General features: G+C 36.3%; 1 protein-coding gene and 1 long non-coding RNA gene across 2 annotated transcripts; one reads left to right on the forward strand and one right to left on the reverse strand.

The window, feature by feature from the left end:
• The first annotated feature begins 12194 nt into the window (after positions 1-12194).
• LOC145689005 (uncharacterized) lies at positions 12195-87416 on the forward strand. Its single transcript, XR_014132058.1, has 3 exons — positions 12195-12505; positions 62115-62221; positions 86934-87416. It is a non-coding gene; the product is annotated as an uncharacterized LOC145689005 (long non-coding RNA).
• A 47453-nt stretch (positions 87417-134869) lies between these two features.
• LOC145689006 (uncharacterized protein F54H12.2-like) lies at positions 134870-136560 on the reverse strand. Its single transcript, XM_081763146.1, has 2 exons — positions 135763-136560; positions 134870-135092 (listed from the first exon to the last, which is right to left on the reverse strand). Exon 1 carries the CDS (start codon positions 136545-136547, stop codon positions 135765-135767), a length of 783 nt encoding a protein of 260 aa, XP_081619272.1. The 5' UTR covers positions 136548-136560; the 3' UTR covers positions 134870-135092; positions 135763-135764.
• Between the last annotated feature and the right edge of the window lie 7619 nt (positions 136561-144179).

Raw genomic sequence — 144179 nt, forward strand, 5'->3', positions numbered from 1 at the left:
TTCTGTGGGAGGAAACGGGAGTACCCAGAGAAATACCGCGGCCACGATGCTGTCCACCACAACCAGACAGTTTAACAATTTACAAATTCTTATCTAAGGGGTCATTCCGTAATACTTTTCGCGAAAGTCTGCGTACAGCAACACAACGCTAGAAATATAAGAAGTCATTATAACTGCTATGTCGACTATCGAAAACTAAATCAAAAATTTTGGGCTACAAGGCAAACCGTTACAGAATGTGCCCACTAGTCTATATGGATGTTACGAAACTTTCGCCGTGTTAAAGGGTAAATTGGATATGCATCATATTTATCTCTAACATAACCATTAATAATCTTATGGCTAAGTTTTGAGATATAGATGAATTAGTGATGTCTTTTCTCTCCGTTACCACGTGAACTTTTTATTTTTATTTTATTTATTTTTTAATACAAACGCGTGTAGTGATACACGTAAGTATAGAATAAACTGGAGAAATAAATGCAAAATCATTAACACTTGTAGAATTTTGAAGACGAAGTACACTACAGGTGGGAAAAGTACAGATTAGGAATACGGGAACCACCATTTAGAAATTAGTAATTCAAAAAGAAACAGTAACGAACATACAGGTCCACCACACCTCTAACCAAAGTAATAAGAGGGGCAATCCAAAATTTCAAGATCAAAGGTTGCTGACAAAATATATATATATATTTTTTTTCCGAAGTTTGTACCACATTCAGGGAGTTGAAAACGGGTATTCATTCATTTTTTAGCCGCGGGGGTTTTGTCGTAGCGGCCATTTTGTATAGGCGCATTTGCGTACTTTGCACCTTTCAAAAGTTTCCGTTTAACGCCGTAACGTTTTAGGTCTCAAACATAATAAGTTCAAACTTAAAACCATATGAAAGATAATGGAGTGAACAACATTCTGTGTTCTGTGCACATAGAGACTACTTTAGAACGTATAAAAGCTCTGAACTTTGAGGATGTAAACTTAGAAATGGCAATTTTCGAATGAACATTTGAAAAAGAAATAAATAAGACTGACCTTCAATTTTTTTCTACATTAAAACTAGGTAGTACAGAACGTCCCGAACAAGTTCCAGATCTGCGAACCACATACTTGATTTTTTGCAAATGTTTACACACTGCGAATTTTCGAAAATTGAGTATTTTCACCATGAAACATCTCAGGAAGGATAGAAGTGAAAAATCCAAATTTGCACAATATAGACAATAGTTCTGCAAAAACAAGTGGGTAAAATGCCATCAGTGAGACTTGAGTCGTTTCTGAGTTATAAAGTTTTTCTTCACAGTGACTTAATATCATGAAGAGCCATGAGGTGTGAATATAAACTTCGTAGCAAAACCTGGATCAGCCGGTACACACAGCATGTGTGTTTGCAGATACCATCAGGCAGTCAAACTGGTGGTAGAAGGAGCAAAACTAAACGTAGATTACAGATTTTATTGATTTGATAGTTTGTGACTCACCGAATCATGACTGCATGCTCGATAAATGTGCGTTATGTCCAGAAAAGGAAAAAAAAAAACTGTTAGATGGTAGTTCCATGTGACGGACGTAACATTTCGATTATGAGTTTTGTAGCAACTTTTGTTTGACAAAAAACAAATATTACGTTATTGTGGAGCAGCAGAAATTATTGAAATTGCGCAGAAAGTGTAGCAAATCTAAAAAGACATTTACATTTCTTTTAAAAAATGCAGCAACAATTACATTTTCAAATATGAACATGGTGTTCATGGCGTAAAATGCTATTGGCTTAAGTTGGCACAGAAAGGTTCTTTCTTCAAAGACACAAAATTGTAGATAGAGAAGACACATAAGCTAGCGTTTCTAGGGACATCCTCGTTGAAGTTCATAAGCACCATCGATAACGCGGCTGTTCCCTACGGACGCACCTCCTCACTAACGGCTCGACCTTTCTACTGCGCCCGTGCCCTTATTCAGTTAGAAGACATTCGTGCTTTTTAATACCCACTTAACACAGGATGGTTTGGTCTTCTTAAACTCTAATTTTATGCTATAATTCCCGACACAGTATTTAAACGTAAAATAGTAAGCTCTTCTTAAAACGAATACGCACCGACTAATTCTTAAACATTTTCTAACATAATGACAACGAATATTCTTATAAATGACAAAAAAAAAAAAAAAAAATCGGCACTACTGGAGCAGACAGTTTTACCAAATTTTGACACATTTCTTACAATTTCAGGTCAGTTCAGAGTTTTGTATTTATTAACAGCATATACTAACTGAGGAGCTTCACTACCACTTCCAGCTCGACTTAAGGACGACTCAGTATAAATACAGTGTGGACATATGGCATAAAACTACAGTACATGAAACAAGAACCAACTTGTGTTAAGAGCAGGGTTTGAAAAAACCCGGGCTCTTTTGAAAAAGCCCAACCCACCTGGGTCCATATGGGTTTTTTCGGGTATTTTCAGATTTTTTTTCGAAATATTTCAATGCCTCTGGGGGTAAAAGTGTTAAAATGTGATTTACATTTCAAGATTATCATTGTCACGACTTGCAGCAATTTCCCATTCACTGCTGTTTACAAAAATGACCCTCATTTTGAAATTTTACGTTGGATAGCTGCCTAAATATACACAGCTAATTTAGTGTCTTGTGCTTCTACTCCGAAAATTGAAACAAAAAAACCGAAAACTGCGGCGTGGATACCAGCTATTTTGAAAAAATGGCCGCCATTTTGAAATTTTACGTTGGTATGCCGCCAAAATCTGTACAGGAAATTTAGTGTGTCTCGTGCTTGTACCCTGAAAATGTAAACTTAAAAGACGGAAAGTGATACCCTGTTGTACATGTGGTACTGACAGACGAACGAACAAATGTAGATCGAATCATTCCAATACCCTCAGTGACTTTCGCCTAATATGAACACCAAATATATTAATTTAAAACATATATATTAATTTAATTTAGAACAACTCAATCTATAACTCATGTTTTATAAAATAAATTTTCAAAATGTCTTAAATAAAATTAAATATTTTCTAGCGTAAAATAAATGGCTTTATTCTTGAAGATCACTTCCGATAATTTGCGCGTTCAATTACGAGAATTTCCCGAGCACTTGTTGCAAGACCGTTCTCCCAGAAAATTAATTTAAAACAATTAACACACATGCTTCAAAACAACACCGACAACGTTTGGGAGGTGATTCCTGACACCAAAATAAGACAAAAAGTATAGATCAACCTAGGTGAACAAATGCTTCCTTTTGGAGTTATAAGCTGCCGAAAACATGAAAATATGAACTTTAAAGGTCCATAGCTCCACAACTATGGAACCTACCAAAGTCGGGTCAAGACGTCACTTTGAAACTATGTGCGCTATCCGAAAATACATGTTTCTGAATCCTGTGGTGCTTCCGCAACAATTTTTATAGAGGTAGTTGGTGAGTACTTCAAATTATATGCCCGTAGCAAAACTCCCTCTCCCTCTATAAAAATTGCCGCGTGAGTACCGCAGGGTGTGTGAAAGGTGTATTTTTGGATAGTGCACATCTTAGTTCCTAAGTGAAGTTTCGACTCGACTACGGTAGGTCCCATAGTTTTCCGCAATAGACCTTTAAAGTTCATATTTTCATATTTTCAGCACCCTATAACTCCGAAAAAAAGCATTTGTGCACCCAGGTTGGTCTATAATTTTTGTCTCATCTTGGTGTCAGGAATCATCTCCCAAACGTTGTCGATGCTGTTTTGAAACACCCTGTATAATTCATATTTCATAAAGTAAATGTTTCAATATGTCTTAAATGAAACTAAGTATCTTACAGCGTAAAATAAATAGTCTTATTAGGGGCGACGTGACTCAGTGGTAGAGCGTTAACCTTATGTGCTTGGGGTCCCTGGTTCGATCCCAGCTCGCGCCGTGTGGACTTTTTGGTGAACAAACACCGTGCTCGTGGGTTTTCTCGGGGTTCTTCCGTTTCCTACCACTTTCTTCATTCCACCATTTAATTCATTTTTCATAATCCTTTAGCCTAACAGGTATAACCGTGGGGCATAAAACTGAAAGATTTCATTTCATTTTTTTCAAATAGTTTTATGGTTGAAGTCACGGTATTGAGTTCCGATGCTTTGTGCGTTAAATGCGGGAATTTCCCGAGCACTTCTTTCGCGACGAAGGTTTTATTATTATTATTATTATTATTTTCCGAAAATGCGAGCTTTCTTTACTATACATCGAAACTTTCACTAGTACGGAAGTTTGAATTCAGCACTTGAAATAGTAAGCGTTACGTACTCTTCGAAACTCCGGGCATCAAGATTCCTAAATTTGACAAGAATTTTTACGCTATTCCCGCTGTTGATTCTACTTGTTGGAAAACCAAACTCTACTGAAGAATACTTGTGTTACCATCAAAGATAAGAAAAATAATACGGTACTAAAAGTTTTATTAATACACTACATATTTACTAGCAGTACCAGAACCTATGGCCCTAAAACCCACATCAGACGTATGAGGGATAATGTCCTTCGGCGTCGCCGAGTGGGCGAGCACACTATTCACGGAAAGTACACTACATATTTACTAGCAGTACACGAACCTATTGCGCTAAACCCATCAGACGTATGAGGGATAATGTCCTTCGGCGTCGCCGAGTGGGCGAGCACACTATTCACGGAAAGTATTTTCTAAAATATACAATTGCATTTTACGTCAAATAGGCTATAAGCACAATCCATACATTAATTTGTTCTATAATTAACTCAATCTAAGGTACCGGTACGACTTTTTTTTTTTCTTAATGGATTCAGAACTTTATACAGGTCTTGTTGAATGCTGTACACCTTAACGTGAAAGCACCTAATTCGCCCAAGTAAAGTCCAAAATCTGATAAAAATAACTTCCAATGTGATCACCTTAATCTGCACCAATAATATGATAACAACAAGCTCAAAAACTCCCCTGGGTTTTTCGTGGCTGGGTCTACTTGGACAAACACTGGCTAAGAGACCACTAAAAAGTACGAATGCAATCTAACCAAGTCAGAGCAGGAGTGCAGCAGGTGGCCAGAAAGCGAGAGGGTATACGCATAAAAGATGGATAGTGGTAGAAAAAAAAATGAAATCTTTGAGTTTTACGTCCCACGTTTATGCCGGTTAGGCTAAAGGAGACGGTGATGATGAATAATGAATGAAATGGTGGAATGAATTAAGTGGGAGGAAACGGGAGAACCCCGAGAAAACCCACGCACACGGTGTTTGTCCACCACAAAGTTCACTTGGCGGGGGCTGGGATCGACCTGGGACCCCTAGCACCAGAGGTGACACGCTCTACCACTAAGCCACCGCGGCCCCTAGGATAGTGGTAGAGCACACTTACACGCACAAGGTTTTCACTATCACTAAAAAATCCATTTCAATATTCTATGCACTGAACACTAATTACTTATACTCACACATTCACTCCTCACGAAAAATTTTCGGATATAGTATACATGAAGCTGCATCAGTTCCCGAAGGAGCAGGACGCTCATACTTTTAGGGATTATTCATTGAGTATGTACGAACTTACAAAGGGGGTAACAAAGCGACTTTTATTTACTTTTCGACTGATATGAAAATAAAACTGAACGTACCTGTACTTTATATCTACATGTGTAGTGCCCTGTACTTTATCTATGACTGTGTGTGGGGGGGAACGGGGGATTTTAACGCATATCGCATGTCTTGTGCACATGGATACTTCTTACTATTGCACTACGTAGAAAATTTATGGTATTTCATGTAGAAGTGGTAATAGAACACAAAAGAAACGCAGATCAGGGGGTTCTCATGTATACTATTACCAATTATTCACTTGTAGTTTACGTACAAGTTTTTTGTTTGCTAGACCCATCTGCTCGACTGAACCCAAAAATTTAACATTATTCACGCTGAAAATACTGGACCTACTTTGCGGTACAATGCCATATACCTATAATTAACCCAAATTTGTCTCAAGTTTTGTAATTTTATACCTGCGGTACTTTTTTCCTTTAATTTAATGTCCCACCATTATTCTTTTAGACTCAAGGTGCCGGGTTATTACTGAAGGTGAATGAAGTTGGAACTTAATTGTGCCCAACCTGATAACTACATGTACCACAGGCAAATACGCTATTCACTATACCAACAGGGAGAGCAACACCGAGCCATGCACCAACTACTTGTACAAAGGCATTTATTAATATTGTACTATTCCATAGTTATTTTACGAAGATTTCATATGCCGAGAGAAAATGTCTGGCATATTCTACAAGCTGTGTGGTTACAGAGCACAAACACGTGTGCATCCACGAACATCTAGCTCCTGTTAAACATACGATTTCATTAACATTAAATACTATCCAATATTATACAATAATTACAAATAAACCTTATATAAATCATTATCAAACCTCAAACCTTATATAAATCATTATCAATTGCAACTATACCCAAACCAGTCAAAACGTAATGCCATGTTCTTCTTCTTCTTCTTCACAAAGTGATGCATGAAGACAGTGTTGTCAGATTCAGAATAACAGACTTCCCGCCCGAAACCTTGAAATTTCCCGCCAAGAAAGAAGTAAGTTTCCAATATGTTAAAATAATAATAATAATAATAATAATAATAATAATAATAATAATAATAATAATAATAATAATAATAATAATAATAATAATAATAATAGTAATAATAATAATAATAATAATAATAATAATAATAATAATAATAATAATAATAATAATAATAATAATAATAATAATAATAATAATAATAATAAAATGTATTCACCCAAATGTGACGAACTTCCACCTTTTTCGTACGAAATTCACTTACAGTCATGCAGTTAATGCATATAAAATATGCAGTTATTATGAATGCACAAATAGACACATCAGCACACTTTACAAAATATATTTTAAAAATGTTATTGGAGTACAAAAACAAACTATGCAAGAAGACGAGTTTCCGTTTGAAATATAACACTATATCCCTATAGGAGAAGCGGTGGTACAATGAGACAGAAAAAATTGTAGGGGAAGGTATTCTACATAGGGACATATTTTTTCTCGGATTTTTTTGGAATAAAAATTTCATGATACATGCAAATAAAAAAAACAGGATAACATACAGAAACCTTTTTATACATTCTAATTTTTTCTCCGAATGTTACAACAATATTTGTAGACACTAACGTGAAATTAAAGAAGGTGGTGCGTTTGTCCTCAGGTACATCTATATGATCTCCCTAGGCAGGCCCGTGCTGGTCCACCGGGACTTGTCCCGGTGCGCCCTCCGAAACATCACATTACAAATAAAGGTACAAATAAAGTTTTTTTTTTAAATAATATATTGTACTCGTCTTTTTTGCCTTTGTTAAAATTCTATAAACCTAAGCACTCATTTGCATTCATCTCAGCTTTACTACGGCAAATCACAATTACAGCCGCACTTATATCTTATCGAAAAACCGAAGCTGGGCACATACAGTTGATAAAACATAAGAACCGTAAAATAGAAATATGTGTAAATGATTAATTTCAGCACAAATATTAACGAGTAAAAAAAGAAATCACGCTACGATACAATCCAAGAAAACCTGATTAAACTGTGCAAAAAATATCATGTGGCTGAATATGAATTACACAAATTAAAAGAACATTAAAAGATTACAAGCAAACGAGTAACTTTTGTTTGATATTTTTGATTGTTTCAACCTTTCATTTAAATTCTATTTACTCTCTTCCAGTGAAAAAAGTTGCTTTATCAACAAATTAAGGTTCCACTTACTTACAGTTAATCTTCGACCGGTCAGCTAATACCACTCGGGCCCTGGCGTTGAATCCACTGGACAAAAGATCCACAAAAGGTTTTTGTACTGGAGCCGGAATAAGCTTGGGGGTGCGTCAATTAAGCCCAAAAGGTCCACTTTAATCTTCTTTGCGATACTCAATAATTATCCACACTCGCGTAATCCTTTTATGATTTTGACAATCTGGTACTCACTTGTTTGACAAAACTAAGAACTTCACTTCAGGATAAAGGATAAAAGGAGAAGTTTTTAAACAAAATAGTCAATTTTGGACATCTCATCTGACTAAATTATTTAATAAATGTCTTGAAATTGGAGTATTCCCCACAATATGGAAACAAGCTAACCTTGTAATTCTGGAAAAAGGAAAATTGGATTCCCCTTGTACTCCGAAGTCATATCGCCCAGTATGTTTATTAAATATCCTGCGGAAATTATTTGAGAAAATAATTGCAAACAGGATAATTTCTAGTAGAGGTGATCTTACAAACTGCAGATTACAATTTGGTTTCAGGAAAAATAAGGGTGCATCCGAGGCAATCAATTCTCTGATGAATCATATAGAGACTTTGAACGACATAGGAGAAAAATACACAATAGTCATATTCGTGGATATAACTGAAGCGTTTGACAACCTCTGGTGGCCGAAGATGTTCTCGGAATTACAAAACTTACATGTTAACGAAGCAATCCTTCAATTAATTAAAAGCTACTGCTTGGATAGAACGGTCGGGTAGGATGGTGGAACGTTTAAAATCACAAAGGAAATTACAAAAGGTTGCTCACAAGGCTCAATATTAGGGCCATTATTGTGGGACATAACACTACAACCAGGACTAATCAAACTAAACAAAGAGAAGGCCATCTCCGGGGTAGTCGCATACGCTGACGATTTAGCTATTATAATAAACGCCAATACTAGAAATGGCCTTGAGGAAAAAGCCAATACAGCTATGCGGGTCCTCTCAGAATGGACAAAAACAGCAGCAAAACTGGACATTTCCACACATAAGACGAAATATATTATGGTTAAAGGAAGGCTAAACAGGAGCCCAATAATTAGAATAGGAAACAACCCGTTAAAAAGAGTAGATAATTTTAAATATTTAGGAATATGGCTCGACGAAAAAACTAAATTTTGATCTTCATGCGACACAAAACAAAAGGAAAAGATTATCGGCCTAGTAAATAAAATATTTTACACTATGACAAAAGAATACAAGCTATCACCAAAACATTCCCAGCTATACTACAAATTGATCTTGGAAGCAATTTTTTCCTATGGAGCAAGTGCCTGGAGCCATAGGATAAATGAAAATGTGAGAATAATAAGAAGAAAAATTGACAGTGCACAAAGATGGATATTAATCAGAATGTCAGGGGCCATGGCCACTACTCCGGTAGAAGCTTTACAAGTCATCCTCGGCATTAAACCGCTTCACCTTACCACCCTAAGAACAGTTGGAAAATATTGGTTGCAGAGGCAGAATCCTAGGAAACTAGAGAAATATTTCAAGGAGGACTTTTAAACAATGACATTAATTTTTATGTAATTGACAAATGGCAGCAAAACTTGGATTCAAGTAATAAAGCAAGAATAGTTCATGACATTTTTCCAAACGTCAGACAACGGCTGCAGTTAGGAAATTTAGACATGAATAAACACGGTATACAATTTTTAAGTGGACATGGACCCTTCCGGACATTTCATAAAATTGGATTGCTCGATACTAATGTTTCTGAGTGTGGACAGATTCAGACACCAGATCATCTGGTGTTTGACTGTGACCTAATTCATCTATCAGAAGAAGACCTACAGCTAAGAAGAGAATTGCAACATATAAATGTATCACATGGTGTTCAAGAATTAATTACTAAAGAAGATCATAGACATAACTTCAACATATTATGTACAAAGATTTTGGAAATCAATCGAGTGCAAATTGGTTTGGATTTAGCCAGAAGAAGACAAAATAGATGAGTGAGAGTTTTAGTGTGAAGAACCCCTATCTTAAATCTTATACAACAATGACTTAACATTTATTTTAACCTAAACAAACTTTTATCACAAGATCGTTAGCAATTTCGTTTTGTTTTTGTGTTAGTGTGTGTTCTGTGTTTGTTAATGATTTTATGATGAACAAGATGTCTGCTGGAGGAGCGCAGACTACCATGTAGTATTAGATTACCAAAACGGAAGACCGGTGATACTGAAAAAAAAAAACAGGAGGAAAACATTTAAAAAATAATAATAAATAAATAAAAATTATATATATATATATATATATATATATATATATATATATATATATATATATATATATATATATATATATATATATATATATACATAAAAAGGGTGGAAAACAAATAAATACAGATGAAAGCTTGAAAACAAGTTATCAATTACAAATTTTGTTAATACACAGGAGAGAAACAACTATAGGGGAGAAACCAAATGCTTTCTAATGTATATGGTTAATCTCATTAATATGTGTTGTGTTTCAGTAAGTATGTTACGTGAATATTGTATTTTGTATATTGTATATTGTTATTTTAAAATTGTACTAATTTCATTATTATTACAGGAACTATCAATATAGTTGTGGAAGAAAAACCCTGATTTTAAAATAAGGTATCAGGCAATAAATTGATAGCCCCACTCCCACCGTTTAGGATTGTTTTAAAGAAATGAGAGTAGAGAAAGGTCATGAGAGAGATTGAACAGAGAAAGGGGCAGATGAGACTGCCATAAAACCGTAAGGAAACGGAAAGGCAGGGGAGTGTGGAGAGGAAAAAAACTTCACTAGTAATAAGATGTTCAACTATAGCTCGCCATTATTTAGTTATGCAATCATTTTTTACGCTCAACCCAAGAAGAGTGAGGGGAGCCGACTTTCGGTAATGCAAGCGCGAAAATCAAATAACACACCCAGTTTTGTATTCAAGGGTGGCAAGCTCAAGGGGTAGTACCTCCTTGTAAACGCTGATACGACTGGGGTTCCCCTTGCCGAAACATGGTTTACATGTTCTTAGCTTTTCTTCCGAAGCGGAGTCATTGACCAATCAGCGCTCATTTGCCACAGTGCGTAGGTGATGATGCAAATGTCCCGAAAGTTAGGGAGTAGAAAAGTCTCCAAGCATGTCACTATCACGTGAAAAAAAGGTTCTGCTTGTCGACCACATATGGCCGTAAAAATCGAAGTGAAGCTACCAACACAAATGCACAAAATACCAAACTGATGAAGAAAGCTTCGAGATTTTCCTTTTATATACGAGGGTTGGTTAATAAAGTTTGAAATTAAGTCTGTTTTATTCAATATCTCTTTTGAATTAAAAAAATAGATTCGGGTCGGTAATAAAATTCTTACAGTTCTTATCGGTAAAGAATCCGTAATATGTACACATCGCTCTTTACGTGAGGTGCCCTTGCGAAACCACATTAAAGATAAACGGTTTTATTTATTGTTCTCTATAGCACAGTTCTGTAGAATAAATACATACTGTTACTGTTGATAAAGATCCCGTGAAGGGTACAGTGCTTCTTGTGCATAGAGCGCCCTGCGAAACATCACATTCTAGATAAGTGGTTTTAGTTGGGGACCAGTTCTGTATAGTAAATTCATAGAGCAGCTGTGGTAAAGAACTTGTGAAGGGTACAGTGCGCCCTTATAAAAGGCGGCCTCCAAAATATCACATTCTAAAAATTTTTAAAATTCTTATATATACAAGATTTGTTTTATAAATTCATAAGTTGCTATTGGCAGAGAACAAGTAAAGAGTACAATTACAAAAAAAAGTGTAAAGCCAGTAAAGCAATTAACACAGGTCCATTAAGTTAGATAATATAGGAGCTTTTCGTTCTGCTATTCATTTACTGACAAAAAGAAAAAATCCTCAGAGGAGATTAACTTTCGCTGTATTTCTTCCACTCCTCCATATTCGCCTTCGAGAGAGATAAGTTTATTCTATTCCCCCTCGTGAAATCAGAGGGAATCGCATTATGTAAACAGTTGAATTTGTAACCAAACGGTTCAGCTTATTATAAAAAAAAAAAGAACTTTTTAAATAAACCTCGCATAAAAGCACTCTCAAAAATTTTTCTCTCAGCCAACAAACGAATGTGCATATATGTATGTACGTCTCGTCTGCAACGGAAATCGTAGAATTCCTCTCTCCTTCCCAAATAAGGAGCTAAAATTCAGCACAATGGACAAACATCGTCTCTAAACATTCCTATCTATAAGTTGTCATAGCTATTTTTAACTTTTGACATCACTAAACTGCGTAGTAAACTGAGCTGTTGCCTAGCACGCAAGAAAACGGAAAGAAAAGGTGCTTTAGTCTAACAAATACACCCGGTGAAGTTACCACGAAAAACTGGTGCAAACAATTAGAATGAACGAGCAACCCAAAAAAATGTTTTATTTTTGTCAAGTGTGAAATGTCGTAAATTTAAATATTGTAATATTGAATCGACGCTATAATAATGAAAATTTTCAATATCTTTAAAATGTTGGATTGAAAGTGTTAATCTAAAAGTTGTCTCAGTGACAGGGAGTAGACAAGTAGCAAAAACCACCTGTTCATCGAAAAAAAGATAAAAGGAAACCAACCCGCAATCTTCAAGACAGCCCCCCCTGGAATCACCGAAAATAGTTTCTCTTCAAGTATCACAGTGAGTAAACAGTGCTAGTAAAATAGTGGAAATCAACAATGTGACGAAATATAACGAATAATTCGTGGCAACCGCGTCCTTAATAATAAATGGGTCTAAATTAAAATATCATTATCATTATTAGTTGTCCAAATTAAAGTTCCTCTATTCCAGTGGCGTATTTAGGGGGGGCTTCCGGGCTTAAGCCCCCCCCGAAATCTTACTTACTATAGTAAAGTATATGAAATATCTTGCAGAATTTTCACATTTTCAGGCAAAGCCCCCCCGAAAGTTAGCAAAGCCCTCCCCGAAACAAAATCGTAAATACGCCACTGAATGTAATATTTGTTCGTGAAGTTCAAGTGTCAAGTAAATCAAAAATGAAAACCTGAGTATCCTTTCAAAATAATAATCATGGTGTTATGGACAAGGAGTAAGTCCCTGAAGCCCATTGACCCTGTTAGTTATAAAGAAAATCGTAGACTATCAGTGAAATAGCTATTGCATCAACACTGTTCATTGGAAAGTCATGTTTTATAGTTCATTCTCTTCAGCATGAAACAAGCTTTTCAGGGGTGCTATGTATTCAGGCCCATAACGTACTTGAACAGAGAAAAGTGGGAGAAGGTCGGGAAAATTCCCTCCAGAAATCCCTCCCATCAACTTTGGACCCCTCTAGAGTGGCCCTGGGTAAAAACACATAATCCAAATGTATCTTAAAAAAATATTATAGGGGATAAGAAATGTGTGTACCAAATTTTGTATTGCTAGACAGAATAGGTATGAGGGGAAATCGTGTATTGGTATACAGGATTTTTCCTCACATCTATGCCGTCTATCAATACAAAACTTGGTACACACATTTCTTATCCCCCATAGTATTTTTTGAGTTACATTTAAATTGTGTGCTTTTCCCCGGGACCACTCCAGAGGGATCTTAACTTGATGGGAGGGATTTCTAGAGGGAATTTTCCCAACCTTCTCCCACTTTTCCCTGTTCAATTACATTATGGGCCCAAAACATAGCACCCCTGTAAAGCTTGTTTCATGCTGAAGAGAATGAACTATAAACCATGACTTTCCAATTAACAGTGTTGATGCAATAGCTATTTCACTGCGAGTCTAAGATTTTCTTTATACTAACAAGGTCAATGGGCCTAGGGACTTACTCCGTTGTTAATGGCACCTAATTTTTTGTGCATGAACATGCTTGTTATGTTTATCGAATGAACTAGGTTTGATTAGTAAGTCCCGTTGACAGGTTCATGTCCTTTCCTTGTTAATAACTTGTAGTACAGTACATCGTAGCAGTGAGTGACTAGTGTATTCAAAGTATTCCTCTCTCTCTGTCTCTGTGTATATGGTGTGTGTAGAGAGAGAATCCACTCTTTGTTCTCCATGGATTTCATATGTTCAAGTAATATGAACGATATCTAAGCTTTATAGAAGAAATATACTGTGTTTTATGTAAAATTGAAATTTGTTACGAAAAGTATTCTGGAATGTCCTTGTTCGTGTGTTTCTCTTAATTTGAAATAAGTTCATCCTATTATTCGTGATAAATTTCAAATCAAAGCAATAGAAATGATTAATAAGCCCACCCCACTTTTTAAACTTCAAACTATGTTTTGCATAATTGTGGTAAGCCTTATATAAAACTTTGTTCGACTGTAGAGAATTCCTCCCTCCCACTTGGAGCGGAAATGGAAGAAAAGATGTTTATTCACAGTTCCATTACCAATGACCCAAGAATGTGGACGTTTACCAATAGGTGTAATAGGAACAGTGGCGGCGTAAGGCAAACTGGGGCCCGGGGCCAGTCAAGTAGATCGGGGCCCCTTTTCGATCAATCGTGATTTATACACTTCTATGTTTGACATTCATTTACATAACCATTCTTTCTGTATACTAATCCCTCTTTCCCGTTGGTGTATGTGTTTAATATATCCCAGATTAAAATGATCTAAAAAAAGGGGGGTGACATTCAGACCCCTGTCTATTTTTCAAATGCTTAGAACCGCCTTTATTTAATCTAAAAATAAAACTGGACCAGGCTATCATTGCATATTTTTTTCTTTTTTATTCATTTTCGAAGGACACAATAGAAAAAGGATTAGGGATACAAGTGTAACGGAAACTACAACCCACAACAAAAATAGCATAATCTTAAGAACAAAACGTAACAATCAATAATCCTACACCTATATTAGCCTAGTATCAACGCGTGCTATGAGATGGAATAGTGGAAGTAATGCTCCTAACAATACATTTGGAGTCAAATTTACTTACGGAACGTAACAATGAGCTGATATTGCAAAAATTGCAAATAATAATATAACCGATGCGATTTCTAAATGTAAGCTTTCTAAATGTTTTCTAGAATATTTTTTGTTCGGTTCTCGCCTTTGGTGTTTCTCCTGCACAATTTCTCATATGGTTGTTTATTCATAGTTTCTCCCTGTCTGAATTTACGCTAGATGGATTTTATTTGATTAGATTTTTCTTCTACAATTAGCCCCATTCACTTTAACATTCGGTTTCTCTCCAGTGATCATACACAATATTCAAAATACTTTTTTTTCTTTACCGAACTATCCGTAAATAATGGATAGAATAGATTTCTCCCCTGTGTGTCTTCTTCATTCATCTTTTACTAGGTTTCTCTCCAGTGATAATGTACGGTCTATTTAGTACCACTGCTTTTGCCGAACGAATAGTTAAGCACTAGAATATTTCTCTCTTACTTGTCCTTTTTACTATTGTTTCCAGATTTTACACTTGTTTTATGATTATTATTATTTTGTATTTAATAGTTCAGACATGTTTATATTCTGTCACTTATGACTATTTCCATTACCACTTCCTAACGTACTTAGTGTTACAATATATTATAACAAAAATTTTTGAATATACTGAATAATTGGGGATATGTAATAGATTAAATGTGTGATCACAGAATTCTTCTAGGGGTTATACGAACCTACTTTTCATTACCACCTATCACCAGTCAATTGATAGATCTTGACGGCTTTTTATTACTCTTTTGGTACTTTTGTATTTTTATTGCCTTTACTTGAAACATGAAACTACTTTCGACAGTACTTCCACTACCATATTAACCTGTGTTCCACCAACATTCAGAATGATACCTTCCTTGCTTTGGTAACTGCAAAAGTCTATATTATCAAAATCCAAAGTGGATGCTAGTTCATTTTTGATAGAAAGAATAGCCAGATTCGTGCATCTTTCTTGACTCATTGTGGAACGCAAGTATGATTTTATCAATTTCATTTTGCTGAAAAACCTTTCACATGATACGACAGATACAGGCAGTGTTATCAAAATCTGAAGAACGGTTGCCAATCTTTAGTAAATTTCAAGCCCCATTGAAGATACATATTTCAGGATGCCTTGTGGGGGAAAGTCAAGTTGTTCTTTAGCTTTCTGAGTACACCTCAGTGAACGGATTATATCCTTACAATCCTGAAATAATTTTAAGCCATCCAGGTCATTCGGGTAGAACAAAGCCAAATCATAGCAACATGGTTTTTAGCAGCCTTTCCTTGCTTTCATCATCTAGCGGTTGCACAAAGTTGGCCATACACTGAGAAAAAAAATTGTAGGTGGCGTACTTAAAAAGATACGTTACATGCGTAATTCCTGTAGTTTTTGGACTTAACGTACAGCAGACGTATAACTGAAAACGCATGTTTTATAATACTTTCTGTTTAACTGTTCCATCTATACGTACTTTCCGTATGAAACAATGTAGGCGGTCAGGATCTCACATACAAATAGACATATATAACATATAGCTGACGAAGGTAACATAAGTATATGCATGTAATATACGGAAAACTGTTAAATGTCAGACATCCTGCAATGGTATGATGTAACATCTAAGGGCAGTGCCTATGTAGCATACGAATAACGTATGCTCCATACTGATTTCTATAGTAAGCAAGAGGATGCCGTATATTTGTACAATATACCGCTGTCCGGAGAACGGATTTTTCTCTGTGTAGAACACAGAAATACAAATCTGTCTTTCAGTTCATGCATCTGAGTAAAATGATCCTACATTTGTTGTTTCATCTCATCTAGAATTTCGTTGATAGAGCGCTTCACTTCGGAATGTGTAGTCAGGGGTTCATTCTTTGCTTCTCCAGACATGCATCTCCTTCTTCTACTGTGTGTACCCACAGTTATGTTGCATGCCGTGCAACTTCCTTCAGCTGCGGATAAGCCCTGCTCAGCTCAAGTCTCCAGGTATCAATGGTGTCAACCAGGCTCTGTAACTGAATAAGAGTTTGATTGAAACTGATATCCTGGTATTGAAGGCATTTTTGGATCCGATCAATATATGAGAGATCTGCAGACCAGAAATATAGTAAAGCGATTAAAAATGAAATGAAATATTTGAGTTTTACGTCCCACGGTTATGCCGGTTAGGCTAAAGGAGACGGTGATGATGAGTAATGAATGAAATGGTGGAATGAAGAAAGTGGGAGGAAACGGGAGAACCCCGAGAAAACCCACGCACACGGTGTTTGTCCACCACAAAGTTCACTTGGCGGGGGCTGGGATCCAACCCGGGACCCCTAGCACCAGAGGTGAATGCTCTACCACTAAGCCACCGCGGCCCCCATAAAGCGATTAAGTTAAAAGACTGGATGCTTGCAAGAAGAAGACAAGCATCTCCTCTAATATCAAGCGTTTCAATCGAAGTGTCACGTAGATCTTCCAACAGATTAATTACTTCATCCAATTGACCAGAAAGTGCCTTTAAAGCTTCTGCTTTTGAACTCCATCTAGTGTCAGTTTCATGTTTCAGACCAATCTGTAACAGCACATTTCATCGGTGAGTAGATCTAGAGAAGAATACTAACAAACGTTCCATTGCTCCAAACAAAGTGACCGCCAGAACGTTAATGTGCGCAGCATGTAAGCCACAAGGTTCAATGAATTATTGTTACGAAGAACGAAAATGGCCAAAGGACTTATATTCCGTATCAAAGTTGGAACTCTTGTTTTCTTATTTTCTTCACTAAAATTATGGGCTAAAATGTAAATTCATACGCCAAAAAACAAAGAGGAGAAATGGGGAAAACAGCTACGCAAAAGGGTTTCTGTCGCTGAATATTCGACTTGTAAAGAACAAAAGAAAAAAAGACAGAAGTGAATCAGCGACTATAGCGTCTGCACCAAAGAACTTTTAGTTAGCAACATAATGCTAGTACCCTAGTACCCTGCTAGCATTATGTACGTTGATCCCTTCTTTCTACTCTTCTATTGAACTGATATACGAATAAATAAATAAATAAATAGTGATATTTTAGGAAGCAGGCTAGCAGACGGGGCCCCATTACTTTCATCGTAAGACCTTACAATGTAAACAACACAATATACTTTGACTTTCTTTTATTATATTTTAATCCACACTCAGCTTTTTCCTTTAAATTTCTCTGAGGTTATTGAACAGAGTGAAACTTTTATTATATTCGTATTTCAATACACACACATTGTTTCCTTTAAGTTTCTTTGAAAACCCCAAGAGAGTGAAACTTTTATTTTATTATTTTTTTTTTCACCTACATTCAATTTTTTCTTTAATTTTTTGGGGGCCTCAAGAAATTGAAACGTTTTTCATTTTTCTACCTGCATTCAGCCTTTACCTTCAAAATTCTTTTGGGGCCCCGAAGAGTATAAAACCTTTATTTTTCACCTACATTCAGAGCTTTCTCCTTTAAATTTCTTTGGGAACCTCCAGGATAATGACACTTATTTTATTTATTTTTAATCTACATTCAGTTTTCTCTTTAAATTCCTTTCGGGTCTCCAAGAGAGTGAGGCCCGAAGCTTTCAGCTTATATGGAAATACAGCATTGATTAGCTTTATTAGAAAGATATTTGTGTTGTTTCATGCGTTATTTGGTGTAATATGGATTGACAATTAATTGCGTTTACATTTAGGGAAGGTATGGATTATAAACCTTGGCGGCCCTTCTACGGCTCATGCTAAAAAGGTTCCTTAGTAATTATTTTTTACCTACCGTCGGGGGCCCCCACAATGTGGGGCCCGGGGCGGGGGCACCGCTCGCCCCGCCCTTACGCCGCCACTGAATAGGAATGTGATTGCATACTGATGTTATTCCTATATTGATTTCATTCCTAAAACTCTTAGTTTCTCTAAATCATCGATGACCCACTTACTTTTGCTGCTCTTTCTGATCAACCTCCTGAGGCTTTAGGGCCAAAATAACAACCCATCTTGATAGAGCTTTAGAAGTACTTCCTATTACACCTATTGGTAAACGCCGCACTCGGCTATTGCCATGTCACACTAATAAGCAAAAGTTGAATACCAGGGGAAAGTCACGGGATGTGCGCTAATTTGCAACACAGCGTTAACTCCACGTGTTCCAAGGTCAATGAGGGTAAACAAGTAGGTTGGGCCAGACTGGGAGTAACAGCGGCAGTGTTCATAATTTGAGAGAAATTTCCTTAATCGAGTGAAATTGCATTGGTAAATTTATCGAAAAAGGAGAAAGAGGTTTTTTCCATAAAAGCCGAAGATCCAGGGAAATTCTCGCATTGACTGATTAACTAATTATTAATATGAATGCTTAAATTTTTCTCTGTTCTTCATAAATGAACCAGTACAATATCAATATTTTTTTATGTGTGTCCAAAACAACATAATTTGAACACATTGTTGGCTAGGTGTATTTGTGTGTAGTTTTTGTTTTTAAAAAATGAAGGAAAAAGTAAAAATAATAGAAGCAAATAAGGAAATGAATAAAACAAATGTTGGTATTCCTTTTAATATAACTAGTCTATATTAGTCTTTTCACGTAACTTCTGTTATAGAAATTGGACACTCAACAAACTAGGGAAAATTTGAAAAGAAAAGGGGAAAAATTTTTATCAGTCGAGGAAAATTTTCCTAAGGAAACCTACGACCTCTGAACAGTGATGGAAGTATAGTTACTTCTCACTCATCGTGTAGTTCAGTGGTTTTCCTGTTGGTAAAATACATGTGAACATATCCCTCTCATTTAGGGGAATAGAAAGCATTTCCAGAGTTCAATGAGACAATGAATATTTATTGGTTCCCCCTTCCAGCCATCCTATTTGATTAATCAACTAATTATGAGCTCTCTACTGTAAATTCCAAATGAGAGAAACATGTCGCTTTCCAGTTCTACAGAACACGAAGAACAAAATGAACCACATTAACTGGAATAGTAGTTATCGACAAACTCGTCATTGAAACAAACTGAAATACCCACCAATAGTAAACACCATACAAATATTATATATTTGTACTCTTACGTATGTATATACGTAAAGAAAATCATACCGCAGATGTTCGTTTCGAAAATCGACCACAAAACGCATTAAGGTTATTTCGTCTTTGGTTACAAGAAGAAAAAAATACCAAAAAGAAGATAGAAAACTGGCTAAATTATGCGTCTGTTGTTGGTAATTTCCTTTTCTCTAAGGCAGCAGCAATTTCGGAGAAACTTGGTTCATTTTGACCACAAAACCAATACACATAAATTGCTTTTCAAACAGACACATGCACCTGTGGCCACCAAACGCCATCAGGTGGCGTCGATGTGAACTAAACAGGTACAAAAGAAAACAAAAGTACTAATCATTGTCTGCAATGGTGGAATACACTCAGGTATGGAATAATAGTAATAAAAAAAAAGAGACTGGGAAAAAATATTCGGAAATTGAGTTTCATTCCGTCTTCCGCTCTCGAATGTAATCTGTTCAAATATTTACAACAAAATTCAGCTGTCGATTGTCATTTTTTATTCTCCACAATTCTGTTAGTATTTTGCTTTCGTTTCCTCTATTTGTTGTGTCACATATGTTTTCTTCCCCCTCCCCCCCGTAACATTCATTTTTCTTCTTTATATGTTTTGGAGATTTAACTTTGTTATATTCGTGGCATATGGATCCATATCCAGTCTACAATAACAAAAATTACGAAAGGAAAAGCGCGAAACCATATACCATATGTCTCAAAAGCAAAAAATATGGTTTGATTAAAGAATGTTTTATTTAAAATTTAGTGGCTCCATCTCTTGGATAAATATTTAAAACAGAAACAGAACAATTGAAGTTTCTTTCTGTTGGATTGGTGCGATTGAAAAGACTGAGTTTAAGAGTGTCACTTTGAAAGCTCCTCCTCCCTCCCTGCCAGGTATCGAGAACTAGCCACCTATTCTATTTTCTCCCCTTCTACTTGTATATTTGAGACGACTGCTTCGTTCCAATCATCTTGGCTTTTGTCTTTCTAACATTTATAATCATCCCATATTTTTCACAACCCTTCTACAATTTTTCTAATGCCTTACTGATTTTCTTTCCAGATTGCACAACAAGCGCAATATCATTGGCAAACCGTATACAGCTAATCATTCTACCTCCTGCCGAAATGCCGTTTTCATTATGTAGGCTTTCCCACTATTTCTTCTAGATCGATGTTAAATAATTAGCAAGAGACAACTTTCTTTTCGAACTGCCGTTCCAACTACACTCTCCTCTGTCATTTCCTCCCTTATTCTAACATCTAGTTTTTGGTTCATATATGTTTCCTATGAGTTTTCGATGTTTGCATTCCAACTCAACCTTCTTTAGAACTCCCAACAACAATTCCCAATTCAAGCAGTCAAAAGCTTTTTCTAGATCAATAAATATAATGGACACATATTTTTCTTATTCTAAAAACCTTTCACTGATCACCCTTAATAATACAATCGCATCTCTCGGAGTGCGGTGGCTCAGTGGTAGAGCGTTCACATCCGGTGCTTAGGGTCCCTCGTTCGATCCTAGCTCGCGCCGTGTGGACTTTGTGGTGGATAAACACCGTGTTCGTGGGTTTTCTCGGGGTTCTCCCGTTTCATTCCACTTTCTTCATGCCACCATTTCATTCATTTCTCATCTTCACCGTCTCCTTTAGCCTAACCGGCATAATCGTGGGCCATAAAACTCAAAGACTTCATTTCTTTTTTTTTCACAATCGCATCTCTTGTGCTTTTACCTCTCCTGAACACGAATTGTTCCTTCTCAACTTTTTTTTTTTTTATTTATTCTTGCATACAACCTTCTATTCAGATTTCGAAGCGATTTGTTTGCTACATGAGACATGAGAATAATGCACACGTCTCTCTGGGTTCGATTTCTTAGCCATCGGTATCATGATCATCGTCAGATAGTCTTTTGACCACTCTCTTGTTTCGTATATTTCATTACAGAGTAGGAACAATTCATTCTTACCCTTGTCTCCCACTTTCTTAATAAATTCGATTGGTATATTATCTATCCGGCTTGCCTTTCCATTCCTAATCTCGTATATAGCTCTTTCAAACTCATTCCGAAGAATACTAAACTCTCTATCACTCTCATGTATTTTATTTTCTATTTCAATATCTAGGCCACACGGTCTATCCCTATTCTCATATGTTCTCAATATATTCTTTGTATCTTCCTAAGATTTCACTTCTCTCGTTGACTATCTTCCTATTCTTATTTTCTACTACCATCTTTATTCTCCCTTGTTTCCTCCAAAGTTCCATATATTTCAACTCCTTGTACATTTCCTAATATTTCTCGACTCTTTCAACTTCTTCTATATCTTCACATTTTCTTTTGTAAAACTCTTCCCTTGCTTTGTCTGTTCCCCTTCGCAACGCGTTGTTTAATTTCCTCTACATCCTCCTGCCTTTTCTGTATCAACCTGTTTTCACATTTTCCTTTCTCTCATTTTCTACTACATTGTTCTGTATCACATGGTTTCTTAACAGTTTTATATTCGCTGTAACCTACTACTTCTTCCACAGCCTCCTATATTTAAAGTTTAATGTGCTTCCATCATCTGTTACTACTATCAACTATCATTTTCTTGTTTGAATATTTTACAAAACAATTTCTTACTTCCTTGTATCTCAACTTTTCAGTATTCAACATCTTGTTGCCTACTATTCTTCTGCCTACATTTTTCAGTTGAATACCTACTTCAACCAGCACAAGGTTATGATTAGAGAAAATGTCGGAAACGGGAAAGGTGTTCGCATTCTTCAAGCTATTCCGTTACCTGTCCTGAATCATAACATAGTCTATTTAATATCTTTGGCCATCTACTGAGGATTTCCATATATATTTGTTTCTGTTGTGCTGATTGAACCAAGTAATTCCAATTACTAGTGAATTCTGTCTACAAAAGGTGACCATTCCCTTTCCTTTTCATTTCTTGCGCCTAAACGTAAACCAAGAAACATTACCTTCTTGTTTTTTCCCACAACTATTGAGATCTCTCATTATAATTAAGTATGCACCCCTCTTCTCCCTGTCTATAATTTCTTCTATTTTCTAATAATTTTCCTCTACTTCATCAGTTGTATGCAAAGTCGACGGTGTGTATGTCTGTATCACCACTGGATCCTTCTTTTTTTCCTTTAAGTCATAACCTCATAGCTTTATCATCAACAAATTAAATGTTCCTCCTCTTTTAAGCGCTTACCTATAATTATTCCTACATCATTATTATGACCGTTCTTTTCATTAGCTAAATAAAACATTCAATACCTTCTCTGTTCAACACACTATTACCTTCTCATCAAGGTTCGTATATACACTACAGGTTGCGCCAGCCCAATCGTTGGATGTGTGAAGTCACCGGGTAAGCAGACGCGAGTATTTTCTTGGCTCAGTGATGTCAGTCTTTTAACAGCAAAATTCCCGTCCAAAGCCACAAAATTTCCCGATGTGATGAAAAATTTCCCGCTAACCTAAATAGATATAGTTTTCATCTAGTAGTAAACAATTTTTTAAAAATACCACTTTAGACGGACTATGATGTACAATGGAATTCATTCTCGTAGTATAAAAAGGTATTATTTATAGTTATGCATGATAAGGTAAAAAACAAATTTTTAAAAAATACTGTGTACACTTTTTTGTAACGTATCCTCATCCGCAAAAAAAAGTTCGCATATACTGTAACTTCCACATTTTCATTAATAACTCGCTTTTCTGACTATATTATCGCTTCTTTGTGCTTTCCTTAACAAAGCAGTGTAATAATGTATAATTATTTATTATTTTAGAGAAAAAATAAAGCAAAATAAGAAAATTATAAGCAAAAAACCTTTAATCTTATGAAACCTTAGTGTGTCAAATAATTACACGAAGAATATCCCGTGGGAAAAAAGAGGGAAAATGACACAGGTATTAGGAAACACTCACTAACATGTGAAGCTATTGAACAGAAACATGAACTGAAGAGTCAACTACGTATTTCTGCGTTTAATATGCAATTCACACTTCATGCACAGTTCCAATATGCAAAATCAGTCAATATCTTCAGTTGAAATTACTGATATAGGGAGAAAATTACTATTTAAAACTTCAGGTGTGAACGTGCGCTTGGAGCGATATATGAGCATTATTACAGCATATTCTTTCATGAATTGTCTCGGTGGTCAAGCGTGTTTAGTAGTGTTCTTGAAAGTCTAACATCGTAGGGCGGCAGTTCGAAACTGCCTCCGGCAGTTTTGATTTTTTTCAACATATGGAAACATTTCTTTAAATATAAAGTTCTGCTTTGAAGTGCTTGAAAAAAAAATCAGATGAACTATCACGTTTCAAAGCCTGTTACATTTGTTCACCCTGTCATCATTTATATACGAAGACGCTAAAATGAGGAACGTTAACATTTTTATAATGGGAACAACTTTCTGATTTGAATACCAACCTTAAATCACACGTCCAAAATGAAAATTATTCATGTTCTGATACCTATTGTAATATACAGGTGTGTATATATAGAGAAAGAAAGAGAGAAAGTATGTGAGAGAGATAGAAAACAATATATGCTGTAATTTTAATTACAACGTAAAAAGTTATTGCAATTCATAATCTGGATTTTTACAAAGCGATTTGAACGCTTGAAGCGACTTAATATTCATAAAGCATCTTTTTCTTGAAGTGTCGCAAATAGTCCGATGCTTTGTAATATGTGCCAAAGAAATAAATGCATGTTTTTAACAGGATAGTATCGTCTACCTTTTGCTTCAATTGATGGTATAAAATAATGTTGAGTTGATTTTAACATCCCTTTCAGCATCGAGGCTATATGAGACGTTTACCTACTGATTAGCGTGAAATCCGAACCACATGAGCTCACACCGGGAATCGAACCGGGTCTCTTACGTCAAAGGTGCGTATGCTAACCGCTTAGCTACGAAGGAACTCGGTATGAAACTAGAATAGCACACATTACCCCATATTATTTCACCGAAAGATTTCTGTTTTATGATCAGTTAAAATAGTATTTCTGGACACCGTAGCGAAAAATGTATTTGCTTTTTCAAGTAGTGTACGAAAAATACAAAGAATAAACAGTAGAAACGAAACCAAGAAATGAATTCAAAGTAAAGTGCTTTGCCTCTCTCGAATAAATCACTCAATGTATTACAAGTGCATATCTCGTGCATTTCCAGTAGAATTATTAAAACGCGCTGGCTTTATAACTTGGCTGTGTGGTCTAGTGGCTAGCATGTGTGTCTGTGGTGTACAGGGTATCGGGTTTGATTCCCGGTGGGAGAACTTTTGGAATTTTAAATTTTCTCGACGTGTCTGTGTTTGTGTCCCTATCATTCAAGGTTACTGTAAAACGTGTATAACCGAGTAGGAAATATACAGAAAGTACTGATAAGGGGAAAGTAGACTTTGGTAAGTGAACTTCGGTGCCGCCTTTCGCGACGTAAATTAAGAAGAAAATAAGTGGGTTTAGCGAGGCGCTTGAAATTACAGTAATGATTGACGGTTCGGTTCCCAGTCCGGTTTTCTTTCAATATAAGGATATTTTATTTTTTCTAAATACAACGTTACATTTTTAACATTTGAATTGGTTATAAAAACAAAATCAGATAAACTGTCAGCTTTCAAACCTCTGTCACTTTTATTCACCATCTGTTTGTATACGAAGATGACGCTATGGAAATGCTAGCACTACCAAAGTTCAAATAGATTTCTAAGTTAATATCAAATTGAAAACACACGCCCAAAATGAGAATATATGTTTCTGCTTTATATGTATAGTTCAATTATACCAAACAAAATCCGCTATCCCCATTCCCTTTGGCGGTAGGGGTAACTTTAAAATTTTAAAGTGGGACCCCCATTTCTTATTGGACATTTCGATTCTCCAGAAAAAAGTGACTGATTTCACCCAGAATTGAAAACAATTCCTTCACGGATGGCACTTTAATCGATACGGGAAAAGGAGGGGTAGCAAAACGTTATGAAAATGTTTTTTGTCAGATCCGTGCTCTGTGGTCATACAGTTAGCATACTGGACGGCACAGTCAGAGATCCTGATTTCAATTCCTAGTAACCCTAGGGGAACACCAAATGAGTACATAACAAGTAGTGACTATTTTCATGAATATATGCATCATATAAAAATCGCTTAAAGTTTGATACTAAGATATTATTATTATTATTGTTGTTATTATTATGTTACATATTACTTGAGCTTATAATTAGGAAGACCTAGGCGCAGATGGGAGGACAATATTAAGATGGATCTCGCAGAAATAGGAATACAAAGTAGAAACTGGATCCAGTTAGCTAAGGATAGAAGTCAGTGGAGAGCTTTTGTGAATGTGGCATTGAACCTCCGGGTTCCATAGGCCATAGAATTAGTTAGTTAGTTAGGAGGGTAAGTGTACCTTAAGTCAGCCGTCTCCAGTAGTCAGCCATTTTTCAGTAAAAAGCATATTAAATAAACATACAGTAGCTTATCAAACAAATAATCAACTACAACTTAAATCAGAGCTCCAGTATTCAACCTCATTTGTTCTGGCCTGGTGTGACTCCTCGTGGCAGAAAAGAAAAATTATCATTTGAGGTCTGCTGATGCAAGTGAGCAAAGTGCGCATTTTGTTAATAAAAAAATAAGGAAGAAGCTTTACTTCAAAGTTAAGTTAAAATTATATTATTGTAAAATAGTACGAGTTATTGCTTTCTTCTATGCATGAATGTATCGTAGCTTATCAAAAATTCTTGGTTTATGATACAAACCAAGATATTGCGTAGAAATAAGGGGGGCTGACTACAAGTTGCATTTTTGATAACGTTTTCCGGTAGTCAGTCATTAGGGGCTGACTACTGGAAATGACTCTTCACTTCAATTTCCAATGGTCAGCCCCCCATTACTTTCAACGGACGACTACTGGATACATATACTCCAGTAGTCATCCACTTATCATTCATTCAATTTAAATGACACATGACATACAACTAAGACACTTAACTAATACGTAGAAGACTTTTCTAACGATTTAATGAAAAAGTAACTGTTATGATGTCACTAATTGCATCATACAAGTATAATACAGTTATAAAGTACGGGACAAAATTAAACGATCGAAAATGCCATTAAAACTTATGACGATGTTGGTCGTTTATTTTTGTCCCGTACTTTAATATCAGTCTGGTATTGTAACCATTTCAATTCTTGTATTTTTCTAGAACTGAGGGAAAAAAGGTTAAGGATTTATGGCTGGTCTGAATTATTTCTCTAAAATTTAAAAAGGACAGGTAATGAGTATTTATTTTACCCTAAGCATACGCCCTACATAAGCTTTGGGGGCCCGGGCCCCCCGGCCCTAGCAGGATCGACGCCCTTGACCCTGATCATAGCTTAGTCTTTTAATCTAAGGTAGCTATGAGGAAGTAAGGGTTATCCATATCTAATTGATTTATTTTTTTAAATTACTCCGCACAATGTCGCGTTTCTGCACGTTTTTAATTCCAAGGCTGCAATTGCTCTTCAACTATTATTATTATTATTATTATTATTATTATTATTATTATTATTATTATTATTATTATTATTATTATTATCTGTTCTTATCTGCTCTGTTCCTAGAGTTGCCTGATTGCCGAAACAATACAGAATAATCATAAATATTTACATTCTAACTCACTATGAGCGTGAGGAAAATATGTCTAACAGTTTAAGAACGCGTGATTTAGCGTTTCTTTCAACCAGTCCAAAGACATCTACTGGAATAGACTCAGTGTCAGATGTTTTTGCAATCAGGTGCGTTGAGGATACTCTATCCAAAGAGTCTTCTTATTCTACACTAATGAACACATATAAGGCTATTGTTCTGTCCGAAGAGGATCGATCTGCTATCAGTAGATACTTGCTAGTGAAATGCTCTATATCTTAGTCCTGGAACATACCAAATTTTAGCAATTGGCCGTCTAGAGCCTACAAATATATCTTCGATATCAGAAATAGACGTTACGTCTGACTCAAACCAGGAAAACAACATATCCGTTATGGCATCTTGTACTGAAGCGACGCAAGGTGAAAGGTCTGCTTCTGTTTCTACAGTCAGTAGAGCCAGAAATAACTCCATATGATCTCAGAAGAAATTCAAAGAAAACCTTCGTAAAATATTTCCATATCATCTGGCTTTGATTAGCATCTTTTCTGGCTAGCTCCAATCAAAAACAAAACTACCAAACATGTGCCCAGAGAAAAAGTTCAAAGTGCAGTATCCTCCCAAGCATGGAGAAATTATCAGATGGTAAAGAATGAAAATAAAAGAAAACTAGAATAGGAATGTCTAAAATGAAAAAGGGAGAGAATACAAAAGAAAGGAAAAATTTTAAGTCAAACAAAAAGAAAAGGACTGTCAAGCCAAGTAGCACTAGTAGTTAAAAATACGAGACGCAAGAAGTTGTTGAAATGCCGTCTAAGGCCTGAAGAAGAATTCATAAGTGATATTGAGAACGATACACTTAAATATATTGGGTGTCACTTTTGTGATCATTGGTACCACTTAAAATGCACGTGCCTCAGTGTATTATCGTACGAGGAACCTGCTAAACAAGTGCTTATGTGTCCTGAATGTGCTTAATGAACTTCATATTAAAGGGTTAATGTCATAGCTAAATATAAATATCAATGTAAATATAAATGTAAATATAAATAGGCCTATATATTAGTTTTAAATAGGCTAGTCTAGGCCGAGGCACATTTTTCTTAGTTTGTGGTAAATATCATACAAGAAGTCCTTTTTCCTGTATCGCAATATATTTTCCACCAGGCCTGCTTCTAGCCACAGAGGTTTGGGGGGCATAGATATGTTAGGGGGGGCAAGTCATTAAAAATCTCTTACACATATCTAAATTGTGTTTTTTGTGTTGAGGTCTGGAGGGGCCACGAAACGTTTAGGAGGGCCAGGCCCCCTAGCTCCCTCTAGTTGCGGGCCTGTTTTCCACGTAGTTTTTCTTTGTAGGAACTCTGAGTGCAATATATTTGTCCCTTAATTTGCTACTGAGGAATTGGTCTCTAAAATTCCATTAAAAAAGTCAATTCTATAGTGTGGCTGAGTACTGGTTAAAGTAATGGCTGACCTTTGGTTTTCATAGGCCGACTACTGTTTTTTTCAGGGTTTCTGGTATTTTCTTTTTCCTGTGTAATTATGTATAAAAGATTTCCTATGCGAGCTACACAAACGTAAAATTTAAACACTGTTCTTTCTAATGACATATGCAGTAAAAGTTATTGGTAAAAAATGATTTTTTTTATACTTTAACAAAGTTGAAAATATCCTTAAATGGTCGACTACTGGCACATTTACCCTATTACTTGAGATGCAAACTATAGTTGCAATTTTTGAAGGAATGTTGCCTAACTGGAAAGTAGAACTTTACATATTGTTTTGTCTGTGAAACATATGCTTGTTTAGCTTTATTTGAAAGTGTTAATTTTGCCAAAAATATTGAACGTTGGAAAACCGCAATAACATTTCCTTATAGGGGCCAAAAAAAAAAGAGAGCTGATATTTCTATAGAAGGCAATCGTAACAAAAACGGATAGGAGATAAACATAAATCGAAAATGTTATGTTGAAAACATTTTCATTGATTTTGTCTTCTGCCTCAGGCACTGACAAGGTCAGACAAATATCGTCTATTACGTTTAAAATTGCCTAAAGGAAAGTTGAACAGAATACCACAGATCTTATCACTCAGTAATCAGTTGTGAAGTGCTCCCTTATAGTCAAACAACATATATCGAAATAACGTGTTTTCTGCCTCTTAGCAAATAAAAACTACGATCTTACTAGCTCTTGGAGTAACCAACTGCGCATGTCGTTTAATAGCTTCAACTAAAAGGGGTGCTCATTCAACGTGCAACTCGTGAAAAGGGTAGAAGTCAGAAATGGCTGAGAATAGAAAAGAGCGTGTTCTTGCTTTAGTGCAAGAAGGCTATTGCGCTGCACAAGCCGCTGAAAGGTGTGGAGTTTTACCAAGAATAGCACAGAAGTGGATAAAGCGTTTTCGAGAGACTGGAGAAACTATGCGGCGCCGAGGTAGTGGTAGGCGTCGTGTGACAACACCTGAGCAGGATGCCCAGCTTGTTGCTACTGCGCGACTTAATCCCAACATGACCGCCAGACAACTTCGGCACGCATCAGCTTTTCCAGGCTCTCGAGATACTGCTGTACGGCGTCTTAGGGAAGCTAATCTTCACGCCCGTCGTGCTGCGGTGAAAGAATTCCTCTCGGAAGAGCATATAAGACGACGCCTTCAGTTTGCGGAAGAAAATGTGAACCGTGATTGGAGACATGTTGTCTTCACAGACGAATGCACATTTTCTTCCTCAAATAATGGCCCAGTAGTCGTGTATCGTCCGAGAGGCTCCAGGCATGATCCCAGATACGTTTTCCACAAACGTCACTGTGGACGCGTATCTGTATCTGCTTGGGGTTTCATGACATCACAGTGTCTTGGAGTACTCCATAGGGTAGAGGGGCGTCTTACAGGTGAGCAATATTTACATATCCTTCGGGATGTTATGTTGCCATCTGTGCGTTTTATCTACCCCGATGGAGTGATCCAGTTTCAGCACGACAGGTCTCCGGTTCATATGTGTCAATTAGTTCAGAATTGGCTCTCGCAGCAGGCTGATTTAGAAGTCCTAGATTGGCCACCGCGTGGAGCCGATATGAATATAATTGAGACAGTATGGGCAGAGGTCAAAAGGGTGATGAAGGAGAACTGGCCTAACCCGCCTCCATCCACAAAAAATCAATTATGGGAAATCGTTGAAAACAGCTGGGAGGAAGTCTCCCGTAGTGAACGCTTTCTCCGCAGACTTACCGAAAGCATGCCCAGAAGGCTCCAGGCAGTCATCGATGTAGAAGGTCATTGGACCTCCTATTAAACACTTATATATAAACAGCCCTTTTCAGGGCTACGTATTCCCTTCCATTCTTTTTTTTTTTTTTTTTTGAATGCCAATGAAAATGTATCTACGTCACTTTCACCGTTAAACAATGAAAATGAAAAAAAAAACATAATAGCAGTGGACAAGACTCGATCGTGCGAACTTGTGTATTGTAATCTCTCACTTATCCCCTGAGCTACGAAGTAACACGTAGATTTTTTGAAAAAGATATTAGTAGTTTATAACAACACACTCCCTTTTTATGTAATTCATGTGCCCCTTGCTGCTATCGATGGCGTAAAAACAAAATGCTACACATTACCCCATATCATTTCACCAGTAGATTGCTGTTTTCTGATCAGTTAAAACTGGATAGCTAAGCGAAAAATGTATGTATTCTTTTTCATGTATTCTACGAAAAACCTAAAGAGTAAACAAAATCGAGACAAGCAACTTTCTCGAACAAACCACTCAATGTATCAGTGTCATTGCAAACAACGTCTCGCTGATGTAATGAGTAACAACATGGAGTAAAGATCATGGGGTCTTCAGATCAAATACAGCTTGTCATATGGTTTTGTTTTCTTCAGCACAATAGAATTTTTTAAAAAAATATCCAGTCATGTGAGAAAAACAAATTTTGCAGAAATATAACATTTCGTTTTGAGAGGCGTATTAGCACGAAGAAATAGTTTTATTTCTTGCAATCCAAACCGTGAAGAATGAGCTAATGAATAGCGTTTATGGGTCTTTCAATAAGCACCATCCAGTGTGTTGTCGTCGGCAACGTTACGTTTTTCCTTTTCTTTTTTTCTCGTTTCCGCGCATCACATTCTATTTTTCAATTACTTCTAATGCTAAATTTTAATCCGCTGTTACTTCGTTCGTCGTTTTCACGTCCACCTACAATATTAGATTTAGGCATAGCTGACTATCTTCTAATTTGTATCGAAGTTTTGACAAGTTTCTAGTGAACGTCAGCTAACCATTTTCTTCCAAGTACTAAATGTATTCAAATATTTATTTCAAACGGCTGATTTGATTTCATGTGATGATCGGACAGACAAACACGACGTCACTTTTACATATTGACCGCCTTATTTGGAACTTGCCCCATTTCCCCCTCAAAAGTGGATTTTTAAGGACAACGGAAGATGGGCTCACATATTTTAAAATAAGGTGTTTATATCCATCTGTTCCTCTTACGACATATGTGTTAATGAATCCGACTGGACCAAATGCTAAATACCGTATATTTAAAAGATAATTTCAAGTGCTTCATCCGTTTTGCTGTGAAGACAAGACACTATCTCGATGCCATCATTCTTAAATATTGAGCAAAAACGATACAAATTGCCCCTCTTCTCCATTTAGTACCGAAATTTCTAAACACGGTCGGACACGTGCACACTTGTTTTAAATAAGGAATTTATGTATCATATTTCATCTCACAAACGTGAGAGATTCTATTTTTGGCATACATTTTAACCCCCTCTCTTCTGTTTGGATACGCATTTCAATAAAAATGGCGTGACAACAACCCAGTCCGAGGTAGGTGTTAACTATGTTAATAAAATTCATTCAAACGGTTCAGCCATTTTTCGTTATGATAAACAACGTGTTTTTAATTTATATACTATGCAAATATAGGTTAATAATATTGTTCTGTCTTGTTCTCTATTTATTTAAGTTATTTATTGATATAAAATTGAGGTGTTACGTTTAATGTTTAACAATACCTAGCATTTACCATGTTATCAACCGTGAAGTAGCGAATTTTGTGTCTAATATTTATATTATATTCAATTTAATGTGTCACGCTAGTAGCAAATTAACCATAAATGCGAAAACATTGTTCACTTTCAGTTCTCAAGAGAATTTCTTTCCTGTCTTTCAATTATTTTGTCAATAGCTTACAAAACACTGGCATCAGACTTTTGCAATTATATTTTTTAACGTTTTCCCCATAAACTCCCCTGAAAATTTAACCTGAATCGCCCCTTACCGGGAATCGAACCCGAGACTACAAGAACCAAAAACACTCGCGCTAGCCACTAGACTTTTTTTTATTTTTATTCCACGTTAATTCGTAAGCCCACGTTTTATATAGCCTCGCTGTTGAAAGTGTTACGTGAATATAGACTAGACCAAAATTAATTATTGGTGTCCATTTCAGGATCACTCAGTATTATGTTTTTAAGTGTTAGAGTGTTACAAAATCCAACACTTTTCAGTGCCTTATTAAACAACTTATTTTTTTAAAAAAAGTCTTGAATGTGTATTCACGGATACAATAAGAATAAAAATCACTATTAGAAACAAACATTTGCAGTAAAAGGAAAAGCAGAAACTATTTGTGTAATAAAAATGTATATCTTTGTCAAAATATTTGTGACTTGGTGTAATCTATATTCACGTAACATTCCTCCACTAAAAACATGCTACCGAGTGATCCTGAAATGAACACCAGTAAAAAATTTTGGTCTAGTGTATATTCACATAACAAAAGGAACAAGAAACTAAAAATCAACTCAACACTACTTTTATACCACCAATAGCAGCAAGGGGCAGACGATACTATCCCGAAAAAATGCATTTATTCCTTTGGCCCGCATTGCAAAGCATCGGACAATTTGCAACATCAATTACAAAAGCTTGAAGAGAAAGAATCTTTATGGACAATAAGTTTCTTACATACAATATTCAATTATAAAATGCCTACTACTTATCTTTCTTATTTATTTTATGGGGCGCGATGGTTCACTGGTAGAGCGCTTACCTTTGGTGCATGCGGTCTCTGGTTTTATTCCGTTCAAGTAAGCTTGTGGTGGACAACATTATGTCCGTGACTTTTCTCAAAGCATTTCCTTTTCCTTCCACTTTCTCATTCCACCAATTCTTATATCATTTTTCTTACTTTAATTATCTTCTCCCTTAGCCTAAAATAGCAGGATTCTAGAACACTGGTCCGTATACCAATTGAGTGGTGATGAAGAAAGCAATCAACCTGGTTAACCTGCCTTCACTCGCTATCGCTTGCTCGACATTACTATATGAATTGCATATTGAGATTTGATAAAGAAAAGAACCAAACAGGTTATTAATCCAAATTCTCCTCTATGTGAGGACCAGCAATCTAGAACCTTCCCGCCTAAAGGGCGTAATAGTGGGATGTTAAATATTTCATTTCATTTTCTAATTTAATTTAGCTCTTCCACATAATATTTTATCTGAAATAATAATAAGATATTATCAAGTGCTCGCAAAGCTGGGAGCGATTTCGGAATCTACCGTAATGTGCGGTAATCTTATTAAATATGTTTCACTACTAGATCAGTTGTTGAATGTTTCATAATGCTATACTAAATTCCATAAAAATAAGTAAAATTGATGAGATTGACAATTTAAACCGCACAGTATTGCAAAGCTGGCGGTGTAAATATTTACTCCATTACGCAAACTCTGTTTCAAATACAACCATTATTATACAGCTCATTTTCATAAACTTGTTCTTATAGCAACTATATCATTTCCTATTTAAATTCAATTTATAGATAATTTTGAGTTACATATCAGCTGATACTCATGCTATAAACTATACAATAAGTTAACATTCGATGTAAATAAATAAGAAATGTATAATGTTACAGATTCTGGAATTGCAATTTAATTCAATTTTAAACTGTATGCATTTTCTATATGATTGTTTCATTTACTTTATAAAAATCCAGATTATGATTTACACTAACTGTTTTAATTAAAAATACAAGCTTATACAGGGTGCGGGGAAAGTCCCGGAACGGTCCAATATCTCGCGAAATATACAGATCAGCAAAACAAAAATAACACGTGTTAAACAGTTTTGAAAAATCTATCCAATGATACCAAACGCAACTCTCCATTCCCACACGGGGGGTAACTTTAAAATTTTAAATGGAAATCCCCATATTTTGTTGCACATTTGGATTCTTCAGAATAAGTAACAGTGATTTGACCCAAAATTGAAAACAGTGCCTTCACGGATAGCACTTGAATCGACACATAAAAAATGGAGGCGGCAAATCTTTATGAAAATGTGGCCTCTCAGTGTCGAGCTCTGGGCCATGCGGTTAGCGTACGGGACTGCGGCATGAAAGGTCATGAGTTCGATTTCCACGCAGAGTAAAATTTTCATATGACTTTTTTACCCACATAACGAATTCATACATTTTAACGTCCATAAAATAATGCATTTGTCCATATTTATTAATTTGCAAGAAAATACAAATGGTGACAAAAATGGCTTATTTTTGTTGTAAATAACCCTACTACTAAGAACTACTTCATAAAGCTACTTTGCAAAACAATTATCGATATTGTATTCCATGTAACTTCATCTTCGCACACACTGTTTTCAATTTTTGATCAAATCACTATCACTTTTTCTGGAGAATCCACATATGAAATAAGAAATAGGGGTTCCCATTTAAAATTTTAAAGTTATCCCCCGTAGTCCCCAAGGAGGTAGGGATAGGTGATTGTGTTTTCTATCATTGGATAGCTTCTTTAAAACTATTTAACATGTGTTATTTTTGTTTTGGTGATATTTATACTGCGCGAGATATTGGACCGTTCCGGGAATTTTTCCGCACCCTGTATACAGTATTTTATCTCTCTCTTTCGCACTCTCACTCTCTATATTACAACTGAGTGTTGCAATAGGTATCAAGAACATGAATAATTTTCATTTTGGACGTATGGTTTAAGATTGGTATTCAGATCACAAATCTGTTCTCATTATAACGGATGTGGTATTAACGTTAATAAGGATCGTTAACGTTCCACATTTTAGTGTCTTCGTATATAGCCTAATTGATGAACATAGTGAATAAATGTGACTGAGCTTTGAAAAGTGATTGTTCATCTGGTCTTGTGTTTTTAAGCACTTCAAATTAGACATTTATATTTTAAAAAATATTTCATTATATTGAAAAAAAAAGCGTTCCGTACTCAGGCTCGAACTGCCACCCTTCGGTTCTAGAATCTCAACAGCATTGCTAAACCCGCTTGGCCACGCAGGCATGTTACGAAATAACGCGTTCTGATATTAGAAATAGACTCGCTCCAAGCGCAGGTTTACACTTGGAGTTTTAAATAGCCATTTTCTGTTTTTTTCAGTAATTTCAATTGAAGATATTGATTGATTTCCCATATTGGAACTTCACGTGAAGTGTGAATTGTATGTTCATCTCAAAAATACATTATTTTCTGTTTCTTCAATTTTACGTATTTGTGAGTGCTCCTAATACCTGTGCACTGTATGGAGTGAATTTCCCTCGGGATATTCTTCGCGTAATTATCTGACAGACTAAAGTTTCATACCAATCACAGTTGTTTGCTTATAATTTTCTTATTTTGCTTTATTTTTTCACAAAAATCATAAATAATTATTCATTACTACACTGCTTTGTTAAGGAAAGCACAAAGAAGCGATAATATATTAAGAAAACTGAGTTATTAATGAAAATGTGGAAGTTACAGTATATGCGAACTTTTTTTTGCGGATGACGATACACTATGTCGTTCTTTATGGTTTGGAAGAGAATGCTACGTTCAGGAAAGCCAGAATTAATTCAGTTGTTTTGGCCTAACGATTTTTGTGTTGCAGCACATTGCCTGTTCCGTCACCAAAAAAGCAGCGAAAAGCAGGATATTTTGGAATTGCTTTTTATTAACTTGATTTTTCGTCTTTTTGTATTTTTGAGGTTCATTTGTATCACAAAAGAGCTCAGTGTTAAGGGTCTTACACCTAAAGCCTATTATACATCGTCAAACTTTTCCATCAAATATTGTATCAAATTTTTCTTTGACGATAATTTGGTCAAATAAGATGGGTAAAACTTTCGCACCCATTATACACAATCAAATATAAAGGTGAATATCATTGCTCAGTTGTTTATATTTCTTGATTCAGTTGTTAGGTCACATGAACTTCTTGCGTATATGTGAGTTTTATGGTGGCACCTGCTGGTGTAACTATAATGAATAAGGTTGTACAAATGAATGGAATGATTATTCACAGTTACTTCTGTCTCATTTCCCTCCTTTATTGCTATTCCCAAATAAATCTTATTTTCATGGTTCCTTTCTTGTTCAGTAAATACGTATGAATCTACATTCTATTTATTAGTCCGATTCTTAAATTTCTTCTAATTCAGTTCATTTTCGAGTAACTTTTGTAAGTTTGGGTACTGATTAAGAATAAATAGTTCGTCATAAAAATGTTTGGCTATTGTTTAGCTTTGGGGGGGGGGCAGGTGTTTAATTGACTTTTTTGCGATTTTCTATTAACATTCGGTTAGATTAGCTTAATAACATTTAATTCACACAGTTTTGCCGAGCGAGCGTTAGCGAGTAAAGACGGGTTAGAGTCTCGCAGGGCACATTGTTTTCAGTCTTCGATAGTGTTGGCCCCCCATTACTAAACAGTTACCAAATATTAGGTTTTACAGTTAAAATGAGAGAGTACATATTAACGAGGGTTCTGTAGGATATTAAATTCCCGAGGAATTTTTCAGTGTAGGAAACTTCTAATTTATATTTAGAAATGCGAAAATATTACGCAGTCTAACCTATTTTGATATTATGCAACATCAAGTGTTTTTCGCTACCCTCATTTTGGCTCTCACCTTCAGCTATTGATGCCTCTGCCTCTTGCGAACAAAACGCTGTGCTAACTTGTGGGTCCCATACTGTGCTCCTGCTCTGAATCGGTTAAATATCATCCTCGCTTTTAATGGCCACCTATCGTAAGATGCTTTTCCTGCAGTCTCTTTTTAAATGATATTCGTTCGATGCGTAATTACACCTTAGAGGTCTTCACTACTGCGTAATTAAACTACCGCTAATTTTAGAGTTTTTCTGTAATACCCTCAAAATAAATAAAAAAGTAGAAACGTAGTAAACTAAACAATACGATTTTGTATATGATACCGTTATCACAACTCATCTATCTGCTTTCGATTTGCAACTGTAGATAGATTTAACAGTTTTTGTGGGTTATGTAAATAGCGGCATACCAAAAACAGATAGGGAATTGTAGTAAAAGTATCACATGCACAATTGTATTGTCTAGTTCACTACGTTTCTGCTTTTCGAATATTTTTATTAGTTTTGAAGATATTATAGAAAAACTAAAATTAGCGGTAGTTTAATTTCGCTGAAGTGAAGACCCTTATAAGAAAGTCCTCGTAAAGTGAATCTGCACTCATGAATGCAACTTCTACAATGAGAATCAATTTTTAAGGCATTACGAATTAATTTCGTGAAGAAATAACTACATATAACAAGATAGCACATGATCGTTCCATACCCATCATATACAAGCATATTGTCAATATGTACGCAATAATCTGAGCATGCGCCAAAGTAATAACATGCCAGAACGTCTTAAGAAATCTTTTAAATCAAGAAAAGTGAAAAAAATGTTTGCTTTTTTTTTTAAAAAAAAAAAGTCATGGAATATTCTCAATCTACGCCAATTTTGGGAAGTCGCCTGGGGTATTTAGCCCTAGTATTCTTTAATTTTATAGTTAAAACAGATTACTGCTAGTATGCATCAAAATAATGTCAATTGCTTTCCGTGTCCACATACTCAATTTTAGTGCCACCGCCAGAGTTGGCGTGGATCAATGAAGACTTGACCCACGACCCACTGACCCACCACCCACCATGACCCACGACCCACTGTGACCCACCACCCACCGTGACCCACTCTGACCAACCATGACCCACCACCCACCGTGACCCACTCTGACCCACCACGCACCGTGACCCACCATGAACCACTTTCATCCACTTTGACCTACTCTGACTCACCAAAATCCATTACTAATACAAGTATACATTTTGCGCAACTCGTAGTTTTCCACCTTAAAACAAATCTGAAATCGGATTTATTTCCCGTTGATAACTTTTTCGTGGTAAATCATCCGCAGTGGAATGATGTCCATCCTTCAGCCAAGAAATAACTAGCTCGTGTACTTTGAGCTTGTCTAGCGGTGGGCCATTAACATTGATAAGCAACAAGTTAGACAATGTTTGAGCACTTAGTCTACTTCTAATATCAGTCATCTGTAAATTCATAAGGGGAAATCCTCGTTCGCACTCTGTCTATGAGAAGTTGCAAAAATCGGGTAGAAGTATTATCAATTTCCATGACAATCTACTTGTTAGACTTAAGTCTGATAACGATTTTTCTCGGTCAGTTTTGAAATACTTAGCAAGAAGTATCATCTCTCTATCACCATACAACATCTTTTCCATATCGACCATATCAGTTGGCAATGTCGACTCATGGAGAACAGAAACTTCATCTACCACGCCTTTGATACGGAATCTTGTGAATAAATTATCAATTAAAGCCTGATAAACTAATAATTTCTTATTTGTTTATAAATTTAATTTTTGTAATTACACATGAAGGTTTGATACCATTACCAAGTTCCTTCCCCCGTCTAGAAAGCGAAAGGGATCGAGATTTCTGGAAAGTATTTAGAGGTGAATGGGAATTTCCCTCCTTCTTCAACTCCAATTACCACACTGCTGTTTGCCATGTGCCAAATTACGATGAATTTTAGTTAATTATCATAGTATAATTATTTCCTTGTTGAATTGTCGATACTTTTCAGTGGAAGAAAGGATGAAATTTCAAAGTTCCAAATCAAAGTAAGTAGACCAACGTAAAAGGAAAAAAGTGTAAAATTTTCCATACAATTATGCGTACAATCCCAACTTCAAATTTCCGTGTAATTAAGCTTACAGTACAAATTTTATGCCTATTTTCTCACAACTTTATGGGTTGATTGCCCTGTGCTGTGAGCGCTCCATATAATAAACATAAGCTTCAGCAATTATTATAGCAGAAAACAATGGATATATGAAGCCAAGCACTGTATTTTTTGTTTCTGATTTTTTTTCTGAAATAACATCGATCGTTTTCGATCATTTTTACAAACAAACTCACTACCAATTTTCCATATATAGAAAGTGTCCCCCCCCCCCACATAAAGGAGAATTTAAAAAAATGCTAGGACACATTCTGTTTATTTTCAATAAAGAGTTAATACACTGAATTTCAGCTCCGTAAGTTTAACGGCTTGCGAGATACTCATTTTTTTTTTTTTTTTTTTTTTTTGCAAAAATTCGGATCCTCACTACCTCCTCAGGATATTATGCATTATAATAAAAGCAATATAACATCCCAATTTGGATTAATGCCTAACTATATACCAAAAGTAATTTCATTTGACTTTGCAATTTGACCGTGATGATCAGGCACACATAGTTACATTCAATTTTTTATAAATAATGTATCTATTACAGTGATTCAAAAATGTATTTTTTCCAGTAGTTAGCTTTAAAAACTCACAGGTCTCGAAAGCCAAGTTGTAGTGTAAGTTCTATTGCTATTATTACTATTAAAAATATCAATATCCAAAAGTGCCTGAAGTTCTTTTTTCACTTGGTTAGATATACTCACCTCAGGTAAGTAGACAGAAACAAGTGGAAAAGAAAGGGAAATAAAGGTCTTGAAAGTAAAACGGAGACAAATTTACCAGTCTTCAGAAGATACTCTCTATAATGCAGTGAGGAGAGAGATCGGTAGATCATACTGAGTCGGTGGGTCACGGTGGGTGGTGGGTGACAGTGGGTCATGGTGGGTGGTGGGTCGCAGTGGGTCACGGTGGGTGGTGGGTCACAGTGGGTCACATGCTGTTGACCCACGACCCACTGACCCACCCAGAAAACTTGACCCACCGACCCACTGACCCACTCCATCTCTGGCCACCGCATAGCGACTTTCGTTTGTTTTCTTTGATATAATGTTGGATAGAAATAGAACAAGTTCTAATTTAGAGCAGTTGTGTCAAATGTTGTAACCAACCCAAAGGTTGCATAGGCCTACAACTTGGTATCATAAATATTCAAATTCCACTTTGATGAAATATTTGATACAATATATGATGGAATATTTGTTCGTCTATAGTGTATTTTAAAAAGTTGAGAATGTCCCCATTTCCCGTTTCCAGCCTATTTTAAAGAAAAATTCCCGCATTCCCGCCAGTGCTCAGAATTTCACATTTTACGGAAAATTTCCCACAATCTGGCATCACTGGCTTGGATGTGCTTACCTCATGACGTCACACGGTGTTCGGCATAGTTCGTAATCTCAGTTTGCGGCGCCCCCTGCTTCTCATATATGTTCACAAATCCCTACAAATCTAAATTCTTTCGTTTGATTTCTTCTTTTAGATTTTCTAACTTCTTTCCCTGTAACATAGAAAATACGTAGCTTCCACTTTCCTATCCAAAACCTTTTGTTCTTGCTTGTATTTCTTTCTGTATATATATTTTCCACATTGTTACTTTCTCGTCCGATAGTCCTTCCCAGGACACCCCCTCCCGGAGATCCGAATGGCGGAATATTTTACCTCCGAAAATATATTTTTACTTGCTCAGACCATTGCACATATGTTCTCTTTTTGCTGTGAGGGAAAAATATAAGTGGTGGTTTCCCGTTGCCTTCCACTCCAGAGTAGCCTAACCGTTAAAGTTCCTCTGATCATGACTAAGACATATCCAAGTTGCCGTACCAATCACTACGATTTCCGCCAACTTATCTACTGGAGAACTGTTGCCTTCTTCCAGAACACTTTCCACTGGCTACTCCATTTAGGCGAATTCGGCCCTTCTGTTAATGAACTACCGCCGACATAGCTCTAAATTTCACTGTAGCACGCAATTCTCCCTACCCGACACATAAGTGTCTTTCTAAAGGTGGTGTTTATCAGGGAGGTGTGTAGGTTTTATTTTATTTGTTTTTTTATGTTATATTTTGAAAATGTACGTCCATTTCTTTCAATTTTGTTGCCCCCTCCGAGAGAGTGAGGTCCTTATGTTATGTTTTGTTTAGTTTATAAGTAAATATGGCGCAATGATAGTTTTAAAAATAACTCTTTTTTTGTAGATACGTATTTTACAGCTATTAATTATATAGCTATATTAATAATTTATACGAAAATGTAAAACAACATAATCCATCAAAAAATAAAGTAAGAAAACTTACCATTCATTTACTTTTTGCTCTTCTAACAACATCCCTGAGATTGGTTTTTTCAAGACAGCAACGGGATATCATGGACGTTTAGAAGTTCAATTGCTGTTCAAAAGGACACATCGGTGATCTGAGCTCTCCAAATGATCTTGATTTATCGTATATCTTATATTTCTTACATAGTGCCGTTATAAAGAGTTCCGAATATGTGATTATGTAATCTTCAACACTGTAATTGAGCTACAGCCTGTTGTGTTGACAATAAATAAATAAATTAGCATTTTCCATTACAGGTTCAGAAGGCCGAAGTTTATAACTCTGAAGCCCAGGGGTCAGCCCTGATTTATCGTATGCGTATCTCGTATTGACCACTTTTCCGAGTGCCCACTTCCAAGGCGTTCCTGATAAACATATTCTTGATCATTCGCCTCCAGATGTATTTTTCAATATTGGGTTTCAATCGCACCAACCAATTTCTTATAGTTATGTCCACCTTTTCTAAAACAAAAGTTGAAGTAAGATTAGACATTGCATGAGAGTCAATCTTTACTGGTTAAGCAGTGCTTGCTTCTGAGTTCCACAAGAGGGAAGTTACAAAGTACAAGAAAAGTTTTTATACCTTCCTGACTTTAAAAAAAAAAAGAAAAAAAACTTACGGATATTAATTGTTTACAGCAGTTTCAGTATTCTTTCCTTTATATGTAAATGACGTTTTCATATTGCAATATCCCATCATATTTATAAACAACATTTGCTTCTCCACAAGGATTATCAAACAGCTGACAGACGTCGTCTACTGAGAAGTACCAGGAGGACACGGAGAGTCACGAAGAGACCCATACAATCCCTCCACTGGCTCCGTTCCCGAATTCCGCTATAAAAGAGTATGTCAAGAGAGAGGAGGCACCAGTTCCAGATGATCACTGCTACCTTTCTCTTCATGATACACTCGGTAGGAGATATTACTCACCTCTACGCTGCTACAGGCAAGAGGTTCCAATCCTTCTCCGCACTGCACTGGGCAGGAGACACCAACCCACCTCCGTACTGCTACGGGTAGGAGGTTCCTTTCCGTCTCTGCGGTGCACTGGGCAGGAAACTCTTAACCGTCAACGTTAAGGCCTGCCCGCTGTTTTGGGCAGGAGGTCCATAGTGTACATAGACTTTATAAATAAAGTGTGAGGGAAAAGAAAAACCCGCGTACCACCTCTAGCATGCATTACAACATTGATAAGCACTATTTTTTCCCCTCAAGTCTTTGCTAGAGACATCTCTTGATCAGACAGAAGGCGACAACCCTTGATCAGAAAGAAGGAGACATTTTTTAGCCTAACTGTGATCTCTTGGGAGCGTGATTGATAGACTGAGACGTCTTGGTTTTATAATAAAGATTTTTAAGTTTTTAATCTTGTTTTTCGACATATTGTTTTCACTGAATCACTGATTAAAACAAAGGAAAACCAAGCAACAAATTTGCAGTTGTCCAATCATAAATCTAAGAGATGTCTTTTATGTGTATAATTGCTGAGTTTAATATTGCGAATACTTTACTCAACATAAATAAATCAAGCTACGTACTCAACGAGTTAAATTGTTGGATGTTGCAGACAATAATTAAAGTTTCTATCGCTGTTCAACCTATTTCCTTACTGCTCAACCTTTCAAAATTTCCCAATCAATTCTGTAAAAATCACTAATTACATACACATTAACATTCATGCCTATTACGAGAGCCATTATTTATATTTTGAGCCTAACAATGAAAAAACAGTAATTTGTCATTGAAAATGGATTTATTGTTTTTCGAAATATTTTCCTTTATGATCAATACACTTTTGCATTCGTTCGAACCATTTGTCAAAGCATTTTTTTTAATCTTCTTGAGACACCTCCATAATATGGTTTTTTAACGCATCAACGGGTTCTTCTGCCGACGAAAATCGTTGTCCCGCAATTTATTCTTGACATTCGTTAATAAGAAGTCATTAGGTGCCAGATCAGGACTGTACGGCGGATGACCCATCAATTCGATTTTTTGAGTTTTCAAATAGAGAAGACCGGGGCACAATTTTCACGTTTTATTTCTTGTGACGCTCATGTAAGGCCGAAAATTATAATGTTTAGTATGCACATACTTGGTTACCTTGTGCATAATATATATTTCTCTGTCCGATGTAACTCGCCCTGAACTGGACTTATGTACTATGTTTTCTGATCACTACAGTTGCGACGATGTACCCCATATGCGGGGTAAGTTGTCACAATATATGGGGCAAATTGTCACATGTTATTCTAGTGGCAGTTTCCAGAAATTGGTAGATGTTATTAATGCAACTATTACTAATGCAAAAAAGACTGTAAATGTTACTAGCATTTAATTCTTAGCGTCTGAAAGAGAATTAAATGAAAGGAGAAATTATACTAGTTAAACAGGAAAGAAAGTAAGATGACCTGTAGTTTATATTTTCTCAGCATAAAATATGCATTGTTACATCCCCCCAAGCTTTGTAGGAAAACCAAAACTGTCATGAAAACAGAATTAACTCATAGCTAAGGAATCATCAAAACTACAAACTGAAAAGTCATAACAAAATGAACGAAATTATCAAATGATAGCCTACATATCCAATAGGCCTACACAAAATTAGCCAATGGCATTTTAGTTTGCTTCTGATTGTAGTTTATGAATTGCAAACGAATTCCTATGGTAGGACTACTGTATAGGTAGCAGAAAAGTAAATATTATTACAAAGTTTAGTTGCATACTATCAGTACGCACCGCAAACTAGTTTGAAAATGTTTATCCTTTTGCCTCTACAAAGTACCATACCTGGAGGTCATCGTCAGAGTCACAGTTAATACACACTTAAAACAAGTTCTACGTCCCTCAGTTTTCGTAGGCCGATTCCTTATATCGAATGAACTGAATTTACTTCTAGCTACATATACTTGCACTGTATGGATCGCCATAAACTAAACACGTGTATCATCGTCCTATGAGGAAGAATCGTAATCTTCTTTGGACCTTCGTCGACATTGTTTTTTTAGGTGCAAAGCTGGTTGCTTGTGATGTTCTTATAGCAAGATCATGTTTTTTTCAGAAATCCCGGAAACCAGTCTGCTCCAACAATGCCCTTTTCATTCCACAATTCCGGGCACTTCAGTCCTAGCGCTTTTGTATAGTTGTAAATCAAATCGCGAACCTCTTTTGTAGTGAGTCCAAAGTATATGTACGAAGCTTGTCTTACCGGTTAGTATGATACTAGTAATTTTTCCTAGCATTACAAAAATATTCTGTTAGATGTTGAGTAACCCAATGTAAATGAACATTGGCTGGACTGTAGTTCGCTATCTGTAACACGAGCGCAAAATCTTGCCAATGTTCTGTAGTGGACATGAAATTCTTTAGCGGCTTTACATACTGATATGGGGTTATTTCTTTTCATGGCTCTTTCTGCAGCCAATAGATCTTCCATTCATGGTGCTTTTCTCTCTTTCTTTCTTTTTACCCTTTACTAAACGGGGAATGCATAACTTCTATCATACATAACACACAGTGAGGCACATTGTCACAGTGACAACATGCACCATCTTATTTGTGACAATTTGCCCTACGCGACGATTTTACTCTTTTTACAAAATATCGGTATCGGTACCAAACAAGATTACGCACATTCAAAGTAGCACATTATGAAGCTCTATTTCTAACCTACATAACACATACAAAATACTCGCTTCTCCCGCTTTCACGAACACACAAAACAGCAATTCCAGGACTCGGACAATTTACTGAAATAGACTCCGGCACTGAAAACAGACAAAGATCAATTGACGAAGTACCATTGTTCCCGCACACCTCCGAACGAGTACCGTTAGTAGTGACATCTAGTAGGTAAACAAAAAGCAACACCAGCGCGCTAATGTTTTCTCTTTCTTCAGAATTGCTACTGTGACAACGTGCCCTTTGTGATAATGTGTCCCGGACTCCCCTATTTGGTTTTTAGACGAGATGTGTGAGGTCGCATAGTCTTGATGAAGAACGATCCGACGGCGATTGTTTGTTTTTGTATTTGACCGAAGACCTCCGGCAAAAAAAAAAAAAAAATGTTGTGTACCATTTACAGTTGACCGTTCTACGTTCCTCTAAAGGCACAGTTGCCACATGACCAGCTTTCCCGAAAAAACAAATATACGTCTTTTGAAGCACCACCATTAGGGTGGGCCGAAAAATTTTTTTTCAGATATTCAGGATTGAGTAGTTATCAAAAGTTGTGCATTGGTACGAAATGAAGCCATGTCAAATATGTTGATTTTAAAACAATATTTAACCGGGCCCCCGTGGCCCTAAAGTTCCCAATTTTTTGTTCAAATAAAATGGTTTTAGGTAATAAGAACATTTTACCAGACAATACTATTAATACATAAAATATGAAATACATGGTTTCAATATACGCAAATAACTATTAAGAGCTTAACTAACTTTCACACAAATACCATATTAACACACGAAAAACCTTTGTGTTGAGCCCACCTCAGAACTCTCAAACTTTAAGAGAATATCACTTTTTCGCATCTGGATGCAAAATACATAACACTGGCTTTCCGAAGGCGGCGCTTACATTGCTGAATTCAAATAAACTAGAAACAATGTGGTTGCGAGCCTCTCTTCCTGTATTGTCTTGACTTCGAATTAAGCATATGATTTTGAATTACAACTCAAAATGCAAAACTATCATTAACCCCATTAAGAAATGAGATATACCCCATTAAGAGCCAAATTAAAGAAATTTAAGAACGGTGCTCAGAAGTTATGTGATATTTTCTCTTGCAAATGCTGCGATAGATTAACCTGTAAGTGTGGTAAATCAAATTATATACCGCTTTTGGAGTGGGAGCTCATATTAGATCAGAGAAATTAGAGACAGATGACGAGTTGCAATGTAGATGAAGCAGAACCCCATAGGCTCAAAAGAAAGCATGACACATAGATCGATTATGATGCTACGGTACCAATTACAAGAGGGTTACAATCGTTAGCCTCAGTCCCGTACTTGGAACATACATTAAGCGCTTCCACCCCAAATTCAGACGATGAAGAGTTCGCATGGAGCAATCGTTTAGAGAATAAAATCTAAAGTAAACCTAAATAAACAATAGTGAGCCCTAAACAAATGAGTACCGCAAAAGATTTAACAGGTATATCGAATAGCGGCTGCTAAAATTGTATCCGCTGTTTTAGAAGATATGAATTTACTGAACAAAACTAAGACAAGGTAGTAAATAAAAACAAAATCCGTACGAAACTAGCAAAAAAAGAAAAAGAAAAAAGAAACCGTTTACAGTGTAAAGCTACTAATTTTAAGGGTCTCTATTTTGATGGCCGAAAATACCAAACTATAGTTCTAATTGACAATTGCAATAGGCAAAGCACTGAAGAATATGTCTAAAGTTAGTAACAGAAACTTCTTCAGGAGTATGCGGTAGTGCTGCACGAGACGGTTATATTCGACGGAAACATAGCATTATACAACTTTTGCACGGTACTCAAACTTAATTTTCTGAAAACAAATATTTCAATAATATTTTCACTACTCACAACCATATTCTTTCAGCATTTACGTTCTTTTGGGCTCCCGGGGCCCGGTTAAATATCTTTTTATCCGGCTCTGTTTTGGTAAGGAAACATGACATTATAAATTTTGCACGGTACTCAAACTTTCTAAAAAAAATATATTTCAATAATATTTTCACTATTCAGAACTATTTTTTTTTTCAAAATTAACGTTCTTTGGGGCCCCCGGGGCCCGGTTAAATATCTTTTAATCCGGATGTTTTGCTGAGGAAACATAATATAACATTATACAACTTTTGCACGGTACTGAAACTTAACTTTCTAAAAATATATTTTAATAATATTTTCATTGCTGGCTTTTTTTTCAAAATTACCGTTCTTTCGGGCCCCCGGGGCCCGGTTAAATATCTTTTAATTCGGCTCTATTTTAGTGAAGAAACATAATATTACACAACTTTTGCATGGTACTCAAACGTAACTTTCTAAAAAATATTTCAATATTTTCACTACTCGCAACTATTTTTTTTTTTCAAAATTAACGTTCTTTGGGGCCCACGGGGCCCGATTAAATATCTTTTAATCCGGCTCTGTTTTGCTGAGGAAACATAATATAACATTATACAACTTTTGCATGGTACTCAAACTTAACTTTCTAAAAAATATATTTTAATAATATTTTACATTGCTGGCTATTTTTTTTTCAAAATTAACGTTCTTTGGGGCCCCCGGGGCCCGGTTAAATATCTTTTAATCCGGCTCTGTTTTGGTAAGGAAACATAATATAACATTATACAACTTTTGCACGGTACTCAATCTTAATTTTCTAAAAAAAAATTTTTTTCGGCCATTTTCGGCCTACCCTAACCACCATTGTATTTATTGAACATTTGTGTGCACCAATCGACGTGAGCTTCTTTTTGAGTTTTTGTCAAATTATGTGGGATCCAACGAGAACAAACCTTTCTCACAGCTACAGATCATGTAATATTGCTGGTGGAAATAACGCCTAGGGTTTTCTCAATCTCACAGTATGTCACATGACGATCTTGCAGAATTAGGTTTTGCACAGCATCAATGTTTTCTTGAATAACAACTGATTTTAGACGAATTTCGTTAGTGAGCAAATGGCGGCCACGAGTAAAATGTTATACCACCGTTTCACAGTAACAAAGGATGGGGCTGCATCGCCAGATGTGGAAGTAAGTAAATCGATGCACTCTTGTCTCGATAATCCACGTCGAAAATTGTAATAAATCATCGCACGAAAATTTTCACGAGTTAATGCCATTTTTCTGTTGTCACACAATCTTCAAGTCAATGTAAAGAACCCAAATAAAGCTATTGACAAAACATTTGAAGTACGTTATGGTCAACAATGTCAAATAGCGCCTAACTACAATCAGTGTTGCCAAGACTCAAAATATAAATAGTGGCTCTCGTAACAAACAGTCTAATTTGATGTCAAAACTAAATAATGATGAAGACCACTTTAGCTCAAATTCTCCTACACCCAAGGGCGCCCATCAGGGGGGGCAAGGTGGGGCGCTAGCCCACCCTAAGAGGAAATAGTACTTGGGAATATCGAAAACTCAATAGAATTTTTACATTAGTCACGGCAAAATTTGAAACTATATTTGAAACGTCGCTTATACTTGCACCCTCTTGGAAACCACATGGGCGCCCTTGCCTACACCAATAATATTTATAAACTTGTAAAATAGAAATATTATACGACGCATTGAACTTGAAGTATGTACTCAGTTTCGATCATTTCTCAGTGGGTTTGTGCGATAGTTTTTATTTTCAGTATCAATAATTAGACTTACAGCTTAATATAGGATCTAAATTACACCTGTGATCCTACAAAAAATCGAATATTGGCGTCCCATGCCGAAAACACATTTTCTTGTCATCTATCTATGAGGGAACTTCAAAGTATGTAAGAAGTTCCACACATTTAGTGGGATCTAAACTTACTTAACCTTTCATAAGTGCTCCTCTGCTTTAAACCTATTCTGTACGACTTGGCAATTGACAAACAATAACAATTCTGATCTTCAAACTAACAAAAACAATTCAGAAAATTATGTATTTCGTTATAAACACGAAATACTATAAAATCGAACGTTTAAGAGGAATACATAGAACGTTCCTAGAATAGTGTTTCTCAATCTTTATATCTAGGACTTACCTCGAAGGGTATTAAATTTCACTTGACCTGCAATCGTGAACAAAATTTATTGTGTTGCTGCAGAAACTAAACAACCGAACTTTCTTACACAAAGGGACTGTTTGTGGCTTTTGTTTTTTTCATAAGCCATTGAAGTTGAATTTAACTGTATTAAGTCGTACTTCTGAAAATGTATCATTCCTCTTTCTGTACTTGTTTTTACTTAAATCCAAAAACATCATCTTGCATCATCCAATCATATAACGAAGGGTGACATTAGTTTTGTAATGCTTTATCTGAAATTTCAGAATATTTATACCTTAATTACAACCTATATATAACAGTTGAGTCTGGCTATAATTTCGCGACCCCTCAGACATTCCGTAAGGACTTTCCAATGAGTCGCAACCTATAGGTTGAGACTCGCTGCTCCATATGATTACTTCACAAAAACCCAGATGAAATTAGACACTCAAGTTGTAGTACTAGAAAATTTGTGTGGCATTTATTTATCTCCTAAAAAATAGCAAATAATTGAAAAAAATGAATAACTATTTTAAATACATCGCAACTATCACTAATTGCTCGATCACTTTTACATAACGACCTCTTCTTCTTTTTCTTCTTCTTCTTCTTCTTCTTCTTGCCAGATTCCAATATGGTAAAAGCGAAGAAACTATTGAAGAACCTTCCAGCTTCTCAATACGTGGCTTGTTGCTTCGCATGAGTTTTTCGCACAAATCATTCACTCAATGCAATTTACTCAATGTGTAAAAAAATGCTTTTAATTATCAATAACGTTGATTACTTTTTCTTCTTCGTGAAACTAATTGGTCCGTTTCCTCTATTTCTTGATCGCTTGAAGTGAAGAATATCTAAAATGATTCTTTCAGCTCAACTTGCGAAAATAACTTCTTTATGGGAGCAAGGATGGAGGCTTAAAGTTTCTTTTTCAGGCACATCCTCGACTTGTTTTCTATTGCTCACAATTTGAAGCCTCTTGGATCTTATTTCTTCAATGCCCATTTATTTAATACCAACTGGGAAAGAAAATTGACCTACACATTAAAACATTGAAGTTTTGTAGTCTTCAAGGCAGTCAACGTCTATAGAGGACACGAATATGAACTGTGAAGCTCATCTATGTATATTCCGAAGACGTAGACAATTGCTATATGCACTAAAGCACGAAGTAATTGGGCACTTCTTCTGAAAAAAAGGTAAACTTATTCCTACATTCGTTTCTACGCCACATTTTCGAAAGAATGTAATACTACTAACTAATCACTAATACCTATCATGATTTCTTATTCTTAAACCTTCTTTTTAACTTTGTCCAAAAGCCTGTCCGTGGTCCTTGTAAACTCTTATTCATGGCCTGAATGATATGTTCAGGTCCAGTGAAAATAGTATATTTGCCTATTTGTATCTTTATTAGGCCTTTCGGCATTCTCATTTCTTCAAAGTACTCCTTTACCATCCTTAACAGGTCGTCAAACAACCCTTTCGCTCTTCGGTCTTCTTCTTCCTCCAGCTTCTTTTCCAATGCTAAAAATTCCCTTTTTATGGTCCACTTCAATATTAGTTTCTCACGTTTGAGTGACCGGAAAGATTTATCAAAGTTTTTTGACGTAGACTCAAGCTCAGAGTAAGGAAAATGGTTACTTATATGTTCGTACAACTTTCTTCGATATTGGTCTATAAGTACATGATAAGACGAAGAACTGTCATTTGCTGGATATATATTTTGTTTGTCATTTTCTTCAATATGCTGTATACTTGAATCAACTACATTTTCTTTATCGTTTTCTTCCATTTGCTGCAAACTAGTTTCAGCTTCCATATGTTCGACTAGAGAACGTTCTTCCTGAAGCGTTTTCAATAATACATTTACTTCTTTGAGTTCTTTCATATCAATTGAATATATTATACTTTTCATACAATTATAAACATAATGAATTTCTTGAAAATTTTCGTACTTTAATTTTTTCTTCATGAAGGAAAATTGTTCTCTGATTGTCTCGATCATATACTTTTCACTTTGCCACAGATTCCGTAGTTTCCTCATAGAATAGTCAGGTCTTAATTTCAGAACGGGTCCATATTTTTCTTTCTCTAAGTGGAATTCTTGCTCTACAAATTGTGTTAGCTTATTTTCATGCATAGAAACTTTACACACGTTGATTTCTGTTGAAGACGCTGGTCCTTGAAGCATAATTGACTCTTGAATTCTGCTTGTCTCGACGACACATGGTTTAGGCACAGAAAGAATTGTAGGAAAACATTCGACTGTTTTTGCCGGAGAACCTGAAGAGTCAATTCTTTCAGTCACTCTTTCCGTACTTATAGGCTGTGAATATTCCAAACTTTCAAATGCTCCTTCGAACGAAGTTATCATATCTTCCGATGCCGAAACTTTTATTCGTGGAGTATTCTTTATAGAGTGACCATAGTTAGATGGTATCACCTCACGAGAGCAAGATGTTGATTCCACTTGCGTCACTGGCAACTCTAGAGAGTGTGCTTGCATTATAGCCTTCTCTTTCAGAAAGCTCCGATCTTTAACTGAATCACAAGTACCGTATTCTGGTTCCCGTGGATCTTCATTTTGCCAATATTTTTTAACTTGTGTTTTTCTGTCATCAGAGCAAAGACCAATCCTTTGTTTCTCCTTTATAAACACCAACTGAATTTGCCTCTTAGCATAAATTCTAAGATACATTTCCATGGTTGGATAATGAATGTTAGCCTCAAATTCTATGTTGTGTATTCCTTTGATTAAAACGAGTTTACAAAGGGCTGATGTAATATGAGGTCTTATAGACATAAGAAACACGTGCCGGTGGAATATACGAAAAGGCGTACTGTTATCGTACAGCAAAATATCATCATGAGTATACAGTAGCAACTTCTGATTCATTGATATTACAGCTTTAATCGCAGTCATGTTTCTTTCTTGATAGAAACTGTAGAATGTAGGTTTTACAGAAGTCAGTCTATCATTGTTCTGAATCTGATCGCTCCATAAATGCTTACATTTGGGACAAAGAATGTCGGTTTGTGTTGCTGTATCCTGATGTAATGGACGCGACACCTTGTTCAGAATTAGATCCCTCTCGCTCTTCGAGCGCTTCAAGCTACTATGATTCTTCATTGTCATTGTATTACACCTATAAGAAAATACATAAAATACTAATAACATTTTTTTTTCTGATTTTGACATTCACAATTTGAGGTCTCTATAATGGTATGCACTACTCAAAAATTACAGGATACTACGGTTATTGCACCAATGTTTGTTTGGTGGTAAAGAAGGAACAAAATAAGAAACATGTGACCTAGTAATTTTCCGTACAGTGAACGAATGTTCTCTAATGTACGAAGAGAGAATTAACAGGAAGAAAATTTAAGTTTTATTCACATATAAAATGAACATTAATGTTGGAAGACATTACAGTATTAGTTGTCAGCTCATGGCAATGTAAGCTTATTGTTAGAAGAAGAAAAAGAATGATATATATGATGTTCTTGAATAGATTGTGTTTTTGGTAGCTTTTGCGGCGTTATAAAATCATTGCTTCTGATATTTAGGGGAGAGAGGGGGGTACATTTGAACATGGGGTACCTTTGAACATTTAAGATAACAGGCTAGAAATAATAGCATATCTGGTGGTTTCAAAATTTTTAGTTTGGCAAAACTGCGTAGCGTGACGGTCAACTGTTATCTGCCATTCTAGTGTAACTGTTGATGAACAGCAGTACTTTGTTACATTTGTGGGGTGGAAAGTTGGAATTTTTCTGAAGTTTTGTAAGATTTTTGACAGAAGCCTGTGTTTTGATATTATCTGCCATTCATTGCAGAAGCAAGTACATTAATTTACTTATCTAATGTTGCCCTTTGTATTTCACAATAGTTTGTACTATCTGGTTATTACCAAATTCTGCTTGGTCATGCCGGTTGGGGCAGTTTTGATCAAATATTAGGGGGCACTTTTGAACATTGTTCTGCCTATACTTTTCTGAAACCAGCAACATGTTTGTGTTCTCAGACAAAGGAATACATATGTTCAGTGCCTACTGCTGATATTGTGTGTAGACTTTCTAATCCCACAACTTCTGGAGAGAGAAAGCGTACTGCAAAAATTCTGACATTTCATGTTGATTTGCAGAATTTTAGGGTAGAATAAATTTTGTGTCCAGTACCCGATTAGTAGTGAAAAAAAAATGTAATTTCTTAGATCTCTTAGATTGCTAGTAGTAATAGGTTTTCCATTAAGCCTATCAGGTATGACGAGCTAAATTAAAAAGTGAATCATAATCATATTTTCAGAGATATCCTACGATGATCATATTTTTTAAAGTTTTTTTCAGGTCACACCTACGCCTATAGATATGTTGTCCACATATTATTTAAGTGTGTGTGTGTGTGTGTGTGTGTGTAACGTATAATGTACAGCATATATGCAGGCCCGTATTTAGGTAAGTGCTATTCTGTGCTCGAGCACAGAACGTCACAATTTAGGGGACGGCAAAATTTTGGATTAAAAAAAAGATTCACAATAAAATTATATTTAACACTACCACACTCAGAGTCCCGCACAAGAGCGAGAAAATGTTTAATTCGCTCTAATTACCGTAGTTACTAATTAGCTAGCTTATCTGATTATTTTTTTAAAAAGTCATCCTCTCCTACTCCCATCCTTAGGGGTGAGGATGAACTTGAACATCATGAAAACTGATTCCGTTAAACTCAGCGACCTCAAAAACAATGAATTCAACACTAACATCTGTCGTTTTCGATTACTTTTAAACTCTCGCCCGCCTCACTCGGGAGTTGAGTATGACCTTGAAGTTGAATTGGATTAAAACTGTCACTATTCATCTCAGCGACCCCAAAAACCATGAATTCAACTCAATTCAGATGTGTCTCCAAAGGGAGAGACAAATTATTTAGAGCACAGAGGCGCACAATATACAATTACGGGCCTGCATATATGTTTCAGCAATTATTATTATTATTTCTTTGCCATACGCGATTGGTTAATTCTTGTGCCTTAAACAGTTAATGCTGCTTTGTTACATTAGCCTTGTTGTTCGTAAACGAATTCATCCTGAAAATAACGATTATTGTGGTAAAATAATGGTTTGTTCAAAACTGTCCCACGTATGTTCAAATCTACCCCATGCTTGTTCCAATCTACCCCCCAAGGGGGTACATTTGAACGATACCCCCTGCGCCCTTGCATAGAATGACAAGATCAAACAAAGTACTCTATTTTATGGCAAATATAATGTATATTATATTTAGCTTTTGCTACCGTTCTATAAGGAAATTTACTGTGCGTTTGGAAGCAAAAATGAATATTCGAAAACAGATGTTCAAATGTACCCCCCTCTCCCCTAAAGTTTATATACGGTATACGTTATAATTTATGTCAGTTTATGTGGAAATACTAAATTGTATTGAAATGTACGTCTGAGATTTACTAATTGCTATTGATTGGTTTGGTACACATTATTTATATAGGATAATGTTTAGGTATCGTTAGGCCTAGAAAAAATAAGCCTAACGTTATAAGTGGATAATACTGCGTACGTAACATATTGAAGAATTAATAGAAAGAAAATTAAGTTTTATACATCCATAAAATGAAAATTGGCTTCTGTATAGCCCGCTCCCCCCAGTTCTTTGTCACCGGAACTGGAAGTCACTACTACTACTGCTACTACTACTACTACTACTACTACTACTACTACTACTACTACTACTACTACTACTGCTACTACTACTACTACTACTGCTGCTACTACTACTACTATTTATATCGAGAACAGAACCCAACCAACCCCTGCGGGGCTACTAACCCGTTCCTACTACTACTACTATTGCTACTAACTACCACTACTACTACTACTACTTATACTAAAAGAGCTTCCTTACCACAAGATTTACATCTTAAATCTTTATAACATGCGATTCCGATTCATTATGAACTAGTATGAATCGTTAGAATCACTATGATTCGTTAAAAATCACTGAGGGGAGCGGGCTATACTCAATCCTGAAAATTAATATGGGCTTATGTTCAGTTAAAGTGGTCCAGCCTTATTCTCGAAAAAAAAAATTCGTTTACTTCTATTAATATTGGGTTAGGTTACATTGGTTTAGCGCAAACTTCTTGCATATTTGTATTCATATTCCCTTACGTGCGCTTCTGGAAAGAACATATATTCTCTACAGCATTTTGCATTTCTCATTTCTACAACATCGTCGCTTCCATGACAGAAGGGCGTAAGTTACATTTGCACTTTTTTACAGGAGAAAAAAAGATTTTGCTTGATTTGAATTTCTCGTTACTCTCTCAGATTATGACTTTTTTTTTTTTTTTTGGGCCTATGTTTAGCAGAAGGGGTCCAGATCTTTTCTCTAAAAAATGATACAATTGTGGCAATTTCTGTTCACATTCGGTTAGTTTAGGGTAGGGTTGGTTAGTTTAAGTAAGGTTAGACTAGTTTAGGTTACGTTAGGTTAGTTTAGTTTATGTTATATTAGCGTAGGAGTCCCGCATAATTTTCCAAAAAATGATAGAATGTCGCTTATTTCTACTAATATTACGTTAGTTTAGGTTACTTCAGGTTAGCTTACGTTAGTTTATCTTAGGTTAGGTTAGATTTGGTTACGTTATGTTACGTCTAAGTACTTGCATCATCCATTTCTCCTGTAAATTTTGTGTTTTTTACGTGCTTTTGGACCCTTTGTACTAAACATACCCCTTTTTTTTGCTTTTTGATATATCGAGGTTAAAGGTTATTTATTATGCATTTTGTCAGGCACATTTTCATACATAACATTTTTTATTTAATTTAAATAATATAAGTGTTTTACACACTTTGCACAGTACATGTGTTTATATTGGGAATTAAGGTAAATCAATTTGCCAGGTGCAAGAATGTAACGTAAGTGATTCAGTGAGCGAATAAAATGGATTTTCAAAAAGATGTAACTTACGCCCCTCTGTCATGGAAGCGACAAAGCACGATTCCATTCTTAGATGACACAGAAATCACTTACAATTCCGTTACTCCAACTCTATCCTCCTTTAATATGTACCATTCAATTCTTTTTAGGTAATTCTGGATCCCTTCAACTAAACATAGCCCTTAATATATATATTATTTCGTGGTTGGAGCATGATTTCTGTATATATAGGGTGTGTCAAAAGTTCGAGGCAATTGCTCAACTCCGCCATGAGAAAAAGTACCAAAAATGTAAAGCAAGGAAGTTGTTAAAATATAAGTGGTTTTGAATTTAAAATTGTGGGTTTTTTAACCAATTAAACCAGCCGTTTGGGCTCCACGCTGGAAGGACGTCTTATGTTAGATGAAAAAGCAAAATTGCTGAAAAACTAACTCAAGGTGTTCTAGGTTTTAGGTTCGGGTACATGTTCTCCTCTTATTTTTGAATGCCATAACGTTTCATTCGAACAGCTTGTTGAATTGGAAATGTTACTTTTCTTATTTCCTATTTCTAACGACTTCCCTGTTTTTTTAATTTATTTCTACCTTCACACGTAATGGAGTTGCCCTAAAGCAACGGACTTTTGATACATCTCATATTAAGGTAAATGCACTAGTTTAAAACGAGAAATAAACACCCTCAAGAATTTTCTATAGAAATACTTTAGCTCCATGGGCTTTTGGCAGAGAGCTGCAAATACGGCAACACAGCTGAGCGGTGAAAACAGTATGAAGTGAGTAATAACCGTAGAATATCCGAGAGCGCGTAACAACACTTTAACGTGCCTAAGAAGTGAGTGTCCGAGTATTTCCAACACCGTAGTACACTTGAAATTCGTTTGAATGTTGGAGATGTGCTTGGATTTGTATACAACCTTAGATCGTGTACTTAACGAAAACATGTATGCGCCTTCAAGTGGCAGGTGATTATTCTGCAGAATCACTCAAGATTGCATTCGATGCATCCACTATGCACCAATGTAAGCGACGTTGGTTTGAGGAAGGCTCACGCGCACGATAGCGCAATCCGAATACACGCCTAAGCATCTACATCAGACGAGCTATTATTGCGATTATAAAGGCGACACAATCACAGATTAAGACCTAGATATTTTAGATCTAGGATGTGAACTAGGACTATCTGCAGACCTTATGCTTGAGGCACATCTACAATCACTGTTACTGTATGCAAATCTTTCCCTCAGAGCTACCAACTGTGCAGCAAGCCTGTAATAGCGTCTCAAAATAAGAAAGTGAAAGAATCAATTATGCGTCATTATGTTGAGGGTTGAGAGCGGTCCTCTTTGAACGCTAGTGATGGTCGTTTGTGCTCATGATTAGTGCTGTAACACGAGACGAGACGGGACTGAATTTCCTTGACGAGACAGGGCCCTACCAATAGAAACATACATACTTTTTAACCAGTGGCGGCTCGTGCTAATTATACTTAGGAGGGCTGCATAAAATAAAACACCTTATTTAAAAATTAATTCCATACGATGGTCCTTCCTTGTAGTAAACTTTTCGATAATTCTATCATTGAAGTTAGGGATCTTTCCAACCATTGATATCATGGCATGTGACATTAACCATTCTTCTTCCATTGTAATTCTTAGAAAAGTTTTCACTCTTTTAAGAGTAGAAAAGCAGGTTCACTTGTAGTTAAAGGCAGCATTATGAATATTTTCAAAAGTCTTAGCACTTCAGAAAATGTGGAAGCAAGACTATTGCTTATAATATACTAGAGAAAATTCACAGCACCACCAAGTTTCCTGACCTCTTCTCTTGCACAAACTACACTAAGTTCAGTATGAAGTTCATCTATATGAAAAACAGGAAGAGCTCTGTACATTTATTGAAGATTTTTTCGGGAAAGAAAGCACTAAATTAATCAAAATTGGATTTCTGCATAAATGAAGATATAGATAAGTGGCCTCTAAAATGGAAGCTCAGGTTTACTTGGTTTAAAATAACGTCACACTTCTTTGGCTGCGGCTGCTCTTAACTGTGTATTTGAAACAATTCTCTTTTAGTTTTGATTTTACGTTTCGGTTTCAATTAGTCCTACTGGTTCCCTAATTTTATTAATTTCAATAGTGGAGGCAGATAAGTATGACTGAACTTTTGCTACATCTGCATGATGACTATGTAGTTGGTTATATAGAATATCTAGATGTTGCGTAACTAACTCAAACAAATTAGCCACAAACAAAATTCTTCATTCAATAAGCATTAGGGTGTACATCTTTCTCACTACAAGGCAGACGCTTCATTTATTGTTGTAGTGCTTGAGGCCTCGGATTCTGACAAAATTTGGAAGCATTCTTTTAGTTCGTTCTGCTTTTCGTACACCACATTAACAGTCCTAGATTTAAAAATTCATCTGGTTGGTCCACCACCATTGGGTATCCGCTTTGCAAAACAGGAATCTAAAACTGCTATTCTGTTATGAAAGAGAGAAAAATACCGGGATAGTAAAAATATTAGAAAATAACATTCTGGCTATAGTGTTTTGTTTGATGGGTCTTTCCATTACAAAATTTAATTGATGACCAAACGGTGCACAAAATAATCATTAGGATACACCTCTCTCACTTTGGCCTCGACTCCATTTATAGCCCCACTCACTACAGGTGCGCTATCATACCTTGAGCCAATAAGAAGGCCACTCATAAGAACGAAATAGACCACTCTAAAAGAACCGCAATAAAATCTAATTGTATAGTTTCATATTTCATAGATGTTTTTCATTTGTATTTTTGGGGCACTGACACAGAAGATAAAAATCACAAATAGCACCAGGTCACTCGCACGACACTACGCAAATACTGAAAGAATTAAGGAATTAAATATAATCGAATATTGCACAGAATAAATTGGTTGCCTACTAGGAACACCCCGCCAGCAGACAAACAAACAAACCCTAAACAACATAAGCAGTGGCCTATTTAGGGGGGCTTCCGGGCTTAAGCCCCCCCCGAAATCTTACTTACTATAGTCAAGTATATGAAATATCTTGCAGAATTTTCACATTTCCAGGCAAAGTCCCCTCTCCCCCGAAAGATAGCAAAGCCTCTCCCGAAACAAAATCGTAAATAAGCCACTGAACATAAGTATGCTCAGCGTTACTAATCAAAGAAAGAGGGATTATGCAACTCGAACCTAAAGTCAGAAACTAAAGTTTTGTATAGGATTGGCCAGAGGATATTTCCCTGGAGTTGGAAAGCCTGAATATACGTACTCATCGCTGATTAAAGCAGACGAACACAAAATGAGAAGAGCGCGCTTGTGCAAACTGTCAAGCATCCGAAAGGACTGCATGTAAAGCAGTCCACACGTTACCAGTAAAGACATGCTAAAAAGAGGAGGAAGTGGAATCACAGCATCGTAAGAAAGGCCAGGCGAGATTGTACTGACAGTCCCAGGGGGTGAAGTGGAACAACAAATTTGCTTCAAGGAGGTGAAAAATTGAGCAAAAAATGCGCGTAAAAAGGGCACAAATATAAAGATTGATTATTAAATCTCGAATTGGAAATATGGAATTACGTTGGGGGGCTGCAGTCCTGCAGCCTTCCCCCACGGGCCGCTGCTGTTTTTAACACGAGAAAATTCTTTTGCTATTCCCTTTCTAGATGATACAGCCCGAAATATAGTCTCGTGTCCAACATTACTTGTAATATTGACCGAATGGCTTGCATTTTTCACAATGTGTACATCAGCGACACATCGGAGATATGCTAGGTCTCATGATGTGTAAACCGTACCCTACAACATTTTCCTCCTGATTCATGTAGGGGAAATTGATCATGTACACTTGGAATCTCATCGAATCCGTTCTGTTGGCACTTCTGCAAAATCACAGAAATACGAGGGGGGAATACAAAATACACTGGATATAATAAAAGTTTTTATTTAAAAGCAATCACCAGAAACCTGAGCACAACTATCTCACTGTTTCACGAGCCGAAAGATCCCTTGTTTTTAGAATACCTGTGACAGTGACTACTGTGTTCTTCAGTTCCTCGTCCGAGTTGAAGCGCTTCTCTTTGAGATGTTTCTTGTAGCGGACCGAACAGATGGAAGTCATAGGGCGATATGTCTGAGCTGTAGGGTGGATGTTCAGGCTGCTCAGTTGAACTTTTTCAGTACACTTTGTGTGATCTGGGAGATGTGTTGACGAGTATTATCGTGGAACAGAAGCGTTTCTCCATGAGCAGCACAGGTTGTTTGCTCTTGATGGACTTACGTAGGCTACAGAGTGTCTCACAGTACACATCACTGTTTCCATGCTCGAGGAATTCGATGAGTGTCGGCTCTAGAACGTCGAAAAAGCCGGTAATCATTATCTTACCTATGGAGAACACAGCTTTGAATTTTTAGGGGTAGGTGACGACGCATGCTTATATTGCATGCTTTGTCCCTTTTGTTCTGGCTCGATGTTATGGTACCAGCTCTCGTCCCTGATTACGATCTGCTCCACGAATGCAAGTTCTTCATAATACCGAAACAGGTGATGCAATGCAAACGCCATACTCAGTTCCATACGCGGTTCTCTAAGCATCTTCGGAACCCCCTCCGCGCACACCCTCCGATAACCAAACCTATTGTGCACAAATTGTCCACACTGTTCCAACGCTGGCCCCCATCATCACTGCCAACATTCATGTTGTGATACGACAATCACTTTTCACCAGGTCCTTCACCATTTCGCCATGATTACCGTGTTTGCCTGGCCTGGTCTCAGGTCATCACTCAAACTCTCCCGACCTTCACGAAAATGGGTACTCCACTTTCTCACTGACTTGTCGGACACACAGTCTTCCCCGTATAGGGCCACCATCTGACGATGAATATCGGCCGGTTTAAGTTCTGCAGTCAGAAATCTGATAACTCTTCGCTGCTCCTCAAACGTAAAATTTTTTAACGAGAACGCGGTAAGTTCCTCACACGCACTGCCACGTTAATTGGACGGAGCACACAATTACATTATTCTCTCTTACGTCATGTGATAAGCATACGCACAACCACGCGGATACTTCCTTTATTTTCTTGATGCCGTACTACGTTATCCCAAAGCGGCATATTCCTATTTCAACTGGGTTGGTTTGTACGACGTTTTGTACCTTTTCATTTGAACACTCTTCATATATTCTTTCAACAAAGAAAGTGCACTCGCAGACAGCTTAAATTATGCAACATACTCTATATAACCAGACTAAAATTTCAAATGATAAGATATGTAAATTAATACATTATTGTATGGATTATGTTGAAACAAACAACTTTTGTAGGAAAGAGTTTTCGTGCCTTCTGGCATTTTTTTTTTTTTTTTTGTCGATGTGCCCTCTGAAATTTTTTTATCTCACTTTTTGTTTCATCCTTTAATTCTCAACCGTTTGTTATAAGTACTGGATCTTGTGTTAAAAGTGCATATATTAAAAATTTATTTGTTACATTGGTATTACAAAAGTGTTTATAAATTCTTCATTTCTATTCTTTTCAGGTATGTTGTTATATAACCTACAAAATGATACTGCCGGGTTCCCAAATTGGTTCCTACGTAAACTGAATCAATGGTTTACAATAATTGTCAAAATAGTGAAAAAGAAGGTAAATAGTATTGTTTATCTCGCATTTATTCATTTATATATTATTTGAGAGTCTTTCTTTCAAGATTTTACATCAAGTATTATATAGACGTTTTAATGAAAATGTTAGAATTAAATAGTTTGATACTGTGTTTAAACAAACTGTTGATTGAAAAAACTATTTCTCATTCTTTTGCACAGTCAGATTATAGCTATCTAACAAAACGATTGAAAGGAAAGTAAATCGTATCTCGTTGTATAAGAGGAGAAGTATATGTCCTATCAAGGCACACGTCAACGCTCATAAAGGTTTATGTCATATATCTGTACTACAAGGACTCCACCATAGAAGATCTTATCACAAAATTGAATTAAGAATGTGGAAATCTAACTAGAGAAAAGTTACCACATTGAAAACCTATCACCAAACATCAGAATGAAGGAGATATCAATTTCCAACATCGATGTCAGAACGAAGGATTGTTTTCGGGTCTTCCACGCCAAAGGCGCCTACGCTGACCGCTTAGCCATGAAGGAGATCATGAGAAACTTCTTCTAGCGGGAGATCTAAATGAAAATGTAGGACGATCAATGTCAAGATATGAAAGAATATAGGAGAATATGGATTGGAAAACAAAAATAAGGGAGGCAAGAATTTACTATCAGTGGCAGAAGCATATGATCTGGCTATCCTGAATAACGTCTACAAGAGAAAAGGAATGCCTATACATATAAGAGTTGCACCGCAAGGTCACAGATTACCTTCATCTTATGGAGGAGACAAAACCTACGTGATGCAAAGGACTGCAAAGTAATACCAGGTGAGAGTCTAACGGAGTAACACCGCCTTGTAGTAGCCTTTATTAAAGAAAAAGTAGGAAGGAGAAAACGAAATCTTTCTGTTCGAACAAAGTGATGGAAATCAGATGGAACAAATACTGAAAAGACTCGAAAGGAAATTTCCACATTCCAAGTACTGCAAAGAAAGGAAGAGTTGTTCGTGGAATAGGAGTGGACCAGAGTATCAGTGCCACTCAGGGGAACAGCAAGAAAAGTTATGGGAGAAACTAAAGGAATAGTCCTCATGAATAAGGAAACATGTTGGTGGAATAAAAAAGTTAAGGTAGCGATGAAGAAGAAGAACGAACGTTACAAAAATGGCAGAACTCTGGTAATCAACTAGATCTGATGGACTACAAGAAAGCGAAGAAGAACGCCAAGAAGGTAGTTAGTGTAGTAAGAGGCAAGGGTTATGATGAGTTGTACAAAACTCTGGAGACAAAACAGGGAGAAAAGATTATATCCAAGCTTTCGAAGGTAAAAGAGAAAGGCAAAAGAAAGATATTCCCTATGTACTCTGCATCAAGGACGAAAATAACGATTTTTCTGGTAAGTGAGGAGAAGGTAACGAAGAAGTGGAAGGAGTATTTTCAGGAACTTCTCAATAAAGAAAACCAGAGGGAAACTTGCGAAATCTATCCACGAATCAGGGACAGGTCCGGCCTGTAACAATGGTAGAGGTAGAAACGACATGAACAAGATGAGAATTGCTAAAGCTCCAGGACCGGATAATCTCCCTATCGAAACATGGAAAATTTAGGTAAAGAAGGAGTGCAGTGCTTTACTCCACTTTTTAATAGAATATTGGAAACGGGAAAAATGCCAAACGAATGAAGAAGCATCTACATTGTACCAGTTTTTACAAACAAAGATGTGCAAGAATGTGGCAACTAAAGAAGAATAAAATTTATGAGACATGCAATGAAGCTATGAGAGAGTATGATAGGAGCAAGATTGATAATAGCGACCAAAATAACAGAGAACTAATTTGGTTGCATGCCAGGGCGAGGATACTAATGAGAGAGTACAGAGAATACCAGAGGGACCTTCATACGTTTTCATCCACCTAGAGAAAGCGTATGATAGACTGCCAGGAAGTCTTATTTTGTAGGCTCTGAAGAAGAAGTGTATTCCGACCATATACATCTTAATAATTCGAGATATGTATAATGGATGTAGGAGAGGAGTGACAAGTGCGTGCGGATTAATAAAAGAGTTTGCAGTTAAAGTGGGACTTCATCAGGGATCTAGTCTTAATCCTACCTTTTTGCAATTGTGATAGACGAACTTACAAAGGATATCCAAGATTAGCACCGTGTAATATGCTATTTTCGGGTGACATCGTGCTGGTAAGTGCGACCAAGGAGAGACTGCGAGAGAAACTAGATATTTGGAGAGGAGCATTGGAGAGCAAAGGGCTTAGAATTAGTAGAATTAAGACAGAATATTTACCTTGTTTTTTCAGGGGAAAAATGTAATCGAGAATACAAGAATACAACTGGAAGAAAAAGAGGTTGTAATGACGAAGAAATTCAAGTACTTGGAATAAAGTTTGCACGAAAATGCAGGAATAGAAGAAGATATAAACAGAAGAATTAGCAGCGGTTGGACGACGTGAAGAGAAGCGGCAGGAGTGTTATGTGACCGTATGGTACCAATACGCTTTAAAGGAAAAGTTCAGAAATCAGTAGTGAGACCTACCTTATTATACGGAGCGGATGAAGAAGAGAGAGGAACAGAAGTTGCATGCTGCTGAGATGAAGATGCTGCGGTTAATGTGGAGTGACGTGGAAGGACAAAATTAAGAACAAAATTATCCGGGGAATAGTAAAGGTAAAACCAGTAGTAGAAAAACTGTAAGAAAGTAGACTGAGATGGTTTGGACATGTAAGAAGAAGACATTTAGAATACGTAGCTCACAGTGTAGATGCTATGGAAGTGAATGGGAAACGAACCCGAGGTTGGCCAAAGAGGAAGTGTTAAGAAAGATATGGTGTAGTATGGTGTCACAGCGGATATGACACAAAATAGAAACAAGTGGAGGACAGCGATAACAAAAGCCGACCCCAGCTAATTAGGGAAAATTCTTAGAAGAAGAAGAAGAAGAAGAAGAAGTAGAAGTGAATGTTAGAATTTTGTTACTTTAACTATGGAAGTTAAAAACCAGTTTGATTAACCAAGAAACTATTTGATTAACAAATATTCACAATTGAGTTAATTTTTAGCTCTATTTTTGGGACCAAGGAAGTAACTAAAATTAGTAACTCTAAAGATTTACGAAATATTTTTTGGTTGGGCAAAGTTTTAAACCAGACGCAAAGGAAAACTATCAAATAGAAAACGTGCCATCTAAACAATATTATCATACGACGATAGGTTGAGTTGAGTTTAACGTCCCTTCCAGCAGTGAGGCTATGAGAGACCCGAACCTTCTGATTAACGTGGATTCCGAACCACATGAGCTCCCATCGGGAATCGTACTAAATACTTGTATTACTTCTTGTATATAAGGGATTCTAACAATGAAATATGGTAGGATTTCGTCACACAAACTAACTACTTGTAATAACTTAAGCAAGAAAAATGTTACGTTGTAAATTAGGGAGTATTTCAAACTGTTTCGGTATTTACTGATACCTTCTTCGACGATTTTTATATGATGCTATATCGGTGTTATATGTAGGGGTTTCTGCCTATTTGTAGAGTCTTTCGGAGAGAAAAGTAGAAATAAAGCTTTAGTTCTCAAAATTGTGTTGGACTTGACTTCTTGAAATAATCTGTTCCAAATTAATATGTTCTTGTATATATATATATGCGAGTTTTCTGATGATATTAATTCACTTTTCTGTCTATTTTTGATGTGCAGTAGAAGATGCTTCAAAATTGACCTTACAACCTGTAAATTCACATAAATGTATTGAAACTTCTTACAGGGCTGTCATGATGTTATTTTGTAGCAAAATACATCAAGTTTTAACTCAAGTACTTCATAGTACCGTATAGCACTGCAATTGTTACTGACAGTTTTAACAAAGATGCCCACCGCTACTGATTCTGAGCATGCTGCTTATTTTAGTTAGAAGAATTGAAGTATATAACATTTTGTTCAATGAAAGTTTCGTATGAAGTATGACATAGATCCTCCTCCCAATAAGCCTACCATTCATAATTGATGTGTTTTGTTGAAACTGGATGTTCAGTCTCTCAGAAAGAACCCGGCATGTTACAGAGGATTTGGAGTGGAGATCGAATGTCTATAAAATCAGCACTGGAAGTTACATTGAATCTAAGTAAATGTAAGGTAAAAGAAACTTGATTTATTTTGCTACAATACTAGATCAAAACCAGCTCTGTAAATAGTCGCAATAAACCCTTCTGGAAGTCCTTTTGAAGGCACCCTGTATATTGAAAGTGAATTTAAATACAAAACCACTGATAACAGATTACAACGATTTGGCAGTATAGAAAAGTAATTGAAAAAGATATCAGTGAATATCGAAACAGTTTGAATCAATCTCTGCTTCACTGAATAAAAGGTTTTCTTTACTTCAGTTTTTCAATATGCATGCTATAACATTTATGAGTAATTAGCTTTTCGAAAATTTAAAGGTCGGTTTTGTAAGTAAAAACGACAATGTATTTTCCCAATGCAATGCACCCGCTAATATTAAGATGTCACACAAATTTCATTCCGTTCCGCCGTCGCCGCGAAAGAAGCTGCATCTTTATCCAATTATTATTATATTATTCAACTTCTTTTACTCTTGAAATGGGAATATTGACGATTTGTCACGTACATTTTGTAAATTGCGTAAGGCACTTCTTAATAGCATGGTGATTTACTTTGAGATTGCATTGTTTTCGTATTAACAACCAGTTCTGTTGTCTCATGTAACAGCAATATTAAATACGAAGGCATCTTTAATTATATTTGTTTTATTTTAAAACTTGTAGCAAACTGTAGGATAAATTATTGCTAGAATATGTTAAGAGTAATTAACTTTATTTGGTTATTTAACGAGTTCCTGCAACACTTGCTTCTATTCTATAATAGTACCTATTTCTTTAAAAAATAAAATGTGGAATTTAATATAGAGTTTTCAAAATCTTTCCTATGATTCTTTTAGAGTATGACAAGCTCTAGGGTAAATATTTGCTAGAATATGTTGATGTGTTATTTGATCTATTTGAATATTTTATGAACGTTGTTTTTTTTTTTTTTTTTAAGTATAACAGCTTATTTTGCACTTTTCTTTGTCGCAAATAAAAGAAAACCGATAACAACATTCAAAGTTACTTTGTGTGTAGTCACGACCCTGAATCATCTAGTGATAACTAATGATGCACATTTCAATAGAAATAATTCAAAATAAAATGTCGTATTCAACTTTTTTTATAAGTTTTGTACCATGCATTTACACGTAAATGTTCCATTTGAATTAATGATTGGTTTTACTTATCTAGTTACTTAGTTCTCTAACAAAAGTCTACATTTTGTGCCAAACAACGGAAATAGAAAAGAGTCATTTAATTTTGATTTTTGCTTCTAATTCCCATTAGCTCACCGCATTGTAATGTAACATTGTGTCTAACAGTGGTGTAGCCAGAAATCTATGGTCGAATCAATGACTATAGGCGCTCCTAAATTAAATGAACTCGAGTTTTGTTCTAAAACATAGTTTTGCACAAAATATAGCCAACATACTGTACTTAAAAGTAAATTTCAACATAATGACTACAAAATAACAAACATTAGACTGATTACGTACAATGAGGATCAGATTGTGACGACAAGTCGTGTTGTCGTTAAGTATGATGCTTAATAGTCTCACTTCTTCTCTTTAATTGACTTTATTCCTGCAAGCATACAAATAAAAGTTTCTTTAGTATTTAATCATATGGTAACGGTATTTATTATTGTTTTATTTATTAGTTTGGTAATTAATATTTATTTGAGTTTCGCAGACTTCCATCTAACAGAATTGTCACCGAACATTCAGTTGGTGCTTTTCGGTGTCAACCTATCATCGTGAGTCAATTAAGGTGTTATTCGAATTGAAAGTAACTGAATCCTGGTCAAGAAGTCGAAAATAATTATTTTGTGTACTGAACCAGTTACATAACTGTCTTTGGACTTGGAGATTGCTGTTCTATAATGTATAATTATTTTGTTTATCTAATTTAATATTCGAAATCACGTATTCTGATCACGATTTCTACTCGAGTCAATAACGTTCTACGTCCAAAGCAAGAACGTAAATCTCTAGACTAAACCTTTTTGTTCTAAATTTCATTAGTACCATAAATATCCGTACTATTACAGTCTGTTTAATGTGCACTTTAGTATTTCTAGTATTTCCCATTACTCGTAACATGGGACATAGAGTAGCTGTAAGGTTGCCAGATCTTACGTTTTTCCAGGCCCGCAACCAGAGGGGGGCCAGGACCCCTAGACCTCAATACAAAATGCACATTTTAGATATTTGTAAGAGACTTTTTAATGACTTGATGACTTGCCCCCCTAACATATTCATGTTTCCCCCCAAACCTCTGTGGCTGGTTTAGGGCCTGCGTTTTTCCCGTAAGTTTTACGTTTGCTGGCACGTTTTACGTTATACGTTTTTATTACCGTTAAAACAGTTTCCTCCGGTTTCTTTAAATAAACAAAAGAAATTATAGTCATAGACACTTTAAAATGTTTTAATACGATATCGTTAGCGCATTTTTTATAATTTCTTAGACGTTATTAATAACGCAACCCTCCGATGTTACTTAGTTACTTAGTATAACAGGCTGCGTTTTCTAAGTTCCAAACTAGCCGGCACTTTAACCTTACGATTAAGAATAATTTGGTTTTAGCAACTCGTATTAGCCTTCGTCTGTCAACAATATTTCGAGAGATCGTGATCGATTACAGTTTCGGTCGATCGTGATAAATTGATATCAGAGCCAGAAGCTACTGTGAATCCCTATTAGCAAATTCCGCCACGCACTCGAATGTGTGAGCAGATTTGGATAAGTCTTGATACTGTCACTGGTGCGACTCGATTTCGTATTCGGACCGAAGCGATTTAGCCTTTTCCAACCAGAATTGCAGCACTATAACAGTGAAATTGTTCCTAAAGTTCCGGTGAGTTCGCTTTGCGATTGTCAATTGTTATTCATATACATTCACGGATATGATACGTTATTCGTGGCATTAAAGTTTGTAAGTTCGTTTCGTAGTGTGTAGTTGTACATTTAAGGATTAAATTTGGACTCGGTGGGTTGAAATTATTGGTTTATTGTTGAGATAGTATATATATATATATATATATATATATATATATATATATATATATATATATATATATATATATATATATATATATATATATATATAATTAAATAACACATTTGATAAAGTGGATACTTTCAAATATTTAGGATCAATATTAACAGACGAAAATCATATTCACGAAAAAATTAAATGTCGACTAAAAGCAGGGAATTCGTGTTACTATTCGGTTCAAAATCTCTTGTCGTCGCGAATTCTGTCGAAGAATTTGAAGCTTAAAATATATAAAACGATAATCATGCCTGTTGTTCTGTATGGTTGCGAAACATGTCACTTACTGTGAGGGAAGAACATAGACTGAAAGTATTTGAGAACAGGATCCTGAGAAGAATATTCGGACCCAAGAGGAACAGAATGGGGAATGGCGGAAACTTCATAACGAGGAACTACATAGTTTATACGGTTTACCCAACATTGTTAGGGTCGTCAAGTCTAGGAGGCTTAGGTGGGCAGGTCATGTAGCTAGAATGGAAGAAAGTAGAAGCGCTTTCAAAGTCTTGACTGGAAGACCCATAGGAAAACGACCATTAGGAAGACCTAGGCGCAGATGGGAGGATAATATCAAGATGGATCTCGCAGAGGTTGGAATACAAAGTAGAAACTGGATGCAATTAGCTAAGGATAGAAGTCAGTGGAGAGCTTTTGTGAATGCGGCATTGAACCTCCGGGTTCCATAGGCCATAGAGTTAGTTAGTTAGTTTATATATATATATATATATATATATATATATATATATATATATATATATATAAAATTTGAAACAGATTTTAGTAAAGCGATCGGTACCTAATCCACAAGCGTATAGAACTTACATGGACTTTGAATCCGGAAAGTAACTGAGAATATTTTTATTTATGATAGGAAATTTTCAGTTGTTATATCTAGAAATACACGTGTTGTGTAATGTTACAGGAATAGTACTAAAATAGTTGAGCAAGTAAAGGCAGAGTGTTACTGATCACGGGGTCGGTGGTTTGAACCCACCTCTGAGAAGTTTTTTGGGGGGTAGTCGTGGACTCAAAGCGGTGCATCATTGGCGGTGTAAATGTAATTTCGTTAGAGATCCTCCAGCAGTAGTTACCACGGTCCACCAGCTATACACTGTCATCTTTCCAAAGGGGAACTAACAAAAAGAGAACTCCAAGTACTTTTAAGTTTCGATATGTGTAGAAAGTATTTCGAGCATATAAAAATTGATGTGAGACTGTTAAGAGATATAATCTTCATTAAGGTAAGTTAAAAGCCAACAAAAATTTGTGTAATATACATGGTTGGTTGAATTTGAGTGTAGCGTCTCTTTCGAAACCGAAGTTATATGAGGCGAGGACCGGCGGTTTAATGTGGCATCCGAACTACATGACATCTCAACAGGAACTGTATATGTTTTTTGTATTTTGTGCTACAATTGTTTTTATGAAACTGACACAGTTTCTAATCAAAAGTATCCTGCATTACTATCTGGAACCATATGCAATTATCAATACAACATAGGAGCCGCGGTGGCTCAGTGGTAGAGCGTTCACCTCTGGTGCTTGGGGTCCCGGGTTCGATCCCAGCCCCCACAAGTGAACTTTGTGGTGGACAAACACCGTGTGCGTGGGTTTCCTCGGGTTTCTCCCGTTTCCTCCCACTTTCTTCATTCCACCATTTCCTTCATTTCTCATAATCACCGTCTCCTTTAGCATAACTGTGGGGCGTAAAACTCAAAGGTTTCATTTCATTTTTCAATACAACATATCTTCCTTTTTTTCTAAAAGTCGGTGTTTTTTGGTGGGTGCAGAAATGGAAGAACATTTTTAATAGGATAGCTAAAACTTGAAGATTTTGTGAGTATTCTGCAATTTATCTCATTTTTGTAATATGGTTTTATCAATACGTAAGGACTTTTAAAATCAGGTCATTCTTTTTGAAACACTCTGTATTTGGGAGTAGCTTACAGATGAAGGATCAGTGGCAGAGCTCTCATTTTTTACATTCTCATTCCACCAATTGTATTATATTCACTCACTGTCATTAATTTTCCGCCTGCTTTAGACTAAAGGGAATATTAATTAAACGTTACATTTCTTTCACATGCTTAAGTCGTTAAACAGTTGCAATTACATATGAATAACTTTTTCCAAATTCCCGTTTCTTTTCAGAAAATAGAATATCTGGAGTTCCACTAGTTTTAAAGGAGGTTTCAGCAACAAGGAGATATTTTTTTTTTTTGTTACTACGATGTAGGCTTCAGTGACTACAATATTAACGTAATCCAAGACTATCGAATTAAAATGAAATAACGAAAGAGAAAGCTCAAATAAATAATAAAATAAGAAATCTTTAGAAATGTAAAAATAAATATTTATATTACGTATACACAGATGGAAACGCATTTAACAATATCTAGATCAAGATAATGTCCGTCACCATGGACCAGGCCCTCACCCAGAATTTTTTGTTGGGAGGGGTCAAACCATACTACAATCCAAGACTATCGAATTAAAATGAAATAACGAGAGAGAAAGCTCAAATAAATAATAAAATAAGAAATCGTTAGAAATGTAAAAATAAATATTTATATTACGTATACACAGATGGAAACGCATTTAACAATATCTAGATCAGATAATGTCCGTCACCATGGACCAGGCCCTCACCCAGAATTTTTTGTTGGGAGGGGTCAAACCATACTACAATCCAAGACTATCGAATTAAAATGAAATAACGAGAAAGAAAGCTCAAATAAATAATAAAATAAGAAATCTTTAGAAATGTAAAAATAAATATTTATATTACGTATACACAGATGGAAACGCATTTAACAATATCTAGATCAAGATAATGTCCGTCACCATGGACCAGGCCCTCACCCAGAATTTTTTGTTGGGAGGGGTCAAACCATACTACAATCCAAGACTATCGAATTAAAATGAAATAACGAGATAGAAAGCTCAAATAAATAATAAAATAAGAAATCGTTAGAAATGTAAAAATAAATATTTATATTACGTATACACAGATGGAAACGCATTTAACAATATCTAGATCAAGATAATGTCCGTCACCATGGACCAGGCCCTCACCCAGAATTTTTTGTTGGGAGGGGTCAAACCATACTACAATCCAAGACTATCGAATTAAAATGAAATAACGAGATAGAAAGCTCAAATAAATAATAAAATAAGAAATCGTTAGAAATGTAAAAATAAATATTTATATTACGTATACACAGATGGAAACGCATTTAACAATATCTAGATCAAGATAATGTCCGTCACCATGGACCAGGCCCTCACCCAGAATTTTTTGTTGGGAGGGGTCAAACCATACTACAATCCAAGACTATCGAATTAAAATGAAATAACGAGAGAGAAAGCTCAAATAAATAATAAAATAAGAAATCTTTAGAAATGTAAAAATAAATATTTATATTACGTATACACAGATGGAAACGCATTTAACAATATCTAGATCAAGATAATGTCCGTCACCATGGACCAGGCCCTCACCCAGAATTTTTTGTTGGGAGGGGTCAAACCATACTACAATCCAAGACTATCGAATTAAAATGAAATAACGAGAAAGAAAGCTCAAATAAATAATAAAATAAGAAATCTTTAGAAATGTAAAAATAAATATTTATATTACGTATACACAGATGGAAACGCATTTAACAATATCTAGATCAAGATAATGTCCGTCACCATGGACCAGGCCCTCACCCAGAATTTTTTGTTGGGAGGGGTCAAACCATACTACAATCCAAGACTATCGAATTAAAATGAAATAACGAGAGAGAAAGCTCAAATAAATAATAAAATAAGAAATCGTTAGAAATGTAAAACTAAATATTTATATTACGTATACACAGATGGAAACGCATTTAACAATATCTAGATCAAGATAATGTCCGTCACCATGGACCAGGCCCTCACCCAGAATTTTTTGTTGGGAGGGGTCAAACCATACTACAATCCAAGACTATCGAATTAAAATGAAATAACGAGAAAGAAAGCTCAAATAAATAATAAAATAAGAAATCTTTAGAAATGTAAAAATAAATATTTATATTACGTATACACAGATGGAAACGCATTTAACAATATCTAGATCAAGATAATGTCCGTCATCATGGACCAGGCCCTCACCCAGAATTTTTTGTTGGGAGGGGTCAAACCATACTACAATCAACTACATCTATATAGTATTCAAAGGGTATTATTCTGAACTGATAGACAATAAGTAACCATAATTGTAAAACAATTCAATCTATATTTTTTTTTAAAAAAAATGATAGAACTAATTTTTTTTATATATAAGAGAAAGAGAGTACAAATGGAGTGTAAGTTCAAATTTTCATACTACATCAATCATTCCTCTGTTAAACACGTATAAGGTTTGAGGGGTTTCGAACCCGGTTAACCCCCGTGGGTACGCCCCTGCTATAAACATCTTTGTGATCCACGTGATTTTGTTTCTATCTTTGAGCGTAATTCTTAATATTCTTCTTCTCACAGTACTTTCGGTAGTTTACTTGTTATTTTGATGTGAGGAATATCTCTTTCAGACGATGGTCTAGTATCATATCCTCAGAAACATTTTCGCGTACTCCTAGGGGTACACGTATCCCCGGTTGAATAGCACTGGTCTAGTTCACTATCACCTGTATATATATCAAAACAGAAAGAGAGATAAACGAGATAGACCCTTTATGTTTCTTTCAAGAATATATCTTCAGCGAGGAATGCAACATTCCCGTAGCCCACACCATTTCTGATATTCCTACTCTATAAGCATATTTATTTAATATATATATATATATATATATATATATATATATATCTTTCAGATTAACGTCCCATGATTATGCCTTTTAGGGTAAGAAGAATGGATGAGTAAAGCAAGTGAATGATGAGTAAGGAAAAATTGGTGGAATGAAAGTGTGGGAGGAAACGGCAGGAACACGAGAAAACCCACGAGAACACGATGGTGTCCACGATAAACTTAGTTGGCCGGGAATCGAATCAGGAACCCCATTTACAAGAGATAAGTGCTTTACCATTCAGCCACGTACTCCCCATATCTATTCCACTCTATAACATTGATATAGGACCTTAAACACTAAATTAAGACTCATTACTTTAAATCACCCGAGGGAAAAGTCAGAATTCGTTACTATATATAGATATCTTGGTCTAAATGGATTAATATATTAATAAAATTAATATTAAAAAAAGTCTACATTATAGAAAATATGAGGCAGAGAAATTATCTGAACAATTTAATTTCAGAGTTATACGTACAAGATACAAGTTTCTAAAAAGAAACTGTTTCAACAATCTGGTTTGTCTATCAAATTGGCGAAAAATCCCTGTTTTTAAAATTCGGGAGAAAGGAAATGGGAAAGGTTGAAAGAAAGGAGATGAGAAACTGCGTTCTTGAAAATTTTGGTAAATTTCCATTTTCTACCTTCTATCCTGAACCAGCGTTCTTTTTAATTAGTGTAAGTCATGTATGCTGTGAATCAATGTAACATTCTGAGTATTCTGCACATTGTTTTACGTACAAATGCAAATTAGGGAATGAAATATAAACATTTGCAACCATATCTATAAAATTGGCATTTAAAAAAGAAAAAAAACTTGGGACTTAGCGCCTTATCTGGCGAAACAGCTTGATTGAGAAAAGGTTTATCATAAACAAAATTAATATGTATTTTTTATATACTCTTAACAATACAGTAGACAAGAATAAGTTTTGTCTTCTAATGGATGTTTATGTATTTCATTTTTTCGTTAGTTTTTTTCTGTTCCGTTAACGTATTTTCTTTTTTATATCGTGGTTAAGACTACATTATAAACATAAGCTATCCAAAAACATTTCAAATAATGCGTAATGTACTAAATAAATAACAATTGTAAAGGAGAAATAAAATTTGTCAACTTACAGATAAGTACTTTGTCGCTTATCTGCTTAGTTACGAGCTCACATTGTTGGTTGATATTTTTTAATTATTCAGATTGTTTGTCTCAGAATAATTAAGTTTATTGTTAATTGATTTATTTTGCATATTAGTAAATTATATAAATATATATATATAACGTCCCACATATGCCCTATAAACAAAAGGAGACGGATAGTTAATCGAGAATGAATGATTATGAAAATAAATTTTTTGTACTTTACAATCGACATAAGTAAAGAGAATTTTTTTTTAAAAAATTTGCACTTACCGATTTATCATTGCATGTAGGGATGCACGCGAGACCAGATTAGACGAGAAATGGAAGTCTCGTCTCGTCTCGCAGCCTCAAATGTGAAGTCTCGTCTCGCATAAAATTTTGAGTCTCATCTCGCGTCTTGCGCGAGACTTTCTCGCATGGTCTGGCAGTCTCGCATATATTCTGGGTCAAAATTTTGCAATGTGTTATTCTATGGCTGTTAATGAATGATGATGTGATATTCTGTCCGAAGGCAGGTATTTGATCTAAAAGTCCCTTGGCAAGGTGAATCCATGGTAATTTGCCATTGTTTTCCATGGGATGAGTGTTCGTAACATCCGAAGGAAACGGAACCTAGAATTCAACATTGTATCCGAACTTGTGTCCCCTTCGCTCCAAATTAAAAGAAAAGTTGTGCTGGAATTTGATTGCTGGACCATTAATTTTCGTCAAATTAATAGCGTAATTTATAACAAAACCAGCATAAATTGTTGCTGGATCCAACATTGTTTTCCAGCTTAGAGGTCTCCAGCAATATTTTCCAGTATGCCATGCGGGCACATTTTTGCCCCGAAAAAAGTCGCCAATGTAATTAGGATATAAAGAATATAACGTTTCCGTATATGTTTTTCTGAACTCATTGAACCAAACCCGGATCCTTTTACTATATCTATATGTAAATTTCTTCGTCTTTATTTAACCGGATTTCAACCTTGTCTTTGCCTGCTTCTAGTCCGAGGAATTCTCTAACGTCACAATGTCCAAAATTGACACGGATTGTTCCCTTAGAATAGGTTTGAACTTTCTTTTCAGAAAGTTGCGAGACAGAGAAGTCTCGCGAGACTTCTCGTGCGAGACTTATCCGAGTCTCGTCTCGCATGGTTTAGTCTCGCATAACATTTTCACTCTCGTCTCGTGTCTCGTCTCGCAAATGCGAGACGGGATGAGACTTCTTGCGTCTCGCGTGCATCCCTGTTTCTACTTTTACTTGCATGTTTTCATCTGTTTCTACTTTTACCACGGTGAGCAGACCCAGGTTAGATTCCAGGTGAGGACACTCGTACGAAACAGTGTAACAATTACTTCTCCAGTTCTGCCATCCCAATTGATGTTTACTTCATCCACACGAGGCAAATGCCGTGATGATACCTAACATAAAGGCCCCATGCCGCTTCCTTCCTACCCCATTTCTTTCTTCCTTCCTTCTTTTGCGTATAGTGTGTTCACTGAGGAATGTTATCCTATATACGTGACCGACTTAAGGCCAGAGATGCCCGTCACATCCAGAACCATATATAAATGAAATAAAATAAATATTTTTACCACGTTTGGTTTTGATTTGATTTAAGTTTTGCGATCCTTTCATCAGCGAGACTAGGGGAGAGGTGGGCAATGACGATCACCTAAGAAAAATGGGTTATTATGGAGTTTCATTTGCAAAATGTATTGAAATAAATTTGTAAATACATACTCCAATCCTTCTACAATAATTGTGTAAAATTAAAAGAGCATCATCCTTTCAGTTCGGAACGCGATGGAAAAAACTCAAATTGCTACTTTGATCGCCATTCCCATCACATGTTGGTAATGGCGATCACCAATACAAGCTTAATGAACACACACAGTTTCATAGGCAGTTCATTTTGTTGTTGTTGCTGCTGCTAAACTGCGCCTTCGAAAGATTGACAAACGTCAACTGAATGTTTTATTGAAGTTTTTTCAAAGACACGTCACAGATATATCTACGTGGTGAATCCACAGCAGTACAGTCAGCATGCACCCATGATCCACAAAGGTTACACCGATACCAAAGTTTCAGTGTTTGACTGAAGTAGACGTATTACCTATCTTAGGTCTAGCCTCTTTTATAATTTTTGGCTGGAGAAGTATTCCAAACGTTTGTTAGGAATGTCGATCACCATGCTGGTAAACCGATTACGTTGATTGGCATTCCCAACATTGCGCCATTTTGAAAATTGAGCTGGTTATACTGTAAAACGTAGTTTATTTGAAATATAACTATGTGTTGTTCATTAGACTAAATATAACTTTTTATGAATTTTAGTAACTTCAAGATCTTACAACTTAAAATTGAGTTGAAATATACAGATCCTTATAAGAAAATCAACAAAAACAAGTTTCAGCACGCTGTAGACTTCAGTCTTGTCTGACAACTTCCTCGACAATACACAAGAAACCTTGCTACAAGAGGCAGATGCCAGCACCAGTTTGACTTCTCTTCGGGTCACGCAAGAGTGGAAAGTGGGCTGATCGCCATTCCCTTCCTCTCCCCTATATGAGACGTGGATCTACGCTTAACGTGGGATCCGAAGCATATGAGCTCAAGCTGAAAATCGAACCCTGGTCTCCCAGGCTATAAGTGCTTACGCTAAATGCTTAGCCATGAGGAAGCTCTACTTTTGCCACGTACAATGTATTCTAACAAATACTCCTAAGTGTTATTAAGGGCAATATTTTATATTTCTCCATCTTTCATATAGGATTCATCTCAACTTGAAGTTCCTTACAAAATTTTAATATTTCATATGGGGATCTTAGGAATCATCCAAACACATTTGTCTTCCATTCTAGATCAGACATCTAAAGCAATTGAAACACGTGTTAAATTATTTTAAATAATAAATTCAAATACCAAATTTCATGTCTCTAACGTTAAGGAATTCTCAGAAACAACCATCTTCTTATAATATGGACAATTTATTATAATAATTAATTGTAATTTCCACCCCTTTTTCTCTCCTTATTTCTTTCTTCCCCTCTTGTCAAATGTCAAAGGATGCCAAAACCTGTGTCTAATTATTTTAAATAAGAAGTCTATGAGTGAGTATGGGTGATTGCGAACGAACCTAACGTTTGCAACGCTTTATAGTGGATTTCAGTTGAAGAGGAGTGTTGTGTGGAAAGGTGGATGGTATTTTTAGCTTGTTAAAAGCTTTCTTGAGTAATGCATGTGCGCGACAGATACAATAAAGGAATCCAATACGTAACGTGCATACGAAGGACTTAGAAAAATGGCGTGATGTAATATTTTTAGTGCCATATTTAAGGTGTAAATTGTAGACACAAGATCCACGAAATCCATCAACGTCGGGGACTCAGTGGTAAAGCGCTTACCTCTGGTGTGTGGGGGCCCTTGGTACGATAACCGGTCAAGTAAATATGGTGGATAACATCGTGTTCGTAGGTTTCCTCACGTTTCCTCCCACATTCTCATTCTTCCAATTCTTTCATCGTCATTCACGTGCCTTGATTTTATTCCCTTAGCCTAAAGAGCATAATTGTGGGGCTTTAAATTGAAATATCTATCCATTAACTTTTTTCCACATATAGCAATAAGTATCATGTTACTTGTCCAAGAGCATTCAGCGTGTATGTATCATCTCAATACTCAAAGAAAGTAATACTCAAAGCAAGTAATACTCAAAGAAAGAAAGCAGGAGCAAGAAATATTCCGAGTACAGGTTCCAACAACACTAACGCGGATTTTTGTGGATTTTGCAGCGTATCATGTTTCACAGCCGGATCATCTGGGAACTACATACGGTGCAAATAATGCGAGAGTTTTTTTTTTTTTTTTTACAGTGTAGTATGTGTTAGGGCAGAAGATAGAAAAGGGTTAATATGTGGAAATTATCAAACTTTATGTTAGTGACTGTTAAATCGAGTAAATCTTTCAAATTCATACCTCAAGAATTATAAATACACTTGGCAAGGACATGGTAGATAAAATAACGAAGTATTGCGTAGTCCATGGAAGTGAATGAATACTGAAGCATGTTGTCAGAGGTCTCGTACTCATGTAAGGATTAAGTATAGGGCGAAAAATGTCATAGAAAATAGCAGGAAACTGCTAGAAGGATAGATGCTGGTTGACTTCCGGCACACCACTGTTTGGAAGATTTACAGGTAAAATTAAAATGATTTGCATGAAAAGAAATAAAGAACAAATTTCTGCAGGCGATAGAATAGAAAGTATGATAATACAGCTGTATTTTAGGTTTACAAGTGTAAAATCATTACACGTGTTTTACGACTATTAAAATAAGTGAGTGAATGTGAAAGATGTTTTGTTTTCACTACCTTCGCTTATGAGTATACTCACCTTCGCTGATGTGCCTGTCCAATTCGAATGCACCGCTGCGTTATCGTCCGTGCCCACCAGTTTCACCCTGCTCTGATTCGATTAGATAGCATTCGTGCTTTCTAGTGGCTACTTAGCACAGATCGATTTGTATTTTTCCACTGTAGTTCCTATAACATAAATTCGGACGACGTATTTATAAAATACGACAATCGTAAAAGAATTGCAATTTTTAAACAATTAGTTCTGATGAACCCCTTGAATTTTATCTATGCCAATTGAAATATTTTCACGTCGCCCAGTGCAAATCATTTAGGAGACAATCAGATGGAAATTAGTAAAAGAATTATACTTTTTCAACAATTATTTCGAGTGGAGTGCCAAAAGTAAACCTGCACGGAAGAAGAAACAGTAATTACTAAAACATTGTTGATTTGCTTTAGATCATAAAGAAACTAGAATTAGAAAAGTTATTGCGGTGCAAGTATTGATCATTAAAATTGTCATTTTATAGGATGAGTGTTCGCAATTTCAGAGGAGAATTTACGTGGTGTATGTAGATTAAATTAAAGTAAACAATGAGTTGCTGATTTTGGCTGTAAAAGTAAAAGTGTCTCATTAGGATTGAAGTATCAGTAGTCTGTGAACTAGTATTGAATTGATATTATAAATTAGAATTATAAAGTCTAAAATATTGTAAAGAATGAGTGAGAATTAGCAGGGTGCAAGTTTAGTTAGTCCGATTCAAGAATTGTCAGACTGAATGTGAATTTACAAGTGCAGACAAGGATAAACACATGTTCACTCCAAAGAATTCTATATTATTTTGAGACTTTCAAGTCAAAAGAAACAGGTGGGGTTCCGTGGAGATAGTGAAAGTGTGAACATCTCAGATAGTGAGCTGCTGAAGAGAAAGTGGATAAAGTGAAAAGTATTCATCATACATCATCTACACTCATCACATTTAAACACGAAAACACTTATACACATTTACAATTACTTTACACGCATTCATGTTATCTACACTTCACTTTATCCAACATTTTCACCCCGATCAACTGGGTAACTGGCCCTCTTCTTCCCACTGGAACTCCTTCCCGATTTTGATATTCTCTTACCTGACTATGACATTCCAATTATTACTCGGATTTGACTAATTGCTTTTTTCATATACCTTATTGTAATTAACGAATAATTTAACTAACGAACATTTTATACTTATATACACTTAATACTATATGTTACAGGTAATACGACTAGTAAGTCGACCAACAAAAATGCAAATGGCGGCTTCCGCCATTTGCACGATTAGTTACAAATAATACAAACTTTTCAAAGAAATAATAATAATAAATTTTATTGCAGAAACATCTGAGAACATCAGATGTATTACAATCGTCAGAAATAGAAGTTGAAAATTTTAGTTACATATATAACATACCATAACATAAACAAAGATCACTACATAACAGACGCGAATATTTTAACTATCAATTTTGAGTTCAAAAAATTCTTCAACACTATATATACAATTATTAATAAGTAATTTCTGTACTTCTTTTTTAAAAGCCAGAAATAGAAGTTCTCTTAGAGATATAGATAGAAAATTATAAAATTTAACTGACATATAGTAAAAGGTCTTTTGTGTCTTACTATATTCACATCTAAATGATCCTAAACAGTTCCTGTTTCTAGTTTGATAAGTATGAGAGTACCCTAACTCATTGTAGATATGATTATTTTCCTTAATGTAAAGCAAACATTGGTATATGAAAATTGCAGGTACTGTCATAATTCCTAATTTAACGAAGCTTGACCTACAATGTGCACGACTAGGGAGACCAAGCATTATCCAACTCACAACTATATCCTTTTTAGCATTTATGGCACAAGCTGGTTATTTCCCGGTGCCCTTTCTCGAACACTTTTAAGAGTGAAGAAGACAAGACGGGAGTTCCGCGGTGATAGTGATAGAGTGAACATCGCAGAAAGTGAGCTGCCGAAGAGGAAGTGGATAAAGTGAAAAATATTCATTAGATATCATTTACATTCATTACATCTAAACACGAATACATTTATACACACTTTCAAACATTTTACACACAATCATTTCATCTATATTTCACTTTTTCCAATATTTTCACCCCGAACAACTGGGTAACTGGCCCTCTTCTTCCCGTTGGAACTCCTTCCCGATTATGACATTATATACCTAACTAAGACTATACAATTACTACCTGGATTTGACGTATTGCTTCTATATATATCATAACATAACTGACGAACATTTTATACTTAAAAACAATTTAATACTATATATAACAGGAAAAACGACTTTGAAGTCGACCAGAAAAATGCAAATGGCGGATTACGCCATTTGCAAAAATAGTTACAATTTCAAGTAAACATTTCAATTTTAATACATTTTTAGCATACTAGGCAAATAATGCTGATGCTTATATTTAAAACACCGATAGTTGGTGAATGAAGACAAGACAAGAAGAAGACAAGACAATACAAGAAACAGGTATCGAAAGGTATTTTGATTCCTTCGAACATTACTGTGTTGCTTAGTGATGGGCAAAATATGGCCTGTTGGCCACATAGTCCCCTGACAAAAATGAAGAAGATTACGGTTTCTTGGAAAGAGTTGTATTAGAACAGACTGACAAGTGACTATTTACTTTTCGTTCTAAGAATTATTCCATCCCAGTTACAACCAGATAACGACAAACTTCTGTCTTTAATAGAACCTAGTATTAGATGAATTTTATAAAAGTATCTTTGTCGTTTTTAACAAATTATATTGGCCCACCTACAATTTTTGCTTTGACCCTCTCTTGTAAAAGTTTGCCCATCATTTGTCTAGTGATGTTACAAACGCAGAAAAGTGAATATTCTTATACCCATGATATGCAGTTCTGTATATGAAGTGTTCAAAAAAGTGATGGAGTCCAAACGGTTTGCAAAATTAGACTACCAATGAACCAAAGACCTTTTAATAATGTACTTCTAATCTTATGGTAGAGTGACGTAAGTTTCACAATCTAAAACAGAAGATAAGTCAGCCATGTCAAGATTATATTCTATAACTAAAGAAACAAGCCAACAAGTGTAAATTTGGGGAGTTCACAAATGATGCCTTACATGACCAAATAGTGTGTGACGTTGCAGGTTAGGTAGCTAAAAAAAAACTATTAGCAATAACTAACTAACTAACTAACTCTATGGCCTATGGAACCCGGAGGTTCAATGTCGCGTTCACAAAAGCTCTCCACTGACTTCTATCCTTAGCTAACTGCATCCAGTTTCTACTTTGTATTCCAATCTCTGCGAGATCCATTTTAATATTGTCCTCCCATCTGTGCCTAGGTCTTCCTAATGGTCGTTTTCCGATTGGTCTTCCAGTCAAGACTTTGACAGCGTTTCTACTTTCTTCCATTCTAGCTACATGACCCGCCCACCTAAGCCTCCTAGACTTGACGACCCTAACAATGTTGGTTGAATCATATAAATTATGTAGTTCCTCGTTAAAATTAATTAATTAAGTTGAACTTTTAGAAGAAAAATTAGCTGAACTTTTATCAGAAAGAGAATAATATTGGTCTAATGTCATACAACTCAAACAGCAACTTCTCATTACGAGAGATGTAACATGTCACAACAATTAGTCAATTGGTCAGCATGTGAACCAACGCACCCAATATTTAAGTGTCAAGCAAAGGGGGATCGATGTAGGAAATGTGCCAAATATGGCCATTTTTGTAAAAAAAAAAAAAAAAAAAAAACGTGTATTCTTCAACAAAAACTACCAAGATAAATAAATTTGGTGAGTCTGATCGGCAATATAAATTAAAACAGGAACGTGATGCGAATGTCCACTACATTCACGTATGAAGTGGTATCAAAATTTGGAGACTAGTTCTTTAACACGCAAACAGATGTCAGCGCAAGGCTACACGCACAGACAGCGAACACCAACCTTCATAATTCAGTGTGCGTTCTGTGTACATTGGGATGCTACTTTGACCACGTGCGCTACTATGTCTGCAATTTCATCATGACCAGTAAGTAATAACAATGAGCGAACGTGAAATTCTGTGTGAAACTGGGCAAAGCCGCCACAGAGACGCTTTGACATGATTTGGTGAGTGTACAGCAATGGTGCAATAAGTAGTTCAAAGTGTTTTGAGTAGCACGCGCACTTCAAGAGCGGAAGACAACCAGAGATCAAGACGATCTTCAACAAGCACAACACCCGAAAATGTTGATACGAGGGCAGATTGGAAAGTAACACACAATATTTTTTCCAAAGAAAAAGTTTAATGTGTACCAAAACCAAACAAAGTACAAATGAACTTACATTTTGACCTTCTTTTCTACATAATCATTAAGTTTCTCAAAACATTTCTCCCAGCGTGGTACCGGTTTTAAGATGTCCTGTTAGTAGAAGTCCGTTTGGTTGGAGTTTAGCCATCTGCGGACTGCTGAATTCACTTTCGCATCTGTCGCAGTGTTGACCGTCCTGCAATTTTTTCATGGGATCAGAGAGATGAAAGTCCGACGGAGTCAGGTCTGGACTGTACGAAGGATACTCGATCACCTCCCACCCAAAATTGTTGAGTTTCTCACGGACTGAATCAGTAATTTGTGAACGGGCATTGTTATGAAGAAGTTTGACACCGTCAGCATTAATGTAGTGGCGTCTGTCACGAAGGGCACGACGGAACCTTACCAAAATTTTAATGTAGTCTGCAGCATTTATAGTGGTCCCGTGTTCAGCAAAGCCCACCAATAACACACCAAATATGTCCCAGAACACTGTCACAAGCACTTCCCTCGTAGATTGAGTCACGTCAATTCGTTTCGCATTGAGTAACTAGCATGTTTCCACCTCATAAAGGCCTGCTTAGTTTCGGGCGTGTAGTGGTACGCACACGACTCATCACCAGTGACAATCCATTTAAAAGAAAGTCATGCCCTTCTGTGGTGTAACGCGTTAGGTGATTCAAGCTTGTCATCATTCGCCCTTGTGGCCCTTGTGGTTGTCTCAGATTCTTAGGCACCCAGCGAACACTAACTGTACGGAATTGCAACGTATCATGAACAATGTCATAGACCATACGATAGGAAATGTTGAACTTCTGCCATAACGTTCGCAGGTACACACGCTTGTCGTTCAAAATTGCTGCTTCGATGGTGCGGATATTCTGCGGTTTTCATTACGCTTTTCAAAGAATGAGCACCAGCTGGAGACATTACTACGATCCATACAATCGTTTCCATACTCGCCACGCATGTTCGTGTGAATTTCACTCGATGTATGCCCTTTGGCCCACAAAAATCTAACCACACCTCGCTGATCTTCCCACATGAATGACAGTAACATGCACGCCATATTTGTTTCGTAGTTCAGGCTTCTGTCGCTAGAGCTGTACACGAGAACAAAATACGCTCTGTAGCGCAAACTTAAACTCTCTCGTGGTGCAGTTTCACCATTCCAGCTGCAATACCAGGGAAGAAAAAATATTGTGCGTTACTATTCGATCACTTGTGTGTGAGAATCGTAAGAGAACAATCCACAACATAAGGCATTTTCCGTGTGTAATACGCAACACTGCATGCAATCCTCATTTGTGATTTGAACATTTTGCTGCCAAGTTCGTCCCAGGTTGCTGATCCAGTAGAAGAAGGAACACCGAATCAAAGTCTAGCAAAAACTTCATACGCGTGCCGACCGAAAAAGGCGAGGCAGGTCCGCAGCTCAGCCAAGTGCATGCTCATTTTTTTCTTCTTTCGAAATTCGCGGCATTATGCATTACGAATTTCTCTCCAGGAGCCAGATCGTCAATAGCGAGTTTTACTGCGAGGGTTTAAGAAGTCTGAGGGAAAGCGACTGGATCTGTGGCGCGCGAAAAACTGACCGCTTCACAATGATAATGCACCCTGCGACTGTACTCTACTCATATGTTAGTTTCTCGCCAAAAACATGGTAGTCGCACTTCTGTACTCACCCTACTCGCCAGATTTGGCTCCTGCAATTTTCACCATCTTCCCGAAGCTGAAGATCCAGTTCAAAGGTTGCCATTTGGACACCATTGCGGAGATCCAGCGCGAATCGCAGAAGCTATTTGACACGCTTCGAAAAGAAGACTTCCAGGATACTTTCCAGCAGTCATAGAAACGCTACAAGCTATACTGTTGTACAAGGTGACTATTTTGAAGGTGATAGTGTGTGAGCGTAGATAGGTGCACAGTACTTTCTTGTAAACAGAACTAATCTCGAAACTTTCTGATACTACCTCTTATTAGACAATCTAGTCTCGTGTTTACTTAAGGATTGTAGTTATTCTCATTCAGGTTAAGACTTTATAATGAGCATAACTGCTAAATGAAAGGTATACACCGATTCCAATCAGGAAGGATCGAGTCAACCATAATTTTTCCTGATAGAGAAATGCTAAATTTTAATGGCATAGAACTACCGTTCATAAATAAAAATACGCCATATTCCGTACTCTTTCAGGAAACATATAGAAATTACTTAAGTAGTTACAGGTTACTATCCAAGCAGCACAGATCATTGGCCCTCCGTTGGAGATTGGTGGGTCTGATTAAAAAATTTTTGGGCTCAGGTTATATTGGGTAATGGACATTGAGAATGTTTGGCCATCTAATTATTTTGGTTTGCAAGGTTTTGTTGATTTTCAGCTGGCCTCCAACTTTGGGCCAACAATTCATTTCCTACAAAACATCGACGATCCCTTAAATCCACACATTTTTATTCTTCTTTAATTTCTTCCGAAATCAACATTTTCGAAATTTTGCAAAAATCTGAAAAGTGATGATGCTGTACTCGCAAATATTATTGAATTCTGAGAAATTCCTGTTTTGGAAATGTCCAGAATTTGCAGAGGTTCCAGGTTTGGAATAATTAAGACTTTGACAATATTTTGGAACAGGAACAGGTACCTACTCAACTTCTTGCAAAAGGGGGCACAGTAACTTACTGGTAGAGTTCTGACCTCTGGTGCATGAGTCGCTAGTTCGATCCCCGGCCAAGGAAGTTTGTGGTGGACAAGAAGGTAGTCCCAAATGATTACTTTCTTGTCTAACGCGATACTAAACACATTAATTTGATCTTTAATCGATACAAATATAGTTTATAGATCCATACATAAATTAATAATATTATTTACTCTTTTCTTCAGGAAATGTACTGTTAATACGTTTAAACATTGTTTCTTACAGGAGTTCCATTCCTGAGTGCAGATTCACTTCAGGAGAGCTTCGCCGTTATGGGTGTAAATCCAGTGTTTTCTGTATCACTAAAACTACAGTTACGAAAACAAACAAACCTTTGGTAGGTGCCGCTAAAAGCAAGAAGTTTATCTTATTCGAGTACGGGCAGGTCGAATGCCATGGGCCCGTGTGGAGGTGTCTCTGTAGATAGTAGGCGCGGTAGCGATGGTGGGATGCACTAAAGAAAAAAGTGCAAAAAATTCCATATTCTGCAAATTTTAAAAATCTAAGTTTTCATGTAACAAAAACTTACTTACTTTGTACTTTCATACTTGAACATTTTTATCACTCCTTCCTCCTCAGTATATTATAATAATATAGTGAATTATAATAATATATATATATATATATATAAAGGGCTACAGCGCATTAGACCGGCAAAGTGTGATTTTAGTGACGAAAATTATTATACATATTCTGTGTTTAGTGTTGTGTTACTTCCTCTTCGTTATTTTTTTTTAACATAATAGTATTCTAATAAATAAGTATAGTGTTATTTAATCTAGTGTGTTTTCGTTGTTTGTGTGGGGTGATGTTTGCGTGCGTTATGGTCTGGATGACCGTCTGATCATCCGTGAGGTTTTCGAGACGAGACACCCGAACCTCTCGGCGCCTAATGCTCATCTCATCATTGAGACCGACGAGCGATTTGGGAACAATTTGTAACTCTTCTTGGAGAGGTCCTTCATCGTCCTGTCCAGGTAAGTTCCAGTCTCAGGAGAATACTTATTGGTAGGACCACGAACCACGAACAGCGACCAGATTACACGGAGTGGTTACAAATAAATGTCCGCCCAAACAGTGGCCTCGAATTGAAATGGTTACACAGAAGCAAACCAACAAGCAACAATATTACTTATGTTCAACTGTAAACGATTTAAAAGGTTCAAATACATTTCTTCCTTGTTGTAGAAAACCTTAACTCTTGTTAGGCTTTTCCCAATAATATCAAAAGTACTGTTTACTGGAATCTGTAATGGATTGCAGCGATCTTCTATTAATTGCTGTGAGTCAAAAACATCTTCTAAACAGTGTACATATTTCAAATTGTCGATATCACTGTCCGATATTGCATACGGATTTGTAGATTCACCAAAATCAATGAAGTTAAACCGCAAAATCGGCCGTTCCATGTTCATCCACCTAGTTTGATCGACGTTCCATGTTGATCCACGTTGTATAGCAAACATTTTCACTGAATCGCTATGAATCTTGTTCAACAATTACACTTCGTTGGTGCGTACGGCTGTACATCAGTAGAAGTTCGTCTTTATCAACTTTAGCATTTTAATTTGATTTCAAATTTTTGGAATAATTCCCTTCATGAATTTGTTAAAAAAAAGTGCGAAATCGTGGAGGATTGAGGGAAATTGCCTTCGTTATTTTTTGGAAGAAATACCCGTTCGCCACTAATAACTTGCTGGGGGAAAATAAACTGACGCTATTGTTAATAATTTGGAAATTAATTATGAACATGTATTTCATGTGGAACTAATGGATAAAATATTGCTTAGTGATATAAATAATCTTACGTAGTTTAAGATAATGGATATTCAAATATTTGAGCTCTATGTTGAAATATTCTCCAGCCGTCACACACACACACACATTAATTTCATTATTATGATTTCGCAACCTGGGTTGTTGCACGGAGGTATTAAAGTTCAGGGAAAAACCCATGTTAGCCCAAACGTAATGAAACGAAGATAAAATTGAATATTCTTAAACCTTGCTTACTTAACTATTTGTTCTGCAAATATCTGTGAATCTTTTACTGTCTGGCGATTATTTAAAAAATGTTAAAACAGCTCATATAAACTACTGTCTGAATTTTGACCAGAACTGGAGTCATTCTATTTCTTCTGGGCTTTTGAAATGTAAGCATCTTTTCCATTAGTTAAATGTTTCATTAGAACTGTATCTCCATTTTCTTGTTATTAATAAAAGGTGGATTGTAATCACTGAAATTACTTCCACTTTTCGATGTATTCTCTCAAATTTCAGTTATAATGCGTGCTAAAACAATGTAAAGTAATAACAGGCTACTTTTTTGCGCGAAACATTGTAGCTTAATTCTTTGTTCGCCAGGTATTAAGCTTTGCATTAAACTTTGAATATTAAATAACTAAATGATAATAATATCCTTATCCAATGCAACACATTTATCAAAAGATTCAGTTTTTTTGACTGCTACATAATCCGATCATTGAACAGTGATCAGCAAATTTTTCAAAACAACTTTCTTTTTTATTCTCTCCATATACACTTGTGTGCGGATAAGAGTAAATTTTACATTGTGTGAGATTCCTAAGTAGCAAAGATCGGTGAAACTTAAGCAACGTATAGAAAATACTGCTATAGTATGATACAGGGAACAATAAGAAAAGCACGTGATTCGAAGAACAACTTTAAGTCGAAAGTCAAAGCGAGTTCATTCGCCGAATATCCTATCTTTCCAAGAACCGCGCTACTTGCGCTGTTCAATACGGTCGCGCATTATCATCCATAATGATAAAGTCGGAGCCAACTAAATGTCTGAAAAGACGCACGTGGGGATGAAGTACAGTGTCTGGTGAGTATAAAGCGGTAAAAAAAAAAAAAAATAAAATAAAAATAATAATAATAATAATAATTGCAGGTCGGTGTGCTCATGCAACATAATGCCTTCCGTCATAAGAACTCTTGGATCACCAAAACGATCATGTTCGACAATGTCCCTCAGTTCATTTCGTGTTTTCACTTATCACCAGATGCGCGTAGGTTCAATATCACTACTCATACTGAATCTACTCTAATTGAAGAACAGGGGCCGCGGTGGCTCAGTGGTAGAGCGTTCACCTCTAGTGATTGGGGTCCCGGGTTCGATCCCAGCCCACGCTAAGTGAACTTTGTGGTGGTCAAACACCGTGTGCGTGGGTTTCCTCGGGGTTTTCCCGTTTCCTCCCACTTTCTTCATTCCACCATTTCATTCATTACTAATCATCACCGTCTCCTTTAGCCTAACCGGCATAACGTGGCACGCAAAACTCAAAGATTTCATTTCATTTTTTTCTAATTGAAGAACACAACACAACTCCACTTCTCTTCGGTCCAGTCCAAATGTTCTTGGCAACACCGCAAACGATGCCGCCAATGTTCTGGTATCAACAGAACACAAAGTAAAAGCCGTCGGACAAAGAAATCACCTGCAGTCAACGTTCCACTGGGAAGCGTGAGAGTAGGCATCTTGGAGTCCTGTCAAATGTGTTTGCAATTGCACGCGGAACAAGACGTTACATGGTGTGACATCAACATGACACTAGCGCCGAATAGGTATGATCCCGAACAAGAAGTTGAATGAAAGGAAAGAAACAGTGTGTGTCATTCAGAGACCTATTAAGGTGCATTGTAGTTGTATTACTGACAAAACATGACCCAGAGGTAGCATTTGGGTAACTTGGTAAGGGGAGAATAATCAGAGAATTGGAACAAGGACGAAGTGTGAGGAGTGTGTCGCTGGGAAGTTCGATATTGTCTCATGTACAGCATTGTTTTATGTACACTCATGTCCAAAATGATTGTCGCAAATCTATAACTGTCTTCTTGTAAGAATATAATTTGATAATGATTTTGCAAAGTACTTTTAATACTGATACTATGTGTATAATCGAGAAATGTATATTTGTTGTAAATTTCTCAGGAAAAGAATTATAAATACGAAAATTAGAATGAGCCAATCAAAATGTTGCTAAATGGAAAAGAAAGTTTTTATTTTCGTTTTATTGTTCTTATTTACTGCTCTTTTGACATGAAATTTGCCACATACATGTCTTTGCCGATTATACACACACTAACATTATAAGAAATACCATGCGAATTCGTTATTAAATTATATTCCTACAACAAGATATTTATAGACATGTGACAATTATTTTGGATATGAGTGTACATCAGGCAGGCACGTAGCCAGGATTGCGTGAAGGGGAGGTCCGTGACATGAAATACTGTGGTCATCACACCAGGGGCTCGATCATTCTAAACAATTTTACTGGAACATATATTGGTTCGTTTAGCCAGGATTTCGTAACGGGGGGGGGGGAAGGGGCGTCACATGAAATTCTGAAGGCCCAGGAACTCGATCAATCTAAACTATTTTACTATCAACATAGATTGGTTTGTGAAGATATGTTGGTAAGTATTTTAATAAACTATGAAGAAATCTCGAGTAAAAAAAAAAAAAAGTATTTAAAAAGATTATACAATATTTACATTCTTCCTCAGTTTATTCAAATATAACAATTTTCCTTTCATTATGACCTCAATTATTATAAAATACATATTCATTATTAGAAAAGTACATACTCAATAATGTCTTGTAAAATATTTCGCAATATCTGCGTTCCTTTTTCTGTTGAATCAAATGTTAACAGAACCTTCTTTCCACATATATTTTTGTTTTTATTATTCCGTCAACTGCTGTCTGTTTCAAATGACAGGTTAAAGGAGCAGTAGAAAATTGTTTTTGAAATAACATAAGGATGCGATGACGAAAAATTATGATAAAAAATGTCCACGCTGTTATACAACGCCACTATGCTTTCGGAAGCTTGAAATCTCCCTGACTCATATAGTCTGGCAGCCAGTCCATAAGATTTGCAGAGTACCTTGCATTTTGGGGTGACCAAGGTTTTTTAATGTTTTCTTATAGATTTTGATGCGCTGAATCCAAAACTGCCGAGCGAGTGCAACGCTGGCACCCTTGAGCATTTCCCACAAAACTCACTAATGATTTCCCCTCCCCCTTTTTATTAAAAAATCGTTGACTTCGGGAAAATTATCTGTAACTTCTACAGCAGTTAATGTAGAATAAATGTTCAAACCTTGTTCTGCTTCTAATGAAACAGTCTTTCTACCTATGTTAATCACTTGGGGCTGCGACAAACAGGAAAGGGAAATAAAATGGGAAATTACGGAAAATTCCCTCCCAAAGCAACTTTCAGCTCTTAATACCCAAGAGCCGTACCTCGAATCTCCATCCGGAAAGAAAATATTTTTATATTTTCATGAAGTTTCGACACTAGCAAACAATATTAGGAAGGATACCGCCCTGGCACCCTTGAACATTTCCCACAAAAATCACAATTTCCCATCATTTGTATTTTACCAAAAAAATATTGACTTCTGGGAAACTATCTGTAACTTCTACAGTAATTAACGTAGAATAAGGGTTCAGAGCTTGTTATGCTTCTATTGGAACAGTCTTTCCAACTATGTTAATCACTTGGGCTGTGATGAACAGAAAAAGCAAATAAAATGGGAAATTCCGGAAAATTCCCTACCAAAGTATCTTTCAGATCTTAATATCCAAGAGCCGTACCTCGAATCTCCATCCGGAAAGAAAATATTTTTATATTTTCATGAAGTTTCTACACTAGCAAACAATATTAGGAAGGGTACCGCCCTGGCACCCTTGAACATTTCCCACAAAAATCACAATTTCCCATCATTTGTATTTTACCAAAAAAAAAAAAAATGACTTCTGGGAAACTATCTGTAACTTCTACAGTAATTAACGTAGAATAACGGTTCAGAGCTTGCTATGCTTCTATTGAAACAGTCTTTTTAACTATGTTAATCACTTGGGCTATGATGAACAGAAAAAGCAAATAAAATGGGAAATTCCGGAAAATTCCCTACCAAAGTATCTTTCAGCTCTTAATATCCAAGAGCCGTACCTCGAATCTCCATCCGGAAAGAAAATATTTTTATATTTTCATGAAGTTTCGACACTAGCAAACAATATTAGGAAGGGTACCGCTATGGCACCCTTGAACATTTCCCACAAAAATCACAATTTCCCATCATTTGTATTTTACCAAAAAATATTGACTTCTGAGAAATTATCTCTAACTTCTACAGTAATTAACGTAGAATAACGGTTCAGACCTTGTTATGCTTCTATCGGAACAGTCTTTCCAACAATGTTAACCACTTGGGGCTGCAATGAACAGGAAACTAAAATAAAGTGGGAAATTCCGGAAAATTCCCTCCCAAAGCATCTTTCAGCTCTTAAAGTACAAAGAGGATGGGATGTATCTCCCTTCCGAAAGAAATATTTTTATATTTTCATGAACTTTCTACAATTGAAAATAACCGTACATACGTGAACTGTAACCGTAAGATACACACTTGAATTAAAATTTAATTAAAATTTAAAAGGAATTTACATTTATAGAATTGATAAGTAGCACAATGGATGGTATAATTATCTTCCTTGTATAATTTGGGCAGTAGGATATATTTTTGTATTTGCTTATGTTTTTAACAATTTAAGTTCAGTTTACAATTCCCGGCTAAAAGTTCATGGGTTTTAATGTTTAAATCTCCTTTTATCTTTTCATCGTTATTAATTCTAATGTTCCTCCATGTATTAATTCAATCTTTATATATATCTACAGGTAGCAGCCATCACATAGACGTAACAGTTTTTAGTGAACATGTGGGTGGGTTTACAACTTCCAAAGTAGTGTTTCATAGTGCACTTTTTAAAAACATGGCGGAAGGAAAGAAGTCATTTTCACCTGTCAGAAAACACAAGAGCGGCTTATAACTGGAGGAGCAGCTCGAGTTCGATCAATTATGTTGGCAAGTAATCTTAGACGTTGCGGACGGTTTATTTCTCTTGAGGAAAATGTGCCAGTATACTTTCATAAGGACTGCGTATCAACATATACTTCGTAGTAGCATATCAAGAGAGCCAAAGAGCAGTCAACTTCAACCTCCTCTGAACCACAGGTGAAACGGATTAGATCAGACGCAAAACCTTTCAATTTTCGTACTGACTGTCTATCCTGTGGAGAGATCTGTTCCAATCCTGATCCAAAAAATCCAAGTCGATGGCGCAGATATCACCTTCTTAGAACGGTCGATCGTCCAGGGCAACCGACTATTCAAGAAGCTATCCTCAAAATATGTGATGTTAGAAATGACAAATTGTCCTAAGCTGTTCGAGTGCTTGTAAATGGAGCTGTTGGAGATCTACATGCGGCAGACAATCAATTCTTGCACAGTAAGTCAGCTAAAATTTGTTCACTGAAACGCAGCATAAATAAAGGAAGTGACGGAGATGGAACCAACGCAGTCACGACAGGTTTAAAAGAGGACACCTCTCGTATTTGGAACTCCATCGAAGCTTACCATCTTTATCAACAGAACGGTGGAACTAGAACTGATCATCTTGCAATTATAAGAGATATTCAGGAAAGAATAGGTAAAGACCTTCTAGTATTGTCCTCTCCTGGTGTATCCAGCATTCTTGCCTTTAAAAATCAAGCTGCTCTTGCCATGAATATTACCAAAGATGTGAACGATGATGATGGAGAAACAATAAAAGAACTAAGTACAAAGATAATGAATGAAGTGAAGAAGCCTGATGAAAGATTGAAAAGTTACGAAACTACCCTCTCTGAAGACAATATTAAAAATAATGTTAGTGAAAATTTACTTTCCCTATCAGAGATACTTGGAATTACTGAGCTACCTGCAATACTCATTGGAAATATCGTAACTGCAGCATTGACAAAGCAGCCAACTACTCTCCAGATTGCTCTTGCTATGCTTCTGAACAGCAAACGTCTCATTGACGAATTCTATAAGTTTGAAATCACTTGTAGTTACAGTGAGACCCTAAGATTTAAAGCGTCAGCTGCAGCAGAAACCAGCAAAGCACCAACTTTGCAAGGACTTAATCCCTCAACAGACGGATTTGTGCAAGCTGTTGGTGACAACTTCGACACGTCTATTTCATCTCTAAATGGCCTACGTCAAGCACACAGTATGGCTCTGCTGATAACTCAAGTGGAGAAGTCATGGAGTTGCAACAGTAACAAAATTTGTCGCATTACAAAGGAAGAAATGAAGGAACGTGTGACTAGTGGAGTGCTTGTACACCGGTACACAGGGCCAAAAAAGCCACCAATGCCCCAACATTTCTCAGTAAAAGAAGTGCCAACTCTAGCATTACTTGCATCTCACGTTTATTCAGTGTACAGAGCACAAAGAATAGATTTCGAGTTTTTAAAGTCGATCATTAGGAGTCCTGAAGTCACTCCTGAATATGGTGGCTATTATACAAGAAAATCAAGAGCCATTAAACAAGTGTTAAAAGGGGTTAGCTTGAAAAAATTGGGGTCTCAGGAAGAGATAACCAGTGATATAGAACAAAAAGCAACTGACTTTGTAACTGCGTGCTATGGTGTAGCTAGTGTAAAGTCTATGATAGAAATTCGCATTAACGTTTGGAAGAAAAAAAAAACTGCATCTGCTCACACAAGAGCCCCACTATTTTGCTCTCTTCCACCCACGTCGGAAGCTTTTAAACTAAATGTAAAGCGCGCACATCTACAAATGCTAATTTGGCTGAGTGCAGACAGGGCAGACCCACCAAATGTTGATCCAACTTGTTATGGATGGACACGTGATGAAACAACCAAATCGTTAAGGCCAGTTATGGTTCTTCCAAATGTTGAGCCAGCTCCTGCCGATGTACTTCTCCTCATCAAATGTTCCTGTTCGTCAGAAAAACCTCGTTCAACAAGATGTAGTTGTGTAGGTAAACTACCTTGTACAATGTTCTGTAAACGCTTTGATGGTAAATGCTGCAACAAACTAAACACGTACTCACATAACGACGCTGACGAGAGTGAAGAAAGTGGTGAGGAATAATATTACAAATAAACATGACATACTGTCATTATGCAATAATGACCCTTTTGCATTGTTATTTATGTCTTGAATAACAATTTTTTACAGATAAGTGTTGCTTTTAGAATATCACTAGAACATTCATTTTCTAAGTGTGCGAAACCTCTCGAATTACAGGTGTTACATTTTAATCAAAATCATAAAAATCGAAGAAAGTTATAAGAATATTTATTTTTTTAAAACATACGATTTATTAATACACTTTACTGATAATAGAAAATTTTGGAACAGTCTAAATACATTACATTCTTGCTTAATAAAAATGTCTCGAAATTGCAAATGTTGCTCTAAGGGCTGATATCGTTGGACAGATCGTTCGAACAGAAGCAGAAAGGGATGAAACATTATTCTTTGTTAATTTGTATAGAAGTTCAAGGCACATTTCCCGCAATAAACTATTTTTGATATAGATGATGGGAAATCATGAGTTTAATGGGAAATGGTAAAGGTGGCAACCTTTCTAATACTATTTACTAGTGTAGAAAGTTCATGAAAATATAAAAATATTTCTTTTGGAAGGAGACACACCCCATCCCTTTAGTACTTTAAGAGCTAGAAGATGCTTTGGGAGGGAATTTTCCGGAATTTTCCATTTTATTTCCCTTTCCTGTTCATCACAGCCCAAGTGATTAACATAGTTGGAAAGACTGTTCCGATAGAAACATAACAAGGTCTGAACCGTTAATCTACGTTAATTACTGTAGAAGTTACAGATAATTTCTCAGAAGTCAATATTTTTTGGTAAAATACAAATGATGGGAAATTGTGATTTTTGTGGGAAATGTTCAAGGGTGCCAGGGCGGTACCCTTCCTAATATTGTTTGCTAGTGTAGAAACTTCATGAAAATATAAAAATATTTTCTTTCCGGATGGAGATTCGAGGTACGGCTCTTGGATATTAAGAGCTGAAAGTTGCTTTGGTAGGGAATTTTCCAGAATTTCTCATTTTATTTCCCTTTTCTGTTCGTCGCAGCCCCAAGTGATTAACATAGTTAGAAAGACTGTTTCATTAGAAGCAGAACAAGGTTTGAATTTTAATTCTACGTTAACTACTGTAGAAGTTACAGATAATTTCCCCGAAGTCAACGATTTTTTAATAAAAAGGGAGGAGGGGAAATCATTAGTGAGTTTTGTGGGAAATGCTCAAGGGTGCCAGCGTTGCACCCGGCAGTTTTGGATTCAGCACATCAAAATCTATGAGAAAACATTAAAAAACCTTGGTCACCCCAAAATGCAAGGTTCTCTTGCTCTGCCACCAGACTAGTAGCAGAAATTCTGAGATTTCCGCAACTTTTCTAGAAATTTCAAATTCCCTGACTCTTCCAGGATATGTCGCTCAGCTCGCAACCATGTATACAAATTTCCTCACAAGAAAGAGTAACCAAAACCTTCCTGTAGTTTATTTTTAACGCTGATCCTTCTTTTTCACATTTCATTGTGTTTCATCCTTTCTTATTTTTTTTTCATTTCTGCTCTCGAAGGGGGGTCCGGACCCTCCCTGGCTACGTGCCTGCATCAGGAGCGTTCCGTACCACAGATAACGATGTACAAACAGGTTGTGGTTGACTACTGCCAACTACAAAAGCGAACGACTGATATGTTGTGAAACAGAAAAAAGGGACCAAAGTCAAACAGCGGATGCAATTGAAAATACATTTGACAATACTGCAAAATTATTAATCGCATGCTTCCGAGTAGCACGTTGACTGCATGAAATTCACTCTTTGTTCGACGAGCATTACATTGTATTACATTGACACCTGCACATTGGCAGCATCGTTTGCGGTGGTGCCAAGAAAGGACTAGCTCAAGAGAGTAATGTTCCCGGAAATAGGAACGAAAAACACAGTTCAGATTGGTTGGCATTATCCATTTCTTGCCAGGTTGCATTTAAATAGCAGAAATCAAATGATTGTTGTTATCGATTTTCGTGGCCGAGTGTGACTTCGTTACAGACGGTTGAACGGAGCGGACGTGTGGAAGTACAGCTCCGAATACCTGTGTTACTAAGTTTGTTTAAGCAAGTGAATTTGTTTCTCTTACATTTAGTGTGTGCACTCTAATTCAGTGATTTTTGTTTTGTGTTTGAGAAGTACTGTAATCAAGTTCGATACCAGCAATGCAAGAACATAGGACAAACTCAGTCAAATTTGTTTTTGACAAAACCACGCGCAGTAAACGACCTTCGCCAGCCGATTTATATACCTGGTTATGTATACATTTCGAGAATATATTCCAGGATCTTCAAGCTTTACAATTGCACAATGAGGACTACAGCATGTACCTTCAATTCAAAACTAGTGCCTTACATAAACAATTTCTCGACCACGCACCGGAAAAACTGTCTTTTACCCATTTCGATCAGACCACCAGTGATGTTTACATTCTGGATGCACAAGTACATGTTACCCGTGTAAAGATCATGGACCTCCCTTTCGATTATCCCGATGAGAAAGTGTCTCAAGTGTTAAGTGACTATGGTGACATACTCAAAATCGAGCATGAAGTATGGAATACTATTTTTCCTACACGTATCTATAATGGCAATCGAGTGTTTTCTATGACCTTGAAAAAACACATTCCTACCAGACTCATTATTGATACTGTGAAATGCTCTGTATCTTACGGAGGTCAACTTCAAACTTGCCATTTTTGTGGTTCCTTGCAACATCTTATCTCTTTCTGCCCAAAGCGCCGGCGTCCAGCTCGTCTAATGAACCCAGACATCGAACCAGCAGTGATGACGGATCTTCGAAAAGTGTCCACGTTACATGAAACAAATTCGGGACCTGCCCGAAATCCCATTTCCCTAGTTCCCAGTGTGGATGATACGCGGGACTCCGTCCCAGAACCTCCCGCTCTTACGGCCACAGAATTTCCACCGCTAATGTTGACATCGCAAACTATGGCTAGTGTACTAAAACCTCGAACCATCCTCAAGGAAGTTAACGACGAAAAGAACCAGAATATGCAAAATACCAACAACGACGATCGCATCCACGACCTTCGTGATAGAAGCCTATCTCCTACTCCTAACGTGCTTCCAGAACAGACGACCGTGGCACTAACGGATGAGCATGACGTTAACACGGATATGTCGGCTCGTTCTCTCTCCCCTCCACCTTCTAGTGACGCGAGTAGTGCCGTACATAGTGTTTCTCCAATATTATCCGTAAAACATGTTAAAAAACGAAAAACAAAAGAACGTGAGTTTCAAGGTGACCTTCAGGATGTTAACTGTGAGTCTATGGTGTACGGAAGTTGTGTCTAGATAAGCGCTCTACACAACAAGAAGGAATCCAAGGTGTTTGTGATAACGTGCTTCTGTTTCTTGTCACACTGTGGCAGTGTTTTTATTCTTATTATTATTGGGGTTAGTGTTATGATTGTTCCATGGTCTACAGCCTGTACTCCCGAGCAATATTTCTTGCCTTGTTCACACACATAAACAGGTGAGTTACGATTGTGTTCTGTTTACTATTAATCGCCTCCAGTTACGGCGGTTGGACGTTTTGGTGCTATGTCTATACAAGGGTCACTGCTTTGGATAGGCGTTTTAAAACATGTTTTTGTTTATATCTTATGTGTTCATAAGATGATAGCCAGTGTTAACGGACGTTCATATATGACTTTGAACATTAATTCTCTTAGTAGCATGGCCAATAAACAGGTTTTAGCCCAGTTTTTACTCGAGCAAGATTGTGACATATATTGCCTTCAAGAACTGACCTTTAGTGATCTATCATTTGTTTACAATTATACAGCAATAACGAATGTGGCTCCCAACGTGTTAGGTACAGCAATTTTATTAAAACGAGGACTAGTAGCTTCACACATACAACTCTCCTCGTCTTGTAGAGCAATTAGTTGTGTCGTAGACAAGTTGTGTATCCTCTGTGTTTACGGGCCTTCTGGAACAGCTCAACGTGTGGCCCGCGAGCGCTTTTATGCGGAAGAGGTTGTATCACTGTTACCCACCACACGTTACCCACTCCTTCTTCTCGGGGACACAAACTGTATTATGTCCCCCCAGGACACAACTGGTATTTTTAATCCATGTTTAGCTTTCCAAAAGTTCGTCACTCAACTAGGTCTCGCTGATATTTGGTTACATACTCATCATAATCACCAAGCCACATATAAGTCGGCGCGAGTTCAGTCTCGCTTAGATATGTGTTTTATTTCAAAAGAATATCTTTCTAGCGTGTTTGACATTCAAAATTTACCTTTGAGCTTTTCGGATCACTCATCATTAAAGCTCATATTGCGATTTCCTCAGAACATTCCCCGGTTGTATGGTCTTCCTTTTTGGAAATTAAATAGTCAGCTCTTAACTGATGACGTAATACAACAACTCTTTGCTGATAGATGGGAACAGTGGACACGTACCCAGACAGTTTATCCGAATATAAATATGTGGTGGTGTCATTTTGTTAAACCCCAAATTCGTTTGTTTTTTCAAGGAATGGGCAAACAAAAACGTCAGACCTATAGAGAAACTTTTGAATTCTTATATGCCACTTTATGCGATCTCTGGAAACAACCAAGCAGTATTTCAAATATGGCCGCCATCATGCGAGTGAAACATCACTTAAAACAGCTACAGTTGGAACATTCTCTCAGTGTCTGCGTTCACGAAGGGACACCAGGCAGAATGGTTGCGGAACCTATCTCCTTATACCATTACATACATAGGTTACGACGCCAAAATTTACAATGTATCACAGAGGTGACGTCCACGACTGGCACAACCTTTACGACAGCTGATGGACTCTATGCCCATTTTCAGGAATTTTATACCCAACTGTACTCACTTCAGCAATGCGATACCTCGTTGTCAGATCCCTTTGTTGCCAGTATTCCACACAGCCTTTCCGATGAAGAACGACACCAACTTATCACACCTGTCACGGTTCAAGAAATACAGGACGTTCTCCGCACGGTCAAGCGACGCACGGCGCCTGGAAGAGATGGATTGATCTACCAGCTTTATGTGTCATTTTTTCCTTTACTAGGTCCGACCCTATGCAATATATATAACTTTTTGTTGCAAGGTGGTCCAATGTATCAGCACGAAGGAATCATTATTTTAATACCCAAAGGAGGAAACCAAACTGGAGTTGCTGACTATCGACCCATCACTCTGCTCAATACAGACTATAAAATCTTCACTGCTATCATGACTCAACGTATCAAGAAGATTGTCCAACCTTACATCAGTTCAGCTCAAACGGCGCTTCATTCTGAACGGAACATCCATACAGCTCTTGCAACCATTCGAGATATTCTAGCCTATTTCAAATTTAAACGACTCCCAGTAGGTTTATTAGCTTGCGATTTCCACAAAGCTTTCGACACCGTGTCACACGACTATTTATACAGGGTCTTGCAAGGATACAACTTTCCTGCCCAAATTATATCTGTAATACGTCACCTATACGCAGGAGCGACCTCGCAGCTACAAATAAATGGGCATCTTCTTCCACCGTTTGAACTCCTTCGAGGAGTTCGTCAAGGATGTTCGCTTTCAGGTCTTCTGTTTTGTCTTGCCCTTGAGCCTTTACTCCATCGATTGTCGACGCTTAATGCGGGCGACACTCATCCCTTTCGGCAATTAACAGCCATTGCCTTCATGGATGATCTAACTATTTCTTGCTCAACCTCTCAACAACTCATGTGTGCGTCACAGCAAGTGGAGCTGTTCTCGCGCGCAAGCGGCCTTCATCTCAATATGCGGAAAACAACCATCCTTTCTGTAAACAACTTTCATACTTTGTTACCAGAACATTTGTTACAAGCATTTGATCACACAACTAATAAGACTATTTTAGGTGTTCCTTTCACAGCTGACCTGACTCCTTCCTATGATCACGTATGGAGCCCATTAATTCGAACTTTGCGTATGCATCTGGCAGACACTCGCCTGCGCTCTCTCACGCTTGCTCAGAAAATTCAATATTTAAATGTGTATGTCAGCTCAAAGTTATGGTTCACTGCCCGACTTTTTCCATTGCCAGAAAAATATGCGCGCCAAATTGATTCACTCTATGGATGGTTCATTTGGAAAACTTACATGTTTCGTGTGAAAAGGCAGGTGCTCTATCTTCAACGTAATCAAGGAGGTTTTGATCTTTTTAGTGTCCGACACAAATGCCTAGCATTATATATGGCCACAGCCAAGATGCATATGGACAATGAACTATTGGCACCACAGACAGCGCAGTGGCTTCATTGTTGGGTGCCTCATCTCTGGCCTAACAACAATCCCGCATATGTTCGCTTTCCAAATGTGTGTCCTTCGTATATTTTACAGTTAGCACTCGCATGGTCCACAGTGCCTTTTGAGGATATGCCGGAACATTGGACCCCAAAACTCCTCTATACTGTGTTACTTGCGCCGACTATTCAAAGTGTCATACCCCTATGCCAGCAACGAACACCAGAGCGTAATTGGATGACTATTTGGAAAACAATTCATGCACCATACCTCATGGGACGAGCCACGGACGTTTGGTATGGCATTGTGAATAATCTCGTAGTTACCAACGTACGACTTGCTAAAATAGGCCGCAGTACATCCGAACTTTGTGACTTGTGTTCGCACATAGATACTCTGGAGCATCGCTATACTTCTTGTGTTGACACTCAACCTGTGTGGCAGAGGCTATGCGGCTTTCTCGGACTAATTTGCCGCTGTCCAGCGTCCGCCTTTACATCTACTATTCTCTTCTTCCCTGACTTTCAGTGGTATCCTCCTATGAAACGACGGGCAGTAGTTTGGTTAATTGGTACTACTATTCTTTTTATAGACCAATACAGACCTTATTGTGATCCTCGCCTATATGTAGAGTATCTCAACAGGGTAAGAAAAAAGACTTTCACTCAATCTCAAGAACAACAACTCTTCGCTCGCTTTTTACAAGTAATATTTGACAATTGATTTTTTCTTTGTTATTGTACCATTGAATTTCTTTGTAAATTACCATTGTTCAGTGACAATATCACGTCTACCAAGCATCAATGTGATATGCTAAATAGCTTGGTCATGTAACATGTTTTCCGGAAATAAAAAAAAAAAAAGTGGGCTAATGCTATATGCTAGTAATGAAAATCTCTTTTGACGTGAGTTCAAACGCGGCTCGAGGAAATTTTTTTTAACATTTTTTTTATATTTTTATAACACTTTTTAAATTAAAATAATATGAAAATAATACTCAAAAAAGTGTTTTACTCTTACTTTTGTGCAGATAAGTAATAGTAGTAGCAGGAACGGGTTAGAATCCCCGCAGGGCTCGTTTTGTTCCCCCTGTACTCCATGATATAAATTTTGTGACCAACTTAAAACAACTGGCTAGGATAGCGTTTAAAACAGCTGGCTAGAGTAGCGCGCGAAAAAACGTACTTCCGGGAGCATTACTCTTCCGAGCGGGTCGTGCCAAGAACATCTAGAGTGGGCCGAGGAGAAGGGAGTAGTGTTCTCTTCTTCGAGGCTAGAAGATCCAATTTGAGTAGTGGTTCTGGATATACACTCATCTGGCGATAAGTAGAAACACGAAATGAACCGAGAAACATTGTCAAACATGATTGTTTTGGTGATCCAAGTGTTCTTATGAGGGAAGGCATTACGTTGTATGAGCATACCGGTCTGCAATTATTTTTTTACAGCTGTATGCTCACTACACACTGTACCTCACCCCGACGTGCGTTTTTCAGAGATTCAATCGGACCAGAATTCATTATTAGGTATATGGATTGTAATGCGACCGCATTGAACAGTGCAAGTGGCGGAGCTCTTGGAAACAGAGGATGTTCGGCGAATGAATTGACCTGACCATTTCCTGACTTGAGTTTCTTCTTCTAATCATATGTTTCTTCCTGTTATTTCCTATATCATACTGCAGCACTATTTTCTGTGTGTGGTTCAAGTTTCACAGATGTGTGCCACTTAGGAATGACACATCATGTAAAATTTACTTTCATCCTTAAGTTTTGCTCCAGAATATATATATATATATATATATATATATATATATATATATATATATATATATAACTGAAAAAAGGGCCCGTTGCCATAGAAACCACCGTTTCCATAACAACGAATTCCGTCACTGCTCGTCAATCTAAAACTGATTGAGGAAAAAAAAAAGAATTTGCAACAAATGTGATGCCTGGAATAAGTCGTGAGTGGGAACCCTTCACCCCTGGTGGGGATATTCATGAAGCTATCAGCTTATGTCTAATTGTATTGGAATATAATATCCATTTCTTAATTTCGAACATACTAGGTTAGATCAAAATGAGAAAACTTTTTATCGGACTTCTGAAGAAAATAAAATAAAATAAATACATGACCGTGTTTATTACATATAGAATTCCCAGTCACGACCCCCTTTTCAGTTTTCTTTAAAAATAGAAGAAGAAGATGAAGAAAGGAAAAGGAAGATAGAAGAGGAAAGAGGTAAAGTAAGAAGGTGATAAAGAGGAAACTGTTACTGGATATTTTGAGAAATATGGTAAAGGGAAAGTGAATAATTATCGAATTGGGATCATTTCCAATAGCTATTGGGTGAATATTTGGTATTAAGGTGATCAAAGGTAGACACATGTTAACCCATACATCCCCGATCTAGATCCATTTGACCCCAACTACCGAATTATCCCAAACTAGCTCTGAGATAGATGAGAAAGTTTAATTTTACCGTTTATTCAATATTTCCAGAAGTTCTAGACTAATATCTAATATTTGAAAAATGAACGACGAAGTTGATGGCATGTTAGAATCGACAACAGAGAAAAAAAAATCAGAGTATCACATATTTGTCGAAGATTTTTACTTTCACAGTTCTCCCATGCTGATCATTCGTTCAGGCTACTTCAGTCCTTTTTACTTCCTTCATAGAGCCAACTTAAATTAAGTTAGTATTGACATTCAATGACTTTAATTGCCAACTACCATTAATTATAATAAGTCACACATATATGTCAAAATAATTTGTGCACTTAATACTAAACCTACATTTCACTCACACACACATTCATACAGGACAATGTATACTTCAGGTTGTATTTAGTTGAATTAAACTAACCTAACTACATTTCTATAGACATTTATTACATTTCAATAAAAGAAAACTTAGTTTGACATAACAGGAAAAAATTTAATACATGAAAAGAATGTTTCATAAGCATGCACAGAAATCCGCTACTTTCAACAAAATCAAATAACACATTTCTCTTTCTAGATATATTAAAAGTTGGATTACATGAAAAAAAATCGACAAAAAAAACGAAAGACAGAAAATAAAGGAAAAAAAAGAAAATTCAAAGGTCAATATATTTAAGATTCAGTGCAATGAATACATATCATTGCGGGCAAAAGAAAGAAAAAATATAATTGGTTAATCATTCTAAAAAAAAAACACTTTAGTAGCATTTTATTGAGTCTCTGTCCCAAGAGGAGACATTTCGACAATTTTATGAGTCTTTGTTCTCACGTCGATAATAACTCCTTTTTTCAACTCTCTTTACGCACTGTGATTTGTGTCCATGAGAGTATTTAATCGTTTTTGTTTTAACTATAGACAAATAGTTGCTTCATATCACATATATATTTATATTTCTCATTTCGTCACTTGACGCACTTGATATAAAATTTCAAAGTTTATCAAGATTAAAGAAAAATTATCGAATCCAGTCCCAAACATTGGGAACATATTTCCATATTCCTGTATTCACATTACTAAATTATTAACCTAATTTCAGTTCGTTGAATTTAAGATCACTATTTTCTTTTTTTCTAGTATAGATCGTGTAGTCGAAGATTCTAGTCACTGAATAGTTAGGTTTCCGATCGTAGGGGAAGGATTTGTTTCGTAGTTTACTGATAGAAGGATTCGTTGGAGGGGCACACTGTTTCGTAGCTTACTGATTTCACTATGATCTCGCAAATTAAATTTGGATAAGGATTAGGGTTATTTTTACTTTTCTTACGACCTGCTACTTGTTTTATTTACATGCCGTATTTAACATGATATTCAACTTTAATAGTCACAAACATCAATAACAACTCAACAAAATGTCATTTATTACAATTTACGCGGTAATACTATATATCACAAATAGTTGGTAAATGTCGGGTGTCAAAAATCTATGGCAACCTAAAACAACCAGGGTAAATACCGAGCCCTCTACATACATACTCACATATATATATATATTCATATTACTCAATATAATAAATTTCATTTTAATATCCATCGTAGTATTACGTCGACATTTAATATCTACATAACCTTTTTATATTCGACAAGTATTCATATTTTATTGGCTCAAAAACAAAACAAAAACCCTGACTATCAAAATTCACTTTTTTTTCTCATAAGGTTGCAATATTGTACTTTATATGTAAACCCGATAATCAATAATCATTCTCAATTCACTAAAGATCCGCGTATAAAGAAATAGTTGGTGTTATTTAGTAAGTTGACATAAGAGGTGGAAATACAACAAATAGAGCAGGCACGTAACTTTTAAAACTATGTAAGTACATATATAGATGTATATACAGAAAAAAAAATCAATGTTATTCGAAACTAGTGGGCCCAAACTATTAATACATACACACTATATGACCAATCAATAGAAAGAAAAACCAGAAATCAGTAATCAATGGATATAATTTGTACGATCAATGAATAACAAATGTTTTCAGGAATCTGAAAGCATAGTGTACCTTCTCGTCAGTTTCTCCCGTGGTGGATTGAATATCGCGAAAATGGTCCTGAGTTGTGCTGCAATACCTCCACGAATCGCATCCCTCGATGTCTCAGTTAGTACATACGATCGAAATAAGAGATATGAATATTGTACGTTTTCATGAGTTTCAGAAACCGGGGGGGGGGGGGGAGGTTGAAAAATTTGAAAAAAAAATCTCGAAGTAATGAAGACAGAGAGAGAGATAGAGAAGAAGGAAGACGAAGAATAGGGGCGCCAAAGACTTAAGTGGGAAATAACTAACGCTACAAAGATAGAAATCGAATTTCGCTCTCAACAAAATCCATAGCCAAAATATTCTTAACATGCCAAAAGGGTGGTCTACTCAAATACGTAGACTCAAGGAGCGCCCTGCTGCCAAGGATGCAAGTTCTGTGTCCATCAGATCCCAATCCCACAAGAGTTTGGTTGTAAGATTGAAATCCGATCCCCGTATCCGGCCCAAACCAGCAGGGTCCCGAAAATCCTCCGGAAGGTTAGAGACGGCGTTAATTTAGAATTTCAAAAGAAAAAAAAATCATCCGACCTCTTGGAAACTAGAAGATTCCAGAATAGTAATGAAATTAGAGTAATAGCTAAGATATCCCTAATTAGAATTTGCCAAAATAAAAAAAAAAAATTAAATAAACTGAATTTTGGATCGGTGATTTCAATAACCAAACATCACCGATGGCTACCCCGCGCAGACATGCCACAGTCTGGGACGTCGTTAATTTCCCTCATCTAATTAAACTAAGAAAAGACATGAAAATACTTAAGAGGACTAGGGGTCGACGTCCGGGTACGCTAATGACGTGAATATTAATTTAGTAGCAGTTGATTTAATCGGATAGTCCGAACTGAGTTATATGAACACTGCACAATAAATAAATAAGGTAAGCAACGGAAAAAAAATCTCGGAGAGGCTATGAATGTTAAAGGTACAAATGACCGAAACCTGTACTTTTCGATGATCACAGGAAATAGCAGTTATTTTTCTTAATTATCATTTCTGTCAACCTTTAGAAGTAATTCCCACATGATGCTACCCTATCTATTGAAAGGCTTAAGATCTGGGGCTGTTATTATGAGGTACTTAAATACGAAGTAACACACAATTCCCAACTACAATTTACTATCCAAGTAGCAAACTCGGTTGGATGAATGTACTGGTGTAGAAGTCAAAACGCGAGAGATTTTTTTTTTCGTAAACGTATTCATATTTTCACTATATAACATACACTAGGCCTATCCATTTAAATGTAGGTGTCATCATCTCATTCATATTTTATATCATATTATTAATATATCATTACATTCATTCATTATCTACTAATTTTCGCGCGAAGTAATATTTTACCGACACCCTATTTCATACATTTTACACGCAGGCCATACACATATTTACATTACACAGTAATAAATATATATAATTATCACAATCTATCACGCTCAAACTACTATACGATAACATTCATCGAACCACGTACTCTTTGTTTCGAAGCACCCAAATTGTATTTACTTCGCAGTTTTAAAAAAAATCATACGTGTATTCACTGAAAGTTAAATTGTCAACGATTAATCTATTTCCAATTTGCTGATAAAACTAAAGCAACAATGGAATTTTCTACAGCCACGGGAAAAGAGAATTTAATACTACATTTTGAAACAAACAGTAACAGCATATGGGCTTTACTTCTATTAAGAAAATAGGTATTCTTTATTTCAGTAGATATTTCAATTACTACTGGACCTAGCAAGCTGAAATTTTCAGTACAGGAAGATCTCATGCTATCTTATATGAATGTATACTCATCTGAACCGAAAACCATGTCCACGGGATGTAATTTAGAAATAAATGGCCAAAATCAAACAATCTAGATCACTAAGTCATGCGATGTCGTAATGTCAACAAACAATTGACTACCGAAAACAGACACTATGGCGCTGTAGTGGAGGCATAATTTACCGTGTACTGAAATATATACTTGTACTCATTAATCAGAAATTTAATATTTACTCCGGTTTAGTATACTTCGAGTTAGACAAATGGTACTAAATTAACGCATATTTATACACTGTCCTAACCGAAAATTCACACACTCACACAAAACTACTAACTACATACACCACTGTTAGTACTATACATAAAGACAACTAACTAAACCAAACATGCACCATTTAATTACATGCATGTTGACGAAAAATACTCCCTTGTTGTTATATAAATTTTGGCTCTATTAAACTTAAAGGGGGGCAAAATGAGAAAAGTAACCCTAGGTCCAATTGACCTGACCAATTATTTACATGATGATTGCCAAAGATTGATGCCCTGGGGGCACCTTAACGAGGTTTATTGAGGGACCCTTCCCCTGAGAGGGGAAAAGGCCCTAAAACAAACAATAACTAACCCATCCCCCGCTAGAACTGGTTCAATTTGGAAAATGAATAGGAGCCCCTTTTTGTTAGCTTAAGCTGCCATTCCGAAAGTTAACATTGCAACTATGAAACCTACTGTGTACATGCACTTACTGACTAATAAAAAAAAATCACATTTACTATACACACTATAATATATGTACGAAACCAGGTCGTATTGTCCCTAATCCCTAACTGAGTTTTAACAGATCAAAAATCACTTTCCTATATTGTCTATTCTTTGGCTTGGATAACGAGCAATATGGCGTCTGTAAAGCTGGTTCCCATTTCTCCTTTATTTTTTACAGTTCACTTCACGAAAAATGTAAGTTTGTCAGCTCCTAAATCATTATACGGCGTTTATCAATGAAATTAACTGGATATTACCTTGAGATAGTTAGAATTTCCATCCTTTTACCGCAGATATGTAGAAGAAGAAATCACGGGCTGCTCCTCGCAGTGTGTCTTCGATTATTCTGATAACATTGCGCCGAAAAAGCCAGAGGTAGGAGAATTCCTCCAATCAGAACGAAAACTTTAGCCGCGGAAATTACAAAACAAATAGAAATTTGGCAAATCCAGATATAACCGGATCTGAAAGTGACTATGGACTAATGAGAGGGGGTGAGGGAAAGATTAGGTACCTGACTAAATTCTACATTGGTCTGAAATTAAGAAAATTTACATCCAATGACGGAACTATGTTTCGGTATGACGTCAGAATGGTAAACCTTGTAACTATTCAACTTATATATCCGAAAATGGGATTTACACTTAATCAAAATATAAATAAAATATATTATTCAGTGGGAATATGGTTACTAATGAAACCTTTCGATTCATTATATTTAATTCGAAGTAAAGAGAGTAAATAAATTGTGTAACTAAACCGAAATTGAATAAAAAAAAAATTACTAGGTACAGGGTGCGTAAAAAAAAGTTGCCATTACTTTCAACTGTAATGGTACATTACAGTTTTCCCCGGCCCATTAACAAAATTTTGTTAGAATAACAAAATTTTGCTAATTGGGAATACTAACTACTGATGCTTGTTAAGTTAACACACTCATTCATCTCATTCAAACGTTACCAGTCACACTAGGACAGTATATTATATCTACTTGGGGTATTGCGCGAGTAATTCACTACGTTTATCTTCTGTACAATTGAAAATCTTTAAATTTCGAAAATTGTGAGTTCCGATACTTTTTTTTTTCAGTAGTGTTCATATAGCAATAGAACGGACAGAAGTTATAACTGAGAAATCGACAGATACAATTCGTAAGGCTTCAGCCGTCGACTAGTATATCTGATGACATTAGGCCGCAGTTTCCCGTCTATCACTGCCATTTAATATTGTTCTAGGCTCACCGTTACCACGCACTTGCGAAGGGACTGAATTCTGGGGTCGATTTACATTATTGTTATTATTATTGTTATTATTATTGCCCTGACTATTACCGTTCTCCCTTCTTCCGTACGTCCTGTTAAAATTCCTCCTGGTGTTATCGCCCCTATCCGGGTTCGATTCCATGTTGGTACGGTCATAGGGACGATAACTCCGGCGATTGTTGAACATGGGCCGATTCCTGAATAGTCGCCGGCCATTAGTGTTGTTTTCTGAGCCATACCCACTAGGATAACGAGATCCAGCTTGGGTATAACTCAGGAAATCTGTCTGGCAACTTGCCGTTACCTTCATCTTCGTCGGTTTTAGAATCTTTGCCTGTCGGGCGAAGTATCGTTTTGGTGGACCACCAACTTCCTTGCCGCACAAGGCAGCTAAACGTGAGGTGACTTCTCGCACCGTTTGGCACAAGTGGGACGCTATGGCCCGGGACTCATCGGGTGGAAGAGCGTTAACTATAATATCTACCAGTTCGGCCTGAGAGGGATGTTCAGCTATCTGATAATATAGTTCAATGATTTTCCAAGCATAGTCCAAGAGGGACCCATACTTGGAGCGATCATACCGGAGTGATTGTAAGTTTCTCTTTTGGAGCCGTTCGATGTGCTCATTACAATACTCTTCTTTGAAAAGAATCAAAAAATCACTGAACGTCCGGATTTGGTTTTCGACTATTTGTAGGCGTTCCCCATCAGTAAGTTTGTACATGTCTAGATATTGCTGCAGTCTCCGCAGGAAAACTCGAGGTAACCCGTTAGCAATGTTCCCATCGAAAGTGGGAAAACGTTCAATATCCCGGAGGGAAACTTTAGAGCTCATACTATACGGGGCAGGAAAAGAATCTATTGGAATCAACGCGTTATCCTGAGCGGTTGGGGTTGTCACCGGATTTGCCACCGACGGAGTGGTCACCGAACTGAACGCTCCCATATGACCAAGAGAAGTTTTATAATTAGTGTTGACCATGTGAGGTTCCAACTTAGGACCCACCACGGCAGTAACCGACGGTCCGGCGCATCTCCTTTCCCCTCCTGGCAGCACGCTGTAAGATTGTACCATTCCAAAGGTAGAGTGAGCATTTACGCTAGTGACTGTTGTAGTCACAACACTCGACTGCATCGGTACATCGAAATTACTCAACCATGATTTCGAGGTTGGCTGATGCGGGGGACAATACATTGCTGTGTCCCGTGCATCAGGCAACACTTGACTCTTTCCCGGGAGGACGTTACTTGTTTCTGGGAAAATTTTCCCTGGAGAATTGCCATCAGGAAAAGGATAGGAGATATCACACTTGACGAGTTCCAATTTAGTAATATTCCCCTTAAGACTGTCTACTTCGGTTTGAATTTGACTAATTCTTTGATCAACCGACTCTAGTTTGGTTTCTATTGATAGGTTAGATATTACAACATTTAATTTACTTATTTCAGCCTGCTGCTGTTCAACCTTTTGTTCGATGTTACAAAATCTTTTGTTTGTGCTCTCAAACCTTACATCTATTTCATTTAATTTTTTATTTGTTTCGTCTCTGAGCTGCTCGGTAGAATGTTGGGCCTGGTATCTAACCTGCTCTAGTTCAGTAGACGTTTGCTCTTTCAATTTGCTAATCGAAGAAGCAAAGTCTAAACAGATCTGGTCAAATTTATTGTTTAGTACCTCGAATCGAGCATCGGTCTCTCGTTTCGAGGTATCAAACTTTTCATTTATTTCACGTCTCATTTCTGCATTCTCACGCCTCAGATCTGCACTATTTTGATCTAACTTCTCATTTATCTCATTTATCTCACGCCTCATATCTGCACTATTTTGATCTAACTTCTCGTTTATCTCATTTATCTCACGCCTCATATCTGCACCGTTCTGTTTCAATTCATCAAATTTGTTGTTCATCATTTGCATCATTTGGCGAATTAATGCAGACGTGTCAGACCCTCCAGATGACATTCCTTCCTTCGGGTTTGCCGTCTGATCCCGAGAATCACTGTGATTTCCATTCTTTTCCTCATCATCGAGGTCAGATATCTCCGCTGGAGATATTTGGCCTCGGTCCTTTTCACAATCCTCACAGTATTTTATTATTTCGCCGGTTTGAACTTTTTCTGCATTTTCAGCAGTATCATCCAAATTTGTGCAAGCAAAGTGGATCCATTTTAGTCCACAACCGGTGCATCTTATTAATCTCCGCGGGGCGCGAGATCTTTTCTCTTTTTCATCTAACGTGCATTGAGTGCACGTGACTTCACATTCGTCCTGTGACAAAACAACTTTTTTATTTGTTGCCATAGCTTTGACACACTATACACTTTACAAAAGACAAGATATATATCAAAAATACACATATACTATAAAATACTTATTCGCTATCAAGACAAGTATTATTCCTAAATTAAAGGACTCCCATTCTCTTTCCTTCCTTGAAACCCTTCTAGCGTTTAGTTCCAATTTAGAAAAAATTTTGACACTCCTTCTCTTTTTCCCCCTTAGAAAAGGAAGCAAAAATGACAAAGTAGCCAACGACTCTACTTGTTTCACTTGACTATAAAATTTCTCTTATTAATTTCAATGTTGTAATCAATTCAACATGCCTTCAACCTCACTCTTTGACATTCTTAAAAAAAATTCAGATCTATCGGTCGCCATTTAAACTGAGATCCGTTGCCATGGGAACAAACGTTGCCATGACAACCATTCTTGTCGCGGTTCACCAATTCAAACTGATTGGCATGATAACTGGTATTATTCAATAAGCATTTTCAGATCCGTTACCACAGCAAACATGCGTTACCATGGCAACAATCTTGTCACGTGTCGCCACTCTAAAACTGAAAAAAGGGCCCGTTGCCATAGAAACCACCGTTTCCATAACAACGAATTCCGTCACTGCTCGTCAATCTAAAACTGATTGAGGAAAAAAAAAAGAATTTGCAACAAATGTGATGCCTGGAATAAGTCGTGAGTGGGAACCCTTCACCCCTGGTGGGGATATTCATGAAGCTATCAGCTTATGTCTAATTGTATTGGAATATAATATCCATTTCTTAATTTCGAACATACTAGGTTAGATCAAAATGAGAAAACTTTTTATCGGACTTCTGAAGAAAATAAAATAAAATAAATACATGACCGTGTTTATTACATATAGAATTCCCAGTCACGACCCCCTTTTCAGTTTTATTTAAAAATAGAAGAAGAAGATGAAGAAAGGAAAAGGAAGATAGAAGAGGAAAGAGGTAAAGTAAGAAGGTGATAAAGAGGAAACTGTTACTGGATATTTTGAGAAATATGGTAAAGGGAAAGTGAATAATTATCGAATTGGGATCATTTCCAATAGCTATTGGGTGAATATTTGGTATTAAGGTGATCAAAGGTAGACACATGTTAACCCATACATCCCCGATCTAGATCCATTTGACCCCAACTACCGAATTATCCCAAACTAGCTCTGAGATAGATGAGAAAGTTTAATTTTACCGTTTATTCAATATTTCCAGAAGTTCTAGACTAATATCTAATATTTGAAAAATGAACGACGAAGTTGATGGCATGTTAGAATCGACCACAGAGAAAAAAAAATCAGAGTATCACATATTTGTCGAAGATTTTGACTTTCACAGTTCTCCCATGCTGATCATTCGTTCAGGCTACTTCAGTCCTTTTTACTTCCTTCATAGAGCCAACTTAAATTAAGTTAGTATTGACATTCAATGACTTTAATTGCCAACTACCATTAATTATAATAAGTCACACATATATGTCAAAATAATTTGTGCACTTAATACTAAACCTACATTTCACTCACACACACATTCATACAGGACAATGTATACTTCAGGTTGTATTTAGTTGAATTAAACTAACCTAACTACATTTCTATAGACATTTATTACATTTCAATAAAAGAAAACTTAGTTTGACATAACAGGAAAAAATTTAATACATGAAAAGAATGTTTCATAAGCATGCACAGAAATCCGCTACTTTCAACAAAATCAAATAACACATTTCTCTTTCTAGATATATTAAAAGTTGGATTACATGAAAAAAAAATCGACAAAAAAAACGAAAGACAGAAAATAAAGGAAAAAAAAGAAAATTCAAAGGTCAATATATTTAAGATTCAGTGCAATGAATACATATCATTGCGGGCAAAAGAAAGAAAAAATATAATTGGTTAATCATTCTAAAAAAAAACACTTTAGTAGCATTTTATTGAGTCTCTGTCCCAAGAGGAGACATTTCGACAATTTTATGAGTCTTTGTTCTCACGTCGATAATAACTCCTTTTTTCAACTCTCTTTACGCACTGTGATTTGTGTCCATGAGAGTATTTAATCGTTTTTGTTTTAACTATAGACAAATAGTTGCTTCATATCACATATATATTTATATTTCTCATTTCGTCACTTGACGCACTTGATATAAAATTTCAAAGTTTATCAAGATTAAAGAAAAATTATCGAATCCAGTCCCAAACATTGGGAACATATTTCCATATTCCTGTATTCACATTACTAAATTATTAACCTAATTTCAGTTCGTTGAATTTAAGATCACTATTTTCTTTTTTTCTAGTATAGATCGTGTAGTCGAAGATTCTAGTCACTGAATAGTTAGGTTTCCGATCGTAGGGGAAGGATTTGTTTCGTAGTTTACTGATAGAAGGATTCGTTGGAGGGGCACACTGTTTCGTAGCTTACTGATTTCACTATGATCTCGCAAATTAAATTTGGATAAGGATTAGGGTTATTTTTACTTTTCTTACGACCTGCTACTTGTTTTATTTACATGCCGTATTTAACATGATATTCAACTTTAATAGTCACAAACATCAATAACAACTCAACAAAATGTCATTTATTACAATTTACGCGGTAATACTATATATCACAAATAGTTGGTAAATGTCGGGTGTCAAAAATCTATGGCAACCTAAAACAACCAGGGTAAATACCGAGCCCTCTACATACATACTCACATATATATATATTCATATTACTCAATATAATAAATTTCATTTTAATATCCATCGTAGTATTTCGTCGACATTTAATATCTACATAACCTTTTTATATTCGACAAGTATTCATATTTTATTGGCTCAAAAACAAAACAAAAACCCTGACTATCAAAATTCACTTTTTTTTCTCATAAGGTTGCAATATTGTACTTTATATGTAAACCCGATAATCAATAATCATTCTCAATTCACTAAAGATCCGCGTATAAAGAAATAGTTGGTGTTATTTAGTAAGTTGACATAAGAGGTGGAAATACAACAAATAGAGCAGGCACGTAACTTTTAAAACTATGTAAGTACATATATAGATGTATATACAGAAAAAAAATCAATGTTATTCGAAACTAGTGGGCCCAAACTATTAATACATACACACTATATGACCAATCAATAGAAAGAAAAACCAGAAATCAGTAATCAATGGATATAATTTGTACGATCAATGAATAACAAATGTTTTCAGGAATCTGAAAGCATAGTGTACCTTCTCGTCAGTTTCTCCCGTGGTGGATTGAATATCGCGAAAATGGTCCTGAGTTGTGCTGCAATACCTCCACGAATCGCATCCCTCGATGTCTCAGTTAGTACATACGATCGAAATAAGAGATATGAATATTGTACGTTTTCATGAGTTTCAGAAACCGGGGGGGGGGGAGGTTGAAAAATTTGAAAAAAAAATCTCGAAGTAATGAAGACAGAGAGAGAGATAGAGAAGAAGGAAGACGAAGAATAGGGGCGCCAAAGACTTAAGTGGGAAATAACTAACGCTACAAAGATAGAAATCGAATTTCGCTCTCAACAAAATCCATAGCCAAAATATTCTTAACATGCCAAAAGGGTGGTCTACTCAAATACGTAGACTCAAGGAGCGCCCTGCTGCCAAGGATGCAAGTTCTGTGTCCATCAGATCCCAATCCCACAAGAGTTTGGTTGTAAGATTGAAATCCGATCCCCGTATCCGGCCCAAACCAGCAGGGTCCCGAAAATCCTCCGGAAGGTTAGAGACGGCGTTAATTTAGAATTTCAAAAGAAAAAAAAATCATCCGACCTCTTGGAAACTAGAAGATTCCAGAATAGTAATGAAATTAGAGTAATAGCTAAGATATCCCTAATTAGAATTTGCCAAAATAAAAAAAAAATTAAATAAACTGAATTTTGGATCGGTGATTTCAATAACCAAACATCACCGATGGCTACCCCGCGCAGACATGCCACAGTCTGGGACGTCGTTAATTTCCCTCATCTAATTAAACTAAGAAAAGACATGAAAATACTTAAGAGGACTAGGGGTCGACGTCCGGGTACGCTAATGACGTGAATATTAATTTAGTAGCAGTTGATTTAATCGGATAGTCCGAACTGAGTTATATGAACACTGCACAATAAATAAATAAGGTAAGCAACGGAAAAAAAAATCTCGGAGAGGCTATGAATGTTAAAGGTACAAATGACCGAAACCTGTACTTTTCGATGATCACAGGAAATAGCAGTTATTTTTCTTAATTATCATTTCTGTCAACCTTTAGAAGTAATTCCCACATGATGCTACCCTATCTATTGAAAGGCTTAAGATCTGGGGCTGTTATTATGAGGTACTTAAATACGAAGTAACACACAATTCCCAACTACAATTTACTATCCAAGTAGCAAACTCGGTTGGATGAATGTACTGGTGTAGAAGTCAAAACGCGAGAGATTTTTTTTTTCGTAAACGTATTCATATTTTCACTATATAACATACACTAGGCCTATCCATTTAAATGTAGGTGTCATCATCTCATTCATATTTTATATCATATTATTAATATATCATTACATTCATTCATTATCTACTAATTTTCGCGCGAAGTAATATTTTACCGACACCCTATTTCATACATTTTACACGCAGGCCATACACATATTTACATTACACAGTAATAAATATATATAATTATCACAATCTATCACGCTCAAACTACTACACGATAACATTCATCGAACCACGTACTCTTTGTTTCGAAGCACCCAAATTGTATTTACTTCGCAGTTTTAAAAAAAATCATACGTGTATTCACTGAAAGTTAAATTGTCAACGATTAATCTATTTCCAATTTGCTGATAAAACTAAAGCAACAATGGAATTTTCTACAGCCACGGGAAAAGAGAATTTAATACTACATTTTGAAACAAACAGTAACAGCATATGGGCTTTACTTCTATTAAGAAAATAGGTATTCTTTATTTCAGTAGATATTTCAATTACTACTGGACCTAGCAAGCTGAAATTTTCAGTACAGGAAGATCTCATGCTATCTTATATGAATGTATACTCATCTGAACCGAAAACCATGTCCACGGGATGTAATTTAGAAATAAATGGCCAAAATCAAACAATCTAGATCACTAAGTCATGCGATGTCGTAATGTCAACAAACAATTGACTACCGAAAACAGACACTATGGCGCTGTAGTGGAGGCATAATTTACCGTGTACTGAAATATATACTTGTACTCATTAATCAGAAATTTAATATTTACTCCGGTTTAGTATACTTCGAGTTAGACAAATGGTACTAAATTAACGCATATTTATACACTGTCCTAACCGAAAATTCACACACTCACACAAAACTACTAACTACATACACCACTGTTAGTACTATACATAAAGACAACTAACTAAACCAAACATGCACCATTTAATTACATGCATGTTGACGAAAAATACTCCCTTGTTGTTATATAAATTTTGGCTCTATTAAACTTAAAGGGGGGCAAAATGAGAAAAGTAACCCTAGGTCCAATTGACCTGACCAATTATTTACATGATGATTGCCAAAGATTGATGCCCTGGGGGCACCTTAACGAGGTTTATTGAGGGACCCTTCCCCTGAGAGGGGAAAAGGCCCTAAAACAAACAATAACTAACCCATCCCCCGCTAGAACTGGTTCAATTTGGAAAATGAATAGGAGCCCCTTTTTGTTAGCTTAAGCTGCCATTCCGAAAGTTAACATTGCAACTATGAAACCTACTGTGTACATGCACTTACTGACTAATAAAAAAAAAAAATAACATTTACTATTCACACTATAATATATGTACGAAACCAGGTCGTATTGTCCCTAATCCCTAACTGAGTTTTAACAGATCAAAAATCACTTTCCTATATTGTCTATTCTTTGGCTTGGATAACGAGCAATATGGCGTCTGTAAAGCTGGTTCCCATTTCTCCTTTATTTTTTACAGTTCACTTCACGAAAAATGTAAGTTTGTCAGCTCCTAAATCATTATACGGCGTTTATCAATGAAATTAACTGGATATTACCTTGAGATAGTTAGAATTTCCATCCTTTTACCGCAGATATGTAGAAGAAGAAATCACGGGCTGCTCCTCGTAGTGTGTCTTCGATTATTCTGATAACATTGCGACGAAAAAGCCAGAGGTAGGAGAATTCCTCCAATCAGAACGAAAACTTTAGCCGCGGAAATTACAAAACAAATAGAAATTTGGCAAATCCAGATATAACCGGATCTGAAAGTGACTATGGACTAATGAGAGGGGGTGAGGGAAAGATTAGGTACCTGACTAAATTCTACATTGGTCTGAAATTAAGAAAATTTACATCCAATGACGGAACTATGTTTCGGTATGACGTCAGAATGGTAAACCTTGTAACTATTCAACTTATATATCCGAAAATGGGATTTACACTTAATCAAAATATAAATAAAATATATTATTCAGTGGGAATATGGTTACTAATGAAACCTTTCGATTCATTATATTTAATTCGAAGTAAAGAGAGTAAATAAATTGTGTAACTAAACCGAAATTGAATAAAAAAAAATTACTAGGTACAGGGTGCGTAAAAAAAAAGTTGCCATTACTTTCAACTGTAATGGTACATTACATATATATATATATATATATATATATATATATATATATATATATATATATGTGTGTGTGTGTGTGTGTGTGTGTGTAGTAGTAGTAGAGACCTGCACGGGCCAAATTTTTCGGCCCGAGCCCAATCCAGCCCGAATGTACTTATGCCCGGCCCAGCCCGGGTCCGAAAAGTTTTGGAGATTTTCTGCCCGAGCCCAGCCCGGCCCGATAAGTTTTTAAAAATTCTTGGCCCAAGCCCGGCCCGGGCCCGAAGAATTTTAAAAGTCTCATTTTGTAACATTTTTCACGGGGACACTTCTTCAACGTTTGCCTTTATTCTAATTATTGTTTAACGCAAGCCAATAATTACTAAAGAATTGCAATTAATCGGCCCTAGCCCGGCCCGACTTGAAGAGAAATCAGTGTCGGCGCGCCCAAGCCCGGCCCGGCCCAAAAAAATAACCGAAAGGAATGCTTATCTGGGGTAGAAACTAGAGTAGTGATTAGTCTTCTAGGCATTGTGATATCACTGATTACAGGCAAAAGTGTGAGGATAATTAATCTCTGTATTTATTAGATTGGTATCTTGATTCCATCTCAAATTTATCAATCTCACTCAATTCATTAATATAAATATAACGTATGAACAATTAAATACTGCACTGAAAATCCGAACTTATACAGGATGTAATATTTTGCTGTATTTACATTATTTATCTACATAGAAACAATATTTTTTGCTTAGTATTAAACAGGAAGCAGTTTTATTAGATGAACTAGTCAAACAAATTCTAAAAAGTAGTTTTTATATATAGAAACAATATTTTTCGAACGGACATATAACATTTGTGAACTTACCGGTAATAATGTCCTAATCGCATTTGCGTGGTTACGTATTAACATTGTTAACTTTGGTTTATTATTATTATTATTTGAACTGTTAGTTATTCTTCTCGAGCCATCGGCCGCCTATGCATTATAGATTAAAATTGTGCTTAATTGGTTAGTGTTCTGATTGGTTACATTTAAGTTTCCCTTTTTACTTTGCCCACCAATCATTCAACACTCCTTACCATATTAATGATCAATTCTAAATATTGCGAGTTCAGTGCACAAAGAAATCATTTCTACTTATGGCCATTTTGAACATAGTGTAAGGATCCAGACACGCACGCATTACAAACCACATATTCTTACTACGAACATGTGTTTTTATTATCATAAATAAACATTATCAGATGATGGAAAGGGACAACACCAGGGTGGAACTCAGAGGATTCGGAAAAAAACTCCGAAGAAGGCCGACTTCCCCTTCATGGACCCTCCCTCCAAGAAGACGCCTATAAAAGAAGACAACGAGACGAGGAAACTGTCAGTTTAAAACTGATCGCTCACCTACCAAAACTTTCTCCTGTGGCCACTATGGGTTACGGAGATTACTTACCAACTCCTAGGGCTGCAATGAGCTACGGAGTTCCCTTTTAAACCTATCTCCTAAGGCTGCTATAAGCGAAGGAGATTCTTTCTAATTCCTACTCTTGAGGCTGCTGTAAGATAAGGAGTAATACCGATCTGCGTCTAAAGCTACTGTGCTCTAGGACTATTATCCTATTCCGAAGCCATGTTGTGTGCCGAAGAAACATCGAACTCATTGTACACTGACTATGGGAAGACGTCGTGGCCTAAGACCTTCACATATAAACAATGGTGCCCATAGCTCAGCGGTAACATGAAGAAAAATGGGTCAACAATGCAATGGAAATACCTATAAGGCGTGCATATTTTTGATATATTTTTTGAGTATCACCCAAAAGAGGGCGATTCTTGATTTTTAATGGAAGTGAGACTACACATTGAGCTCTACAAGGACTATGAGTTTCATCGCACTCGAGTTGCGGAACAAGGAAACAAATCGGGTCAAAGTCAGGGGACGTACCCCCTTCGATGCTAAGATGGCTTGATACGAGGCAAACACCTTAACTTCTTCGTGCACATATACATTCAAGGCACAATAATCGGTTAAAGTACTGCACTTTCGTTTTATACGATCTTGCTTGGGAATAGGACGATTGCGTTATAGGATATTTTTGCCAATGTGCAAATGGAACACGGACAGTTGAATGTTGTGCCCATGTCATGCTCATTATTTGGTACTTAGGAATGGGCAAAGCAATTACACCACGTCCGAAGACATCCGAATTTTGAATGATTTATTTTATTCACAAGAAGACGAATCTAGACTCTTGGGCGATAATGATGAACCATTCCTGTCAAAGGATGAGGAAATCGACAATTGAACCCTTTTGCATGTCTTTGACCCGATTTGTTTCCCTGTTCCGCAGGTTCGAATGCGATGAAAGTCATAGTACTTTAGAGCTTAATGTGTAATCTCACTTCCATAAAACCTCAACTGAGCGTGCCCCCTCTTTTGGGTGATATATAAAATAAAATATCCCAAACAAATGCGCTCATTATGGGCATTTTCAGTGTATTGTTGACCCATTTTTGGCCATGTTCCCACTGAGCTATGGCCACCATTGTTTATATATGAAGGTTTTAGGCCACGACTTCTTCCCACAGCAAATTATATGCAGCGACGCAAACGGGAAAATTGGCCACTTTTGGAACAGCTCCTTTGAGTTAGAAAGATTATGCTAGAGCTGTTTCTGTATGTATTGTTTTACTGTAAAATATTGACATAAAAATTCATAATTTGAGTTCGATTTTATGTTTATGCGTAAGATGTTTTTAGCTATCTTATCAGCGCTCAGACACAGATGAATTTGGCATTACAACTGTGAATGTAAGATTGCGAGATGACATGCAACATTTGCAATCAGACATTTTAATAATTTTAACCCAATTCACAAGGTAATTAGCTGCTCATATTAATTATATTAACACCATATAAAGAAAACTAACTTATAATAATCCTCAAAGATTTAGAATGTTGAAGTAAAGAACAAATTACAACTATTTTCAACGATAGTTGCAGATACTTGATCAAAGCTGAATTTTGTGTTAAACTTCAGGCGCTCTATACAGAGTCGTTTTAACATATGACTAGCGTCATACTAAAGACCTAACTACTGCAGGAAACATATATTAGTCGAACTCTTTAGTATGACACTAATCACTCGTCAGAACGACTTGAAAACACGTGTTTACTTAACTAATACACACAGCAAATATATCTTTTCACAAAATTGTACTTTTTTTCAGTAACTCTAGACGGCAAAAGGAAAAGAAATTACGTAAACTTAAACGTTTACCTAAAAGTTGCAAGTCATTAAAATTTCATACACATTACTTGATCCCTTTATTACATTCAGGACTGTTGTGTCCGCCATTTTGACAAGTGTATGCAATTTCATGTACACAATAAATATAAATATAGGCTAGATTATGATACAGAGAATAACTAAATTGTATAAGGAACGACTATGCTGACTGTCAAATTATCAGCATATGATGTATTTTCCGATATACAGAACACAGTGCAGATATACTTTGACTGAGCCATTATCAAAATTTCCGTTGTTCCTTGTCTAAATCAATTACAACTAAGTGTAAAACGTACAGAACGTTAAATCAAATAAGCTGTGAACATTTTTTAAATAATAACGTGGATTTGGAACTCCATTGTACTACTTTAAGTGGCCCAAAATTTTAATACCGTTACAACCTCATTAACTGTACTGTACGCTGTCCGTTTGGGAATATCACAATGAAAGCTTGATTTTTGTCAATATCAGGTTTGTCTAAATAACTGGCATACTTATTGCGAAATATAAATTTTTAAGAAGTTTACCGAAACTTCCTTATATATGAACTATGTTCAAACAGAAACAGAACTGTCGAAATAGCGCGCCAACCGGCAGAGGGAGCTTACTTCGACTACTGAGCGCACCTAACGGCAGGTTTGGACAACAAACTACCATTTACCTTGTTTCCCTGAGTCCGTTATTGCCGAGCTACAGTCCTTGAAGTGAAAACATGCACAAGCTTTTCGTCGAATTAATGCTGCAGTGACAATAAAAAGACCTTGAAGAACAATGTACATGTGCGGCATTTTGCTACACTTGCTAAACTTGGAAAACATATACAGAGACATTTGCGTTTCAACTTATTCAGGGTTTCCTTGTCCAAAAAAAGTATGCACGAGTCGGTTAAAGATCAAGGTGATGTTGGTTGTGTTTTTTGATTGGAAAGGCATTGTCTACCATGAACTTGTGTCACGTGGTCAGATAGTAAAGAAACAGTTTACCAGGACATTTTAGCATGGTTAAGGGATGTTGTGTGCAGGAAGAGACGTGAATTGTGGGAAAACTATACTTGGATAGTGCGCTCTGCCACTGTGTCTACTAACGCTTCGTTCCTCATTCGCAGTTATCTGTCAAAACATCACATTTCCGTTGTACCCCGTCCACCATATTCTCCGATCGTATCCCCAGCGACTTTTCTCTATTTTCCAAACTGAAAATCACTTTGAAAGGAGGCCGTTTCCAAGTCACATTGGAGTTTCAGAACAATGCAACAAGAAACCTGCGCATCATCCCAGAAAGTGCATTTCAGGAGGCTTTCCAAAAATGGGAGAAACGTTGGGAATGGTGTGTTGCCAATCGAGGGCATTACTTTGAGGGACACAGTGCCTAAAGTGTTTTGAAATGAGTAATACAGATTTTATAGCAAAAGTGCGGTCTTTTTGACCACACCACGCATATAAATGAGTTTTTATAAATCAAACTTCTTAAATAATGAAAAAAGCTTTAAAGTGATAAGAAGAAAAGATGTTACGGCGAAATAAAAAGAATTATAAATAATAAAGTAATAGGACACTAATGATTTCAGTAGCAGGGGCGGATCCAGGACGGACTTCTGGGGGGGCGGTCGATAGTAATACTTCTACTTAGAGCTACTTTTAAGAGCTCCAAACTTTTTAAGGATGGGTTTATTTATATATAAAATAAAAAAGTTTCCTCTTCTGGGGGGCGATTGCCCCGATCGCCACCCTGGATCCGCCCCTGTTCAGTAGTGTGGGTGGTCCACTGGTCGTCTCTTACAAGATTGGTGCAATTTCTAGGAAAATTAAATGAACGTAAGTTCAGAGTGACCGGCCACAGCAACGAGAAATTGCTTCCATTCTGATGCAATAGACACTTTTTGATGATCGATCATATCAAAAAAGTGAAATGATGAAAGCACACCTCGACTGCAAGTGCTAACTGTCCCAAAACTTTATTTTAAACAGTTCGGCAATTTTGTGTGAAGGCTCACACATTTTTTTAAAATACTGTATATATGATTAGAGCATACCCTTTCATTAGAGTGTAAATATTAGCGTACTAATAATGTAGGAGTTAGAAAACAACACATTATATACAGATGGTGGTCAGAAAAATGGAAACATCTGAACGAAATTGCAACTTACCAGATTAATATGATGTCGGGCCACCTTTCGCCTTCAAAACAGCCTTGATGCGACGTGGGATGGAGGCATAGAGGTCGTGAATGGTAGTAAGTGGAATTTTACACCATTCCTCGTGCAGGGCAACAGCCAGTTCTGTGAGAGAGGATGGAGGTGGAAATCGTCGCCGGAGTCGTGTTTCCAAGACGGACCACAGATGTTCAATTATGTTGAGATCTGGGGAATGGGTGGGCCAGGGGAGGTGTTGAACTTCATCACGATGTTCCTCAAACCACGCTGCAACAACGCCAGCTGTGTGAATGGGTGCATTATCATCCTGAAAGATGGCGTCATTGTTCGGGAACAACATCCGGACCATAGGATGCAAGTGGTCTCCTAAAATTGCGACATAATCGTTGGCAGTGATTCGTCCGCTAAGTGTGATCACAGGACCCAATGAAAACCATGATATGGCGGCCCACAGCATCACCGAGCCGCCGCCATGTTTCACAGTTGGGCGGAGACACCGCAGATTATAAGCTTCTTTTGGCGTTTTCCACACATAAACAGGGCCGTGGTTGGGAATAGGGTGAAGGATGACTCATCCGACCATATCACACGTTTCCAGTCTTCAACGGTCCAAGTTTCATGGTCGCAGCACCATTTGCGGCGTGCAAAAGCGTTATGGTCCCTGATGAGCGGTTTGGCCCGTGCAACACGACCCCGTAAGTTCATGTCATGTAATTCGCGGCGGACTGTGATTGTCGAAATAGGGTGGGGGAGATGCTGATTGAGTTCCTCCGTCACTTGCTCCGCAGTGGCACGACGGTTCTGCGTGACAATGCGCTTTAATACCCGGCGTGACCTGTCACTCATGATTTTCTTCCGCCCACTGTTCGGCTTCCCCGATGTGGTTTTCCCGTGTGATGTGTAGGCAATCATCACCTTCGACACTGTCCCACGCGACACACCTAGCACAGTAGCTACTGCCGTCACACTCACTCCACATAACCGCGCACCAATAATAATTTGCCCTCTTTGAAAATCTGAAAGGTCTTCCATTTTACACTACCTCCGTCTGCTGCAGCCACTGGACACTGCTGTTCCACAGCACCTGACGTAGTACGGAGACCGACCTAACACACCACCATCATCGGTCGCCACGACACCACTGCCAACCCATACATCTGACGTGTTGCCAACTACAGGTGTTTCCATTTTTCCGATCACCATCTGTACATCAGGAGTAATTAAGCCCTATTCGATGATCTAATGGTTAGCACGTGTGTTTTCGGTACACGAGATTCAAGGATCGGTTCCAGGTACAAGAGCATCTATCTATTACAATAGTTCTTAACCCACGTTAAACCATTGTTCTTGTACCATATGTACAGTTTCCACATTGAGAAAAATTCGTTATCAAGATATCGGTATATTGTACAAATATACGGAATCAATGTGTTTACTATGGAAATCTGTACTGAGTATATGTTTTCCATATGCATTTTCCGGCTTAGTTGTTGTATCATGCCGGTGCAGGATATCTAACAGTCTTCCGTGTATTACATAGTATACTATGTTACATACGTAAGTTATATGTTACATACGTCCATTTGTATGTGTGACTTTTACCGTCTATATACAGTTTTTTCTTTCATCCAAAAGTAAATATAGATGGAACACTTGTACGAAAAGTATTATAAAACACGTTTTCAGTTATATATTTGCTGAAAGATGTTACATATTGCCGTACGTTAAGTGCAGAAACTACAGGAGTTACGCATATAAGCTACTTTTTTACGTACGCCACCACATACGTTTTTTTTTTTTTGTGCAGACGTCCACGATTTACATAATTTGTCTCCAGCAAAATTATTTAATACTCCAAATATCCGTATTTTTACTACAAAACAAGTTATTACGATTAATGCGATATTTAAAACGTATGCTTTTTAAAGTAATCAATTCTCAACGTATAGGAATAACCTACTCTTTTTTTTTTTACTCATCTTTGGTAATTCAACAAAACAATGTGCATAACTACAGTGGCGCATCTAGAAGGAAAACATTGGGGGCAGTCAGGACACAGGCTATGATAGATATATCATGAGTTTGTTATAAACTTTGAAAAGAATATAAATAATAGCTTAAATTATTTTTGTCATTCAATATATTGGGGGACTAGGACCGGGCTAGATCCACCACCGTATAACTATACAGGGTGTTTCAAAACAACATCGGCAACGTTTGGGATTCCTGACATCAAGATGAAACAAAAAGTATAGACCAACCTGGGTGCACAAATGCTTCATTTCGGAGTTATAGGCTACAGAAATCATGAAAAATTGAAATATAATGTCCGTAGTTCCAAAACTATGGGACCTACCGTAGTCGGGTCAAGACTTTGTTTAGGAACTAGTATGTACCCTATCCAAATATCGATGTTTCAGAATCCTGCGGTACTTCTGCAACAATTTTTATAGAGGTAGTTGGTGAGTACTTGAAATTACATGCCCATACCCAAACTCCCTCTATAAAAATTGTTGCGTGAGTACTTTAGGATTGTGAAACATGGATATTTTGATAGGGTACGTAATAGTTCTTAAGTGAAGTCTTGATCCGCCTACGGTAGATTCCATAGTTTTGGAGCTATGGACCTTTAAAGTTCATTTTCTCATGTTTTCGGCAGCGTGTAACTCCGAAAGGAAGCATTTTTGCACCCAGGTTGGTCTATACTTTTGGTCTTATTTAGGTGTCAGGAACCACCTCCCAAACGTTGTCGGTGTTGTTTTGAAACACTCTATATATCCCTGTTGTAAATCTTCACTGGATGAGCCTAAGAGAAAATATTATAGGTTGTTTCGGTTTATTAGTATGAAAATCTGGTAGCTCTACCCATACAATGTTTCTTTCAGAAAAATTGTTCCTCCAGAGGCATATATTATTTTCACACGGTACTATTCTATTTATATTATACACGTATTATTTTGGTCTCGTCAGGGGGGTGCACTCTCAGAGCTCTAGAGGTAGTGCACCCAAAATATGTCTAGAAGAAGCACTGTACCTATATATTCACTGTATTGTCAAAGGACTAAGTATCAATCAATCAAGGAATAATTGGATACGAGAATTTTCTACTAGACTCAAAGTTCCAATTCGAGTATGTATCGGTTTAAGAAAAACACAATAAGAAATGATTCATTAACACTCTGTTCAATATGACACAAATTCTTTTGATACAAATCTCTAGCATTTAGTAATGACCTATCAATAAGTTTAAAGAAAAGAAAAAAAGGTGAAGTTTTAGTTCAACCTACAAAATTAAAACAAAGTATGTGATTACAATCTAAAACAAAAAGTTTGGTTTTTATTTTTCTCTATTCGTTATTTTTATTGTAATTTTGTAAAGAAACTGGAAGTATGGAGATTAATTATAAGAAAAAGAAAGAAAATAAAATAAAAGAAAAAGTATTAAAAGAGCAAGAGTTCCTAGTAAAACTTGTAGTAAAGAATGATGATGTGACGTCACTGAGAGATCGAAAAGTCATATTAGAAAATCATCAATCTCTTTAAGAAAATCACGAGCAGTGAACGCATTGTAACTATGAAATCCAAAGCAATTAATCATTTACAAACGAGAAATTTGTCAAACTTTTCCATGTTTTAAGAAACATTGTATCACATATAACATCTTAGAAGATTAAAATACGGATATTGAAAGAAAGATGAAAAATATAAAACTAATATTAATTTTTTGTTTAAAAAAATGTGAAATACTTGATTTTTCTTTCTTTTTTTCTAAAAAAACGGAGATGGTTGACCTATAAAATGAGTTTTCTACCAAGTATTAAAACAAAAGTTTAGTTGAAACTTCGAAACAAGAGAAGTGAGTACAGACTACTTTTTACTGAATATAAATATACGCAGTATGTCAAAGTTAATATGAGAAGAGAGAAAGTATGTCTATCTTCAAATTATGATTGAGGACATCTATTTATGTGAGATCGTTTGCGTTCTTAAGACTCATTACTAGTAGATAAAGTTGTATATTTTGCGAAAGGAACATTTGGATCTTGTACAGTCCGCAGCAAAACACCTGCAGCATGAAATGTAAGTTTATTGTGAAACGACGAAGTCTTTTGCTCCAAAATAAGTGTGCAGGGGAGGACGGCGAGGCTTTTCCTAACGTGATTCGTGCCACTTAGACGCAATGGTGATTCGCTGCGCTCTTAGGCGTAATTTCACAATAAACTTACGTGCTCATGTTGCAAGTTTTTTGCTCCGGACTGTAGATGCAGAATGTATCATAGGGTAGCTTAAATATTCTGGGCATGACTACCAAGCCATCTGACTACTATCTTTATGAAAAAAAAGTTTAGGAAAGGTATGGTAGGCCAGAGGTAGAGCGCACACCTCTGGTGCCTTGGGTACCGGTTCAATCCTAATCCGTGCAACTGCAAACAGAGCTCTGTAGTGCTAGAGGTCTGCACAGGCCGAAATTTTTAGCCCGGGGCCTTCCCGGCCTACGAATTTATAATGTGAGGCCAGACTTGAGTCCGAAATATGTTTTAGCATTTAGGCCTGAGCTTCTGTGATAATCAAATTAGCCCGAAATAAGCCCGAATTACAGAAACTTAATAATTCATGCGAAATTGTATTTTTATTTACTGCAATTAGAGGTTTAATTTTGCAGTTGCGCTTTAAAAGTTCTCCAGAAAGAACGGTGCAATATATATCGTTGTACAGTATATTTACAAAGTTAGGCTCGAAAAGGCCCGAGAAATATAGTTGTATATTTACAAAATTACTGCCCTAGCCCGGCCTGGGCGCCTAAAGTGATATATGCTTTGTACGCCTGAGTCCGGCCAGCAGGCTCAGCCCGAGCCCGTGCAAACTTATGTGGTGCACCGTGTGCGTGGGTTTCCTCAAGATTCTCCCGTTTCTCCCCATCTTCTTCACTTCATCATTATCATCAATCTTATCGTCACCGCCTCCCTTAGTCTCGGTACATAAATCTGGGATATTAAACTGAAAAATAAATTCGTGTCGATGTATGGCAAAAACGCTTGATTTTCGAAAAATAAAACGTACAGTTTTTTAAAAACGTTTTAGAAATTGCAACCTGATATCGGGCGGGTGTTCAGGTTATGGGCCGTTTTTCCCGGTGGTTTCACATCATCAGTGTTCATCCTTGAGATATCTCTGTCAACAAGCCATTTGAAGACAATGTGAGAAAGTTGTATTCGAATGGACAGCTGAACGGTACACCATTTGACAAGAGGCCCATCAGTTGAACAAGTATGTTCCTGAATAGCGAGAGAATGGGAAACGATGGTTCAACGCGTATTTGTTCAGAGTTTTTTGAAGACTGGAATTTCCAATGCGCTGGACGTCAGTGAGGGTTATGCTTTGTGACGACGAAATATAGTTCTAAAGAAGGGACCAATTATGGAAAATGAACCACCTTAAGTTTGTCATATAAATATCATATAATTTTCTCACTGATTATCGGATTTTGGTTTCATTATAAAGCTATGTAAAATCGTTTCCTCGCATAAATCACGAACCTACTTCCAATTTTTAAAAAAAATTATAAAAAGAAGTAAGATAATCGGTCAGTTTCATCATCTCAATTCATACTTCTCGGGTTTAACTCACTCTTGCCCTTATATTCACCAATTCCAAGAATCCTTCAAACAGGATTGTAATAACAATCAAAACTGAAAAATTCTTTCTCGAGGTGTTGAAACTCTAGTTAGACCTAAAGGGCCTTTGGACGTATGATTAGCGTCATACTAAATGCCTGACTACTTGCATGTTAGTCAATCTCTTTAATATGGCACTAATTACGGGTCAGAACGACTCTAATTAATTCATACTAGCTTTCTTATATTCAATAACTTACACCAAATTACAAATTGCTGAGCAAAGCGACGTTTATTTATAAAATAATAAATGTGTGACAGTTTCGCCAACTAACTGAACATGTTGGCTTCATCAGACACTGTAAAAACCAAGAATGTTATAAAATAGAGGATCTGCCCATACAACAAAATCGTGAAGAAATACGTCACAGCTTCGCCACACCTACTCTGCCCACTCCGCACCAATAAGATCGCAATGTTTCGAGCCAACAATCATGGCGGAAACGAGAGTAGGCAATCAGACATGCCGCTGAGACGATGCTCGATTGTTTTTCGGCTTCATTGAGTTCATATGATGAAGATACGTATGGGCAGATCCTCTATTTTATAACATCCTTGGTAAAAACAAGAGAAAGTTGCATCTAAATATAACAGAAACACAAAAAATGGTTCTGAACGCTGATTGGCTGATCAAAGAAGCCATGGTGGGGAATAGAAACTATAGGGTAAGATACTGAGATAATCAAGAAGGCTCTAAAGAAAATAGGGAAGTTTTCAACATACAGGAAAAGAAGTAAGAGACTATTGGATGTGCTAAGAATGAAGAAAAAGAAGGAAGGAGAGAAAGAAAAAAGCCAAGAGAAGCTGATGGAAAGAAGAGAGTGGTTTACAAGATAAGGTGCAGTGATTGTAATAGCTGTTATACTGGTGAAACGGGGAAAAAACTAAAAGAACGATTAAAACAACACCAAGATGATGTGAGATTGGAAAGAGAAATGCCATTTTTAAACATGTAAGGGACACGGGGTCTAATATTAATTGGTACAAGATTGAAGTGTTAGCACGGGAAAAAAGGACGTTAATAAGAAAGTGGAAGGACGCCAGGTTCATTGAAAAAGAGAAAAAGCTGTGTTATGAATTGGAATGCAGGACTTAAAATTGACGAACAGTGGGGCAAGTTGTTGGAAAGTCTTAATTTGTAGCTTGGTTTTCCGCTGGATCAGGGAGGGAAATGGATCTTTGGTGTTTAGTTTCATTTTTGTCAACTTCTGTTATGATTGGCTGAATCTGTTTTGATCAGCCAATCAGCATTCAGAACCATTTTCTGTGATTCTGTTATATTTAGGTGCAACTCTCTCTCTTGTTTTTACAGTGTCTGATGAAGCCAGTATATTCAGTTAATTGGCGAAACTGTCACACAGTTATTATTTTGTAATACACGTTGCTTTGCTCAGCAATTTGCAGTTTGGTGTAAGAACGACCCTCCATAAGGCCCAAAAAGTTTTTTTTTTAAAAAAAAGAAAATATTGTTTAAAGATTGAGATAAATGAATAATATTATAACTGACTGTAATAATTATCGAGACATCTCTCTTCTGTCAACATCCTATAAAATCCTTTCAAATATTCTATTAGCAAGACTGACCCCATACGCAGATGAAATTATTGGAGATTATCAATGCGGATTTAGACGGAATCGATCAACTATCGACCAAATATTTACCATTCGTTAAATACTCGAAAAAAAGTGGGAATACAATACCCCGGTACATCAACTATTTATTGATTTTAGAAAGGCGTACGACTCGGTTAGGAGAGAAACATTATACAACGTCCTCACAGAACTTGGAATACCGAGAAAGCTAATTAGACTAATTAAGATATGTTTAAATGAATCCCAAAGTAAAGTCCGGGTAGGAAAATTTTTGTCCACGACTTTCACGTCGAAAGTGGCATGAAACAAGGAGATGCGTTGTCGCCATTATTATTTAACTTCGTTCTGGAATACGCTATAAGGAAAATCAAAGATAGCAACCAGGGCCTAGAATTGAACGGTATTCACCAGGCTATGGCATATGCTGATGACGTAAATTTAATAGGTGATGGAAAGAGAACAATAGAAAGAAATGCAGAGATCTTATTAAACGCTTGCAGGGACATGGGTTTAGAAGTAAATGCAGATAAAACTAAATACATGGAAGTAGTAGATATCCCCGCGGATAGACGGCCGAGTCAGCAAAAAATTATCTTGTTTTCCTAGAAATCGATACCATTTCCTGGAATTGGGAGGCAAGTTTCGACAAGCCTTTAGTTGCTATGTTCATAGCCTTTTACGGGTAGTACAGAAGCGCGTGGGAAAATTTTGGTTTATTTGAATCCCCGTTACCCCCTACTCCTCTTTAGTTGCTATGTACATATCCTTTTACGGTTACCACAGAAGCCCGTGGGAAAATGTTGGTTTGCTGTTGCTATGCTCATAGTCTTAGACGCCTACCAGATGTAGAAAACAAGATAAAACATGAATATTTCGTGTTCTTGTCGTTTATTGGCTAATAATCTGAATCCCCAAACCCCTCACCCCTCCTGCGAAGAGCGTAAGCGGAACGTATGTGCTTGTGTAGATCATTCTGTTAGCAGCTGTTGCAAAGGAAGAAACGTCAAAAATTTAAAGATGTCATCGTCAATGAGTTTATTAGATAAGCTTAATAAGCCATCAATGGTACCCTTTACAAAAATGCGAGATTTGGAGATTGGAGTACCATTTCGTATTGTAAACTGTGAGATAATTACAACGGTATATGGTAGGAAGGCCTGTGTGACATTTGAAGGAGGTGAAAAAGTGATTTTACCTGGACATTGTACTGAAAAATTGGAAGCAGATAATGGTGCATTATTAACGTATTTACAAAGTGGGAATGTCTGTTTAATATATAAAGGAATGAAGATTAATGTATCTGGACGTAACATGCACGATCTTGAATTTACTGAACTGGTTTACTCATCGTAAGTGTATGGTGACATGTACAAACAAGATGAAACATGAATTTTCCTCTTCGCCCCTCCTCTTCATGCATGCGCAGTCATCTGTATGCATAGTGTCGTTATTCTGTGCTAACCAGCGACTGGAGTAACATGTCTTTGAGTGCTTGTGCGTCAACTATGGATACCAAGAAAGAGTACTTGTTAAATGTTGAATATGGACTTAATTCAATGAAAACCAAATTAATTTGTATCGGACTGGATAGTGATACATTTGAACCAGTGATTCGTGTTGGCAAAGGACTTGTGTTTGGAGTGGAGTTAAATTTGGCAGAGTGGGAGAAACTTGTACATTTAACCCCATTTGTTACGGACTATTTAAATTCTCAAGTGGAAATTACATTTATAAAATCTCTTGGTCGAAAAAACGAACTGGTGGTGCGAAAACTAATGGGTGAAAAATTAGTGATGTTAGAGAAGAAAGGAACACTTCATGCTCCTCGAAACACTGTGTACTTAACTTCAAGTGATTGGCTTTATTTCTTGGAAATATTACCGTGTATTGAACATGCTGTGAAAAACAGTAAAGTTTGTAGTGTTGTGCTACGTGAATATTTTGACTTGTGTACAGATACTATTCGTAATCATGTACAATTGCAGTGTCTTACATGCAGAGGACTTGCCGGAATCCATACCTGTGTAGATGAACAGAGTATTATTAATGGTATGAACATTAGTTTTCCAAGTGTCTCTCTTGATAAGAACAGTGATGTGAACATTGATGGTGAACGATTAAAATTGGAAATGAAAGTATTTTGCAAACAAAAACTCATAGATTCAATTATGGCTGATTTATTTGATAGTGTATCGACACAGCCATGGTGGGGGGAAACCGAAACTCAGCCTTCGGAGGGTATCAATGAAGTGAACGACTCTTCATAAAGAAGGAGAAATTGATTTGTTTTTTCATGTATGCTAAAGAACATAATATTAAATGTAATAAAAAATATATATAGTGAAAAGTGAAATGTTTTATTTGTGTGTGTGTTTTGTGTTCGTTTCATACACCTCAATATGATAGGATTTTAAAGTTTTTTATAAGAAAAAAATCCTAACATATTTTTTCCTCGTATAAGTGATACGTATAATAATAATAATAATAATCATAACGAATTCAAATTCTTGAAATGAATGTTAAAATAAAAATTAGTATTTGAAATTATTATTATTATACAACTTTGTCTTAAGTATGCTAGGACTTTTTTTAATTTTAAAAAAAGGAACTAAAATAATTAATATTAAAATTTTAAAAAACAAAAGTCCTATCATAATAATAATAATAATATTGAATTCACATACTTGATTTAATTTACGAAAGAATAACTGATTAAGTATTTGAATTCATTATTATTATTATTATGTAGTTATATGATTACATCATTGAATTAAAAATCAGTTTTAGAATCTTTTTTTTTTAAATCACTATGAAATTCTTTAATTCAATGACTTAAAAATATGTTTTATGATATGTGTATTTAATTACATAGTTGATCATAAAACATATTTATTTATTAGGAAACGGAGAAAATAAGAAATAAAACATTTGTTTTCAAAGAGAAAAAATAATACAAAGTGTTTATTGTTGATGAAACTATTTACACAATTAAAACGACGGTAAGTATAGTACATTTTAAAAAGAACGTTAGATTTTGTTTCCATTGTTCACGTGTTGATAACTTCACAACTGCCATATACTGTTCACTGATGATACTACTGCTGTTGATGTTGGTGATGAAACGTAGATAGAAGTCAATGTGTACATTGAAGATGATGTCCATACACACGATGACGATCTTTTACTCTCTGAAATGAAAAAAAATTGAAAAACAAACTTAAAATTTATTTTATCTATAATCATGAACAAATAATAATACATACAAACACATTATAATAAAGAAGAAGAAGAAAAGGCTACCTGCAATAATATGAAAAGAAAGTAATCAAAACAAACGAAGAAGAAGAATGAAGACATGATTACCTGTAGAAGTAAATACAGCAAACGACGATCATTTTTTTCTGGAGTTGATGAGAAAGTGTAATGAAATTCATTTAAGGACTTTCCTTTAGCTTTGAAGCATAGGAAAAGATATGAATAATGCCCACATAGGGATGATTTTACACTTTGAATTTGTTTATTATTAAATGTATAAGAAGTGGAATTTCTACGTAGAAATTGAATATGATGCATTACATATGGAGGAAATCCAAATGTATCGAAGTAGTGGGCACGGCCATCAGTATGAATATATACGGAAATCCAGTGTGTACCAAGTTTGTTCGAGGGATCTGTATTTATGATGATAGCTGCAGGTAGTGGAACATGTGCCGGTAATTCATTGGCTGCATATACGCCAACGAAATGATTGTGAAATAAAGAATTTGTTTGCAAAGCATTCAATAAATCTAGTGTAGAGGACATCATGTATAAAAATGCAGACATGTACATATATGATATGATATTTAAATAACGTACCTTTAAAAATCCATGATGATGTTCCTCTGATGATCCACTTCTAAGAGAGATTGGAATTCTCCATACACAATGCAGGAGATAGGTGCTGGTAGAGGCTTCGTAAAATGAACTTCCAGACGAACACACCCATGACGTATAAGATTCCAATGCTGCACAGCACTGGCTTCTCCATCTTGAGTAATGTCGAAAACAAAGATAGTGTATCCTTGAGGAAAGTCAAGGCGAGGAATATTGTTGCCATGATTGGAAAAGTGAATGCCTGATCCACAGAATAAGGTATGATATGAGGAAACATAGAGGTTGTTTTCGAAAATTGGTTGTAATGGTTTTGAAGGTACAGGTTTTCCATCAATGTATAGAGAGAAGAAATTGATGTCAAAATGTTTGAAATGAAATGGATTTGAAGTTATTGTTCCTGTATAGGCATCATTTTGTGTGAACGCCACAATCACACGAGTTGGTAATACTCCCATAAATAAATTATCAATTGTTTTTGATTGAAGATCCTTTGGAATGACGAACGACTTCATTTGCACTCTTGTGAGAGGATATTTGGCTGTTGTTGATTGTAGAAGCTTGTTATGTGCTAGTTTTATTGTAGGACTAACATTAATCTTTTTAATATGTAAAGCAGCGTCTAAAATGTTCACTTTAGCCTCAACAGACGCATCACTAGCGATGAGACAAAAGTTTGGCTTTGCAGGAATTAACTTGAGACGTAATTCTACTCCTTGGATTAAAAATTTATCTTGATTAAAAATATCACAATGAAGATGTCCAAGCATGTCGAATTTTGCACTTTTTTTTGTTAATTCATAACGTTGTTGAAATCCTTTATTACCACTAGATGTTGCATCCATATGTCCAGCAGTATCTTGAAACCAGAATGCACATTGAAGATGAGTATTTTTAGCAGAATCATCATAATTTAACAGTTTTTCAATGTATGATCGATATGGATGATTATGAGATGGAAATGAAATCAGTTTGTTATTTAAATACACTTCCACTTCACTGAACATAGAATTTAAAAAGTCATTAATAGGAGCGACAGCTTTATCACTTTCACCAAATGCTGATCCATCAGGCTTAACGATTTGAGCTTCGATGTAAAGAAGAGTGTGTGGTAGATCTATGTATTCATCACTTGTTCCTGGGATGACAAACTCTATAGGAGCATTATCAGCTAGTGAACTTATTGGTTTGTATGTAACAACATGATTATCCAATATACTGGTTTGCGTTGGTTTTGTAGAAAAAATATCTAGTTCACTTTTTACACACTCGCAGGATTGATGATGTAAGAAAGCCATAATGGTGATGATTTAATCAAAGATATCGTGTGATAACTTCCTCTTCTTATAAGACTGATTTTTCTTTGTTTTCTGTGTACGTTTCCTCTTGCCCTTCTCCTTCTTCTTCTTGCGCTTGATGATGTGTAATGGTGAAGGGTTAAAGATGGAATGATGTGTAATTCTTCTTTTCCTTCGTTGATATCCAGATCCTAGCATAGATTTCAGTTTATTTTTTGCTTTGTCTTGCAAGACGGATCTCGCTTCACCCATTCGTTGATGAAAGGATTCGTTAATAGGTTGATTGTCGATGATGACATCAGTAATAACGTTTGCTCCAGATTTTAATAATTCCTTTCCTACTGTTTTAGCTCCTTGTTTTACTAATGGCATGACAGAACGAAATAATCCTCCAAGGAAACTTCCAATACCATGTCCAACTTGATAAGGGGAGCCAACATAAACGTTTCCAGTTCCAGAAAGAGCTTGTTTTTGATAATATTGTAAATATGGATTATTCATATTTGTCGATGTTGACGCACTGGTCGAAAATGTAGTTTAACGCATACAGTTCCGAAAGTGAATGCCAGTGGAGAGCCTGTACTATCTCTTATATCTATTTTGATGTGTTCAAAATGCATCTTCTCTATAGGCACATAATGTGGAGGATTAAAAATTTCTATAACACTACTTCCAAATGTATGATTCACAGGATTCATATTTATGATACGTAATAATGGTGCTACTGTATCTCCAACAAATACAGATTGAATTATATCACAATACACATACATTGTAGATGGAAGTCCTAAACGTAAATTTGGAATGCTTTGGCCTTGTTGCATATCCTTTAAATCAACGCTTGGATCAAACCCCAACATCGCACTAACACTTGGTGATAATGCAACGTCTACATCTATGTCTTTATGAAGACGTCGTATAAAACAGGTATTACTCTCACGAGTATAAGAAATATGTAAATTTGTGAATCTGTTGTACGTATTTATTATCTTTATCAATTCTGATATGTCAGTGTAATAACGTACAGGAATAGTTATAAATTTCCATTCATCACTTTTTGCAGGTTTGTAAAAAATTTTATTATTTTCGTCATTAATATTTAATATTGAATGAGGATAATGAATTTCAACAATAGCCACTTCCCACTTTTCATGGAATTCCATTCTTTGATGAAGTTTCGTAGTGTATGATGTTAAGGTGTTGTCAGGAAAATATTCCATAGAACTATTACTGGGAAGCGTAACGTAAAAATCTCCATCAGGTTCCATTGTACTTCTCGACCTTCTTTACGGATGATGCAGGTATCCAGGAATCGAAAGAAGAAGGATATCCTTTCCAATGAACAAGATATTCTTTTCTGCTGCCTTTTCTTCTTGTACGTATGATTTTATCTATGTAAAATGTCTTTGATAACGTCACAGGTTGTAATTCCTCTTTGTAAAATAATCCATCCAGTGGTTCCTTGTTTAAATCTTCAATTTCATAAACAGGTGGATCTCTTGGTATTATCTTCTTCACTTTAAATATTTCCCAAGTCCAATTTTGCATATATCCTTTATCAAATGTACGTTTAGTTTTACTAATTCGTACTGTATCACCAATCTTAAGATGTTTTGAGAAATTTGGATTCTTCTTCTTCTTCTTCTTTATTTTATTATCATATTGATTATGCCATACTTGTAATAGGTTATTTTGAGAAACATTTGCAGGTGACATCTTTATACTTGAATGATAACCTTCATTGTATGATTTCACAAGAAGAGGTAATACATTTAAATAATTATACGTTTGATACTTTGTAAAATACTTCCACATTTTTTCTTTTAGAGTTCTGTTAAAACGTTCTACAATACTAGCTTTTATATCAGGATTTTTAGTTGTAATATGTTTTATTTTGTTGTGCACTAAGTACTTCTGTATTGTTTTATTAGTAAACTCACTTCCTTTATCTGTTCGGAATGTAATCGGTTTTCTATCTTTGAACACAATTTGCAATGCTTTTAAGACATCATTTGTACTTTTAGATTTTAATGGCACAGCCCATGCATATCGACTGAACACATCTATCACTGTCAGAATATAACGATATCCATCATTAAATTTATGAAGAGATTGAAGATCATTAATATCACTTTCCCACTCATCATCAATGTTATTCACTACATAGAAATCTCTTTTAAAACGACGACGTACAGGTTTGTGTAACGTATATGTTGTTTGTTGCAGTAACCATCTTCTTATACAATGTATAGGAATTTTCTTCTTTGTAGCTATCCACAATTTTTTAACAGTTGAAAACGAGGCAGGATGTGAAGGGTTGTAGTAAATCTTGCTTAACTGTTTGTTTACGGTTTCCACCTTGACCATACTGGGCGTTTACAGGCACGTTTCCTTTTCCTTATAGGAGATATTACTTTTTCCTTTTCTTCTTCTTCTTCTGCTTCTTCGTCGTCTTCTGCAAACGATCTCAGAGGTACTTTTTCCCTTGACGATGATGCTGTTGGTGATGCTTTAGTTCGTCGTAAAATATATGACAAACGTTTTGGATTTCCAATAAGTTCTTGAGGTGTGTTATTAGAAGATAAATAATTACAAAATTTCTCCCATCCCGGTGGATTTGTGTGTTTCCGAGGTCGCGACACATCAGAAATTAAATCTACAATGTGAGATCCTTCTAGTTTATCACCTCTGATGTAAACAGTTCCTTTATTATCCCACGTGATATTATCATCATGTTTCATTCTATGTAGTAGTAATTCAGCTCTTTTACGAAACATTTTGGGTATAGATAATAATATTTCTTCTTCTACTTCAGGCTTCTCTGATTTAGTTGACGTAATTGAAAGTATCACAGGTTCTTCTTGTTTTCGTATTAAATGTAAATATTTTTGAAGAATATTGTTATACTGATTCCACTTTTCTTCATCACTAAGCGATGATAACTGTAAAATCTCTTGCATTTCTTGATCCAAATTAGATTCACGTTTCTCCAGGGTTGATGATGATGATGCTGGTGTTTGTATACGATTCAGAACTTCAGGTGGAACTAAAATCATCTTCTTCTTTGCGTGTTCCATTGTACTAACGGAATAGTAAACTTGATAATGCACCAGTTAAAATAGGAGCTAATAATGTCGGTAGGAATCCACCCTGCTGCTGTACTAATAAATGCTTCTTCTTCTTTTGGATGGAGTTTCCTTTCTTCACAAGATATCGAAGCGTCCTCTTGTATCGCTTTAATCTTGCTTTCTGTGTCTTTGTAAGAGGTACATTCCCTTTTAATACATTATAACAACATTCACAAATACTTCGAATCACTGAAGAGTCTGCATTTGCCAGTATAGCTTTACGTAATTTAGGATTTGCTTTGCTCAGCGTACGAAGAAGATCTCCGTGTTTTACTCTTGGAGACATATTGTCAGAATGAAGAAACACAGTTTAAAACAAACATTATAAACACATCTTCTTCTTCTATTTCGATGGAACATAAACGTAATGATAAATATCATCAGGAAAGATATTTGTTTGAAAACGAAGTTCATCTGGCGTATCCTGTTTTAAATCAATAAAGAAATATCCATATGGTAACTTTGTTGCGTCGTTGAAACTTTCTTGAAGAAATTTTGGATTCTCAGGAGTTAATTGATAACTCAAATGTTTAATTTGTGATTTATCTCTTGGATTTTTAAATAATACGAGATAAGAACAATTCAAACTCATATCTCTGCTTCCTTTTCCCTGATGAAATATGTTTTGTGTAATAAATAGTACACTAAGATTTCTATGATGAGAACCCTTTGTAAAGAAATCAACTATATTGCGGTTCACTTCACACATTTGATCATCAATAATAATAAGATGTGGTCCAGTTTCAGGTAAAAAGTCTTTTGTTCGAGGTAATCCTTCAATAAATTGTACTTTTGTCGAAATTTCTCTGTATGCATTTTGCCATTCTGCATAGTACCAATAAATATGACGAAACGATGTATTAACCATACGTGGTAAATTGGACAGGAATCGTATTACAAAGGAAGTTTTTCCACATCCACTTGGTCCGGCAACAATACATGAAAAGGGATGTTTCCACGTCGTGTCCATGTTAAAGAGTATGATCATTCTTTCCTTATACGTATATTTATAAAGGGCCTTATTACATTTCTCTTCTTCTTTTGTTGGAAGTAGTGTAGCCATATGGAAGAGTATCATATGAATTTGGAATTCTACGTCGTTTAATATAATTTATCTTATAAATTTTTGTTTCGGGCATGCTGACGATAGTATGGTCTTTCCTGCGGCAAATTTTTTTCTCATTGGTAATTTTGACTTCCGTGGGACGAGATTCTTCCTCCTCTTCTGCATCCTCTTCACTATCTACTATCATTTTCTTCATTACATCAAAATTTAGGTGTTTTGAAGATTCATAGTTTAATGAAAAGCCCCGTATCTTGCATACTTGAAACTCCTTCTTCGTACTGGGATCAAAAATACGTAAGCTGTAATTCTTCGGGCCCGCCGATACATATTCTGAAATATAGGCTTCTTTACCATATTCGAGGACTTCATTTGTTAAATCGCCTAAAAAGTCACCAGTTGGAATTGTATTTTCACCAGGTTTTTGCGTATAAATGACGGAATCAGTATCAAAATATAATACTCTTTCTTGTAGTTGATCTAAATATTTGTACAATTCTAATCTTGCTTGTGCTGTTGTGTATGCGGCTATGACAACATTTACTGTTGGTAATGAAACAGGAACGTCATCGGTGTATTGCCAATATACATATAACATGTCATCATTTACTGGAAATATTTGATGAACATCTATATCATGAGATGATAATTTCTCATATAAATCCTTGGGTTCATTAATAATGCTGACATGACCCATGTTCTCACGTTGACCAAATTTTCCCCAAAATGAATTTAGCATTAATTTAGCTAAACTTCTAAGTGCTGGATTATGTTTAATTTTGTTCTCATCTAGACGTATTCCTTCCTTTTCATAAAATTGCTGAATGTACTTCTTCTTTAATTCATCTGTTTCACACCATGATGGCCATCCACTAGCTTCTGTTTTTGCTTTCAGGAAGGTGTTTATGTATTCTGCAAATAAGCCACCACTTTTTGTTTTTTCATCATATTGAACAACGTCATATGCCCATATTTCATGAATATCTATTATTTTATATCCTTTTTCTAATGCCTTTCTTACTTCATCTGCTACCCATGTTCCATGTAGCACTCGGTCTTCATCGTTGTGATTACAAGGTGCTTGGATTAATTCATCACAACATGTACGGCAGAGTGGAAACATCAATCTATCATTTGATTTATAAGGGAGGACAGGATGAAACAGTTGTTTTGGAGGCAAAATACTGAGCTTAACTAATCCTTCTACTTCTTCAATGGTGGGAATATTTGAATCTCCAGGCAGGTAGATAGTAGGATGACGAATTGGAAACTTCTTAGTCTTAGAGATAAATGGGTACAATGAAATAACATCTTTGTATTTTATGGTCTCTCCTTCAGATTCTTGTGCTTTATGATACAGACGTATGGCATTCACACGTCCTCCATAAAAAGCGTCACGAGGATTTAATGGTGATTTCTTTGTATACGGATGATTACTAACATACTTCTTCATCTCTTCATTTCCTGCCAATTGTTTTTTAAATTCACAACCCCATATTTCATGCACTTCACAGCCAAAATCTTTTAATTTTTGGATTTTCTTCTTTGTTGCTTCATATCGAAATTCCATGGTATCTGTAGCATTGTTATAGATGGATTTATCTCTGTCATTAGGGTAACACTTGATACAACCATGCGTCCAGCATCCCTCATACTCCCACACGTGAATTTTTCCTGTATTGGGTTCTGTCCATACACCATCTACTTTCATTGATGCTATTCGTTTTTCCTTACTACGTGCAGCATTCGTAATTTGGATGTTTCTGGTTTTTTCTTCCCAAGCTATCCATTGTACTGCTTCAATTGATTGTACATCTCTCCATCGATATCCGTTCTTTGGTATGATACCAATTGTATTTTCCTTTAAGAAATTTCTACGATATACCAAATTACATGCACTGGCAATTGTAATACATTCAAGTAGGGGATTAACATTAGTTTCAGATTCAAATGTATTCATAAAGGAAATACAGGCTTGATGTAATACTTCGACATCCTGTACACAATACTTGATGAGTTCTTCTTTCATTTTAAAGGTGTCGTTTTGATGTTCGGTATACCATTCGAGAAACTTGCGTCTTTCGTCTACTTTCATAGTATCTGCTCCATAATATTTAATGTCTGGAAGCGGCCCTTCATAGGTTTGGTTCTCACGTCGATTAAAGAAGTGTGGGAAATATCCTTTGCACGATTGAAGCCCAAATGCACCACTTAATTTACTTAAGGGCATAGGAAGAAAGCTTAGTGAATCGATGAAGGTTACGTTTTCTATTTTAAGAGAGAGAATTTTTGCTCCATTCATGATTACTTCTGGAGTCCAATTCATCTTCTCAACCATTGTCTTAATGATGAAATGTGCGTCATATCCCTTTGAATTATGGGCAACACAGATTACTGATTTAATGTTTGGTCGACGTTGTTGAAGATGTTTTAGAAAATCTTCTATTACATTTTCTCCGTCAAAAATATTTTCTCGCTTTCCACAAATGACACAATCATTCTTGATGTTGTTATCTTCATAACATTGGTAGCATACATGTTGACTAACCAAGACATTAGGTATATGTTCATATATGTTTGCGTCCTCGTCTTCTATTTTCGTATCTTGTGTGCATTCAATATCATAAAACAGAATCATAGATTTCTTCTCCATGATGATTTTTTCATTGACTTTTTTCGATTTTCTTCTTTCATTCACTTTCATGTAACATTCATGATTGGGTGGTACAATAGCATAGCAAACATTGCAATAAGTTTCTCCACATACGTGAGAACGTTTTTCTTTCATTACATAAATTTTCAAACACTGGGCACAACATTTCACAATGGAACATAAAGGCTTTCCATTTTGATACGGCGCTGACTTGTGATAGTCATAGCATGACTGGCCATAAAATTCTCGATTACAATCAT

The sequence above is a fragment of the Thermobia domestica genome, chromosome 7 (genome assembly GCF_964235325.1).
Source record: "Thermobia domestica chromosome 7, izTheDome1.hap1.1, whole genome shotgun sequence".
In the NCBI taxonomy this organism is placed as follows: domain Eukaryota; kingdom Metazoa; phylum Arthropoda; class Insecta; order Zygentoma; family Lepismatidae; genus Thermobia; species Thermobia domestica.

Coding starts and splice junctions, on each gene's coding strand:
- LOC145689006 (XM_081763146.1), bottom strand. CDS start 136,547: ATGCTTGGACATCTTCATTGTGATATTTTTAATCAAGATAAATTTTTA.